Source organism: Indicator indicator, chromosome 16, assembly GCF_027791375.1.
Source record: "Indicator indicator isolate 239-I01 chromosome 16, UM_Iind_1.1, whole genome shotgun sequence".
Classification (NCBI taxonomy): domain Eukaryota; kingdom Metazoa; phylum Chordata; class Aves; order Piciformes; family Indicatoridae; genus Indicator; species Indicator indicator.
The window spans coordinates 11,449,422-11,571,317 of record NC_072025.1 but is presented as its reverse complement, the minus strand read 5'-3'; the positions used below and the strand labels follow the sequence as shown (position 1 = coordinate 11,571,317).

Below are 121,896 nucleotides of genomic sequence, written 5' to 3'. Positions count from 1 at the left end.
TGTGGTACCAAAGAGCTGTTTCTACATTTTTGTAGTGTAAATCTTTCCTGCATGGTACAAAAGGATCTTTATACAACCTTGGAAAATTGCATAAGCAAGGAATGGTTGTTAACAGCTGCAAATGTTTATGTGGCTCTCCTGTGCTGGAGGACGCTGTCAATTAAAGGTAGTTAGCAGGGGACTGGCTGGTGTAAATATCTGCAGCCAATAATTACATCCCCTTCTCATTCCTCTGCTTTCTGAGGATTTGTGGTATTGTTGAGCTGGTCTGGGGAAGAAAGCACTTTCAATGTGATTAGGATTTTGAGCTACGGAAGATGTAAGTAGGTCCTTTTTTTTCTCCTAGTCTAAGAGGTGTTATAGCTGGAGCAGTCCTTCTTTGCAGGCTGTCAACCTGTCTCACTGCTGAAAGACTGGGAAATAAGCAATGAGTCATGTGAAGCCTAAGTTTAAGGGGTATTCAAAAGACTCTTCTGTCTTAGTGATTAATCTGATTTTCTAAGACTGAAACAATTTCTCAGGAAAAGTTCCATTTTATCAGTGAGGCATAGGAGGGAAAGGAATTGCTTTCAATTGCTCCTGCTGTTTGGTTTATGGGCTAAAAACACCAAGTGAGAAGGAATGGTATCCAACCTGATCATGATATTCTTCAGTCACAGTAATGCAAGCAATGATCTCCACCGCCAAGTCCCAGCTGCTCTCCTGTCCTTGGCCTGTTCCCACAGCTGGAGAAGCACCAGGGGTACAAACCTCACTGACAGATTTCAGAGAGCACTCATGTCAAAGTACATCACTGCAAGTTAAAGGTGACAGATTCCCTTCTCTTTTTGTACTGTGTCTGGCTGACAGATGGAGAGTTAGTACTTACTTGTGTGTTGATAATTAAAGTGTTTGTGATACTAAAGGACAAATTACCCTCCCCTGGAAATTAAGCACTCATGCTACAACCTCCTGATCCTTACTGAGTATTACATTAGTCAGTGTGTGGCTAGCTGAGTAACTCGATAGCAGTGAATTATGTAGTTATGTGGGAACTCTGGGGTTTGGAACAGGCTGATGTTCCCAAACTCAGGCCCAGCACTGCTAGGGTGTGTCATCTGTGTGAGGCACTTAGTGGAAAGAAAAAGCTGCAAAGATGCAGCTTAGTCCTTTCTGGAGGACAAAAGATGGTGGCAATGCTATATTGAGACAAGAGTGGGAAAAAATGGAACTATTTCTCCACCAAGAACTCTTTTCTGCAGTGAAAGACTGATTGGTTAAATAGGCTTTCAGTTGACAGTATGTTCCATTACCTGGTTTACTAGTGACTGGTTTAGGTTTAGACATGGTAAGTCTAAGAGTGGACTTGCATTGATCAAATGTCCTGTTGGTACTTTCAGCTCCATGATTAGAAGTTTTACAGGACCCAGTGTAAGTAAGTGGGATAGATTATTTCATTTGTGTGGGATAATGAGAGAAAGAAACTAATTCTGACTTGTGGCAAAAGCAAGTTTTAGTCCTGGTGTCCACTTACACTTGTGCTGGATTTAATCTACTGCTGGATTAAGGGTAACTACCAGAATCTTAGCCCACCACCCCCATGTCAGTGCAGACTGAAGGAAGGAGATGGATGACATCTGAGAGCCTAAGGCTCCAAATGTTTCTCTGTATTCATTCACTCTAAAAATATCTCTCTTGTTAAACCCCAGTCTGAATGACACTGATTTCAACATTCGGTGCCCTAATGTATTTTTTGAAATTGCAGCTACTTTCAGCACTTATACAACAGCCCAATGCTTCTTCACACTTTTAATGCATTTACTGTGGAAATTAGAGAGAAAACTGGATTATGATAAAGCCAGGTAATAATCTGCTGAAGTCATAAGAAACATTCAAAAAGATACTGACATGGCTTTAAAAATGCTTCTGTTCTGCTTTGCACAGCTGTGCAGTTTGATGCACTAAATATCCGGGGTGCTGGCCTGTGTGGACCCTTCACAGTCAGCTTTCAGCTCTGGAGAAAGTTTCCTCACAAGGCTGCTCTGCAGCTGATGGCAAGGTCTGGAATCTAACAATTCCTTCCTAAGCTACACAGTGGAGTGTGTTTGTGTGTGTGAGTGCCCTTGAATTCTAAGAGATGTAATAATGTTGGCATTTTTTTTCTATTTTATACAATAGCAAAAGAGGTGGTTTTCATTTTATGCTTATTGATGCAAACAAATGCACTTTTGTAACAAGTGCTTCAATTACTGTATGGCTGTGTCCAAGGCTACCATATCAAACACATCTTTCAGAGCCAAGATTCTTGTCCAAGAACCCACCCAAAACTTTACTGTATGAGGTATGAAGCAATAACAGGACCCACTGATTCATCATTTGATGAAACCAGGAGTGCCCAGTATTGCCCAACAGAAGGTTATGTAGGGTCCTAATGAAGTGTTTTTCTTGCATAAAAGGGAACAGATGTAGCCAACCTCATGAGAAACAGAGCTGTGACCTGCTGTGAGTTCCAATTGGGCTAAGTTTCTTTCAGATCTGAGAAAGTGCTCCAGCTGAGTCAAAATATTCCTCTGGTACCACCGTGCCTCCAAAGGCTAGATTTCTGGATTCAGATGTGGGTTACTGTAGGCTATATTCTAACATCACCATCTTTAATTTGGTTATTGTATTGGCACAGTATCTTTAGACTTTGCAAACTGTTAGAAACCTGACTGCTAGCTGCTCTAGGGACCAGCTGTAACTGTTAGCAAACTGGTTCTGCCCTTAGAGGGTTGTGGTGTATTTTACATGGATAATCAAGCCTTGTCACTTTGCCCAAGTTTTGGATGACAAGAGAGATTGAGAATCTTCCTGCTGTACTTTGAGGAAGAACTTTAAGTGTGTTTGAGGTAGAACTTTTTTTTGTTTGCCTCTGAAGTAACTCAGGTGGCAAAAGGGTGAAGCAGACCCATCTGATCTTTTGAATGTGACAAAACTGCTCTTATGAGCTTGTTACTAAACATAAAGATGTGCTGTAGCAAAGAGGAAGTAAGCTTCTGAAAGGCTCACTGAGGAACAGGGAAGAAATACCAATATGTCTGTTGATGACTGAGCATTTCTAGATGAGTTGCTGCATCTCCTAATGAAATCAAGTCTTCAAGCCAAGCCACACATGCGAGCTTTTAAATCCACATCATATCTTGGGAAACTAAGTGGTTAGGCACTATATTTCTTCTGCATTGAAGTAAGCAGCATGCTGACATCCATTGCAGTTACTATACATCAATGCAAGTGTTTCTGAGGATCTTGGTGTTAAGGGCCAGAATAAACCCAGCTAGCACTATGGGGCGTGTTCCCATTGGCGTTCTTGTTGCCTGTCACCCCATACTAGAGTTATCTTCTCAGTGCTGTTAGTTATTCTAAGTTCCAAACCAGATCTTCATTAAAGCTTCCAGGAAAGCAATAGCACTGTGGATGTCAGCAGGGCCTTCAGCATCAAAGCTGCAGAATAAAATTATAGATGGAAAAGCCCCGTTAGGTCATCTGCTCAACCCACCAGCCAATGCAGGGCTGTTCTCTGCGGTGTGCTTTCTGCCTTCTTTGTCTGCACCAAGCCAAAGGGGTTTCCACAGCTTCCCTGGGGACACTACGACATAGCTGAATAGTTTTTGCCCTTAGGAACAACTTTGAGACTGTGAAATAACAGAAGCATTCTATGTTTCATTTTGGTGGAGAAAAGGAATTCTGAGAGAAGGACCCTGAGTCTTATGGCTATACTGTTTCTCAGATGTAACTCTGTATTAATCACTTCTTCTGTACAGATCATATGAAGCTGACAGTGTGTCCCACCCCACAGCTGTCTCTTTCAGTATTTATTCCTTAGACAGATTTTGTCATCTTTCAGTAGTAAGTAGTGCACAAGCGCTGAACAATTGCATTTCATTCGGCAAACATTCAGAATTTGCCCTAACTAGCGTTTGAAGAGTTCTGTCTGACTCTCACTCCTTTTAACTGTGCCAAAGTTCTTTGCCAATTTGTGATCTGATGTCCCAGAAACCCCTAAAAATGAATTCCAACATATTTTATTTAGGTGAATTTAAGACACTCAACAGATGTTTACTAAAAACAACTGCATTTATAGCTAGAGGACTCTTGACAGCTATTGATTTAAGACTTGCAAATGTTTTCATTCAAATCCCTTACTGCTGATCAATCATAACTTTCTGAAATCTTCATCTGTTGCAAGGAATTGCTTTGGGCCAGATATATGAATACGCTTTTTGACCTTAGGTATAGGGCATTAACAAACATGAATCCAGTTTTGTTTTGCCTTTTTTTTCCAGAGGGAATAAAATACTTCCATAGCTATCAGAACATGCAATCCTCTTGACTTTTGGGGAAGATCTGTGTAGATAGAAACTGTTGAAGTTGACTATGGAAATAGTTGTAAAGCAGTGCCAGTGTACCCTTAGCCTGCTGATGAGGGCTGTATCAGTTTCACAGTCCTCAGCCACTGAAAATCATAGTTAGCATGCAGGGTAACTTTAAAAGCGTTAGTTGCAGAGCTATGGAAGGCCACAGTTAGCACCACGTTCGGATTGATTGAGTTGTGCTTCACACAATGAGAAAGCACTCCGAAGCAGCCTTTGTCTGCCACTTTGGCCATGGGGGAAGGGGGGTGATCTGAGTACCCAACACGTCTTTGTTAGAAGTTGGATATGATTTTGCCTTTTGTTTAGCATTTGCACAGAGCTCTGTGTAATGTAGGAATATAATAAAGCTTTGCCAGCAACGGCACCAGGCTTTAGCAACATGCACAGGCCAGTGAGACTAAGAAAGGTATTTTATCCAAAGGAAGCAGTAGAAGAGGCAACTTGACAGACTTATGATGCAGTTGTAACAAAAGGGTTTTCCCTGGGCTCTTGGCATATGCTTTACCGTACTAAACCAGAAGTTTTGCTTTTAAGTCTAATTTTTATTCTAATATCTAACTCCTAGGCACTTTTGCTTTGCACCAGTTAAATTGAGCTTAAATCATTTCTCTACCATTCATTGCAAGTGAGCAAGTTTCACATAAATCTTTCAACTAGGTATTTAAACACTCCCACAATTGCTTGCTAGCTGGTGGTACACCTGGAAAATGAAAGTTTGGCAAACCAGAAGGTAGAGATCAATAAGCAAAGGCATGAGGGTGGAAAGGTGCTATCCAGGGAGATCCTATGGGACCGTAATATATGAATTAGGCCTTAGCTTTCTCCACATCTACTCTATTTTGCACAGTCACATTATATGTAATAAACCCCAGGATCATTCCTAACCTGGGTTAGTACAAAAAACATAGTGTCATGATTAATTATCCTACCACAGCCAGACAGCCATGATTTCAATGCTGCATTGTTTTTTCAGATCTATGGCTCTAGAGACACTCGGTGTTCTCAAACAGCTCAAATGTGAGAAGTGACCCATTTCCTGGGCAGGTGTTGCTAGCATGCTGCTTTATCAGTGTATGTTGTTGTGCACCAGCCCAACACTAGGATGAAGCTGACTCTTCCAGACAACCATGGCTGTGGCTTTGTATTGATTTCTTTAGCCTAAGTGCCAGCTTAGACAGACCCTATCCCTGTCTTCATCCAGCTGTTCTGTCATTTTGGCAGCTACTGAGAATATTTTGGAATCATTGCAAATGAGCATTACTTTTTTAATTTGACTTGTATGCATTCCTTAAGTGATGGTTTGCATGCTTCAACATATACATAGCCATGCCTTCAACACATGTTCTGTACATTTGAATAGCAAGCTTCATGAGTAAGGGTGTAGCGGTGGAATCCAATTTGTTATTGTTCTTATTAATATAGGTTCTATTGGCTTTAAAATCAGCCTTTATTAGCAGAAAATAATGATGCAAAAATAAGTAAGTGGGACCTGTTGGCAGTTATGTGACCAGGAGCAGACAGGACAGAAAAATCCAGAATCCTCTTGTAGAAACTAAGCTATTCAGAAGTGCCTGAGCTGTGCTTTTCTGCTCAGTCTGGGCTGTCCCATAAATGCTAAGCATCTTGAAGGTCATCCAAATACAAAGTAAATGCAAACAGAGGCCACTTCTCCCACACAGCAGACCGCCAGCCTGCTCAGTATACAATGCTGAAAGTTTGCCTGTTTTGACTATTAGTCAGTCTTCCTCAGCTGGCATTTGGGAAAGCTATGAACAGCAGTCTGGAGGGTCTGTGCAGGTGACCTAGGGTGGGACAGAGCATATGTCATGCTTCCAGGAACAGGAAGCCCTCTTTAAAGCTGTTCTTAAAAGTCTCTCAACTAGAAACTGATAACCAGATGTAGAGTGCTGCACTTAGGTGAGAAATGATGTCCTGACAAAAATACCATTGCTGCCTTGCTGGAGCAAGTGGCAGTTTGGCTTTTCATTCAGTAGCTGCCTTCCAGGAAATGAAGTTTATTCAGCTTTTCCTGGAGAATTTTCATTAGATTAATTGGTCAGTTGGTCTTTTAATATTAATTATATCAAACAGACATAAAACCCACCCCAAATAAAGAAAAACCTCACCAAGGTCATGAAGTGGGAGCTCTCAGGCTGTTCTGACTCAGCTGTTGCTTTCATGTCCAGGGAGGGCAATGAGTTCTCTGTTGCTGGATCCATGATTTTTTGGCATTGTCACAGGTCCTTTGCAAGTTTTCTCACATCGCTAATGCCTTAATGAAAGTTGAGAAGAAAGCTAAGAACAAAACTGAGAGATCAGAATTTCTCTCCTAAAAAAGACCTTCTTTTCTTTGGCTGTTCCCAGCCTACACATTGCTACGATACAGTGCAACAGGATAGGATGAACAAACAAAAATATTCTTGCAGAATTTAAATAGCTTCAACTACCTGTAGTGCTGACAGTTTGGCAATAGTGATTTCTACATGGAAGCAAGTGCAGGAAAGACTGGTGTACTGTGTGTGCTGCTGTGAAAACCTGACAAGTGGGATTCCTTGATGCTGTCCTGCACCCTGTGGAACAGTACCTGCAATTAGGCAATGATCAGGGTGCAAACTAACGCCAGCAGGAAGGTTGTAGTCAGGACTGAAGTGTTAGCAAGGCAGCACTGGATACTACACACTGCTGTGCTTGCTAGACATGACACAATTAGCTTAGCTGCAAAGGGGAGGTTTTCTTCCAAGTAGGACACAGTTATTTTGTCTTGGGCATTTGGAGACAACCTTTTGGACCAGGAATCCACAAACCACAAAATACTTGTGTGAAAAGAATCTGGCCAAAGATACTATATTCATGACTGGGTTTTCTTGTTTTGTAAAAGGAAAAAAAAAAAAGGCAAATTTGTTTGCTGTAACCAATAGTAGTCAAAAGATAACTTTCTTCAGTTCAAGGATACCAGCTGTAAACATTGAGGCTACAAGCAATATTAATTGATTAAAAACCTCTTCTTTCTGTGATTAATGCTACATTTTTTGTGACATAATGAAAAAAAACATCAAAGTCTAAAGGGAAACAAGTATGTATATACAGCTCACATGTTTATTTAAACATACTTTACATATTAAAATCCAGCAGTTACTTTCTGGATGAAGGCTCTCAAATTATAAAATTAATCTGCCAGGTTTTCAGACTTGGCAGGATAGAAGGTTTTCTTGCTGTGTTCTAACAGAGTAGGGGAAAAGCATCACTTCAGTGGTAAAGAGCTAAATAACCACACAGTTAACAGAGGGAAATTTTAGAAAAATAATTAATTCACTTCAGACCAAATCCTGCAGTGTTTAACCATGCAATGACATTCTTTGCCCAGCAGCAGACCCAAGTTCACACTTTGCAGACTCACATCCTTACAGAGGCTGAAATTGCCAAAGAGCTGTTAGTGAGGGAAGTGCCATGTGTGCCAATTCTAGAAACCAGTAAAGCAGTACAGTCTGCTCTGTGTTTTCAGACTTTTCATACCTTACATAACTAGGTGCAAAATACTTATTTTTATTTCTGGTTCTGTTCTTTGGAAGTGCAGTCATGTGCAATCAGGTGGAATAAGTGTGCTGATAATTTTCCTTCAGAAATTGTAATGGTTAGTGATGTGGACACTTTTCTTTTTAGGCAGAAACCATAAGGCATTGAAGCAAGCATTAACTTTTCTTGCACTTGAGGTCACAAATTTATGCAAGTCAAAAATGTTTGGCCTGCCAAAAACATCATGCTACACTCCACCAAATAAAAGGACACTGTTATTCTTACAAGGGAAGGTTTGACAGGACAGGAAATAGGCAGGGTCATAGAAGTTTACTTAATACTGAAACTTATTTAACCATCTTTAAGCCAAAATACAACGATAAGTTATTTAAAAAAACAAAACAAAACAACAAAATCAAACAACTTAAGAGAGGGTGGGAAAGACAAATAGAAGAGCACTGGACTGTGACATTACAGGAGTAGTAACCAACATAGAAACTAGGGAATCTTAATTAAAATTCACAAAATTATGATTACTATATTTCTCCTGCCTTTACTGGGTTAACACATATTAAGCGAGTTTTAATTAATGTCCTGAACCTGCAGCAAGAGGCATCTGATTTGGAGAATCCAGTGCACAGTTTACCAAACCATACACTACTTTCATTACAATGCAGTCCTTAATTAGGCTTCATTCCACTTAAAGGAGTGGAGGAAGGGGTAGTCAGAAGAGCGAATATGAAAGATAGGAAAAATGTTTCTGTTCATTACAATTTTCCATTTTTGTTGAAACGCAGCAGGAGAGCAAAGCCACAGGCTTCTCTGCTGCTCTTGCGTGCCAGGAGGGATTATGCAAACACTGTAACCACCCAAATCTTATTTAAATTATAGTCATTGTTCCCCCTTTAATGGTTATACTTTTGCCTGCTTTCACTCAAATATTGCTGCATCTTGCTTTCTGCCAACACAGTCCCAATGGGAGTCATCAACTCCTAATTATAAATGAACAGATCGTTGAAAAATCTCTCTGGGAAAAAAAAAAAGTGGAAAAGAAAGCAAGCTTCAAGTGCCATCTAGTGCCTGAACTACAAAAAACATTAAAGGGATCCAAAAAGTTCTTAATGTGCCACACAGTAATGTTAACTGCAGCTGAACCGAGGAAGTTCTCTTTCTCCTCCAAATTCACCTGGGGTTAAAGGCTAGATTCTCTGTAACAAGGCACATCCATTTCTTAAAGAAAGGAAGCAGATTAGTAATTAGTTAGTAATAGTTAGCAGATTAGTTAGTTAGTAATATCCTTTTCCTGCAAGAAAAAGTAATTTTCTCCCATAGATGAGAATCCCCACAAACCAGTTTTCCACTGTAAAAGCTCAAACTTCTAGTTACACAGAAGGTGTTCCACAAAATCATTCCCCAAGCTTTAGATAATTTCTCTCAGAGATAATGGGGTGAGCAAGGAAGAAGCAAATACTGTTGTAATCCTCTGCTCCTTGCCAATAAATTTTTTACAGGTTTTAATAAGCCTGCAGTACTATGTAGTAACTTAACTTTCAACACATGGGTAAGTAACTCTTGTTGCCTGGTTAGAAGTATTTTTCTTGTATAGATTTGCTACTCAGATTGAGGCAAAACCCCAACACTATAAAAAGAATTATCAGAACATTACTAATAAATTAGTGCAATGGTTTGATGCACAGGGAATTCAGTGTAGATGTTTGCTTGAGATGACAGACTTTTGCAAGGACCTACTGGGAAGAGCCTTGCAGTAATCTTAAACTCGCTATAAACTTTTCTAGATTGAGAAATGATGAAAAGAAACTCAGCAATACCAATTGTCAAAGTAAGTGCTGGTTTTACACAAATCTGTCACAGTAACTGAGCCCTTTTTTGCTAATGATGCCTAGGTAGGTACCAGTCTGTGTGTTGAGAACTTACAGCAGGCATAGATTTGTAAATTTATGGGTTTTCATCTGAGACAGTGCTTTTTCTAGCACATACTAATCCTTTTTATCTCCAAATCTGGAGTATTAGTATTACTTTCAAAAATGGAAACTAGACCAGCTTCCAACAGGTACAAAAAAAAAAAAAAAATCATAGAATCAGTCAGGGTTGGAAGGGACCACAAAGATCATCCAGTTCCAACCCCTCTGCCATGGACACGGACACCTCACACTACCTCAGGCTGGCCAGAGCCTCATCCAGCCTGGCCTTAAACACCTCCAGGGATGGGGCCCCAACCACCTCCCTGGACAACCCATTCCAGGCTCTCACCACTCTCATGGTGAAGAACTTCCTCCTCACGTCCAGCCTGAATCTCCCCACTTCCAGCTTTATTCCATTCCCCCTAGTCCTATCACTACCTGATATCCTAAAAAGTCCCTCCCCAGCTTTCTTGTAGGCCCCCTTCAGATACTGGAAGGCCACAAAATGGTAAGTATTAACAAAACTTAAAACTTTTTCCTTGTAGGTTACTGTTCCAAGTGAGATCATCTTGTAGTGTCTTTCAAAAATTGCCTTCTCACTTTGCAGCATGGTTAGTGAAAAGAACAAGGAGAAGCAAAACTTGCTCTTAACTGGCAGTCCAGCAAAAGGAGACAGCTTTACACAGGATCATAGCTGTTTTAAGACCTTTAAATGCAGTTGTAATTGAAATTCCTTTTTCACAGGTCATATAAGAAACTTAAGTGTCAAGATCAGGTTTTCCAATTAATTTAAAGCTCCATGTTGGTAGGATGTGCTTCTTGCTTACAACAGGCTTTTGCATATGGGTGTAGAGATACAAGTACAGTGTTGTGAAAAGGCTGGAGAGGAAGACTGGTAAGCACATGGAGGGCAAGACTTCTACCCTAGTCAAAGATGAATGTACTTATGTTTCAGCCCTGCCAAGTCAATGCAATGACAGGCTGCAGCAACCTGAATGTTGACATTTTATACTTTATTTACCAGCAACTTGGGGAAGGTGTGAGAGGGATGTGTAAAAATGTACAAAATGTGCAATATTTTGAGCCTAGTTCACTAGAAATGGTTAATCCTAGACAAAGACATGAAACTAATACAGATAGGATTATTGCAATCTGAGACTACCAAGCAGAAGAAAGCTGTGAACATCTTAATCTACAGAAGGGCCTACCTATCCACTGCTGCAACAGAACTTGTAGTATTTCATACCTGTGACTTTCAGCCAGGAAAAACTAGAAAGAGAATACACACAGCTGAAGGAAAAAAAACCCAACCAACCAACCAAAGAAAACCCCAAAACAAGCAAACAAACAAAAAGCTAAGAGCCCAACAGCCTTTTCTACTTATTTTCTCTAAATTGGCAAACTATTTAAGATTCTTTCCTTTCTGTTCCTTCCCTAGTGTGCATGTTCTTTTACCTGAAGGCTTTTCAGTCATTTCAGAGGTTCCCACAGTTGAAGAAACAATTGGATTTGGGGCAGATTCCAATAGAGTTCTATATTAACTGGTCAAAATAGAATTGGAAAAAAACAATTTGTGCACTGCTTCAGTAATTCAGAATCTCTTCTATACAATAACTTATTAACAGATTTGTCACCAAATATTTCAGCAGTGTATTTCACAGCATTTAATTTACTCTATAGAAGCTATTTCCAGATGAGTTGTTATTTAGCTCAAACACTGTATTGCCAGCTCTGTTAATAGAAAGATGAAAAAATCTGTTTGAGGATCAGCTAAGGATCAAAGACAAACCTTTAGCTTTGAACACAAAGACAAGTATTTTGTCAGAAGATCCAGTATTAAATATGATTGTCTTATTCTGATTTAGGGGCCAGGGGGCAATCATATTGATACCTGAGTTACCACCAATTCTGTATGAAATAGGCTGTCAGCATAAAATACTGAGCATATGGAAGATGGTTTTCAGAAGATAAACACAAACTGGCAAGGGATAAATCAGCCATTTTAGTTTAGGTGAGTAAAAGAAAATCAAATCATTACATTAATTGTAGTTTATTACAGCATAATCAACACATAAACAGTATTATGGAGCACTGAACATCTAAAAAGAAAAAATAATTCATCAAATAATCAGTCAAGTCAGTCATGCACATATTGCCATAATGCAGATGAATTCATGGCCTATAAAAGTAGACGGGAAGAGAGACAGAAGGAGTCTGACTAAAACTTTTTTTTAATGTACTCCAAAATCTGATTTTTAATTCAAATGAGAATTTAGAAATAGCGTAAAAAAAAAAATAAATAGAAAGCATATTCAAATAATTTTTAGTTCTTTCCAGTAGAACCAAAGCCACCTTCACCACGTTCTGTATCATCTAGAGCCTGAAAGACATCAATTATAAGTTGGTTTAGTGTCTTTACCCGCTTTTCGTTTCTATACAACAGATATTGTCTATCATAGAGGAAGGTGTGTTTACTTGTAACAACAATTAAGAAACCAAACCAAAACATTAAGAGACATTTTATAATACCTTTAGTAAAAGTTTAAACAAAACCCAGCATGAGACAACTGTTTCTAGTATATGCTTATGTATTTCTCAAAAATGTGTCAACTCTGAAAACTAAAAATTAAATTAAAATTCATATAAAGGCATGCAAAGCATCAAGATTTTTATTCAGGTAGCAAGGCTGCTATTCAGGTTTACCACTGAAAGTATTTTTAAAGCAAAGTGTTTATCTATTCCAATCACATTTTCAGCTTATATAACTATCTAAAACTATGAATTATTGAAAATAGCATTTTCCTTTGGCAACTTACTTGAACTTCTTCTAGCTCAGGATAGCAAATGCGTTCACAAATAAGCTGGGCAATCCTATCCCCCTTTTTAACTGCAATTAAGTTAAAATATATTAATTCCTTCCAAAAAAGTGAACAATCAATACATTTAGACAATCCCCTTTCAAGAGCAGAGTATCAGAATGTACTGAAGTGTAAACACTTATTTTAAACTTAGTTAAGCAGGTATTAATAGTTCCCCCAAAAAATGCAGGTTCAGATAAACTTATGCTTAATCTCTTCAAGGTGAAGATTCAGCAGCAGAACCAGCTCAAGGCATCACCTCTCATTCCTGCTGCCATACTGTGGTATCTTAAGTGTCATTACATGCAAGTACTGCAGAGATGGAGAGACAGCTGTATGTATAATGTGGGTCCTTTTGTGAACAACACCAGGAATGGATTTCCTGGTAAGAGGTAAACTAAATTTGTGATTAGTACTCCATCTGGCTTACAAAGCTTCCCTAAGAAGCTTGTGCTGTGAAATAGCAGAAAAGACTGTAAATATTCTGGCAATATTCTAAATGGGCCCTGAGGCTTAAAACTGACTGTTTGCAGAGAGACAGTATGATTAAGAGAAAACCTTATCTTTGTTGCTCATGTTTCCCAGGATCCTTGAGAATTTATCTCAAATACTGCTCAGCTAAATTTTTGTTTTAGAGCAGGAAAGAAACTGAATACAAAATTGCACTTCAGTACAGCTAAAGCTTAGCTAAGTAGGTTTTGTTTGATTGGTGTGGTGGTGGTGTGTTTCAAGCTTTTTTTTTTTATGCTACTGAATTTTCTGGGAGTTAAATTTTCATATTTTGTTAATTGTAAGAAGAAAAATGTTCTCAGCTAACTGTAACTCTTCATAGACTTCTAAAGAAAGATTAGTTTATTTCCAGTCAGATGGCTGAAAAAAAAAGCTTTGCCAAGCTTAACACTTACCTTCAAAAGCCTCTTTCCCAAAGTTGAAGAGTACTACTCCAACATTTCCCCTGTAATCCTCATCAATAACACCAGCTGTCATAAGACAGGATTAAGAGGGATATCCAGTTAATAAACATTGTCAGTATATTAGGTAAGTAGATAAAGTTTAGATTAGATGATTGTAGTATCTCATATTGACATACTTTATACTACTCATGCACAGGTAAACAATAGATATGGAAGATACAGGAAACTACAATCCAGATAATCATTCTTCCTTCTGTACAGGGTCACACACTCACTCTGTAACTGGGTTTAATGGCAAAATACATCAACATCCTTGGTATTCCTTTATTCTGAAACAGCAATAATTACATCTATTGCGGAGAGAGGACTAAGAACTTTAACTTGTGTATTGGGTGGAAGTCATCAAAGTAATTTTTGGAAAAAATCATGCATTGGAATTGGCAGTCTGATATTCTATATTACTCTGTCAGAAGCTTGGCATGTCAGTGTTGGGAAAGCATCCACACCTAGCAGATGTGAATTCTGAACATATTCTTGCATGATCCCAGTTTTTCTACCTGACCATCAGGACTTCTAGCAATGTATTTTTACTTAGATGGATAATACCCTAATTGTGATAAATTTCTGCAAGACAAATCAAAATTATGTAACAGTTGGTCCATGGGGTTTGTTGGTCTGTGGGGTTTGGTTTGGCTTTTTCTTGGTTGGGTTGGGGTTTTTTGTTTGGGGTGGTTTTGGTTGTTTGGTTTGGTTTTTCACTAGGAAGTCCTCTACTATCAGTAATAGTTTCCACTCATGGCTTGTCAGCTGTCAGCTCTTAAAATCTGAGCATAGGTCATCCTGATAAGCACTTCTGGTTGCTTTCTGATATTTCCTAGTTTAACACTCAGACTGAAAAGACTGTTACAGAGCACATGTATGCTTTCACATAAGCGAAATAAATACATAAAATTACAAGTCCTGTTTTAAAGAACCACACTATCGCAGAACATGTATACTACAGAGAGGCATAGGAGTGTACAGAACCTTTGATTCCTATCTTAATGCTTTTTTATGTTACCCAACACCACTTAAAACCCTTAGTTTAACAGACATGCAAGAATCAGTTCTTATTCAAGACAAAGCCTGAATGACACAAAAGCTGGCACAGATGCTCCCATTTTAACCTCTGCAATTGCAATTTGCAGAAAGACTATCAAAAAGAAAAAATCTTACCACCAACATCTATGAAGTGCTTTGCAGCTAAACCAGAACGTGGTGCTAGAAAACAAGAAGGTTTTTGTAAGTATAATCATTTATTTCTGTTGAAACTCTTACACAGTATTTTTAGATTAGTGTGTTTGCACAGAGCTGTGGGAGCAAGAACTGTTTCCACTCTTTCTAAAATAAACCAGAACTACCATCTTAGTGTATATATTAAAATAACAGATGCTACAGGCTACAATAAGTTTGCAATCTTTAAATGATGTTAGTGTATCTTTGTTTAGGCCAGCAATTGCAGAGCAGGTTTCACAAAGGAAGGTGGTCCAAGATGATGACTGGTTTATCTTTGGTGGCTACCAAATGGTTTGGAATAATGTCAAAATATTATTGGGTTGATCCATTCAAGTTACAATGGAAAATAGTATTTGGCAAGCAATTTACTAAATTTATGCACAGATAAATTAAATTATGTGCCTCATTTGGTTTTTGTTTTCTTTTTCAGTTAGCCCCCTTTGATGAAGTGCTAAAATGTTGACCTTCTGACTTTCCAACTGATAAATCAAGTTTTGAACGGGCACCAAAGAGTCACGGTTGAAATGATGAATTGTAACAGTGTGAGAGCTGAAATCCCTGTCCCACACCAACAATAACCAGGCTAGCTCAGTCTGGAAGCAAATGAAAGCTGTATTTACAAGCAAATCTACAATCTATGATGAAATGGAATGAATACGTACAAATATACACAATTCACAACATTTACAAATATGTACAATCAGCAGAAAAGCACAACCCAGCCCCCTTTGCTTCTCCCAAGGGGCCTCCCCCCCAGCCAGAAGGAATCTCCACAAGACCCCCCTGGCAGAAGGCCGAGAGTCAAGAAGCAGAGAGACTGTTAGACTTAGCTTATCAAGGTCAGTGTGTTATCTTCAGCCAGAAAAGCAGCAGCAGACAGAAGCCAAGCAAGCTGAGAACTGCCCAACTCCCCAACCTTGTTTTGAGTAGAGATTCTTAAACATTTCTCTCTCTCCAATGGAAGTGTTTAGACTAATCATTATTTTCTTTTCTTACACCCAATAGTGATTTATTTACATTCTTTCACTTTCTCTGCTTGAACTTTGTCAAGAAAAATTAAAAAGACAGTCTTAAAACCATCACAAATGTTAACTCTCTTCAAAACACTCTGTCTGGGATAAGACAAATGCACTCACATTCTCCTTTTAGATGAAAACACACAGCAAATTGATCATGCCCTTCCACTGCAGTGTATTGTTTGTTTGTTCTATCTTAAGAATTTATACATAATCCAGAAAAAAAAATGTTTATAACATAATAAAATGTCTTGTACAGGTCCTCTCTTATTCTATCACTAAAACCTGCCAAATTCTACTACACTAGAACTTTTACTTCAGAGTTGTTTTGTTTTTGTTTTTTTTAACACCCAGGGGTGTATTTTCTGTAGATCCATTACCCTATTGTCTTTGTGATCTGAATTCTGAAATCACAGAGAAACAATGAGCTATTACACACCCTATGAACAGATTCTGAAAACTTTATCTAAACCTCAAATGTATTTCACAAGGCAGATTTATTACAAGGCTTGATAAGTAGTGTTAAGTGTCACAGACAAGTGACACACTTTTTTGTGTAGACTAATTCTGAAAGCTTTAGGCAAAATCTAAACTTGAAGATGGGGGGAACTTGTTCTTCAACGATTCTGCAGCCTTTTTGTAGCCTGTGTACTTACCTACTCGGCCATAGCATCCAGAAGGAAGTGCAATTTGAATGTCTGTTTTCACTACAGCCTTTTCCATGGGTGGTATCACACAGTCATAGGCACTACATTAAAGAAAGAAATGTTGTTTCTATAATGTATTTTAAAAAACTTCTTCTCTGTAACTTAAGGTACAAAATTACCCAGAATCCTTCTTGCTGGGAATTTATACAAGTATTTACACATTTGCAAAATCTAATGCAAACCCTACAGCACAAGATGTTTTGATGGTGCTAGCTTAAGATTTCAGGAGTGTTGTTTGAACAGCATAATCTTAAGATTGCTACTTATAAATTATGTGAGGTTTTTTTAACCTGGTAATACAAGCAAAAAATACAAGTTTAACCATTAGGTTAATGAGGTTGTGTGATTTTTTTTTTGGGGGGGGGTGGGGTGGGATTTTTTTTTTGTGCAAAAGCAGAAACTTTATGGATAATACACTCCCCTCATTAAGCTTTATACAGCAGATTAGCTAGGTGTAATAAAAAACAATCCGTTAAATGATATCTTAGGTAACAATGGGGTTTGTTTCTGAGCAGGTCAGAAGTTCACAATTCACATGATTCTGTTGGGAACTGCAAAAGCCATGACTTTAAGAACTTTCTCAAGCCACTCTACTGGAAGCTTAATTAAAGGCAGTGGTGACAATTCCACAGTAAGACTGTTCTACTTGTTTAAAGCAAACATCTGGGCCTTGATGAAGAACTGTTTTTTTAAATAGTGGGTAGCACTGGAAGTTTTTTTGTAAAATGGACTTTTCCCAGGTGTACAACGCACCACTGGAACCAGAACAAAACCAAACCTGGTAAGACAAAACGAATACAAAGGGAAAGCATCAAAGCAAAGCTTCAGTGAAGAAGGAAGTCAGACAAAGAAAATGATCAGGTGGTTATTCTAAGTGATACTAAAAAAGGGAGGACAGAGGACATCACAGTGGAGTTCAGATGTAAGTAGTGACTGTATTTGATCATGGAAGCACTAAGCAAACCACAAGCTTAGCTGCAGATATTCCCGAACACAGTGAAAACCTTTCAACAATGATTATTAGCAGTTCAAGAAACAAACCCTTAATACTGTACAGCAACACACATGCTTTCCAGATAGGAGCATTATCCAAGCTACCACACCTTCCTTTGGCAGGCACTACCCAACAGACAAGAGAAGGCAAAAAAGCCTAAGTGCTGGCAGGAAGGGCCCACATACACTAACGGTTGTTTTTTTTTTTCCCAAAAGGAAGATACTTGGTCGATGTTGGCATCACCAGCAACTCAGGCTGACATGTCAAATCTGGCTTTTGGCTATGGATGCATCACTATCTGATTAAATCGGTGTTGCACGGCTGGACCAGAGATGCACGCAAATAAAGGATGGAAGAGTAAGGAAGCAAACGAACTGGCTAGCTCTGGCCTCCTCTTCTGCAGGTCCGGCCACCCTCTCCGAGGGACTCCGCTCAGCATGCGGGCCTGCCTCACAAGGACCCTCTCCGAAGCCCCGAGAAGAGGGGCTGGCCCACCGCGCCCCCCGCAGCCTCACCCGGCGAGGGAACGGAAGAGAGAGTAGCGGGGTCTGGTCCCTGGTGAGGGGGGCGTACCCTCACCTGAACAGATCGTAGCCGGCAGCCCGAGCAGAGCCCCTGGAGGGGGTGCAGGCGTTCTCGGACAGCTTAGCGAAGCGGAGCCGTGCAGCGGGCTCCCCAGGCACCAAGCCTTTCTGCTTCTTGCTGGGGGATGGCTGCAGGACGACCTCCGAGGACGGCATCGCTGAGCGGGCGCAGAGAGGAGACAAAAACCCGCGCTGAGAAGGAAAAGCCCGCGAAAACCGGCACGGCCCACTGAGGGCGAAAACTGAGGGGAAAGCGGCTCCCTCCCACCCCTGGCTGCTCTCTGCGCGGCGTACCCTCGCCACCCCTAACCGCTGAGAATGGCCTCGCCCGGCTCCTCCTCAGTGGCTACTCCCTGGGCCCTCAGGGAGGAGTCCCTGGCAGCACCCCTTTCCACTCCGTGGGGCTGGGCGGGATACGGCTGGTCAGGGCGCCCCGCAGCCTACGCGGTGGTGGCGCCTGGGCGGCCCCCCGAGGGGCAAACTAGAGCCCAAGCGCAGGTGGGCAGCCTATGCTCCCTCCAATCTCCCCGCCGCCCCCTTACTGCGCCTGAGAGGGTACAGGAGCCGCCTGAAACAGTGGGCCTGCATGACGCTGTCGCTCTGTGGGGAGCTTGCAGCCGGTTGCCCGCCCGGCGATTCCTATCGCTGTCCGGGGAAACGGGCTCGCGTGGCGCAGGTGGAGGGTGGCGGCGGCCCCTTCTCCTACTCGGGGTCTACCTGCTGTGCGGCCCAGCGCGGCTCCTCCGCCAGCCGTCCGGCACCGCGGGCCTCCGCGGGACACGGTGGTGGCGGTGCCTGGGACTGGCGGCCGGACCCCCTAGGGCGCTCAGCGTTGCCGGGGAACGCGATTGCGGCTGCACGGCCGGCGGCGGGCGGAGCCTGGGCCCATCAGGGCCAACGCGGCCCCCGCCAGCCTGCAGCGTGGGGGAGCTGGGCCAGGAGGGCGAGTGCGGGCATAGGCTGTCATGGCTCTCTCAGAGAGGCCGCGGAACCGCTCTTCCCGGCAGCGGGCCCCTGGGTTATCACAGCTACCTCAAAGGGCCAAGGGCTGCACCGCAGCAGGCGTAGCTGTTAACGTGTGTGGCGTATCAGCAGTCCTGCTATGCGCCGTGCGGCACAGAACCTGTGTCCTCCCTTGCAAATATCCAGGCACGGACAGCAGCGTGTGCCTTAGGAAAGGAAAACTGCTTTCCCTCCCTGTCGAGGCTGTGGATACGAAAACTTGTTAGTGCTCCTCCTGCCTTGATCTGTCTCGTACTTTCATGATTTCACCATCTTTGATAGTCGCTGTCCTCCTGTACCGTCCCTTCTATGAAAGACGTTGCTAAATTCCCCCATGTTTCTACGTGACAGGGACCCACTGGATTCAGGGTTTCAAAACTTACCCTTGATCACCCCGATGGATGTATTTTCCTCTGTGCAAAATAGGTACAGACTCATGGAGTTCCGTTTGCTGGTCTGAATTTTGTCAACTCTTCTTTGTGACTTTTAAAGATCAAGGCATATGTGATTGTCTCCTTGCTGTGTTACATTTTTTACGTGCAGCCAGATGGCAGTGGAGCCATTGCTACACATTGCACTCTTGATTGTGAAAAACATTTTAAGGAATGTCCCGGTTTGGGGTTTATTTCTGTTCGTCACTTTCATTCTTAATAGTATGTAATGTTTGAATGAGAGTGTGTATGTGTCCTAAACAGGAAAAGCTACTGAGAGTATTTTATGACTTCTGATGTAAGCCATTCACAAATGGAAATTGCTAAAAGTTATATCAAATTGATACCTAGTTATAAATAGTTATTTATACAAGCTGAACTTTATAGAGGTTACATTGTCATGTAGAAAAGAGCTAATTTTATTAATAGACTGCCTTGGTGTGGCAGGCTGGATACTAAGCCTTGTCTAATGTACCCTGAAAGTCCATGAAAAATAGGAGGATGCATCCAAACATTACCAAGGTCAAAAGTCTCTTAGCTGAGTGACAGCTTTTCCCACAGGTCTCTATAAGGAAAAAAGTAAATTTGCTTGAAGCTTGGGCAAGTTTGCCTTCGTCCTGGGAATGTGCAGCTTGCTAGACAGATAAATTGTTGGACAACATTCCTGCATTTTTGATTGCTGGTTAGTGCTGTTCTCCATTGAGAATTTCCTCCTGACTTTGAAAAGCAATAGTGAGGTAACATGGAATTATTTGCCTTATACCTAGATTGAGAGTAGGACTAGAGGGTGCTTTGTTGTGCACAGAATGAAATATACAGCTTCTTTCGGGGATAATAATCCATAAAATTCTCCCCAATGAAGTTTTGGTATTAGAATGATCATTTTCATTAGAAGTCAACTGTGTCTTTAAATGAGAGATTTCGCCACCCCAGTGTCACTCAGAACAGCTGTGTCTCTCACCATGATTAAAGTTTGTAATTTAAAAGGCTGCTGTGAGGGTGTTTATTTATAATGAGGCTCTCTTTTTGATCCTGTTTTGCTGTACAGTGTGGGGACTGTGGAATTTTGCCATTGCTTTTTACTCTGTTCAAGAACAACCTTAGTGCTTTATTTCGTTTGAAACTGAATTTCGTCTGATGAAATTCCAGCAGTGGTGTGAGCGTGAGTTATTGCTCTTATTTGTGGAGAATGCAAGCTAACCCTTGCTGCATTTGTTTGTTGTTGCACTGGCACAGCTGCATTTTCCATTTTTCGTAGCAGAGTCAAGGCCAGTGTGAGATGTTCCCTCAGCAGCACTGGCTACACAGCCTCAATGGGCTACATAACTGCCAAGGAGTCACACCAACAACGTACCAGAATGAATAGATGTATAAACAGTGGTCTGACATATACTGAGCTGCACTATTAACAACCCTTGATGTTCCTCACCTGTAACTTGAGGACTGAGTCACTCACTTGGCAAACAGCTGCAGCCCTTCTGAGAAAAATTGCAGTTATGTGGCAGAGAGGAGGAGCTGGGAGTGATCCCCAGTTCTTCATTGAAGTTCAATGGCAGTCAAACGACCTGAGATAGCAGGATTACTCAAATTCTGTTCTCCTAGCTTTGCTGATAATTCAGAGACCTGTGCCAGGTACGAGGATTTAAATGATTCAGTAACAGTTAAAACTCTGTAGCTATTTGTCCCATGTCTGCAATCTTAGTGCTAATTCACATTACTTGTTGCCCATCTACTACTTGTAAACTACTAATTGGTTGCTGAAACTCCTTTTGCCTTAAAGAAAGTCTTGAAATACCACATGGAATATTAGATAAAGAGGCAAGACATGAGGAATGTTCAGGCTTTCTGAGAATGAAGGGCAGTGTGTCCTATTTTTCCTAGCAGGAAGGCCCTTGGTAGGACTTTTCAAAGATGTAACGAAAACTGCAGAGATTTAAGATGGTTATGATCATGAAGTGGAGAACTCCTTTGGGTGTGAAGTATTATAGCAATTTGCTCTTTGCAGTGTAGCTTTTTGCAGCTGTTTATATTCAGAATGTGATGGCTATTTGGTTAGGTTACGTTTTCTGCTTGCACTATTGGGATCCTGATTTAAATAATAAAATTGACAAATAAACCCATCCAAAACTAATCTGTATCGGGGACTGAAAATCTAGTGAAAGGCTTGTTGGAAGAATGCTGGGTTGGACACCTGTTACCATTCCTAAACGCTGCCTGAAGTGTATGTGAGTAAGATGGGTAACTTGCCAGTGGTTGTAAAAAGACATAAGAAAAATGTTTTTTCTGTATTCTGTGATGAAGTGCATTCTGTGATACCTGTTGGAGCTCCACTAACAGGAGGAGAGAAAGATAAGATTCCTAGATGAGAGGAGCAATAGTGGATTCTTTTAACAGGCCTTTAGGTACAAACTTAGCTGTGCAGAATGTCTAAACTTTTGAAGAAGACTCAAAAATATTTTTCTTGCTTGATTGCAAAGTGTTTTTTTCATGTTTTCATGTCCCTGGTCACCTTATCTCCTTATCTATGCTTGCTTTTGTCATAGCTGATCAAATCAACCCTAGATTATATAAACATGCAGAGTTAGTGGTGTGATATAAGCTCCAAATGTGCTACACAGCTTTAGAGCCATATTTTTTCTAGAGATGTCAAACTTGTAATTAGAATTTAGTTACTAACATGATGATTAAAGTTGAGCAGCTTTTTTCTGCATAATTTATATAAAAGACGAAGTATCTGTTACAGAGCGGGAAAGGAGTAGGTGGACTAACTAAATTTTGTAGTAGAAGTTACAATTTAAGAGAGTCTGTAATTAGTATGCTCTGCAAATTGGTCATGCACAAACTCTGGAAATCATGGTGAGGAACAAGAAATAGAAGCTCCTTGGAAAGTGCTGGGTAAAAATTGCTTGGGAATTTGTGGAAACGACGCTTGCAGGTTTATGCACACTGTGGCAGCTGGAGTTCATGTGGCTCGTTATAAATCCCACACCACCATTGTGTGGGTTTATTGTATTAACCACTGTAGTCTGAGCAAGGAGTTTCACACAGGTATATGTTAGTGCTTAGGTTTTGATGGCTGTTTATTTAGAAATGTACTTCCTGGCATTTCTTGTTGCAACGCTCACGATGAGATGCTTGTGAGAGAGAAGTGTGAACAGTATGGGCTGATTCATCTTACTTTTCTCTTTTTGGATCTGCTTAGGTCCCTCAATCAGCTTGGGTCAGTGTTCCCTGTAGATTGAGAATTACAGGATTTGGGATTATTTAAGAAACAGTCCCCACTCCTGTACATAATCAAAGGGCTAAATGCAGGTATATATTTCATGCAGGTCCTTCTGTACATTGTGGTAAGAAACACACTTAGAGAAGACCGAAGTGGAGCCTTTCTACATGCTCTTTTTCTCTGCATTGGCTCTCTGAGTACCACATGTTGATTATACCTTTTTGGTGGCTGAAATGAGGTGGAAAGGGTGGTGGCCACTGCAGTTCTGCAAAGGTGGAAGAACCTGACAGCGTGTAGCGAGCTGCTGTACCATTACTAATGTGACTGTGAAGGATGATCTCCCTGTTCTGTAGGTGCAGAATGTGGGGTTTGGTTTGTTCAGAGATGTGCAGGAAGCCTAGTATATTTAGGAAACTCGTATATCTGTGTTATGGTAAAGCGATCCCTCAGCTTGGTTATAAATGTGTAAAAAGGAGCGAGGGAAGAACATTATGAGAGAATATCAGTATTTCATATCCTGCCTTTGGTATATGGAGAAAATAAAACACGGGTTATTGGGCTACATTAGCATGTTCTGCTGAAGTGCTGCTGTTGAACTTGGAAGAAAATGAGTATCAAATGTTTGTCATTTTTGGATGATGGAGTGCTAGATCCTCTATAACTTAAATTCTAATAATTCAAGCAAAGATGGGAGCTGAGGCCTGCTTTAAAACAGATGTGTGGTGAAATTCGAAGTCCCCTGTCTTTCCTGGGGCTTAGATTTCAGCTGATCTCTGCAAAGGGGTTGGAGAACTACAGTCCTTAAATTATCAGTGTTCCTTAATGATATTCAGTTTAAATAATGCTTATATGTCAGATATAGGTTTCCCCATTAAAAAGAGAAGCTTTTATTAACAACTGAAATTATAAAGTGCTGTAATGTTGCAGAATAGAAAATAGAAACATTACACAATGTAATGGATTGCTTTTATTTTAAGCTAGTGTATAATGAATACTATTTAGCAAGTCTAAAAATAAGAGAAATATTTTATATAAATCAAAATATAAGGCATTCAGCTCAGCTAATGGAGTTTTTCTTGTTTTCTAATCACATAAATCACTGTGCATATTATCCCAAAGTATGATGTCAGATTGTTTTAACCCTAACATTCATAGCAAAAATTGTCTGAATATTATTTTACTAATTTCTTTGTGAAATTTGCTTAACATGCTTAATTGTTGCAATCATACATTCCGTGTCAGAGCTTGAAAATTCATTATCAAGTCTTGTCATATAAAGTCCATATTTATATATATGTAACTTTTTTTTTTTTGTTCAGTTAATTAGAAGTGTTTGAATTAATATAAATAGCAGGAGAATTTGAGTAAAAGCATCTGCTGGATAATTTGGCAATATTATAATTAAAAAGCATCACTTGCATTATATCAGTTAATGATTTTGACATGATAGATACCGTACAGGGTTTTTTTTCCTCCCCTCTTCCAAATCAGTGCATTTCATTGTAATTCTCCTGTGAGTCTGCTAGCAACTATGACTGCAATTTGATAGAAGTATTTATTTACAGATTTAATACATTTGGTATTATAGTGGTTAATTTGGGTTTCCTGGGATAAATAGAAAAAGCATTTTCAATATCTAATAATATTGGTGGAATTTCTTCTTTGAGTGTTCAAAATATTTACTGTCTCATGATGTGTACATATATATACACGTAGATTTTCCTTCTTTGGCCTGTTTTGGAGTATAACATCAGCAGGTACCATTTACATATTGTGTGACTCGTCACTGTGTTGCTTTGGATTTTTGAGCAATTTTCTGTCAGTTAAGTTTTAGATCTGTATCAGATAAGTGTGTCTTTAATAAATCATTGCCATTATAAATGTAGATGTTGAAATCAAGCAAGGGATATTCTAGGCACTGATGTTTTCCTAAGAATAGAAAGTCAGTACATTTTTGTGGTTGCCCCTGACCATTAAGGTTGGAGGAAGGTTCTTGGAGAGAATTTCTAGCCAAGCCATATAGAGGTAATCAGACACTACTCCTTTTCTTGCCACTGGGAGGCTCCTGTTGAGGCAGAAAAAAATAATAAAATTGATATTATGAAGATAGAAGTAGTCCTGATAACATGCATCTCACTAACTGCAGTTTATTTTCTGATCTCTAATTGCTGGGAGATGAGATTTTTAACATATGTGTCAGTTTATGGTAAATGTTACCTGATCCCTTATTTTTTTTGGAGACTGAGCTAATACAGCTAAAGAGGTTTATCTGCACATCACAAATACTAACTAAAATTTGATTCTGATAATGGCTTCTCTTTTCTTTTCATTGTTCTTTGTTGTTTCTGTAGCTACTAAGAAATATTCATATTCAGTGTAGTCCCAGAGAGCCATCAGTCCAGATGCAAGTCCTTCAAAAGGTACTTTAAAAATACTTTAAAAATTTTCCCTAAATGAATTAACACAGGTTTTTCTGAAGCTCTCATTCAGAATCCCTTTACACGTGAGATTATTCTCTACAGTAGAAGCAAGATCTTGCAACTCACAGGACAATGAGGTTAGCTGCTCTCGAATGCTCTTGTAAGAGTTCATTCAGACGGACTTGGCGGTAACTCTGAGAAAACAGAAGGAAAGGAAAAACTTCAGGTAGGTCAGTGATGTTCAGTTCTGGTGCCTTATGGATGCCATACACTTACCCATTACTCGCAAGATTTTCTGCTCTTGCTTTGGTAGTATTGAAAGCCATGCCTGCTCTGTGGGTCAGAGCGATAAAGATGACAAAACAGGAGGCTAAGCCATGCTTCTTGATTAGTATAGTTAATGTGGGGGCCAGAGTTGTTCACTGCTGTGTAAGATTTCCTGGGGATGCGCATTGTTCTTGTACTGATACAGTACCTAAGATGGCTTAGACATAGTTTTAAACTATTTATTTGATAATGGAATATAGGAACTGTAAAGAGCCTCCTTTGCATTATCATTTAATGGCAGTCAGTATATTAATTAATCTGTTTTCTAACAGTCTGGCTGCCATACCAGTAGGGCTGAATGTCAGTGTGTGTGTGTATATATGTGTGAGCACCTTGCCAGAAATTCACCTCTTAAAGAAAAGAGAGGAGTCTGGAGTAAGACTTTATGTATTGTGTATTTGTATAGACTTTTACAAATTACATGAATGACTGTTATTCTGAAATTCAAGTCAGGGCTACTTTGTAGTGTGGTTCAGGCCTTCAAGGCTTTTATAACTTAGCACAAGTCCAAAGGGAACAAGAGACCAGGGCAGGTTTGTGTAGCAGGAGATTGCAGCATAGGAAATAGATGTGTCTTAACTGGTCTTATAAATTATTCTTTCCCTGGAGAAAATAACGAGCTGTTTTTTCCCCATTCACACCTTAAATTTTCCTTCTCTACAAAAATTTCACTGCTCTTTTATGCATGTTATATAGGTAAGAATCCTCATAATTTAGCCAGTTGTTATCTCATGAGAGTCATCCTGTAACATCACCCTTTATCTGTGCTGCCAGGTTTTCCTCTTTTGAATTTTAAATGTGTTCTAATGTCCTCTGTAAAATTCCCAGAACTGCCTTACTTCTGAAATTAAGGGGCATGTCTTTCTAGGTGTGTAAGCTCAACTTTATGTTGCTGTTCTTGATTTTTAGAGAGATTTGGCATTTTCATATTGCTGACTGCTTTTAGCCTGTGGGATTTTTTTTTTCCTGGTTCCTTAGTGAGTGACCTAGACAAGGCAGCTGACTATCATAACTTTGTCAGTTATCAAATCTATGAGGAGGGTAATACAGTGAGCAGTCAGTCTGTTTTATCTTAAATCACCATTGATTTCAGCTTATGTTAATATGTCAGACTGTGACCTTTAATGGCTCTCAGATCAGACTCAGAATCCTTGCACTGCTGAGGAAGCTAGTGGCACCATAAAGTGTAGATAACTAAACTCTCAGTGCATTCAGCTTAATCCAACAGGAACCATAAATAAAATTGCCAGATTTAATTCTCTGTGAGTTACAGGACAACTTGTCTCTTAAGGATGGAAGAGTTTGCAGTATCCTTTCAGCACTGGCCCAATGAAACCTCATGGTACATTGCTCAAAAGTTACAGTCCAACAAAATTAAAGGGCAGCTTAAATCAGCCAACATCAGCCTTGGAGTGCATCTGAACTTCAGGAGAGCTCCTGCCGTTGTAGGCAGGTTTAGTCTTCACTCTGCCATTGAGGTAAGAATCTATGTTACGTCTTGTCTTTGGAAAAATTCCTAGAGCCAGGATGTGTATTCAGTTCTAAATTTCCCAAAGTTGTCAGTGTCTGGAGCTGCACTTCTTAAGAAGCTGAAGTTCTAAAATAGTGGAGCTATTTAATAAACCTTTCAGCAGATATTATTAGCTCCGGCTCAGCACAGTACTGTGTGGCTTCTGGTTCAGAGGCGGTTTTCATCTGGCTGGCTCTGATGTGGGCTGAGGCTGGAAGATACTGTGTAAACTTGCCAAGCTCTTACAGAGTGCTGAATAATGCAATCACAGCACACCTCTGCAGTATTTACAATATAAATCCCATTTGTAAATATCAAACACAGGTTTGTACGTGTCGTGTTTCTAATTCTGTATCTACTATTTCACATTTTCTTCCTAATCGCTTCAAACATCTGGCGTGTCAGAAAAGGTACAGATGTAAAAAGGAAGGCAAGGCTTTACCTTCTCCTTGAATGCTTCCAGCTCTGCATCTGTAATTTTCCATGGAGTCTCTCGCTTTAATTTCTCAGCAGTTGTTATATCTTTGCAGCTTTCATGGAGGCGATATGGTTCAATCATCTCTTCAAAGAATTTCCAGCTGAAACAGGAATTACAAAAGAGGCCTTGCTGGAGGGTATGAAGTCACTAACTTACTGCACAGACACTGTGTATGGCAGGCCTCAGTGACTATAATTGTAGCTGAAAACCACACAAAATCCTTAAGTATTCTTTGCTACATTATGCCCCAAGTTACATCTGTGCCATTTCCGGTTTTTTTGGGGGTTATTTGAGGATAATTAAACCTTGCCTTTGGCCTGTTACAGTTGCAGAGAATTTTCTGCGGTTTCCTGGTTGTAGCAAAAATACTGAAATTAGTTCTACAGTAACTCCAAACTGCAGTATATTGGTTAATAATGTTAACAATTAATGTGGATCTCCTCATAGACAGCTTTTATTATTGTTTTAGCTTCAGCTGGAACGATTATCTGACTGATTGTTTAACTATTAGAGTTTTGATGAAACAGAGAAACAGATAACAGGTGATGTAGATTTCCTGTGGTAAGGGGCTGAAGGAAATGCTGTAGGGTTTTTTCTATGTGAGGGCTCAGGTTTGTTTTCATTTCCCAACTGTTCCACAGATTTTTCTCTTGAAATTTCAATTTGTTTCTTGAAGCTTTTGGCTGTCATCTGGAGAAGCTTATCATCTTTCTGTACTTCTCCGCCAGCTCCTTTGTTGAAAGTTCCTATCATCCCACAGAGACCTCAGGGAGTTTCTGTTGTATTAATATAAATGTATTTCCATCAACACTTTATGCTTCAGCCCTCATGGTGAAGTGAAATGGGAGGCTGGGCACCCCATTTGTTATATGGCCAGGAAGTCAAGAGCCTGGTTAAAGGCTGTGACATGCAGCATTTCATGTTGCTGTTGCTAGGTTGCCAGAGTTTGTCAACATCCTTAGTGTCTGTTTCATTATGTAAAATAGTGATAATCCTCTTATTACTAGTGAAATAAATGGAATGCCAGCTGGGGAAGATATACAGTGGTCTAGCAAGTGCTTGGCACAATATTCACTTGTTCTGATAGATGGAGCTGATGCAGCAAACATGTTTAGTTTTATGTTGATGGCAGATACATTTTTTTTTTATATATATAGGTTTATTTATGTAAAAAAAAACCCCATACTACTGAGGAAAAAATAAAAGAGAAAAAGAAGTATTCTGGGCAGTTCTTAGTATTTTTTAATTATGTATCTGAAAGATCAAGGTGGCACTAGTAAGTGACTTTAGGTATATAGTAATAAAATCTTTATATTAATTATTCTGTATTCTTTATTACATATCCTATGTTAAAACCTCCAATGAACTGTAGAAACACTGGCAAATCTAACATTGCTTTTGCAAAATTATGAGTGTTTGGAGAAATGGGGTACAGGAGGATTAAGAGACTAACTGGAGATTGTGCTTGAACTCAGAGGAAAGGCTTTGGGTGGAGAAGAGGAGCCCTTTGAGTTTGAAATAGGTATGGACCTTGCAGGAGGGGTGTACTGGGTAGGATGGAAGAGAGCATAGCAAGGTGAGAATTGAGTGAGTTGTGAATTGAGTTAGGATTTTGTTACTCCCTGAGCAACCTGCTATATGCTTTTTTCTATATAAAGTAGAAGAAATAAGTGATTTCTGTGGAGATATGTTTTAGAAAGCAAGGATTTGAATGTGGGTTTTTTGGGGGGTGTGTTTATTGGTTGGGTGGTTGTTGTTTTTTTTTACCTAATACAACTGGAGGTGGAGCTTCCTGAGCACTGTTTTATGAACTTCCTAACCTCTACCTAGGATCATTAATTCTGTAGATAAGTTAATTTTTTACAAACATTGACCTTCATTATCTTTGAGTGATAGGGGAGTATTGTAATACCACCCTCAGGTGAAAGGACCAGTATGCCTATGTCTGTCCAGAAAAATGTTGAATTTATGAATTCAGGGTAAAACCCAGAAGGCTGACTTGGCAGAGATGGTGAGTTTACAAGAGAACTGGACTGACTAATAGGATGAAATTAAGTCTATTGCAATTGAAATAGATTTGAAAAGTCATCATGAAATGCCTGTTAAATTGTGGCTCATAAGTATGGTGTCTAATTAGTCTTCATAACACAAAGAAATAGACTGCTTATAGTTTTGCCTCTGAGTTGTGATGGTTAAAAGGTTCTTTTCTTTTTCCTGCTCTAGGTATTTAGAAAATTACTGCATTAAAATGATAGTGTTATTCTTTGTGGTGTTTTTTCTTTTTTTAATGCTCAACACAGAAGAAACAAGCTCCTGACAAAGGCCAGCTGCTAAGTAATGGATTTTGGTAATGTTTCTTACCTCTCTTTGTTGGGCTTTATATTGATATCACAAATGATGTTAATATCAGCGAATTTTATTCTGAATTTGCTCAGAAGTGAAGCCATCCTGAAAACAAGAGAGAACGTTTTATCACTATATTTCCAAGTGCCTTGCATCAAAGAGCACTCATAAATAAGTTATCAAATGCAGTTGCCTCATTATCTCTAACTATATGACAAATTGCACTAAATGCTTTAGTGTTTCAGTTTCCAATTACAGAACTGGACTGATGTGATTGCTGTAGTGTAATTCATTTAACTGACTATCAATGAAAATCACAAAAAATGAATAGCAGACAGAAGGGTGTTTACGTTTTGGGGAAAAGTGGTACTTATAAATATTTGCATAGGCTTGAATTACAAAGGAAAATATTCAAAATGCATTAGGACAGAATTCTCCAGTATTTAGAGAGGGCTTCTCTTATTCTATTATTATCAGAATTCTGTGCATGGATTATGCGTTGCCAAAAATTAGGTCTGGAAGGTTGATGTGGAAAGGAATATTTTTCATTTATGAATTATATTGATCTACTCACATGTTATCACTTTGTATTTTCATAAAAGAAAATACTTTGCTTTTCTGCCCCAACTGGCAGGAGGAATAGTTTATAACATTGTGTGTATTTGTTTTGAGGTTAGAGAGGTTTAGTTGGGTCAGTTTCAGTTCTAGCTTTGGTTGAAGCATGGCTGGGAACTTATATATTTTATCTACAGGCAGTGTATACAAGTACCAGAACTGCAACTGAAAGTCTATCAGGGTTTGACAAGTCTCATTTGATGTCAATACCTCCTACTTCCTCTGAACAAGATTTGGTGACTTGAGTGTCTAGATCCGGGAGCCAATTGCAGTCCTGAACAGTCAAGCTTTGGCAGAGTCTCTAGACAGTGCAGAAATAGTTCCCTGCAGGTCCTTGAGCAGCTGTAAAGCTTTTTTTACCCAGTGATAAGAATAGCTTGTACAAACACTTGTGAACTTCCTCTACAGAAATATGTTGACTCAAGGGTAATCCTTTCAACTGGTAGAACCACAGAGGGGTAAACTTTCCCTTATGTGAAAGCAAAATCCTAAGGCAGCATCCTTGTGGCAGCTGTCTTTTTGAAGCACTGTGTCAGAATCCTAGGGATGCTAAATTCTAACTCTTGTTCTTATATCCATGTTGGTTGTTTTTCACTGGAGTTTTGGTGGGATTTTTTTTTTTAACTTGCTATGTGCTGCTGTGCTTTATTAAGCAGTTAGTGACTTCCATCCCAAATTGGCCTGAGTGGTAAAATGGCTGTGCTTCTAATGTGTGAAGTACTTTGGAAGGAAAGGTCCTATATACAGTGATGATAAAAATAAGTTTATATTAGTACTTTTCATTTGCTTGAAGGAGAATGGTGGTTATGAGATCTAGGTTTTTTTTTTTAATGCTAAGTCAAATCAACTTGGTCTTAAAGTTGATAAGCTTGCACTTTAACTTCTTTGCATTTTACCACAGTTAACGACATTTATGTGAGCTATCTGTCTATGATATTTGCATATGAGAAGTTTCATATGCAATTTCACTTACTGTTAACTGGACAATCTCATGTAAATCCCATAAAAGTAATTATATTCTCATTACAGAGTGCAGACTGCTCTTCTTGGAGAAGGGAATATGAGCGGTTAATGGGGGAAAACTGTTGCCTGTGAATTTCCTTTGATCCATTTACACTGAGCGTTGAGGGCTATGCCATAAGCTCAACACCTCAGCAGAATTTTTGTTTATGCTGCCCACAGTACAAGCCAATTGTATTGAGATTTTCACAGGTTCCTGCTGCATATGCATTACATTCAACATCAACAGTGAGAGAAATACAGTTATATTTACACTAGTTTTTCTTCTTCAATCCTATTGACTTTTCCTCCAGTGAAGATCCTTAATTTGCAATTTTTCCACTTCTTCCTTAATGTTAGAATGTAAGGAATTAGGATTGTTAGACCTAGAAGAACATACAAAGTTGCAGGAAGATCAAATTAGTGCATGGTGTGGTAAAAATTCAGTCCTTCACTTTGGCAGTGTTGGGCATGAGTTAATGTTAAAACATGTAAGCCAAACAGAAAAATGACTCTGTCATCCTAAAAGAAAACAACTTGTGCCTGTTTTTATATTTGGTAACACAGAAATCTCTCCCTGCAGTTCTCACTTGAATTCCTTACCTCCATCATCAAACAGCCACCAAATGTCAATTGTGCCTTTTCCTTGCTTCTTTTTAAATTGAGTACTGGCTTCTAGCAGCTTCTGATTGAATTCACCCACATGCATTGACTGCATTGTGTTAATGGTGCTCTCTGTAATGAAAAAGAAAAAATGTGGAAGGATTTCTGACAAGTGAGGCAACAAGTAGCTTTAGGGAACCAAGGGGAAAGAAAGCTTCAGGAAAATAAACTGTTTCTGACACAATTTCTGTGGTTTAAATCTTTTAAAAATTACAGTACAGATGCTATGTACTTTAATATACCAACATAGACAGAAACCAAAGCTTGTGTAATACTTTGTCACTAGATTATAACATCTTGAAAAGGGTTATCTGATTATTTGTTCCTTGGTTCTTTTTAGTTAAAGTAAAATTCACTAGGGCCTTAAAAAGCAATTTGGGAAACATCTGATAGATTTTTAGAAGTAAATAGCATTGTTTTGCATTGTTTACAAGCTTGGCTGTATGTTATAAAATACAGAGCTCCCTGAAATGACAGTAATGGTGGGCAGATTGCTAGTGGGGTATAGCAAGAGCATGAGTGAAGCTAAGACTGGAAGGCAGTAAGTGTATGTGGCAACTTCACTGTGCTTGTGAGGGTCATTGTTAATTGAAAATAAACTTTGATTGTTGCCATTTGCTTGGCTGGCTTTAAAAGGTACAGTCTTGCCTGTGTACTAACTGTCTTCTCTCATTCTGTCTTTTGAAGCCTGTGGCTTTATTACTGCTTCTCTTTCAATGATTTCAAAGAGATGGTGTCAGAGCAGTATTATAAATGGAGCAGACAGGCTTCTTTAGAGGTTTTACTCTGATCTGTTAGGTTATGAAAGTGCTTTGTTTGGTTTTCCTGTATTTCTAGAGTGTGGACAGAATACTTCTAAGGCAGTTACAGGCTTTCCTTTAGAGTCCCAGCATCTGTGCTGGAAGGTGCAATAACTCTGGGGAGCATGTATAAGCAAAGCAGAGAAGCAGGGATATTTATTAACACCATCTATCTCGTATATAGAGCCAAAGTGTGTGATATGTATTTCCTCTATACGTTTGAACTAAATCAAAAAGGATAGGTGAAACAGGGGTGTGTGCTCTTGTGGTATTTGTTACAAAAACATATACTGCTGAAGCCTGCAAAGTGAACTGAAGTCTGCCAAGTAAAGAATAATGGCATTTTATGTTTTTAGTCTGTAGATCTTCTTGATACCTGTGGGAGTTGCATGCACAGACAGATGTAATAGCCTCTGCTGGTGAAAATTCTGAAAATACTTGTCTGCATTTGAGCCTGGCTTCAGGTGGGTCCTGGGTTAACAGAGCCTGCTCTCACAAGCCCCCTCTCTCCCTACACAGATGGGAGGGAAAGTAACATACAAAAAACTCTTCTGTGCTGATGTAAAGAGTTGAGATAAAGATTTTTACTGTTCCTGTTTTCTTTAAGAAGGAGGGGAAAAAAAAAGGCCTCTGTTTAAAAACAGAGTACACCATATCAAAACCCCCCAAAACTCAAAACCCAGCTTGCTGTATATTCTTCAGACTTTAATAACTATTTTTGACAAATAGAATTCAACATAAGCTAAGCTAAGAAGTTCATCTAGCAAAGGGAGAAGGAGGGGAAGGAAATGTTATTTGTGGTTTTGAAGATAGTGTGTTCTGCTAGCAGAGGATGGTCTCTGTGTTACATGGTTGTAGCCACCAAGACAACTTTGCACAGGGTAGGTCCGGTTCCAGGGCTTTCTGTTTGACTCTAAGGTGAACATTCCTGAGGCAAAGTCCAGTTTGCATATTGGTGAAAATATGATTCATTGAAGAGTCAGGAAGAAGCTGTTATTTTGAAACTTACCCTTTTTTGTTTCATGTCTTGAAATATTGAGTGTGCCAGCTTTTCTGAAGAATGCACAGATGCCACGTTTTCCTTCTTCAAAATCATTTTCTTTAATGGTAGCTTCCAGTGCCAGTCTCTCCTGCTCCAGCTTCTCTAGTTCCTCTGTATATTTGGAAAAATAAAAAAACTGATAACACATCACTTTCTATTGTAAATTAACTCACTTACTAAAATAATGTTGGTGTTGTGGTACTTTGTACACAGTGTAAAGCTTCTGGGAGGAAAAATTATTTTAAAATGCTTTTTCCATGCAAACCAATAGGGAGGAGGAAGCTGAATTAATCTCTGCAAGCCCTGACTTAGGGTGCCCACACCTACAGCAGTGATGTATACTTAACATGCTGCTCTGCTGCTCTCAGATTTCCTTTTCCACATCTAATTCAGTATTACTGTATTTTATAGTTATATGAGATGCTATTTATTGAGTTTATGTTTGTGAATTTGGTTGGTAGGTTTCTTTCCCAAGAATTTGAAAACACGATAGAAAAGCTGTTTTCCTAAAGTGAGAAAGCTGAAGTACTAAGTTCTAGCCCTTGAGTCGCTGTTGTAAGAATCATAGAATTGTTAGGGGAGGGAGGGACCTCCAGGATTATCTAGTTCCAGTTCCCCTGCCATGGGCAGGGACACCTCACACTAGATCAAGTTGCCCAGAGCCCCCATTATAGAATCATAGAATCCAGCCTGGCCTTAAAAACCTCCAGGGATGAGGCTTCCACCACCTCCCTGGGCAACCTGTTCCAGTGTCTCACCACCCTCATTGTGAAGAATTTCTTTGGAACATCAAATCTGAATCTACCCATTTCTATTTTTGTTCCATTCCCCCTAGTGCTGCCACTACCTGACATCCTAAAAAGTCCCTCACCAGCTTTCCTGTAGGCTCCCTTAAGATAATGGAAGGCCACAATAAGGTCTCCTCGGAGCCTTCTCTTCTCCAGACTGAATAGCCCCAACTCTCTAGTTGGTTCTCAGCAGTTCTGAGCGCAGTCTGTGTTTGAGAAACTGAGGAGAAGCTGAAGGCAGATTTACAGCAGGCGGCAGCAAAGAGTTGCTTTTGTTTTTATGCTTGCCTGTGCTCCTTGTCTACAGACTTTAACTCACTGTAACGCAAAATATTTACTGGGTGGGGAGAGTGAGGTACACTTGAAGTAGTAGTGTCCGGGTTTAGGCTCCATCTCTCTGGTCAAGTGGACAGACTTACAAGAATTGGAAAAATCATTGTGCAGAAAATCTAGACAATTGTTCTGATGAGGTTTTTATATGGAATCATTCCCTCCACAGGATACCTCAGGAACCAGTAAGACCTCTGTGTCCTCAAGAATTAAAAGAAAAAGGAAGGCCACCGTTTTATGTGGCTTCAGCTGCCTTCATGCTCTGTCTCCCTCCACCTTTTCCACCCAGATGGCATGTCTGCCTGAATGGTTGTGGTATGGTGGAAGGTTTTCCCTTTTTCCCTTGAGATTTGCACAGCTAACCTAAGGCAGAATGAACAAGGATGTAAAAAAGCTGATGTTTCCTGTGAGTACCAGATTTTTGCATGGCTGGGAACTTTCTGGGCCCCAGCATTCCACAGAGGTGGTACTTAGAAGTGCAGCTGGTCTCCTCCTGTCACTGCTTCAGCAAGGATTTCAGACAGGATTGAAACTGCGGAAGCAGGGAGGAACTGTAGAAGTTACAGGTGTAGAAACTAGTCTAGAAACTAGACAGTGACTTTAAGATTCTTCTTGTGCTGAGCATGTAACCAGCACATATACTCAGTTATTGAGTCACCACATACCTTGAACCTGGAGGACCTGAGATATATCAAATCCTTGGCTAATTCTAACAATAATCATACCAAGCTCAAAATCAAAGGCATCACTGAAAAGAAAAAAAAAGAACAATAAATGTCATTTGCATCATGCATGTCTATAAGGAAAGCTACTTTGAGCAGATCAGTAAAAGCATTAGTACTTGCAGGGAGGTATTGCAGCCAAGTACTAGATTGTTCTAGGTAAAATCACAGAAGGAATTGCCCAAGAATAAGTAAAGTGCTAACAGCTTTCTTCCCTCATTTAAAGAAGAGGTTATGCCTGAAATGGGTCTTTCTGACAATACTTTCTAGGAATTTGGTTGCCAATGGTTTTTTTCCCCCTTCTCTGAGGAAATAATGCTGGGGTGAGTTTTGTTGTTCTTTAACTTGCTTCAGCTTTACAGATGAATTTTGAGCCAGGATCTATGGAAAGCTTGTTTCTAAATAACTGTTTCATATCTAAATCTCAACCCACAATGCTGCTGAGCCTTAGGCACACTTGGGATTTGAAGCAAGGCTCTTCCTCTATCTCCTAGGCTTAGAAGAAGAATTCCATGATATTCTCTTATTCCCTAAGTATATGTATTAGGGTTGTTTGTTCTCCTGCCCACTAAAAATGGGAAAATGCAGTTCTGCAAAAACACTGCTGAGAGCAGTGCAGCTTCTTTGTGTAGCATTGTCAAGCCACATCAGCTCTGACAGTGCCAGGTGTTTGCTAAGCAGATCTTGCTAGCTGTGAGAAGCCAAGGACATCTTTTTAATGGGCAGAAATTTCTGTTACAGAGCTAGCATGTGTGAAGCTAGCTTTGAACGTATTTTCTTACATTGTTTCTACACATGAAGTTCTGTATGAAATGCTGTATTAATCTAAGAGGAGTGAAAAAGGAGATGCTGAGCTGTGACTTACTGTATAATGCCCACATAGTTTTCAACTTGCGTGGCAGTGGCACTTCTCCAGTCTTTCTTAAATCCAATCACCAAGGTATTTGGTTTCATTCTACCCAAGCCTGAGGCCTAATAATATTAAAACACTGCTTGAGAAGGTACGCACAGATGCTTTTACTGTAAATGAAAAGTAATGGCAAAAGATAACTGAAGTAATGTTCTGGAGACATTTACAGCTGGATTGCGTTTCATGAATGTCCTTCATGCTCATACCCATGCATAAAGCGGAAAGATTAGTTCTAAATCATTCCAACTAAAAATTGTTTTAGATGACAGAAATGTAGTTTTGCTAAATTAGTATTCATTTGCATTTATTCTGACATGCTCATTAAAATGGTTCAATAACTTGGAGTCAAGACAGACTTCAAGCACGGTTTGTATGCTCACTCTAACATAATAGTGTAAAGCTTTTATCGGATTTGGAGTACTTAATAGACAAGCTGAGTCTGAAGTCTCTAAAAACACCTCAGATACACATATCCTCTTAAGAATAATTTTATTTTGCCTTGAAGTTAGAAATTGTTGCTGTTCTGATTGCTGTATTCTTTCCAAAAGATTATCCAAAATTACCTGAATATGCTTTACAGATCAACTTACAGTTTATAAACAGGATGAACAAATGATTTGTCAGGATACTAGATTACCTCCAGGGGTAATCCAGGGCCTGGATGCTAAAACCTGAACAAGTAAGGGTTGTCAGGTCTAGATTCAGCTAACCTAATTTTTATAGAAATTTAAACTCATTGTATTTAGAATCTTCAAGAGGAGACTCACAAATATGCCAGCTTGTCAAGTGGTTACACTTTCCAATTTTTACTACTAGCAAAAACAAAATAGGTAAAAATTGTTGGAACCTTGGTGTGTTTTTTTGAGTAGCACTGATACAACTGCACCATTGACATAAAAATGAATAGTTGATTGGCAAAGCGATGCAGACATTCTTAGGTTAGAATAATGATGATGTGGTCATCCTTCTGTTTGCTGGAGACGAATTATTTGTGGTCTGGTAGTTGTCTTTGGCAATAGTGTTTAAGTAGTGATGGAAAGGAGGATACGGTGAAACTGCAACAGTTCTCAAAGACATCAGAAGAATCTCCTGCTGAGACAATGCATAAACCCGAGATGATGTGTCCTTGTGAGACTTTGATAGAACAAAGGGATCTTTATTGATAATATCTTATCTTGCTCCATTCAGCAAGTGTACAAAGAGCTCTGGTAGGCTATCAGTGAGTGACTATTACCCAGAGTAGTTTAGTCAATTCCATAATGTCTCAGTTTGCATTCATGTATTTTCTGCAGTGTATTTTGGGAAAAAGATGGGAATTTTTTCCTGTGTTTTGACTCAATACCTGTATGTTTAAATATTTATATATGTGTGAGAGAGAGGGAGGTGACAAATATGAAAACAGTGCCTCTGTGGCTTCGTTAAGGCCATTTTAAATGGACTGTTAGAAATTATCTTCTGTATTCTTACAGTAATAGGAAAATATTGCAGACTATTTAGATGGCCCTCTCTTTGCAGAAAATGTATATTGGGCATTTTCAGTTTTCAATTAATGCAAAAATATTCTCAGATACTACGTATTCTTTGTAATAACAGACAATGGAATTGATTTCAAGTGTATCAAGTGTTGGCTGTATAGACATTTATATATTGCCCTATAGATGCCTTTTTTTTTTTACTATAATGTCTTGTTTGTTTAGGAAAGAATCAGTCTGACTTGTCTCATAATTCCACAGCCCAGAGCTAGATCTCTTTATGAAATAATCTGTAATATAATATACATGTACCTCCAGAATGCCCTTTGTGTGTATAACATCATCCATATATGCAGAGGACTTTTTAAGAAGTAAACAGTAATGGTAATGCTTTACATAAAGGGATGCTTTGATGTAACAGTCTTCTGTGTGTTCTGTAAACAAAAAGCTTACTTGAAGTAGACTTTTGACTCCATCTCTGAAGCTGTCAGCTGCCACTGCTGCATAAAAGGCTTTTCTTTTGTTCTTTGTGAGCCAGGCCTGTTTTTTTGCCATGCCACTGTTCATCTCCTTAACACACAGCTTGCGTGGTCCCTGCATGATACAATAAAATATTCTTAAGAAGGCTTTGTATTATATATCACACAATGATTTTTTCAAGGAGTTATCTAGTCTGCTGTGGGAGCAAATAGAGAGAGTCAGAAAAACACATTTCCAAAAAGGTTCACATAGATTCAGCCCTTTGGAAAGAACTGTGTTACTAACATAATTCATATTCTCTTTGGGAGCTGAGGATGTTAATGCTACTTAAATACAATGATTCTGACAGAAAGAAGGACTAGTATGGATTGTCACATCTTAGAAAACTGTCTAAGGTATGCTGAAGTATCTCAGAGTGAATAAAGTCCCTCCCTGACTTGACTACCTAAATAAGTCTCAGCAGATATAAATATATGTAGTTAAGCTCCTGTTATTGCCATACAATTAAAGATTAAAATGCCTTTGTCACCAGGTTATTCAGGTGATCATCTGCTAATTTAATGAAACAAAAATCCATGACTTGACAGCAGAGAATGGAGTGGCAGTGGGTGCCCAAAAGATTAGACTTAGGAAAGCCATCAAGTCTGCTAGCCTAGCCTTTAGAAAGATTGAGATAAATTTAGGAAGCATGTATTTGGAATTTAATTGATTTTAAACATCTCTGCTCTTAAGTTTGAGTTTAAGGTTTGCTAGGCTTTGTTTATTCCTTTCATGTTGTCTTTAGGAAGCTGAATCAGTAGTCCGGGTCTTCTGCAGTGAAGGTGAAACTCTGTAAGGGACACTCAAGAGTCTCAAATATTGTTTTTAGTGTTATCAGCCTGGACAGGTAGTCTTTGGTTTCCAATGCAGAATAGAAGAGCAGAAATGAAAACTGTGGGAGCTTGTGGAGCAGCACCAGAGACAGAAGCAGTAATTAGACCAGATGTACCAGGATAGAAGTGCTTGGAATCCAATTAGTATTTTTCTGTGCTTAACTTGGGAGGTGGTATCAGCCTGGTTTGTTATGGAAAGATAATTTTGAACTTTACATTTTTTGAAAATTTAATTTTGTACAGAAGTAATTCTTTTGTGCTTTTAAAAATTTCACATGCTTTTGAGGATGCTGACAAGTTGCAATTGTGGTTCTAAGAGAACAGATAACTAAAGGAATTAGTAGAAGTTTCCTGTAATATAAAACTAGATAGGTTTGTGGTAAACTCATGCTTAGGAAATTGTATTTCAAAATTTACATTTGAATCTTTCACATTTAAATTAAATTAGTGTGTGGTAGGGTTTTGTTTGTTTGTTTGTGTTTTTTCCCTAAACTGGGAAACTGGTTAAAATAATGTTAAGGGAGATTTTTTTTTTTTTTTTTTTCTCCATAGCAAATATTGTAGGCTGAAATTTTGTTTCCTATTCAAGAACAGTGTAAAACTTGATCATTACAAAAGGAAATGTACAGGAAGGATCACTTAATTAACAATCAAATCCTAAATGGTGGTTATGCATGTAAAGCCAAAATGTCCTTTTTTCCAACACTTTTCAGCCTTACTGAACCTTTTTTTTCCCTTGAAAAAATGTGACACACTGTACATTTATATAGATGTAGAAATAACTGCAATACATTTACTTTCAGTGAATTCGTATTGGCTGCTAGAAAAGGAGACAAAGTCTTCAAAATTAACTTTCTAGATAGTCCATCGAAAATACAGAAAAAAAGTAAAGCTGTGAAATAACCTGGCAGATTTCATATGTCATATGTCTTTGCCTTTTTTTTGTTTTGTTTTTAAGCATGACATGTAGTTTAAAAAGTGAATTTTGACCTAATCAAAAGTAAGCTAAATTGACATTCACTCAGGGGTTCTCCTTCATGTGTGTTTCTGAACTCCATGTGAGAAGTACAGACAGAAAACTGGCAAGGGTGGGGCAGTGTATGTCCATGTGATCTTCCTTTAATGAGGTCATGCTGCATTCTTGGATGGTAGTAAATTTACTGGAGTTTGTTGGATTTATTGCATGTAACTTGAGAAGAGTTTAATCCTGGTTGTTGGGTGAGTGGTGTGATTGAAGTTCCCTTGTGGGTAAGAAAAGGAGGAAAAAGTGTTTTCTGCCTTCCCAGCCTCTTTAAAGAGAGTACCTGAAGTCAGTATCACAACTGGCTTACACAATACGTTTCTGCTGGCCAAAGGGACAAGTCCTACCCTTCTATGAGATGATAGCCTATCTGTGTCCTTCCTTACTTCTCCTTTCTATCAGTGTTAATGTTTGTGCAACTGTACAAGGAGTCCAGTGAATTTGCAGACCTAAGACTAGCCTTGCAAAAATACTTTATTTGAAGGCAGGGAGTAAAATCACAATACCCCTTTCTCCCAGAAACTCAGGCTGTTCAAGCCAACAGGTAGCCACCACTTCAGAGGCAAATAACTTCTAAATAATCCTTGTGTTCAGTTGCCATGTTTGTTTTACCTCTCTCTGAACCATCTATGATCATGTTCTTGGGAACTTTCTTGCTGCTCTTTGGAAAACAAGGACGCCTGGCATGGCGTCTCAAAAATTCTTGCATAGCTATCAGCATGTCAGTTTTTGAGGCAAAATATGCTGGATGTTACGTTTATGGCTAAGTAGTCTTGCTGTGCTTGATACAGATTGTAGGCTGCTCTTCAACATACTCCCTAGGGATTTCATCATCCACTTTTTATCACAATTTTACAAATCACAAAGGTTCATTACGTCATGTTTTTATTACTAACCAGATTAAATTTAGCTGAAGTTGAAGAAATTAATTTTAAAAAAATGGGAAAATCCTTACAGTAGCCAAATAGATTCATTGTTTTGTATGTACAGGAACAAAATCTCAGTTCTCAACAGAAAGTACTCATACTAGAGAAACGTGCCTAAGAATACAAAAAACTTGCTGAGACAACTTTAGGAAGCTGCATAGTCTCAGTATCTTCTTGGGATTGATTCTATGCTTATTGACTGCAGTGGGAAAGCTAAAAATTACAGTACAGAATAATTAGGACCATTCAATCTTTATCAATTCATTTGATTTGAGAACAATCAGGTCTTCTGTACTCCCTTTCTGCAATGTGGCAGCATCAAATGAATTTTTCTTACACTTCTGTAGAGGGACACATTATCTTGCCTGGACTGACTAGTTCGATCCTTGCTATGAGCTGGGTTTTTTTTCACTCTCAAAATTAAAAGGTTATTGTAATATTTAAAATACCTTTTCTCCTCTACATTAGAAACCCATCTATTTTCATTCTGTCCTAATGAGAGACTAGATCTTCATCCTTTCAGTTACATCATTTCCTGTGTATTTATAACTAGAAATATAGTTGGTCCTCTCTTTAGATCTCAGAGGAGCATGTTTATCCTCAAAATTAGCATTGTTACAGCTTTGGAGAAACCACTGCAAAGAGAGCTGAAGGACTCGCTAAGCCCCAACAGTGCAAATCAGTGAAAAAGCTGGAAATAGATACTTCTGATCCTTCAAGTTTTGTTTCTTTGGTTCTGGGTTGGTTTTTTTTGTGGGTTTTTTTTTTTTGTTTTGTTTTCTTTTTTTAAGCCTTGCTGTGTTCATTTTTAAAAAATAATAAAATATTTCCTTGTAATGCTTTTATTTTTTTTCAAACCAATTTTTGGTCTGCCTACTGCGCACTCTGAAATGCATCTCAACGAGGCATTTACCAGCAGGCTCTATATCAGCCGATAGCTTTCTCGTCAAGACTTATCACAAAATTCATTCTCGGTGTGAATCTCTTTCATGGTTTGCATAGACACCCATCAGCACCAATGGGAACATTGTGTGCTGAGTGGGAGTGGAATGTGTAATGGAGATCTGCAGCACTGGTGCTGAATTTTCAGATTTATACAAGTTGACCTTACCATGTACACTTCACAACAGATGCACAGCCCGTTGTTCTTTGTGAAAGCATGTGTGATGTCTAGCAGAGCAGGCCTGATCATAGGAGCTCCTGTTAACGCTATGCACTGCGGTCTGTTAGGAGGAAAAAAGAAATTGTATTTAATTGAGTCATATACTTATTCAAAATAAGCCATTTTACTAATATTCACTGAAAATCTTACCTGAAGTTTTTCACATGGTCTTCCACTGTAGTTAATGCCAGAGCGCTGTCTAAGGCATTAACATAGTAAAGAGCCTGTGTAGAAGAGCCCCAGTTTACTTCTGCATATAAAAAAGATAAATAATGCATATAAAACCGTGGGCGTTTCTCTCTGTTTTATTGTAAAGCTCAGCAACCATGTTGTCTATGAGCCAAAACATGGTATGTTCTCTCGTGGTTCATAGGTACAGAGCTATCATTCTTTGTGCTTCACGATAAAATGGGCGTTGCTTCTGTGATTAAAAAAAAATAATTGAAAAATTTGTAGAGAACGTTCTTCCCTTGCTTCTAAATTGTTTTCTTCTCTGATTCATTAACTCCGTATCCTTGTGTGTAAAATGGACAGCCCTGAGTCATGTACTGGGTGTGGAATTTCAGGAAGCTCAAATTAAACCATCAGGAAGGAACACTGCCAGCTTCAATTAGCTCTGTTCTATTATTTAGGTCAAAAGTTGTTGTCAAAAGCCAATTTTGGCATATACAGCTTTTCTCATTATTGTGCAGCTGTTTGATGGATGGAGGCAGATTAAAAAAAAAAAAACAACAAAGAAAAGAAAGCTTTCCATGCTTTCAGATCTACATCAATGCTGATTAAGTTTCATTTTTACCAAGATACTTAGTGCAAGTAGGCGGAGTTTTGTGTAATGGTCTTGTGTAGAGGTCTAGGGAAAGTTAAGATGGTTGGCACTAAAATCTGGACCTGGGTTGGTTTAATCCTCAACATGAATAACCAGTTTATCTAGTCTAGTAGTGGCACTGTATTGTATTGCACTGATTTCTGACGGCAGGTCCTGTGATTTGCTGAGCTACTAAGCAGTTTTTTCCAGCAGTAAAGTATGCTTATCTTTCTTGGTTTAATGAGGAATTGTAGGGAGATGCTGAAGGATGATCAGTTCATAAGTAGTTCAGCTTGCATTTTTGTTGTGTAATGAGCAGCAGGTTTACATCCTGAGTGAGGATCCTAGATGAGTCAGCTAAGAGCATAACAAAATTAAGGCAGGGTTCTGCATGTGGATGGAAAAAAATAACCAGTGGTGCTCAAATAAAAGTGCAAATGTAGTAAAGCCATGATGGGAATTAAGCAGTGTGCTGGAATGTTTACACAAAGCCCTGAACCGTACTTATAGTGCTTGTTAAGCAGGCAAAAATTTACCAGATTATCATCTTTATTATATAAAGTGATACTGAATGGGATGCTTCAGACTACCCTCTAAAAAAAGGGCATTCAAGAAAAAATAATGTCTAATTCTGTAAGCAGAGTCAATTCCTGTAAAATCCAGCCTGATATGCACAAAATAATAGTGTTGTGGCCTTACCTGGTTTCTTATATGTTACATAAATATAGAGAAAGAGCTCAATGGCGTAAGTGATGAGGGCTGCCCACCAGTTGATGACAAACATGACACCGCAGCACAAAAGGGCTCCAAAAAGTGACACCCACATGTTATAATATCTGAACGCAGGTCTCCAACCTGTTTAGAAAGAATTGAGGAAAGTGGAAGATCATGAAGTATATTAATCAAATGGTGAGCCACTGATTTTGTGCATACAATCCCATGTGAAATTTATTTCAGACTGTCAGTAGGAGTAGTAGTGATATGTGCAGATTCTGTCATTGTGATTATCAGCAGATACTTAGATGTTAGATGACATATTTCTATATGTACAGAGTACTGGGTCTTACAAACTTTTTGTTTTCTACAAATCCTTTCCTACTACTTTGTCCATCATGGCTCTGAGTAGCCCTTTTGTTTATATGTATTTTTGCCAAATTAAAGTTTATTGGTTCACAACTGAAAACTGATTTTCCTGCAACTCCAGGTAATTGACTACTGTGTCCTTTTGATCCATATACATAGAACTCATTAATGGGAGCTAAACACTTGCTGAGAGTAAATGCACCTGTCTGAAACTTGGAAATTGCCTTGTCTCACTGCAGAAAACTAAAATCATTTACAACTGACTTCAAAAAGAGACGATTCCTGCTGCTCTTCAGCTGTGGTACTGAATCCATCCCCTGCTAGTAATGAAAATGATGAGGCAAGCAGAGAACCTCCATGGTTTGCTGGTCTCTGCCAGGTGTTCTACAGACCAGACTCTTTGGAGACGGAAAAAACATGGAAAATACAAGAAGAGGCTGAGCAACCCTGTGTTGGATCATGTTTATAACTAGGGAATGGGAAAGACCTGCTGTGAAGAAATTTGCTGTCCTACAGCCTGGCAATTATTATAATCTGTCATTGTGAATTGGTAGAAATTAACTGGAGGAAATGAGAAAAGAAAAATGGTTGCAGTTTCATGTGAAATGTTAAGTAGTGGCAGAGTAGAGTCAGATGCACGCACATGAAGTCTATAGATGTAATTTTTACTTGGCTCCAAGGCTGTGTAGAGGATATCTCCATTTGCTCAGCTGTGCAGATAATTAGTAGCAATGCTAATCTTTTCTGCCCTCTGAACAAATGGCCCCATGCAGATCTATAGAAAGACAGTTGATGTAGGCGTTTATGTCACTATTGCAGTTTCTTCACACCGGAAATCAAAAATTTATTCCTCGCTTCTTGAATTTAATAATTGATTCACAGCAGCAGGAAATGATCTTTCCTGTGTGACAAAACCAGTGTTGCTCAGCTGATTGACTTTATTCCTTAAAGTTTCACCCCTTCATTCATGGAGATGATGAGAATTATTCTGCTGTGTCAATGCACAAGCCTGAAAGCCAGTAGTAGGTTCCTTTGCTGCACAAAATGTAAAGAGTGACTCTCAAGTTGCCCCTGAACAGGACCTCACTGCATTTCACATTACAATTCTGTAGCCACTAGCCACTGAAGAGCTATGGTGATGCTGTTGGGTGGACTTGTCTTGTTCTACATGTTTGCTTCCAGGCAGTATGATTTCTAGTGCAATTAATGTTCTTTTGAACATTCCTAGAAATTCATTACATTTGGAGGCAAAGGGCATAACGGCTACCCACTCTACCCTGCTTGCTTTATGTGGCTAGAGTTGGCATAGGTTTTTATCCACGCATGTTGTGTGATAGTGAGGGGAAACAAATACCCTGAGAATGCACCAAAGCCTTTTGCATCCTGTACAGCTGTAGGGAATGTAAGAAATAGAGCCATTATTTTTATCTTTTGGAGATAAATAAAATGTCATCATATTCATTGAAAGCAGTAAAGCCTCAGAGGACATAGCTTAGATGTTTTACAGGTACTGCAGCTTTCTCTGACATACAGTCAAAAACTTGCAGAGATCAGAATGTGAAGCCCCCATTTAAATCACTGGCAAATGCAGACTCACCTGGAGATTTTGCATATGAGGCATGAAAGCAGGAGAAATTAATCAAAGCATATGAAGCCAGGAAGAAATTGGAGATGATGGGAGCAATGGTATTCAGTTCAGCTGCAAGACACACACAAACAAGTCAGAACAGGTACCAATTTCCTAGACTGTTGGATAGCTTTTTCCTGATGATGCATTAAATCTGAATGCTGTCTGAATTTGTCATCCAGGGAGATCTTGGGTATTTTCCTGTGGTACTCTTTTAAGGCCACCTTGACATACCTTCATTCATATTAAGTCATGTCTGCTGATGCTGATTTTAATACTACTGTGTGCTATGCAAGGTTATACTCAATACTCTGATTTTACAGATTAGCTCTTAATGATGTAGATCTGGTGTAAATTTCAGAATTTTAAATGTAGTAAACCCATACTGTTTTGCTTTTTAAATGGCAATCTGAATTTTCTTTACCAAACTTCCCATTTACTTAGTGTCACAGTTTGAACTTTGGATCTTGGAAAAACTTGTTTAAAAATCCCAGTACCCCTAAATATGGTAGCTGGGATTTTCTACCACCACTGTTGGCAAACTGGGATTTGCTTTGAAGCTGACTGTGGGGAAAACCTGGCAGAGTAGGCTTTCTAAATATCTCAGCATTACCTCATAGCTACGTGCAACAGAAATTGGAAAACCGTTTTCAAAGTGATGACTTTGCCATGTTTGCTATAGTTCTAAGCATTGCCATCTTCCAGCAGAGGGAACAGAAATTTCACCTGCTTTTCATCTTTGAAAGTGATGCTGTGGTAGTCTTGAGATGTTACCAAAGTCCTTGTTGGCCCCTTACTGCATTCTGGTCTCAATTTGTCTTCCTTAGGAGTGATGTAATTGCTTGGGCTTATGTCAGAGTTTGCCTGAGTGAAAATTTTTCTAACCATAGCTAATCATTGTATTAAAATATCACTTCATGTGATTTCAGGACATGAGATTGTAGCAGTTGTGTAATGATATACAAACCAATCAAAATGAATGCCATAGCAATCACGAAAGTGAGAACATATCCCCTGATGGGTTCGTTGTTTTTTCCATATCCTTTGGCAAAGAAGTGGAGCCCTTTGTAGACGTTGTCCTTGCAAAGAGCCTGGTAGACAAATCAGAACTTTAAGCACATCTACTTCTATGGCACATAAGCATTCAACTAAGGTGTTTATGTGATGGCACATAAACATTTAAACACAGTGATAAGCTAGTATCCTGCTATATTGGGAGTCCATATCCCCCTACAGTGAGGAAATGGAATTACAGGCATATAATACATATTCAGTGCTTTAAAAAGGGATTAACCAGATAGCTAAATAGACTCTAATTTGGAGGAAACTGAAGCACAAATCAATTACTTAGTCTAAGCTGAAGAGTTTATCTTTTGGTCCTGTTTTCCTTGCCTCTTCCTCCCATGTGTCACTGTTATTTAAATATATATCATATTTGGCATGTAGTATTCAACTAACTTCTGTGTCTTTGAAGTAAAACCATAGTATAAGGAAATGTTTAAGGTTTAGTTTTACCTGGAAAACTTTGGGTGCGCTTACAAGAGATGCTAGAGCTGATGACAGAGTAGCAGAAAAGATGCCAGCTGTGATGAGAGGACCAAAGCCAGACACCATGCTCATCACCTTCAGGGAAAAAAAAAAAGGGGGGGGGGGAAGAATAATCAGGCTTATATTTGGATACACTTGTTTTGTTCACAGACCCATTTGAGTACTCTGTTTCCACATGTCTCTGCTTTTCATGCTTCTAAATCCAATAAATCCGACTACAAACCTACTGTGAAGCAGGGAAATGCTATTATTCTTGTTTTAGTAAAAAGCAATGGAGGAATAGCCAAATTTGTATGCAAGTATGGAGCTGTCTGCTGAGGCAGACTAGTACTCTGTGAAGTTTTCTTACCTCCTTTACTAACTAGTTGCTATAAGGAACAGCCTCTACCCGATGGGTTAATAGTCAACTTGTAGCAAGACGACAGTGACAGGAAAAAGGACCAAAATGTGAAATGTGCTTGGAAGGCACTGTCTTTGGTTTGGATTTGGGGTTTTGGGGTTTTGCATGTTTGTTTTTAGTTGACTATTTAATATGGCTAAAAAAGAGAATACCTGATTGTGCTGGTTTAACAGCAGCAATGATGGCCACTGTCAGGCTTCCTTTAGCCTTTCTATAGGGGCTGCACTGTGACCATTGAAGCAAAAATGTTGTTTAGAAGCACCAAACAAGGAAGCTAAAAGACGAAGTGAACAGATGTGATTGCTAGGTGCTTTTTGGTGTGTAGGAAGTACTTTAGGAAAGAAATCAGTTAATCCTGGAGATTTCTCAGATGAAGACATATTTTTTTTCTGGCTTTATTCTGGCAAGGATAAATATAATAAACACAGGCAATTGATTTCTGTCTTTAACATATAGCAAGCAAAATCTCTGTGTTACTGTGTTACTCATGAGTGCTCACACTAAAAAGTGAAACTGTTTATGGCTCATTTCAAGGGTTGTCCCGTGTCTGAGCAAAACTGAGGCGGGAGTAAGGATGGCAAGTTATCAAGAATGGAAGGAAAAGTCTTCTGTGACAAGGACAGCATATCCTTTTTAAGGTGGTTATCCAGCCCTACCGTTTAGCAGAGCAAGCTGGGAAAAAAGCAAGAGACTTTAAAAGCTACAAATGTCTAGTTGAAAAGCAAGTGCAGGTGGGTGGTGAGCTCCTTCCACAGACCATGAAGCACAGGGGCTGAACAGACATCTGGGAGCTGTGGTTGTTAGACTGCAGAACTGCTTTGCTTTGATGCTTTGCCTAAGCTTTGTTTTGAAGAGTAAAAATGGCACACAGTCTCTCTTTGGCCTAAAAGAAAGACCCCATTGCTTCTAACCTGATATTTCACTTGGCTATTTTTGGATACTTTCTTTTCAAGAAGTCAGAACTCTGGTTTTTGTAGTGGCACAAACCTTGAACAGTCACCACAGCACCCCTGAGGTAAAATCCCATCCATTTGTAAAGAGCAGTGAGATGAGCTGCTCATCTAACAGGAGTTCCTCAGGTCTCTATTAAAGTCTAGATTTTGAGTTTGAAGATGTTATGACATATACTGCTGCATGGTACTTGTTGAAAGCAGAGGTAAAGACCCTACCAGAGTGCTGGGAGGCTAGTGATGGGCAGAATGAAGGTAATGTGGAATGCAGAGGACTTTTCCCTTTGATTATTCCGATAGTTTTTTGCTTGTCATAGAATCATAGAACCATAGAATGGCAGGGGTTGGAAGGGACATCTGAAGATCATCTAGCCCAACCCTGCTGCTAACACAGATAGACCTAGATCAGGTTAAGCAGAAACGCATCCAGATGAGTTTTGAAAGTCTCCAGAGAAGAAGACAATGTCCTCTTGCATTTAGCTGTCAGAAAATAATAATTTGGAATGCTTGTAGTTATGTATCCATGTATTGCTTATGATTATATGTATTATCTCATTAAAACCTGAAAATTATTCATCAGCCCATAATCACACGGCTGACTTGCACATCTGGAAAAATCATAGCCTAGGCTGCAGGCGGATCCATTGCAGCTCATCCCAGGTACAACTGTGTCATTGATGTTCCCGGTAGCATCTCGCACAACACAGGAGGCTGTGGAAACAACAATATATTATTATTTTCCTTCCTTGTGACATCAGAAGAGTGTTCTTGCTGCACTTTATTACTCTGCACTCATTTTGTACAACTGCTGCCTTCATCTCATCCCAAAGAGCAATGTCTCATGTTGGGCAGAGATTACTTCTCTGTAGTGTGGCTTAGTTTCTCATATTGTCTGCTTACTTCTCTTGTAAAATTAGCCAGCCAGTCGACTTCTGAGGACTAGCATATTTCTGAGAGTAGTGAACCAGACAAGACATCAACCATAAATTAACTAACTCAAAAGTAAATTCTTTGCCTGTGACCACTTTCACAAGTGCTAGTATTCAAAGGAAACAGGTCTGAGAGGATCTTAGGTCTAGGCATACAGTTTTTGTTTTTTAAATGAGGACACATAATTACTTTAGAGACCTAAATTCTTAGCTGTTCAAACTGAAATTGTCATAGCCCTAATTATATCAATATGATGAGAAAAACATTAAAATGGAGAAATTGCCTATATTCTTTCTGCTTTTATTGATATTTATGCTGTCTTTTTTTTTTTTTTTTGCTTGCCACCAGAAATGGTAAGAAACATACGGAGTTAACTTGGAGTGCTGATCTTAAATCTTTAGTGGCCAAAATGTAAGTTTATATGGTATCTTCATACATATCAAAAACATTGTTATTGAGACTCCCAAAGTAACCATTATCTCTTTAGCAAATCAATATTAAAACAGAAAGAAGGGGGGGAAGAGTATCATGCTGCAAAACAGACAGCTCTGTAGTTGAAATACAGCTATTGCTTGTGAGAACAGAACAATTCATTAACACAGATTTGTAACAGAAAGTAAAGAATGACTAATTTCACTTAATTGCAGGGGAAATTTAGATCTAAATAATGCAATAACCTGAGCTGCAGGAATCACAGAAGTCAAGAATACTTGAGATTTGTCTCTCAGGAAAGGAGGTACCCTGCAGGACTTTCATGCAGTATTGAGGTATTTACTCATAAAGAAGAGCGTAATTTACAACACTCTTTCTTACAATACTATTAAAATAGTATGTAATAAGAATTTAAATGCATGTTTCTCCAATACAGTTCATGGCTTCAGTACAGGTCTCCTTTTTACTCTTGTGTCTCTTTGGTTACTTCACATTCCAATGTTGTAGAGCACCTAGTCAAGCAGTATATTTTTAAGACAGACAATTGATTTCTGTCTTCAACGTATAGCATACAAAATTTGTATATTACCCTGTTACTCGTGAGTGCTCAGCACAACTAGTGAAGGCAAGTTAAAAGCCATGTGAAATTTCAATGTGAATGAAGAACAAAAGATATCAGATTAATCAGAGGTTCCTTTAATCTTTACTATGCTCTTGGATATCTATGCTAGTGGTCTTTGTCACTGGATCAACTACATAAGTAACCATACAAGTTACATGAAAGTCCCATCTGCCAAACTTTTGTTTCTGCTGATTGATGGGAGTTTTTTTCCCCACTGCTTTTGCACACAGTGAAATCAAAACAACTCTCTCTCTACAAAATAAATCCACAGGATGAAAAAGCAGTGAGATTAAACATTCATTTGCATACTAGTCTTTCAGATGTTTAACTATAAATGAAGATATGAAGCAGAGGTTCTGTACTTACCTGCACATATTGCAACAGCAATGTAGGCAATTGTTGTGATCACAATGGCCAGCATTGTTCCTTTGGGTATTGCACTTTGTGGATCCTCAAAACAAAGCAGTGATTCGAAAAACATTGTGAGTTTGTGTGCTGTAGTCTGATTGCAATTACATGCTAGGGAGTCCTGCCATGTTGTGATATAGAGGTCAGATTTTTGTCACTTAGACCTGCTCAAACATTTCCTGTCTCAGCACGTAGATGTCAAGCAGTCCTGTGGTGCAGTGCAGCAGGACTGGCTCACAGCAATATTGGCTTTGAAACCAAAATTCTGCATTATGCATTGTAAATTTAAAGGGGACTTAAATACTAGCCAACCTCACAAATTCCTATGCATTTTATTTATGCTAAGAAGCACTTCTTATGAATTGCCTTCTAAAGCTGGTTTAGCAAAGTCAAAGATGTGTGGGATGAATTTTAAGCTGTAGACTTTTGTGCTTTATAACTATGAATGTTGCATGGAGGAAAAAAAAGCAAACAAAATACAAATTCAGTGTCATGTGAAAACCGGATAAATTACTTAACTGTGTTAATAATTAATGTAATTTTTAAATGGAGTGAGGATTTATTGGGCTGAGAAATAATTGTGAAGTCACTCCAGCTGCAGAAGAAGACCTTTTGCTCTCAGATCATGGAAACTTGATACAGTTCTGGTGTGTGTGGTTTAGGTCATTGTTTCTGTGGAGTGCTGCAACCTTAAACACTGTAACATTAAATCTTAGAGTTAAAGCTTCTTACAGCTTTACAACTTTTAAATGTTAGCAACAATTACATACATATTTAATAAGCTATTAGCACTTTAAGGCCTGCTCTAAAACCTGCTGAAGTCACTAAAAAGATGAGCTGTTTCTGTAAGTAGTCTTTGGGCTAGAGGACTACTAGAGTGTGTAGCAGCTGCAGAAGCAAGTACTTAGGTGTTTGCAACAAATTCTAAAGGAAGTTTGATTGGTCAGTTTTACATTTTCAAAATACTTCTTCACTTGTCTTCTGGAGAGGCTGGTTAATTCAATTAGACTTGTCTAATGCGTCTAAACATACTCGGTGGGGAATCTTCAGCCTGCAGCCTTTGGTTATAGAAATCTACTTATTGCCAGACTGAAACAACTGCTGAGAGCCAACAGGAGAACTGCTTCCCTTGGTCTGCTCAAGACTCAGATTATGAAAGAAGTGCTATTGCTTTGGGAGCTTGCCGTGTATAGAGAGCACCATATATGGCAAAAGAATGATTTTTGTTTGATAAAAGGATGGAAATAGTGTGAGACTGAGTAGGTCTCACTGGAAAGAATTACAGCAATATTTTTGTTTTTTAATTAAAAATGGAATCTCATCAACAAGACAATGGGTTTATATGATAAAGCTAGATAACTTCATTTGACATCCTGGGGTTATCAAGGTGTGTGCCACAGCTTTTTTGGTAATTTTTTTTTAATTTAAATTTTCTAGGGCTCTGTGTTTGTTTTATTGGTTTTTATTATTAGATTGCAAGACTTGAGTTATGGATACCTCGGTGCATTTATTAATTTCTTGTAATGTTATAAAGCATTACATTGTTTCACATTTAGCAGGGATGTTTTACTGAATGCTTTTCTGAGCTTTCAATTACTTCACCTTTAAACACTCTTTGCATTAAATGCACTGTGCAAAGCCATGAAAAGTAGAGGATACTCAAAGTGAAAACTAAATTTCTGTCTCTAATTTACCAATATGTTTAGATACTGGAAATACCATCTTGTACAACTGCTACGCAGCTTGAGGAGAGCAGGGACCTGACAGAGTGGCCACAGCAAGACAGTTGGACACTTGGATATGCTTTTCTTTTCTCTTCAGACTCCTTTCATTTGTCACAGTTGCAAACCTTTTCCTTGAAGCAGCAGTAGTGACATGGGATTGGGACATACTTGCTTTCATTAAATGCTCTGTTTGCTCTGCCTTTGCTATGACCCTGAATTGAAAAAAACAGTTTGTGCTGATTCTGAATACAAACCCTGAATCAGTGAGTACAAACATGACTGTGACTGACTGAGAGCTTTACAGGTATGCTTTTTGGGGTGAACACCAAGAGATACAGATGTAATTTCTCTTATGCCATGTGCTACTAATGGACCATTAATGATATATTATTACAGGTTATTGAAACATGCTTTTAAATTATATGTCAACCCACATCTAAATGCAGTAATTTCTATAAATAACCATAATGCATTATAAGAGAAAATGTGAACTGATGTTTTAAAATAATAAAACAGATACTTAAGAGTTTTGCTTCCCAAAATAAGACATGGTTTAAAGCTGAATACAGTGTTGATTCATAATTTTTTTTTCTCAGCCTACAGTTAGTATTATGAAGAAAATGAAATACATACTTTCAGATCTCCTGAAATATTAGCTCCTGCAAGAATGCCAGTGGCAGCTGGGAAAAAAATGGCAAACACTGAGAAAAATCCTTCTCCACTTCTGAAATCTGGTCCAAAGTTTTCTGCAAATATTGATGCTGCAAATAGAGGTGAAAATAAAATACATCACCAGGACTTAGTTCCAAAGTTACTTAATGAAGGAAATGAATAAGCTAGTCTTTCATATCTGGATGACCAGGTTTAAATCTGTCTCATACCATTAGCAATATGAATTTGATTTCCTTAGCCTGGTCCCCAGTAGGACATGCTTGTTTGCATCTCAGCGCTACAGATCCATATTGAAGTGACAAGAGTGTCACTGCAGCACATAGCTCTGTATAAAAGTTTGTCTGTGCTCTGCTGATATATAAATGGCTCAAGCAACGGCTAACTGTGCTGTCAAGCTTCAGCAAGAGAGAGATATGAACTCAAAGATTAAGTAAATGTCCATGGACTGCAAGCTTAAACTTGGGCAGAAAATTCTGGTCTTGTGACCTTTTTCAGTAGAATCCTTAATTCAGTATGAACCCAAGAAAATACAGACTTACTATTTTATGATAGGTATCAAGGTTACTTGCCTTGGTAATTAAAAAAGCCTCTTGCCTTCTTTTCATTGTTGACAGGAATGACTGTCCCAATAAAGAAGTTTGCAATGGCAATAAGGAGAACAAATAGAAGAATAACTTGAGCCTATTAATAGAAACAAAAAGATTTTCCTGATGACTTTAATTTGCATCGACTGTGGAGATGACTACATAGTAAGTTATCTGTATGAGTTCCCTGTGGGAGATTACTAATTTCTATAGTATTTCGAAAATGCCAGGAATCCAGATAGCCAAATCAGCTAATGACAACAGCAGGTAGATTTTACTAAGGTGATTATGAAATATACAGTTATAATTTAATTTTATGCTAGTGTCTTTACAAGAAAAGACAAAATGAAACCTCAAATGTATTAATATCAACTATAAGACATTTGTATATTGCTATACAATTTGTTTGGCTGCAGTGAGTTGTCACCTCAAATATTATAATACCTAATTGTTTTTCTGCTCTTTTTTACAAGTAGTTCTAGTCTCCATCACAGCAGAATGTAAAAATAAGGGTGCTATTCTGAATAGCTGTATTCCACCCTCTAAAGTATTTGCATTTGAGTTTCCATTTTGACCTTTTTTCAACAGGTAAATGAATAGCAGAAATCAGTAGAGATTAAGGAATATCCAAATAAAGTTCTTCTGCTGAGCAGGGCTTGAAAGAGTAAGGTGCTAAAAGCATGTATGGTTTATTCTGTCAAGCTGCATCAAAAATAAGGGTAAAAGGGGTATTTATCCAAGGCTGTAAATGATGCCATCAATTATAAAAATCAACATTACCAAGTTGTCTGCAGAACATAAACTTCCTCTTCCCTTTTAAATGCACATTGAGGGAAGAGCATGGAGTAATTTTGTTTTCATTGAATGTAATGATTTAAATTGCTATTGCTTCTAGGAAGGTGAAGCATGAACTGAAACTGAGTGCTTTGAAAATTCTACTCATTGTAGTCTAATATACTGCCTACTTTCATATTCTTTGAAAAGTTTACCTTTGCTTCCCATTCCATGCCAGCAACAGAGATGCCAAGAAGACATACAACAGTTATGGTACCTATTATTCTGATGTCATTGGACTCATCTACCATCAATGTATCACTCTCCTGAAAGCAGTAAGAAATATTATTAAAACCAGTCTTTCTCTCCCCAGCTGGTGGTGGGATTAGGTAGCAAGGTGACATAGCACTGAACTGTCAATGTTTCAGAGATTTTTGAGACCAAGTGTCTGTATTTATTTCATGTTCCAGCTGTCTCTTTGTAATTGGAGTTGTTTTGTTATCTGATTCGATATCTGTTCCTTTTCTGATTTTGATATACTTGTTGAGAAATGCATGAAATATATTCATGAGGTAGAAATAATGAGCACTCTGTGGCATTTTAGCCAGACTAGCTTCTTCCCTGCTAAAGATGTCCCTCAAGCCTCAGCTAAAAAGCATCACCACTTAAACAAACATATTACATAAAACCAACAAACATAAACAAAGCAAAGCCAACCCCAAACTCCCAAAACCCCATAATAACAACAAAGAAGCCACTCAAACCAAGAAAACCTTTCCAAAACAATGGAATCGTGCACATGAAACATCTACATTTACCTTAAGAAGTTCTACAACCGTTTCAGCAAATCCAACTACATACATAGCCACTGCCACTGCATTGGCAAAAGCAAAAATAAGTCCTATAGATCCACCAAACTCTGGGCCTAGACTTCTTGAGATAAGATAGTATGCTCCACCTGCAGACAGAAATAACTGTTATTTCACCACAACTAGATTTGCAGGTTTTCCTCATATTCTTATGTAAATAATACCACAGGAATCTCTGCTCTTAGCCTAACAAACATCATCAATATTTGCCCTATACTAATAAACGCTCGCAAAAAAAAAGAATTTGCTTTGTACTGGTTCTGCCTTCAGATTTTCTTTATGCCTTTCTATTGCAGAAATCAGTGCATATTAGCATGCAAAACTCGACCATCAAATAATTTTACCTGATACATAATACAGTAACACAGAGCAGAGAGAACCTCACTTCCAGATGGGTTCTAACTTACTTGGATCTATTCCAGTGTTAGTACATAACATAATTTTCTGTGATACAATGATAAAACTCCTGCATAGTGATGCAAGGAATCTGTAATTTTTTTGTTTGTTTGTTTCTTTATATCACCATAAGTGGAGCATATTAGTTTGTCAGTTAATTATTTCATCTTATCTCACTGGCACTTAATATTTATTGACAGGAAGTCTTTAAGTTTATATACATTTTAGTTTACTGTTGAACTATTATTTTGCTTACACCACAGTTATCTCAATTCCATTTTTTTCTAATCCAAATCTACTGATTTTTGTATTTTTAATGAGATTGTATTCACTTACCTCCTCTTACTACTCCATTAGTGCAAATGGCAGACATGGAGATACCTGTTAATGTTGTTACTACTACACTCAGAGCAATAACTATGATTCCAAGACCTGAAAGATCCAAAAAAGAAAGTATATTCAAATACCTGTTCTGCTTAAATGATGTCGTAAGAACTTGCCATTTTCCACAGAGGAGACCAGTTATTAAGGCTCTGAAATGCACTAAAACTTTGTTTCATGAGCTACCTGATGTGCACTTTTCCAGCAAAATGTACTTGTCTTCCAAGAGGTAGCTGAAATATAAAGAACTTTATAAAGATGTTAAAGTGAAGATATCCACTGATCTGCGTCAGTCTTTAAAATGAGAGGAAGAGATGCCTCGTGCCTAGTTTGTCCAAGGATGTCCAACCTGAAATGTTCTGAACAAGAAAGACCTGCTGAAATGTAACAGAAGAACTTGAAAAGCCGGAAGCCATCCCTCGCTCAGCAGTAGGCAGGAACTTCTGAAACGTGCTTCACAGACTGAACTGAAAAATGGGATTTATTAAGAGTGACAACTCAAAGTTGCCATAAATTGTAATCAGAGGTGGCTAGAATTGTTACCTGCCCGTTCCTTTAGATGTATCATTTGGTTAACCGTCCCTCTGCTTTGCCTCATATGAAAATAAAACATAAAGACCTTTTGGGGCTTGAAATCACTAGTAACCCTAAGAGTTTTACCTCCACGGACAAACCCATTAGTTGCTATTGCCGAAGTTGACAACCCAGTAATTGAGGTTACCATCGTGGCGAGAAGAATTATGATTACTCCCAGACCTGTCAGTAATAAAAAGATAAAATATTTTACTCATGTTCCATGATTCCTACAAATCATTCTTTCTTTAAATTGAGTTTTAAGGTCAGAATTAGAAAAATAAACTGTAAAGATGGTTTGCTGACCACTTGCAGTTTGCAGAACATTTCTGAGGAGTCCATGTCACAGTAATAAGTTATTCCCATCAGTCTTCAAGCAGTGATTTTGATAGGAGTACCCTATCATGATTTTCAATGGCTGGAGGGAATGAGGAAACAAATGTTGCCTTGGCATGGTTGCTTATATCTGTCTTTAATATATGCCCTGGCTGTTCAAGTGAAGAGATTAACACATTTACCAGAGCTCTTGTAAGAGTGCTGCTGTCTTTCATCAGTTAATTAAACACTGATGAGAGGAAGACTGTATAGTTTCATAATGCACCGGGACAGAAAGTCTATCAGGAAGAGAGACAAGACGTCAGTGCAAGCCTTCTCTATCATTACTTGCCAAGCTACCAAGTGCTGTTCTTCCCCAGCCTCTCCTCATCTCACTCTTTCCCTACCAAAAGTACTTTTGCTCCAACATAAGAGAAACATTTGAAAATGGAAATACTGCTTTTTAGATGCCGTTTACTTTAACAGGTGACCTGCAATGTATCATCTTACAGAAGTTGGAATATTTTCTTTTTTTAGTTGCTGTAATAAAATTGGATAATTAAACAAATAATCAAACATCTGAAGATCAGTGCTAGATGATTAGTTCTAGGTGAACTGAGTTTCAGATTACAAAAGACAGGAATCTGAGTGCGTTTCCAGTCTTTGGGTATGTAGTCAGGTTTTTGTTAACTTTGTGAAACTGTGCTAGAAACTAGATAAACTATATGAGTAGGAAGTGCCTAATATGATTTAGAATCAGAAAAGCATTGGTTGGAAGTGAGTTCTGAAGGTCTGTAGTTCAGCCTCCCAATCATAGCAGAACTATTGCCAACAGAGATTAAATCAGTCATGGATTTGGCTAGCTGGATCTTGAAAACCAGCATGGCCTCTTTGAATTACATGATCCAGGGATAGACTACCTCCTCAGTGAAAAAGTTTTGCTTTGTGTAGAGACTGGACCTCCCAAGCTACAATTGCAGCCATAAGTTCTGTTATGTTTTCTGGCACTACCAAGAAAAGTTTGGCTTTGTAGTTTCAGAATACTTTCTTGTTTCAAGTCAGGTGAAGAAATAATATGGCATTTTCCTCTCAACTTTATTGTTTCTATTCCCATCTGTATCTAGGAGAGGATGAAAAATTAAAGGAAAGAAAAATAGAAAGAAAGATAAAATAATTACAGTTAGATGCTAAACATAGCATCAATTTTTAATTTTTTTCTGAACTTGGTAGCACTTATGCTCTCTTATTTCTGTAAGGTACATAGGTCTTCAGTGTGGAACTGAAGATTATACATTGCTTATAGCAATGCTTATTGACCAGGGCTCATCCAAATTGAAACTTGGATCCTACAACTGACATTCAGTCAGATGTGCTACAAACATATTGATTTATCTGCCGTGTTTCCATCTTCTGGCTTCCAGATCAGATTCCTGACTTCACTTCATACTGGATGGTTATAAACCTACAATCCCTGAATGAATGTTCTTTGCTACTTTAAATTATAGTAATGTTATCACAATTCTTTAAGATAGAGCAATGTAATGTGTGAGATATAAATTAGATGTAAAATAATGGAGGGTATTTAAAGTCATTTGAGGCTCTAATAGTTCATGTTTATCCCACTGATTTCTGAACCCTTATTGTAAGTAGTCATGCATCTATTTTGTAGGCAGGTCTCTATAAAAAAAAAATCAAAATGGTCATTCCTTTTGGTCAGCTACTGTTACATAGAAGGATATTGTTAAACCATGCAAATTTTATGTCCGAGAAATGGCTGAATACGATTTTTAATCAGCTGTCAACTCTTAAATTAATAATATCTGCTTGGGAAGCCTTTAATGTTAATTAAAAGAAAATATTTTAACATTTAAGAAGAAAATTGCATAAAATAAAGCTACTCAACCAAAACATCATTGCAATATAAGGTAATGTAAGATAATAGTAATGTTTGGGGCCAGACATTCAGTTAACCTAAGCTTAGTGTTTTTCCCTACCTTTGGCTAGCCATTACATGTATAGGTACAAATGCAGACTTTGTAGAGTCCCTAAATGTTAGGTGAAAATACCTTACTAGTTTCTCGACCTGGAACATTGTCAGGACCATACTGTCTCTTTTTTCCCAGCTGATGATGAACAGACAACCTTGTTGAAACATTATTTGGTTTTACCCTGTAAGAGCTTTTGCCCAAGACAGCCTATCAAGGTATGAAAATGATTGGATTTTCTCTCTTTGGCCCTCTAATGATGGGGATATAAATGGTGCCCAGATGGTGGTTTAACTCACTCATTTAATTTCCATGTTAGTAGCAGTACCCAGTGAAATCCCTGAGCCTTGGTGATGATGAGCTTCTATCATTGCTCTCCTTGAGCAGCTTGGTTAGGGACTTAAAGCTTGTTGCTTATAAGACATTCAGCAAATACACTGAGAAATTATTCAAATAGAATTTGATGTCTCGTTCTCAGAAGTAAAACTAACCTCCTTACGTAAAGGCATACAATTTTAAAAGGCAACAGCAGAGCAGTAAAACGTAAAAAAAAGAGAGTCAGTTTATCAATGAATTAAAATGGTAAAATTAAATGTGAAAGCAGAAAGGCTGTAACTGATGTTGGTGCAAATTAATGTTAAAACCCGATTAAAGTTTAGATTGAAAACTAGGCATATGGCTGCTAAGTAAGTTGTTCTAAAATGAATTACTCTTGCCTATGGCTATTCTCACACCTCAAAACAAAGTAATACTTCTTGATGATCTCAATAAGTTACTAAACTGCCCTTAAAAACTAATTTTGCATGAAACCCTAGAGCAAAGTCTTGGCAATATTAAGATGCAGAATTTTCATGGCAAGGCATATACTTATGAGTGCCTTGGGCTGTATGCTCTCATTTGGTATGCATCATAAAATCAGCAAGCACCCCTTTGTCAGGCACAGTGCTAGAGCCATGCATGGAGCGCTGCAAAAGTATTTAAGTTCTTCCGCTTAATTCTGGATCTTTTCTTCTTGGAGTGGTTTTTGTTTGGTTGTGTTTTTTTTGGTTGGTTGGTTTGGTTTGGTTTGTATTTTTCTATTTGTGTCTCTGTAAATTTGGCTAGATTTGTTTTCTTAATATGCATTTCATTTGTTTCTCTTTTTAAAGTGCAGTCTTGCTCAAATGATACTTCTGTGAAGTTACTATATTTTGCTGGAAATTAGACTTCAACCACACAAAATTTTGGAGAGGGTTTTTTTTCAGTGTTTCATTTCACTTCCATTAACAAGGAAGCAAATGAAATTTATATTCAATCTGAATTTGAGCACTGAGTTTTAACAGAGACCAGGAGAGTCGACACCGTGAGGCCAGAGTTTTGGACTCCAGCTTGTGTCTACTGAATATTTCCATTTTGTGACAATCCAAACTGGAATAATTGCTATCCACCCTTTGGATTGATGTTTTTGGTTTTGTTTTTTTGTTTTGGTTTGCTTGTTTGTGGGTTTTTTAATGTTGTTTTTTTGTTTTGTTTTGGTTTTTTTTATGACAGCTGGATGCCAGTCAAAGATTAGGTTCCAGTTATTCTAGCTTGTATGATCATGAAAAACAGAGTGACGCTGCCACCACAGTTCACACTTCTGTGCTTCCCCAGAGCAGCTGCTTTAGAAAAGAAAGTTGTACTACACAACTACTGATACACTGCACCTTACTCACCTGCTCTTCTAGTTGCTAGAGATTCTTACAGTGTTGTGAGCACTTTCTTGATTTTATTGAACATTCAACAACATGCTGAATGGAGGCCTGGGGCCCATTCTCCCAGGGAGTGGGATCTCGTATTTTGATTAGTTAAATTGCACAATTAAGAAGCAAAGATACAGCACACAATGAGGTATGCTTAGTTAATGTATGTGAAAGCTATAGCAGAGTTTTTAAAACTTAGTGTTTTATAGTAGACTAGCATCCAGTGCTGTGCTATAGCTAAAAATAACAGAATCCTGATGAGACCTCCTTCCAGTTCTGTTTTCATCTTTGCAGAGAAGTGTGAAGAATTGTTGTTTTTAATATGTAGATGACAAGGTTTGAGATTCACAGATAAGCAAAGTGTGAACTCTTGAAGGTTAACTCTGTATGCACATAATAGAAATTGGCCCAAGTCATAGTTTACATCTGTTACAGGATCCAAATACAAATTTCACTATAGCTTAGAAATACTCAAATGCGATGATCATATGCATAGTTAACAGATCTATGCCTCTAAGCAGTAATGTGGCTGTGAGTCTGGAAAATTCCAATAGTTTGAAGGATTAGCATCTTTTGTACTGGCAAGCATTTGAAAACATTATTTAGTTCAATATGCAAATGCACATCTCAGATTATATATTAATCATGCTCATATGTAGTTTATCCTCTTTTCCTTTCATTGTTGAAAATGATATTAAGATACATACCAATTCCTGCTTGACCTACAATCCAGGAAAGTCGAATGAAAAGCATCACACCCCAAATATTAAGCATGCATCTTACCTAGGTTTTAAAGAAAAAATACTACATTAGTACAACACTGAAAGTGGTGTTAACAACCAGACAGGTGATAGCATGTATTTGCAGGCTTTTAAAGAGCACCCCAAACATCTCCCTTAAGTCTGCCTCCCTCTCTTAACTCTTAAAAGACATTCGTGTTGCAGAACTTAGCTTAAAGTTTTATTTTATTTTATTTTATTTTATTTTATTTTATTTTATTTTATTTTATTTTATTTTATTTTATTTTATTTTATTTTATTTTATTTTATTTTATTTTATTTTATTAGAAATGCAGATAAGTTTCTCACCAGCACACCCTTCACCCATCCGAACTTGACAAATCCTGTCTTGCTTTCTTCTTCCTTACTGTCTGCAGCCTCGTCTCCAGCGGTGCCTTCTCCATTAGCCACTCTCTCAACTGAGCCAGTGCTCACAACTATGTTCTGAAGGATCACACAGAAAACAAATACATTTTTATGCAAGCAGAGGAAACCTGGCTGCATAAGAGAGACATGGAATAAAGGAATTCTGAAGATCAGGTTTTCCTATCTCCGGAGTAGAGTGCAATATTCTGCCCACAACAGGCATCAGCAGGTGAGCTTGCTAACAGAGAGAAAAGATGAATCTCTTAAGCAGAATAAATACATTATTATCTCATAGTAGATTGTTTTTATTGTGAACTATATTCAACATATATGTTGTGTTGATGTGTTGGTAGAGCATCTAACTTAATGAGGGTCTCATGGTTGTCCTCCACATGCTGCTGCAACAATTTATGAATAGCACTAAATGTAGAAACAGGAATAATTGCTCACTAGTGAAAAGAGACCTAGCTGAGTTCTGCATGGCAAAGATATGTGGTGAACTCTGCTGTTTTCTGTTGTTGCAGCAGAAAATGGTTAACATATTCCTGAAAACAGTCAGAGAAATGCCAGTGAAATGTAGTAAATAATGCAGTAAATGAATAATCTTTTCTATGGTTTAACCACCTCTGGTATAATCGTAGTAGATAAGATGAGGAGTTGCCATGTTTGTGGTGTGACCAGAATAAATAGCCCAGAATTTTATATTGCCCACATCCATAAATCTGTATTTTATCTCTACGCTCTTCCACCCCAGAATCTTTGAGGCAGTTTAGGATCACGCTATGGTTCTTGTGGCTTGAATAAAAATTAGGCATGGTGCTGAGGTTTATATTCATTGTCATTGCTCTTTTATTTCTTTTAATTTTTCAAGAAACAAAGCACCTGCTTTGGGGTTTGGTTCTGCAAAGAGTTGGTATTAGATTAACTATTGCCAGGTATTGTCTCAGTCCTCTGCAAAAACCTTCAGGAAAGACCATGGACCTTGCCACAATGTGCAAGAGAGGCAGGAGCATGTGTCACTTCTGGAGAGGAGTCAAGATGGTTTTATGGTTTGGAGGGAGTTTGAAATATTTTCAGATTAACTAAACAGGTCAAGGAAGGGAAACATCTGTGATTCTGCTAAACATATGAGTTTTTTCCCCTTGTTTAAGCTTTAAGGCTATTTCTGTGTTTTTCTCCACAGACTTAAGAAAGCTCAGCAAACAAACAGACATAAAGACCAACTGTATATGATACTTATGCTCATGTTTGGACTCCCCCCTCATTGATGGGGCCTCTAGCCACCATGATGCAATGTTGTAGAACGCTTTTGACTGTGCTCACAAATGAGAAATAATCCATTTCAACATGGGTTAAACTTGGTGCCCATGGTGCTTTAGCCACATGTGAAACGGGCATACAAGATCTACTGAAAACCTGTGACTCTGAGCTCCAGACAGTTTGACAGTTTGTATTCTAAAATAATAATGGCTGTGTTTGCTCAAATGACAGTAAATTAAAGTGAGTTAAAGAAGATTAGCAGAATAATGTGAGGTTGTTTTTTTTTTCGCCACAGTACTCAGAATTTCAAAGAAAAAAAAATTAAAAAAAATCAACAGTTTAGTCTTTGTACTTGAAACAAGTTTTTTCCTATGTACTTTGAATTAATATGTGCTCTCAATGCCATTACCATAAATTATGGCCTTAAACCTTCAATAAATGCATTTCAAATTGGTGTGCTTTAGTGAATGATTGGTTATTTACCAAGCAGCTGTACCTGTGCTACTTATGCGTTAAGGATGTGGAATTAAAAGTGACAGAACATGTTGAAAAGCTACCAAAATTAAAAGTTAACTTCTTTTTCTTTTTATTTTTTTTTTAAACAAAAAAGCCAACAACAACCAAACAAAACACAAAAACAACCCCAAACATTTTCCTTTCCTTGTTTCAGAACAGTTTAGTCTTCATCTCTCCTGGGGCTAAAGATGATGAGCTCATCAACTCTCTGTAACAAGTGTGGAGAACAGCCAAGATGAAGAAAGGTTAGATGATTTCTTATGTGGGGTAAATATTAAGCCTAAGTAATTATCACCAGGCATCAGCTGTGAAATAACACTTAGACTATTTTTTTGAGATTTAATTGGTGATTTGTGGCTTAATGCATGCAAACACTGACATGTCTTGCTAAAAGATGACAAACATCTGACTCCTGCAGTGTGGGAATCAGATATTTGAAGTTCCTTTCAGCCTGCCTTACATTCTGACATTTTAAAAATTGCATATTAAAATTGTATTAAATATTAATATTTATCTTCTGATGTAAAACCCAGAATCAAAGCACAGTGGGAATGCTTATGCAATGTTTAGTAATCTAAAGTCAAACATCTGTCACTTCAGATCAGAACCTGGCAATGGCCTTTAACAGGACAGGTGTCGACAACAATTTGAGTTTCAAAAAAGCCAGGGGTGATAGGTGTTAGATTGCTTTCAAATCTGGTGAGGTAAGCCCAGATTCTAGTGTTAAAGAAATAAAGCATCTTCTCCAGAACTGCTTTTTTTTTTTTTTTTTGCTATCACTCCAACCCCTGTAGACACTCAATGGGGCATTTAATCTCCTCCTCAGTGGTGGCTAGAGAGCCTGCTACAGGCTGGGGCTGGTGGGTAGGCACCCCACCCTGCTGCCTGTACTGCTAGTGCCTCCTGATAGAAGCTCAGCCTTTTCATCCCGTCTTAATTCCCTTCCATACTAATCTACTGTTTGATGACCTCGTGTTTGTTTATTCTTCAGAATAAACTCTGTAGACCAACGTGATTTGTCCAAGGTCACAAAGTGAGTCCATGGGACAGGCAGGAACAGACTCCAACCATGCTAATGGCAAGTCATTTGTTCCAGTGCTGTGGTTAGTGGCTCCCAGACCAGGCCTCCAACTAACATAAGGGCACAGTGGGTTGCCAGTGTAGCAAAAATCCCATTACCTCTGACATTCACCTTCTTACATTGAGAGATAATCAAATTCCTGTTTTGGTTATCTTCTTGTAAGGTGGACACTGGAAACGGTCTGGGAACTACCAAGCTAGATGACAGTCTTTTCTCCAGCAGTCCTTTCATTTGATCTGGGATGGAATCTTTTTAATCTTCTCTTAAAATGTGTTAAATAAAATTATCTGATTTTGTTTTAAATAAGCAAACTATTAGAGATGCAACAGCAAAAAACTCCTGACTTTTCTGATTATGGTCAAAACTGAAAACCCTTAATATGCTAATGTAATGCTCAGTATATGTTCATTCAGATTATGTTCAAAGCCCTATTTTTCTGTTCTCTGGCCATTACTGAAGTAACTTATTTGTGTAAGAGCTTTGTCTGTTTGTATGTTTAGTCACTTGAGCAGCAGTTTATACACCTGCAAATGAGTGTGGATACCAGATTCCTGTTCTTCCCTTTTTCACATCCGCTTTGCATTCATTTTTGGAAATAAATAAAAACCTCTTTCTCCTTTCTGTGTAAGCCATTTTATGCTGGTCTGTGGAGACCTTATTTGAAATGTCAGGCCAAAACTAGGAAGCTGATCTAAGAAGATCCTAAAAAATCAGGTCCTAATTTTCTAATGGTTATTTATTTGCTTGGTTTCAGTATTTTATATTAATCCTCTTTAGGACAGGTGAATTCCTAGAGAAGTGGGTTTTGAATGACTAACACACAAAAATCAGATGCTTTTATAAATTATTTCAACTTCAGGTGTAAAACTGAGTGGAGTGATGATGGGAGCACATTTTCACTGGAGAGTTCTCATTCCACTATTACCCAGTGCAGAAAAAAAAATAGGGGGTTTTGCTACATATTGACACCTTTGGTCTGAATTTGACTCTCTTTGCAGACTTGCCCTGACAAGTACACAATTAAGAACCTCAAAAAAGGTTGGGGTTTAATTCTGTAAGTAGATGTATCCTGTGTCTCTCCTCTGCTTTTTACAGAGAACTTGGTATTGTGACTTAAAGGACAAGAGTCTAATTTTACCAGTCAATAGAATATCATATTCCACTGTTTTGCAGTAGGACTTTTAATAGTTTAACCATTGCAAAGTGCTTAATCTGGTTATTCTTGTCCCCAGAAGCTCTCATTACAAGCTATTTCCAAGCTATTTATTTTGCATGGCAGTGATTCTTACATATAGGGAAATCAAGCCTTAAAAGGCCTACTTGCCTATCTAAGGCAATCACACCAAAGTTAGTGAAAATCTGATATTTGAGACAATATTATCAACTTACTGAATTCTTGCTTGTGGAAGTTTAGAGTGTGCAATCCCCAAAGGATTATACCTGACCAATATATATTCTTCTGGCAGTCAGCCATGGAGAGTGACAAAAGTGAGGATTATCACCAAAAAGGGCATGTTTTGCTATTTCATTATTCTTTTACTGTAGTCTGTATGTGGGGGGAAATAGAAGAGTCTGCTAAGGGGAAACTTTTTCCATAAAAATTCATTGGTCACAGGTATCAATAGTAAACTCCTACACTGTGTTAACCAAAAGTAGGTTCACTCAGAAAGGAAGAAGAGAAGCAGCCCTAGAAAGTCCTTCAAAGGCAGGTTATCCAGTTGTATCTGGTTCAGCAGTTCTCTCTGTAAGTGTGTTTTACATGGATATAGTCCCATCTATTACATAAGCAAAGTCTAAACAGCTCTTCTGTGTGATAGATTAGGAGGAATTTAGCCAAATTGCTCCTCCATGAATGATTTCTGTGTAGTAATTCAAGAGTCTCTTCAGATTCTCTCCACATTCATTAGTGTAATGAGCATGAAGGCCTAAATTAATTCAGAGTTAGTACCTGAAAACTTGTCTGCTATCCCTCTTCTGAGCACTTCTAACCTCAGCACCCTTGGTCTGGGTTCCTTCTTGCAGTTTGAATGGTTTGTTACAGCAATAAACAGGTAGTGCTTTGGGTTTCTGATTAGTTGCAATTGCATTTATTGCACATAATGTTTTTTATAATACTTGTATGTATAAAAATAAATACAACAGAGGAATCAGTGAGACTTAGTTATGCATTGACATTAGTTTCAAATTTAAAATGTGTGAATTATGTAGCATGGTTAAATTATGAATTGATATTCATCATGTGCTATCCTAACTCTGAAGTGAAACAGAAGAGATTCAGTAGTTTTGTAATTTTATGACAAGATTAAGCTATATTTTTCTGCTAATCAAGTACATTACTATCACCTTTTAATAAAAATATTTGCTTTGAGCAGAGTACAGGGGAGAAAATATACCACAGCTACCAAAGGAAATATGGTCATTACTTGTACTTTTTCTCTTGGGCAAGGTTCATGAATTTAAGGACTTTCTCATATTAATAAACAGAATTAACAGCCTGGAAATGGAATAGAGAAAATTTGTATCTTTCCTCTCCACTTACCTTTGCCAGTTGTTCATGAATTTCTAATAAGCTTGGTCTGTTGAGCTTATTCCCACTGACACTGCCCGTGTTTCTATAATAATCAATTTTGGGAACTGGGTCCAGTGTGTTATGGCCAAAAGTCTGTAGATAATACATTTTAGTGTGAGTATCATAGGGATGTAAACTAGCTTCTGTTTTCTCCCCCGTTTGAAGGAAATTGTCATATAATTCTCTTTTTCCTGGTCTGTAACTGATTCTCAGTCTGTTATGTGCTTCATCAGTAAAAGATGTTTCTTCATAATGTGGTGGGTCAGAGCCCACGTCCTCTTGGGTTGTTTCGGTGTTTTCTTGACTTTCGTTAATTATATTAACTTGAAACCGGTTTGCATTTGGATCCAAGAACACATTTGGTGGATTATTCATCGACATCTTCAGGGATGCTACAGACTTAGATCAGGATCTGGTAACTTTGTCCTGTGGCTGCAGCAAGGCAGTTGTGGCTACAGCGAAGGGTTTAGTGTAGTTGCATATGAAATCTTCGTTCTTTGAGTAGCAAAATTCTGAGAAATTTTTCTTGAAATCTCTAAGCAGTCTTCCTAATGTTGTCCACTGTGCTGCTGCCATTAAATAAATAAATAAATAAATTGTATTAACTTTCATAGTTTGATAAATTTTCTACCATAAGCTCTCCCCTGTCTCACTGAGTATCCATGAGACTCTCATCCTGTGACTTGTGGAGTAGAAAAATAGTTGAGTCAGACTGAGTTTGTTTCCTTCTGTGACAGATGCACTCAACCCCCTAACCAAGCTAATGGTGGTTAGGTACAGGCCTAAGCTGCAAAGGGGCCAAGAACTCTTTTAATTTCAATCTGTTCTCTGGAAACCCACAAAGGAGGAGAGAAACACAGTGACCATCAATGCATATGAGCTTGGGACACCCTTTGTGCAATTAACACACGAATAGTGGCTTTTCTAAAACTTTTTCAAGGAAGAAAATAAGTTGTAGGTACAATGAGTATCAGGTACACCACTTTCATTGCATGATTCGACTACAAGATAGTTTATTCCATAAATATGACAGCCTAAGTGACCCTTTCTTGAGCTCTGCTGGCTAAGCAACCTGCCTACATGGCCGAGAACTCCACTTGAGCTGAGATGCCCCTCAAGATTGCTCCTTGAGGCAGAGACACCTTTTACCAACAGCAGATCTTTGGTAAGTAACCAATCAGTATCATGCATAACCTTGTAATATAGTAACTTTGATTTTGTCTTTAGAATTTTGATTCATGCCTTGGTAGTTTTGAGTCATTGTTCAAAAGGTGGTGCTGTACAGTAATACAGTGAACCTTGCCATCAAACTCTGGTAAGTCACGCTTTTACAACATCACATTAAAACCACTTTTGCTAGTACCTGTGGTGATTCTTTAAGAGATCTAATCACTCATTTGTGGCAAGCTGGCACAGTCAGCAGGACCCTAAATCAGGATTTGTGACTTTGTGGGCTTTGGATCAGATCCTGAGTCTCTAAAATTGATTTTCAAATATAATATTCCTTTTAATAAGGCAATGTTTGATTGAAGTCAGTGAAAGTATAGGCAGTACAAGGGAAGTGACACAAGATTCCATGAAGTCTGTTTACGTTCCACTTAAGTATTATGATACTATGTGTATTTCCCCCATATTCTAGAATTAAATAATCAGGAAACACTTTAATCAAATATATTTTTTAAATTAAGTACAAAAGCTAAGCTTTGAGTTTTCAGTAGTTCCAGTATGGTGACAATTTATGACCAGGCAATTAAGATACAGCAAATTATTAATTTCTTATGTGAATAAAATCAATGTATTATGGAGGAATAAATAGACAACTGAAACAGATCCAAAACCAGCACTGAGTTTCCTAAATTATAATGGAGGAAATAAATGGCTATGGTAAAACAATAATTACTCAAAACTATTAATAACAGTCCTAGGCATTGTAAAGTTCACAGAATTTTACATTCAATTTTACCTTTGTACACTCAAAACACCATTTAAAAATATTTCAAAGAAGTAGCAAGTCATAGAATCACACAGGTTGGAAGGGACGTTGGGAGCTTATCTAGTCCAGCCTCCCACTCAAAGCAGAGGGATCACTGAGTGTAAATAAGGTTGCTTAGGGCTATTACTAGTACTATCAACATCCCCCAAGGACAGATTCTACGATCTGCCTTGCCAGACTGTTCTAATGCTTTATTGCTCTCAAAGTGGGTTTTGTTTGTTTTGTTGATTTGTTTTTCCTGTATATCCAGCTGGAAACATCCATGTGTTACTCTACGAGTATCTACTCTCACTCTCCTGCTATGCACCTCTAGTAAACAGCATGGTTCTGCCTTGTCAGTAACCTACTTGTAAGTATCAAGAGGCTGCTTAGGTTCCCCTAATGTCTCTTCTTCTTCTTCTGGTTAAACTCCCATTTCCTTGTAGGTCAGTGCTCCTAATCCTGCCCATCTAGGTGGCCCTCCATCAGACATAAATTCATCAATATCTTTCTTACATGGCCAGGTGGCAGGGAAACAGGTAGACAGAAAGTGGATTGCAGGTACAGTCTGATAAGTGCTAGAGGAGAATGATTGCTTTCCTTGATCTAATGGCTAAGGTCCTGTTAACACCAGGGCATTGCTCACCTTCATTTCTCCCAGGCCATGGTGCTAACTGCTCTGTAGCCCGCTGCTCACCAGACCCCTTCCAAAACAGTTTCTCCCTGCCAGTGATTTTTCAGCCTGTATGGTGCAGGGGTTTAGTCTGTCTGAGGTATAGGATTTGCATTTGTCCTTGCTGAATGTCATGATATTCCTTGCTGTCCCATTCCTCCAGCCTGACTAGGTCCCTCTGAGTGGCAGCCCATAGAAAGGTAAACATATGACAGCTGTACAATATGCTTCTCACCTCCATTTTCCCATACTGATCCCTTGAAAAAAACAAGCAAGCAAATAAAAACCCCCAAATCAAAAGGGATACTTACCTTTAAGAACTTTAGTGCATGTAGGACCTTTGCAGCAATTTACAGGATTGCTCAGCTAGCCTTAAAAATAGCTACTGAAACAATGGCAATCCAAATGTCTTGAAACATACCTTGAGGTATGATAAGGGAGTGTGATTATATACATCTGTATAATTCAGTAGGAATCCAGATCTGTTCCAACTGACTAAAACAGAGAGCATGCTTAGCCACTGAAACTCTGCAAGTGCAGAATAAACTCAGAAAGTTTTAGAAACAAATTATGTCTCTATGAAGGAATATATGAACTAAGAATCTAGGTAAATAAGCCCATTAGAGGCATTTTTTTAAAGCTGTGTGCTTTCACAAGAGGTTGGACTAGATGACCTCCAGAGATTTTTTTCCAATTTAAATTTCCTAGAAATTTTGTGAAATGTATTTGTCCCTTTGGCACTGAAAGATGAAATGCTGCATCAATATTTATACCTCAGCAATGTAAATTTTCTCCAAAATTGCATATAAAAATTATAATTTTAAGAACTGATAATCAAATGTCCTCCATCTTCAGTATGAGATATAGTTAAAAGCATATTTTCTCATTTCTTCCATCAGCTATAGATAATATTCTGCTGTCACCTTTCTGCTCTGATAACCACTTTATAATCTCCTCTCACTTATATTGGTTTTCATGCTTAATGTTTTGTTAGCCTCACAGCAACGTGTTATATTTATTTAGTTTAGTTTAATTTACTTCTGATGGGCTTGGATGATCAATATTATTATTACTACTACTCATTTCTGATCATTGATAGTATTCTGCTTCTTTTAGCCTTGTAAAGTTGTGAAGTGTCTAATCTTCAGGCATGAAGGAGCAAGAACAAATCTTCTATCATTAAGGTCAATGAAACTAGGTTTCTTTCCATCTCCATGATTGAATGAAATCCTGATTCATTGCTGACAATGAGTAAAATTATTCTGTAATTTCACTGATTTATTTTCATAATATTACTCTTTTGCTAGTAAAAGAAAAGTCTCTTACCTTTCTGCTGTTCTTGAAAACAACACTTTGATTTTCACAGTGTATTTCCAGAGGTCTCTCAACTATTATTTGCTATTTGCCATTAATTTTGTGTTTAGCGTTCTAGCATTACCCACAAAGAATCAAGTTTACCTTATTCAGGATAATTTAACTTACCATTCAATCCTGTGTTTTTAGGCAAGGACAATCTGCCTCTTTTATGCAAGCATAGAGTGAGTCCCTCTCTTTGGGGCATTACAGACTCTGCCTTATTGGCCAGATTTTTCTCCTGCTTAATACATGGAATAGATCATCCAATCCCTCTCTTTCAAAACATTTCTAGATGGTGATTTAGAGAGGCATGCTAACTTGTTAACTATTAACCAGCAAATGCACCTATCCATTACAATTACTGGCTTTATGGTATTGCAAAATTTCTAAGGGGGGGCTGCAAATACTTTTGTTATCTCCATTTCCCTCCCAGCTGTGCCTGATTCTGTGCACAGACCACGATCTCGCTATTTTTCAGTTCTGCATATATAGTAATGGAGATAAGAAGAGTTCAGGCTTCTGCTCAGCATGTTTCATATAGAAGATATTCCAATGAAGTCAGCAGATCAGTCATCGATGGGTCCCCTTGTCCCTTACATGTGTTTTTGAACCATTTGCTCCTAACCCTGTTCTGAGTTTTACTCTGCATATTTAAGGAAAACCTTTGAAAATTTATGTTCTGTGTATTCTTTCTGGGGGTGCAGAAGGTGAGCAGGAAATGATGAAGCTTAGTGATCATAAGAGAACTTAATAATTGCTTCCAGCAATAGATTGCATCAAGAAGAAAAGTAATAAAACAGTATTAGGGTTCTTTGGGCATGTTTGCTGTGTAGTTTAGAGATAACTGAACTATACTTAGATAACCTAAGTACCTTCAGCACTCTAACCTGACAGCACATAGCTCAGCTGTGCTGATTAGGTGCATGTAAAAACAATAGCAGTGTCAGGTCTCTGCAGTGGATGATCCTACCCAGCAATAACAGATCACATGAATCAGTGTACTAATATCTGCCTTTGATTTTGTGTATAAATTAACTAGGATAAATGCAATATATTGAACCTCTGAAGGTCTGGCATTTTGTCTTTTGCAGAATCTGATTCACAAAATTGTTTGTATTTTATAATTCAAGTGTACCGATATGGGTTAGTGTTGGCTGTTCCTCTTTCATTCACCAGACGAGATTCATGTCCTTCCCTGTACAATCAAGTATTTCACGTTCCAAACAGCACTGGACATCTGCTGTTCTGCCCACCGTCTCTGCCCAGTGAACAGGGCAAAAGGGACACCATGGGCTTTTCAAAATGCATGCAAAAGAAACCAGCTGCTGGAACTGATCTCCTTGTCTTTGTTCTCATTGCAAACAGAGCTGTTCAGTGAAAGTGACAGTGCTTCAAATTCTAATGCCAACCTTGTTAAAAACTGAATTGAATATCTCTCAAGTACTGTCACACTTGCTAAACAGCTGTGTATATGAAGGTGACCTTGAATCCCCAGATTTGAGTCTCTGCTTTCACTCAGTTCTGCCTTGATAGGATCTCCTATGACCAATTCTTCAGCTTGACAGTCCAGCTCATACACTATGTACAGTTGTAGGAGTACAGACAGAAGAACCAGCTGTGGAAAGGGGCTGGAGAGTACACAGACCTTCAGCCAGCTCATAGCTGTGACAGTCATGCTGCATACCCATTTGTACCCAGCCCTCAAAAAGGATTATCTCTGCTTTGGCCTTGTCAAACTGATGTAACTGATGCTGGGAGCTGTTAACCAGATAGCTTAAGTTTTGGTTTAAACAGAATCATCTTCTGTAACTTTGTGGAGTAAAAAATTGGCATATCTTGACCAATTCTGCCAGACTGTAGGATTAGTTACTTAACATTCACTTCTTCTCTTTTACCTAATTTTTTTTAACAATATGAGAGACACTACTGGGCTAGGACTGTGGTGGCATTGATTCATATTGCAGTTCTGGGCAGGTACTGTATTTTGTATTGCTGAATATTTGTAGAATCAAAAATTTCCTCCATGATGCTTGTTTTCTTTCTACTTATTCTGCTTAACTCTCTTTTGCTGTAGAGGAGAAGGGAGACCTATCAGAAAAATCCTCTCATCCTCAGAAAAATCCTCATATGAGCTACACAGTTTGTGGAGGACCACATCAGGTGTCACACAGGTGAAGCAATGTACACTTTCCTTATAAACAGTCAGTAGTACAGCATCTGCTTTTCTTGGAAGGTGAGAGGTGAGTTACTAATCGATATGATATTTAGCTTTCCCGTAAGTTCTTTATTATTGGCTGTGTGTGAACTAGCCCTTGTTCCTCATCTCAGCAACATGGACACACACCTCTTGCAGGCACCTCCTCTGAGCCACAACTATTTGTTGTCCACCCCTTCTGTATTCCCAATATACAAGCACAGTTTCTAAGGTTCAGAAAATTGTATCAATGAGCAGGGAATGGAGTTACCACTGAAGTGTTCAGCATTCATGAGCCTGTCTTTTGTCCTTCGCCTTTCTCTCCAACCTATCATGACACAGAGTAGAAATGAGATTCTCCTCTGAAGAAACAGTTATTATCTGATTTTTGAAACAGTTTTTGGCCATGATGACTTTCTTAGTGACTTGTTTATTGTGGTATTTCTTTGCTGTTAACTTTTCTTATCTGCCGTCCAGTGTTCCTCAAATAAAAGCAACACGAAGTGCCTTTTGAATTCGCAACAAATATTTATTTAACAAAATGGATGCCACCAACATATGTCCAAAATGCAGGTATGTACAACAAATGTTTTAACAGTTGGTTTCCAAAATGGAATCACCATCGAGTTTAAGGCAGGATATTCTATGAGTTTTCATGCAAGAGCATATTCAAATGTTCCTTTATCCAACCCTTCAACTTCATCTTCCCATGTAGAAGAAGGCATGCTACTGTAGGGGTCTAGCAAGATTTTGAAACATCTGATAATTAGAAGTCCCAAGAAAACACACAAAATCCCCACAAAGGCAAACCCAGTTTTTTGCTCTAAAGTCAGAGGGAAGGCAGACACTTCGTTGACACTCATGCTGGCTGAAGTGTTGCTGCAGTAATTACTGTTCATCATTGGGCATCACATCCTGGTGACTCTCTGGGATTTTCACCTCTGTTCCTTCTTTGCCTGCACAAAAAAGCAGAATCGATTTGTTAGGTCTACATGGGGTGTGTATATCTGAGCTGTAGTATATAAACATTTGGAATTTAAAAGCAGCTTGAATTTTAGTAGTATCCTGTTGTTTATTCAAATTTAAATTAATGTGATACAATTGCAACTTTCAGCCTCTACACACCATCCATTTACTGGCATCTGTTTGGAGACAGCGAATTCACATTGTTCTGGCGTTCTGTCTTCTCAACACTGAGCAATTTCAACATGTGGCTGTTGCAAGCTGTTTTGTCAGAGTGGGCACAAGCCTACACATTTGATTTGGCAGTGGTCACCAAGGTCTCCACCTGGAGAAACCAGTATGTTTTCTGAAATGGCTTATTGGTAAAACTGCCCCTTTAGCTTCCTCTAATCGCATCACCTCTTGTATATTTGGAAAGACGGGTAGGAGAAGTGATAACAGAATTCAATTCCTTTCCCCTAAATTTTGCTTTTGTTTCTTCTGCTTGGTATTCCCCGCTAAATATGTACATATCCTGACATTCTTACAGGCATAGAAAACACCAGGTCTAAACATGCTTCTCATGGAACTCAGAAGACTGACCCTGATGAGTGTCCTGTGAAGGCAGGATGTTTGATTATCTCCACTCTGCCACTGCCACCAGAAGAGCTCTGTGTGTTTCCAGCCAGGATAGATTTATTTTTGTCTCTTCAAGATCTTACGTATAGATCTTAGTTGGGGGTTGCTTTATTTTAGGGTTTCCATCAGACACTGAAATCACATCTTTCTTTGTCTCTATTATAGACAGCAGGAGAATTGGAAGGATGGGACATCAAATGTGCCAAAGGACAAAGGCATTTTTATTCTAAGGTTGGAGCTTGAAGGTTTCTGGCTGTGTTAACACCTATTTAACTAACACACCTCAGGGGGAAATGGAATTCCCAGTATCCATTTATTTTTTGGCAGAGTAATTAGGCCGCTCAGAGCTCTGTGCTGCCATGACTACACTGCTTCAGCTACCTGGCACTGCTAGTCAGTGTAAAGTGAACTTCAGTATCTCTATTCTGTACTACAGTCATAGCTGAAAGTGGCCATAACCTCAGTCAACCTACAATTAGTAATAGAAAAAGTAAAAATAAGATTTGGTATTCCTCCTGAGAAGACAGAAATGTACAGAACTTTAATTTTGTTCGATGTCTCCTTTCTAACTGCTGAATTTGTGTGTTTTAGTATTATCCTAAAGAATGGCAATTTTAAAACAAGGAGTGTGATGGTTTGAAACTGTCTTTTTAATTTTTCCTTGCAAAGTTCAGAACAGAGAAAGTGAAAGAATGTAAATAAGTCACTATTGGGTGTAAGAAAGCAAAATAACGATTGTTCTAAACACTTCCATTGGATAGATAGAAATGTTTAAGAACTATTACCCAAAACAAAGTAGGCATTCGGCACATTCTGCGTTCGGCAGTGGGGGCAGTTGCTGGGCTGTCTGGCTGCTGTTTCTTCTTCTCTTCTGGCTGAAGATAACACACTGACCTTGGCAGCTAAGTTAACAACTTTCTGCTCTAACTAAACTCTGCTTCTCTGTCCAGGGGGGTCTGGGGGAAGCTCCTGGGAGAGAGAGGCCCCTTTGGGAGGGTCCCCTTGGGGGGAAGCAAAGGGAGATCGGTTGTGCTTTTCTGTTGATTGTATATATTTGTGAATGTCGTGAATTTTGTATATTTGTACATATTCATTGCATTTCATTGTAGATTTTAGGCTCTGCTTGTAAATACAGCTTTTCATTTGCTTCCAGACTGGGCTAGCCTGGTTATTGTTGGTGGGGGGGGGAATTTCAGCTCACACCGACACAAGGAGTAAAAGGGCACTGCATAAGTCTTTTTCTTTTTGCAATAGCCCTCAGTAGTAGGCATAAAATAATATGGTTTCCTGTATTACAGTCTTTACACATTTGCCAGAATGTAAGACCCAACATTCTACATAGCTGTGTATGACAGCCTTCCTTGTTTTGAATAATATTCTGCTCTTTGGGTCATGCCTTTTTAATTCCTGTTAAGTTGGAGAAAAGAACCAGATATAGCCTATGGGAATTAGTAGTAATGTCAACAACAGTTAATATTTATTTTCTGAAAATATATCATGGATAAATCCCACCTGCTGTATGGATTTTCATTGGGCATACTTCCAATTTTTCTATTAAGCTTGACCTTCTGTAGGAAAAAAAATCACAGGAAGTTCAATATCACAAATTTATGTGAAAAATTAGTTGATTTGAACAAGAGCCAGTCAAGGGGGAAAAAAATTACCTTCCAAAAGTCCTAGAACACTGGGTAATAAAAATTCAATTGAAGGCTTACACAAGAGAATGATATGGAGACAAGAGAATCATATATAGACACTACCTAGCAAAGCCAGACCCAGAAAGATGGAAACTTGAAAGACATGGAGAGAAATTTTACAGGTAGGCTGGCTACAGAGAGCCCTGCATTTCAGGGGAGTCCAAGAAAGTATTTATCTGAGGCAATATTTCTTCACCGCAGAGATTTGTATTCCATGAATATGACTTCCAGTCTTACTAATTTTGCAGGATACACACTGGAATTAGTGGCATCTGTTTGTACATTATGTTCTTGTCAGGAGATATTATAAGGCAGATCTGTGTGCAAAGCCTGACTGATGCTGAAACATTGAGAGGTAGGAAATTGGTATTTTAGCCTTTATTTGGCAAGAGTTTGGCTGAACAGCTGCATGAGAAAACAGTGGGCATTTTGCTTGTGGGGTACTTGGTACTGGGAGTACTGGGAAAGCTTTGTGTTCTTCTCTTCCTTGTCCTGAATTTCAGAAATTGTAATTGAAACCTTAAAGTTCACAGAACATTTTGTTCTAATTATGTATTACCAAAAATGTGGTAATAAGGCTGACCTTGAGTGCTTTTTTATTGCTTTCACATTTCAGTGCTGCACATAGGTTAGATGTCCTCTCCCAGTTAGTCAGATATCCCCTCTTTTGCTCCAGTCTACGTGTCAAGTCATGAGTCAGAAGACTGTGAATACTAACTAAGGTGGCCTGGATCCAAAAAACCTTGAAGATAACTTTCAGAGCAGTATGATGGGGACAGACATTATTATCAGTTAGAATCTGCAGAGTCATTTTGTAGGGGCTGGAATCAGACTGATCTCTCTCAACCTTTTTTTTTTTTTTTTTTTAAATTGGTCAATACTGTGCTCATCGTTTGAATCACTGCCTATATAAAAATACTGACTTAAAGAAAGGCTCCTCAATGTCCTGCTGTGAAATGAAAGGCTGTTGGAGACCCCTATGAGGCCAAAAGAAACAATTTGAGTCCTAGACAAAATAGCAATGAGACAAATGCTTAGCACATAGACCACTGAGGTAAGAAGAGGTATCAGCTGGGGGTGCTGGCTGAACCTATGGAGGGTGAAGTAGAATGCCGTGGGCACTAAGTATTGTGAGGAAGCTGGAAGAAAGATATTGATATTCTTATTCTTGCAGCATCACCAGCCCAACTGTAACAGTATTTGGTGTGAAGATGACAGACCAGGCCTTTCAATTGTTTGGGTGTCACTTTTTTCAGACCTTGCTTTAACCCTCATGTTCTCAGAAATACTGAGATGATTAAAAAGCAGCCAGTAAGTGTTAAATAAAGACTTCTTCAATAATCTTCCTAGCATTTTGGGGTTCAGTCCTTCCCTCACAGAACCCCCTATAGGTTTTTGTTGATGGTGGTGTTTTGGTTTTCTGTAATGGCTCAGTGCTGGAAATGAGCACCTTTTATGTCTGCTCAAGCTGGGAGCATTCATCATCTGGGCATGATTAAGCCTCAGGTGCCTGAAAACTCACTTCATAAATGATGGTGTGTAACAAAATGGACTGTATCAGTGGCCATCTGTTCTCCCTTGGATATCTGCAGCCCAGCTGCTGGTTCATGGGTCTGGTCATTCTGAAGGTACTTCAAGTAGTTTCAGTCCTGGGTTTGTGTTTGAGTGGCAGCAAACCTGACTTAAAAAGGTGTTGGTATGGTTAGGGATATAAACAGGCATCCTCCGAGAGTTTCAGAACCGCCCATTTGCACTTAACTGGTCAAGTAAACTGAACTGTATTCCAGGAATGCTATTATAGGAATTGGGTGTAGGAGGTGGTAAGTAGCAATGGTGAAGACCTAATGAGATAAAAATCAGCATTAATTTGAAATTCTTCAAAGGGTCCAAGTTATCCAAGTTAACAACACGTGGCCAGAAATGCTGCAATAACAGCTCGGTGACCACACAGCCAATCCGTAATGCTCATGTGCACACTGCAAGCCTGTATTCTCTTAAACTGCTCGGGGAAAGACTCTCTCTTCAGGGTGAGGTTTCTCAGACAATACAGAGAGGTGTAAGGTAGGAAGGCCAGGATACGAATGTCCAGCAAATGAAGGCATGGCTTACTGTTCTGCAAGGACAGCAAAGCCTCACCAAAACAGGCAGTTTTTGCAGCAAGGTAACTCAGGTTGCAGGCAACAATTTCCCCCCATAAACAGCATTCCCCTGCAAAGGAGCAGCCAGGCAGTGGCACTTCCAGCTTTCAGATAAGCAATGCAGTAAATACGCACGCCTAGAGTCTCCACTGGACAAAGAGCTCCCGTGCTGTGAATTCGTATATGTGGTCTAGATTGGGATAATACAGAGCGGCACGGCAATAAAGCGGTCGCTAGCAACATCCTTAACTTGTGAGCCTGGAGAAGCGCTGCTCGTTCCCCGGGGATGGCGGCTGTGAGACACCGAGCACCTGCAGAGTAATTGTTGCTGCACGGCTGGAAGCACAGCCCGCACTGCCAGTGGCCCCACTTCCCCGGGAGGGCACCTTTATGCGTTTATCCTTCCTCTGCCGTCGACCGTTCGCCCGCTGCCCCCCGCACCCAGCTGTGTGCCTCCTGCCCGTCCGGGCAGTGCCGCAAGGTCAGGCCCCCGTCCCCGACCCGCCGCCCTGCCCGCGCTACGAACCCTTCTCCTTCGCGCCCGCGCTGCCCATGGTGGCTGAGCGCGGACCTTTCCGCGGCTCCGGGCCCGCTTCGCTGCCTGTCCCGGTTCGCCCGGACTGGAGCCCCGACGGCTCGGCCGGCTCCGGTCCCGGACGGCGGGGGTTGCTCGCCCGGGCTCCCCTCGCCACCTGGCGATGCGACCCCTCCAGGCGATTCTCAAACTGCCCTCATTAAAAAATTAAACACGACCGCTCTTGCTACCGCCTCCTTCTCCCCGCCCTCCCCTTTCCACCGCTCTCCAGCCGCGCTCCTCTCAGCCCCCCTGTGCACAGATTAAACTGAGCAGCGTGGAAACTTCCTGCAAAACAGTACGTGCGGTGCATCGTAAGGGCCGGCTGCGGGGAGCTTCCTCCTCCTGCTTCCCCGCCGCCCAGGCCGGGTGCCGGGGCCGCAAAGGCCAGCTGGTCGCCGCGGGAGGGGCTACCGCCCTCCTAGAGCCGGCCGCCTGGGAACGGGACCTGTGGAGCCGCGCTCGGTGTAGCGGGGCCGTTCTGCTCGCCGAGAAACGGGCGGCGTGCAGTCAGCGAGCGCAATTTTGCACTGATGTTGAGCTGCGTTGCGTGCTGAGCTAAAAGCCTCTTAGGCTGCACCTGCGGTGTGGCCTCGGCTGCTCCCGGCAGCTTTAACAGTAACAAAGATTAAAGCGTAGAAGGAACGGTGACACGGATGGGAGCTGCTGCAGCAGCAGAAGCCAGATCCCACTTCTATGCTTTCACTAGCTGTGTTTACCTGATCATGGCTATATACTAGAGAGGCTTCCATTTGCCACAACAGCAGGTGTTTAAGGTGGATAAGGAAAGAGGATTTCTTTTCCCAAAGCTGTATCTGTGTACTGCACTAATAAACAGCAAATCTGTTTTAAATGATAGTAATTCCACATATTGTGTGCCACCCTGGTGAATGTACCCTGACAGGGATGTGTGTGGTTCAGTGTAATGAAACTGTATTACCATAGTTGTATGCGTCATGAGATTGCTGAAGCCACTATAGAGCTATGAGTAGAATTTGGCTGTAGAAAATAATTTAACAACTTCACATTTCTTGATGAATGCAATAACACCAGGACAGGTTAAACCTTTTAATTTCTAATGCAAGATGGGAAAAGGGTCTTGCATTGCCTCTCATTTTAATGCCTGATTCTTCTGCTGTGTCTGTAATGGGCTTCTAAACTCAGGACAGTCTCCTGCTAGTAAAACTAATAGAATTAATAGTTAAATAGAGGGTTAACTGTGTGCACACTGATGGTTATTAGTTTGATCTTCTAATGTTGCAGCATCAGTCGTGGTAAACAATGTGTGTTGCTGAAATTATAGATCAAGATAATTTTGAAGTGCTTCTCATTTAAAGATCATGAAGGCTTTATAAATAGATTGTTTTAAATAGTATAAGATTCTGCTTTCTGAATATGTATATAAGGAGCTTTTTTCTGTTCCTAAGGAGCTCTAGTTTTCTTTTTTAGCCCTGTCCCTGATTTATTTGAGGCCTCATGAAGGTCTCTTGCTAGAAGGTAACAGTTATGGTTTGGGATTTTGGGATTAACAAACACACAAGGGTGCATAATTTCATGATGCCCCCTCAACCCAGCATGACTGTTTTGGAATAGTGACATAAATCCAGGCTTTTCCAATAATTGTTGACTACTGCTAAAGTTGGAGAACCTTACTGTAAGTAGGTCTTGGGAGTAGCCAGGGCCACTATGTCTGCCCTGGCTGGGAATGGGGGGCACTAATGACAGCAGAAATATATAACCTCCGATGGATTCACCTTTGCCTCTTCTGTCAGATTTTGGGCATGAACACTGCGTCTTTCACTACCATTTTTCCTGCAAAAGATTTTTCTTCCTCCCTATAGATATATTCTCCTTTCCTCTCATTGTTCTTGTAGGACTGGAAGTTAAGAGATTTTTTTTTTTTTAACTGTGAAATACAAGGCCATCTTGTACTATTGCATGGCAGAGGTTGCTGAAATCGTATGATTATTTCCACAAGTTGGACACATGTTCAATTTTTCAAGACTACTTTAGGATTTATGTGTCGGAGATCCACTTTTCATGGACACAAAACTGGAGAAAAAAGTGGTAGCCAGCAACAGCAAATGAGTCTCCTTTTTCAGCTAGAAGTTGTTTGTTTCTGTTCTATTCTGAAGTGGAAAAATGATGGAATGACAATCTTTTCCTGTATTTCATAGTTTTTTCACTTGGAACTCACTAGTTTTTCTCTTGCATGGGAACAGTGGTGTTTTTGTAAGGCAAATGGGATAGCAGTGTGTGTGTCACCGTTCTGGATTCATGGACAAATGCAATATTCACTGCTCTTTGCTTTCCATTTCTTTGTCAGGCTCCATGTTCTTTGTATTCAACAGAACAGTAGCTATTGCTTCCATCTGACTTCAATCATATTTGCAGTTGATATGATCCTTATTTTAGGAAGTGTTTTGCGTTCGGAAAGTAGAGCCTTTGAAAAGAGAGATTTTGTAATCACCCAGTAATTTGGTACCTTGATTGTGCAAATTCAGATAGCCTAATTTAAATTTGGGCAAGACACATGAAGCCAAGTGGGTGCCAATGAATGAAAGGCAATAGGGAACTCTTAGAACTTTTAGCTGGTTAATACTTTCTGAGGCTTAAGTAACATTTGAATGGTATTAGTATCAAGAAAATTTAAGTATTTTGAAGTATAAATAATTCCATTGTAATTTGTTTTTCAGTTTAACTTTAAACAGCTCTGTCAGTGTTGCTTCACAGGCAAACAAACTCTCCCTTCAGTTGCTGGAAATTTAAATGGGCTAATAAGGGTAGAGTCAGTGAAGAATATTGTGCGTGGAAGAAAGAGATCAAGTTGAAACTCCCCACCTAAGCAAATTTTAGCAAGTCTAAGCAAGTTTATGAGAACATGCATCATCAGAAGGCAATAGTATATGGGGAAGTTAAAAGCAGTAATAAAGGGGCACAGTGAAAGAGGGAGGGTTATATGTTAAGTATTGATCAGAGTTGCAAGTATGAATTGTTTCATGTAATTTAATTCAGAGTACTTAACATTTTGAAAAGGATAAACACCTCTGTTCTGCAATGGTTTTCTTTTCTGTAGTCTTAAAAGGTTTGAGTCTCTCTTTGTGCTTGTCCAAGGGCCATGCTGATTTCACCAGTGTCTTAAATGTGTGGTCTACCGTCCCTGGGGGTCCATAGGATACTCTTCTGATGACTGCCAGGAACAAGGTAGAAAAGCAAGTTCTACAAAATAGTCTCCCTGTGTCGAGTATCTGAGTAGGACCACTCTTCAAATAGGCAAAGCTTAGGGATTCAGAAACTGAGGAAGGTTGAAAATCATGACTTTACAGCCCACATCAGCGTCAGTGTTGGGCAAGGTGTATGGATGTGTGCATATCATGAAACCCAACAGTGCCACCTGGTGTGAGTGGAACAGGAGAGTTGGTCATGAGGGGGGCAAATGTTCCCCTGTGTGTCCCCAGCTCATTCACCTCGTGGTTGGGCAAGCCCTTGAAGAGCTGGGAGAAGGCAAAGGGCTTGTAAGGCCTTAAGTGGGATGGGTTTTCTTTATAGCTGCAGGAGCTAGGTGTTTATTGTCTCACTGTGAAGGGGACGGTGATGGCTATGTTAGGGGCACTCAGCCTTTTATCAGGCTCTATGTGTTGTGGAAGGAAGGACCAAAGTGCAAGCAGGTTGCTCAGTTTTTTTCTTTTGTAACTTCATCAGCTAGCAATGATTTAGGAGAGGAGAGGGCAATGTTTCAATATAGGACTAATAGAAATGCTACCAGAAGTCTGGTGTTATGCAGCTTTTTAGTGGTAAAAAAAATACATTATTAAATTTTAGGCCCTTAAGTTGTGGTCAAGGGTTGCATAACACTGGGAAAAATGAAATAAATATAGTAATTAGGGAGAGTTAAGCCTTCGGTGGGGGAAAGCGGTAGATCCCTGCAGATCAAGTAGAGCAGGTCTTCTGTGTGACTGATCCCACCCTGCAGGTATAGGATGCTGCAGTTTTTCTGTTTATAAATAGACGATGAGCCTCAACACAGTTCACAGCTGCATTGCTGTAGCAGGCATCTGTACAATTTTTTTTAGCTGAGGGGGGGTGGTTGATGTCTGAGCCAGTTAGTGCTGTTGACGGCTTGTTCGGGGTGGGGGAGGAAAAACAAGAAAGAAGGCAAAAAGGCAAAAGAAGGCCCTGGGAGCGTTGGCAGCAGCAATCCGCACGGTGGCTGCAGGTCTCAAGGTCCCTGCACTTGGTGGGCTCCGATTGCGAAAGGGCTGCGCTCTGCTGCAGCGAGTCTGGAAGATGCCTGCTGGCCCAGGCTGCTGTGCTGAAGGGGCTGACCTTTTGAAGTGTAAAATGTTTTGTTTTATACGATTTGAAAAACAACAGCACGTATCCCAGACCGGAAAGATAGCGTTTAACTGTAAAGAGAGCCTTTCGGTAGGGTAGTATTTGCCTTACTTCAGGTACATTACAGCTATGCAGAAGAGGGTGTCAGTTGCAAAGTAGGGTTAATTCTTTTTAACACAAAGTAAAGCAGTGTAGGCTGGGTGCAGCACTAGGCATTGCAGACTGATTTGGAAACACTTGTGGCTGTGAAAAAAAAGAAATCTTTAAATGAGCTGCAAAAGTCAAATTATTTATAAAGCAAATCTGTTGTTAAAGCAATTCTTCTCCAGCTGTAGTCAGGGCTTTCTGGAGAAGGGGTAGGGCCTTGAAAATGCTAAGCATGTTTAGGTGCCATAGCAAACAAAAGAAAAACACATGCAATACATTCAACCATATGAGTTTTCATATAGGTGAGAAGAACTTCTGACTGAAATCAGCCATTTACAAAAAAAAAAAAAAAGAAGAAAAAAAGAAAAAGAAAAAAAAAGTCATCAATGGATTTAAAACATGTGTGGCTTAAAAGCCCCATTCTCTCAAATTCCACACAAACTGACTTTCAGGAAGATAGAACTTTTTCACAGGTCTGAACCAATGAAAGTGCGGATGAACTGCTTTTGATCATAATTTGACTGGAAACAAAACAAAAAACCCTAGTATTGAGATAAAGACCAATTAAAACGATACTTTCTAAAAGGATAGCAAGTTGAGAGCGATGACTTGTTCATCAGTGAGAATTTGAGATTTGAATTTACCACAGAGTTACTGTATTGAAAGGAATGCCATTAGAACAGTTGTAATTATCTCAGGTCCGTAACTACTACTTGTACAAGAGACTTCCAAAGGTAGTTCCTTTACAGTTGCTTATATTTGCATGTATACAGAAGGACACTAATGCTATTCCACTATCTTCAACTGCCTTTGTAACGTAGTGCTGTGAACTCTGTTTTGCTGCTATGCAGCTATTATGCAGCTATAATGCCACCACCCTACCTATAACTGAGAAGCACTGTTTACTTCAGGGGATGATGAGAGAAATTTGATAGGAAAGAAGATCAGGAAAACTTTTAATAGTCTTAAACTAAATGAGGGATCTCCTTATAATGAGAACATTCCTCAAAGACCACATCTGTCTCTTGTAAGGACGTGAAGAGAGGTGGAAGAGGTCTTGGAAGATGTGTATCAAAAGATAATTTTAAAATACTCTTAGGAGTGATTTGGTAGTGTGAGAGTTTCTCAGCACAAGTACAAGCATAGAAAGGTACTGCTTTCTTCTTTTTTTTTTTTGCTTTCTTTTTTTTCCCCCACTTAATATGTAAACAGATTAAAAAATATTTTTATTTCAATTGTTTTATAAGCAGAAATCTTCCTAGGGAAAAACTTAATTTTTTTTCAACACAGTTTTGTAGACCACGAAAATCCCACTTTTTAATCCAAATCCACTTTTCAACTCCCTAACAGCTCTTTGTGGCATCGTTCTCCCATTTTTATTATTGTTCTTTGAAGACAGAAGTACTGAGGGAAGGATGCAAGACTCCCATAAAAATCCTGAAACAGGCAACTGAGGCAAACAAAATGCTATAAATAGACATTGTGATATGAGAGGGACAGGACAAAGCTTGTGGCACTCCTCCAGGCTTTAAGCTAAACTATGCCCCTGTGCAACTCTAGTACAAATACCTCTACATTTACAGGTGTTTGACCACATGGGTTTCACTGTATGTATGGTTGTCAGTATTTGTTGCAAGACACATTGAGTGACAACTGATTTTACTAGTACCAAACTGTGTGTGTGATGGGTCAAAACAGCATACAAACTTCAGACAGTAGCAGTTGAAATAGCCCATAGATTATTTAGGACAAGTAGTCAAACTGTGTGTAAGAAAGGCAATAATTCTTCCTATTACCAGGCCCATGGGCATAGGAATTCAGAGTCAGCTGCTTGGTGTCCTGATACTGGGTTAGGAAGTATGGGATTCTAACACTTGAGATGCTTGGTGCAAAAGCACAGTCACACAGTGGTCTGGTAACAGGGTTTAGTGACTCAAACATGAATGACTCCCTTTCATCTTGTAGAAGTGAGAGCTGTAAAATGTGATGACAGCAACTTCAAGTAAACATTAACTATTTAAGTGATGATTATTATTGCAAATACCAAGTTATTTATCTAATTGTCGTTAATGTATGAACAGAATTATGTTTCTTATCAGACCTCTAGATACGTCTTTCTACCGTCATCTGGGATGTGGGTTATTAGGGTGTTTCATAGTATCTTTGTGCTTTCTCCAAAATCTCAGGTGTTACCAACCCTTGGTAATACAGTGATGAGGAGGGACAGACAAAAAAAGAGTCCCAGCAGCTCATAAGGAGTTTACTTCCACCTTGTCCAGATCAGTGATTCTTAACTAGAAGCCACTGGTCTAATTCACTGAAGAGGACTGAGTGGTTTTCTTTATATAATAAGTGTTGGTACACCGTTTGGTGACTCCTTTAGATATACTTTGATACTTGTGGTTACTGTGATGATTAAACTTTGTCCAAATGATAGAAATTCTCCTTTTCTTTTAAAAATATTGCTTAAAACCTATTTCACCCCCAAGTGATAGAGAGAAATTTGAATTGAAGCAGCCAAGGGAAGCTGAGAAAAATATGTTGTGGATTCTACCTTGTAAGTAAATTAACTTTTTTCAGGATGAGTGCTGGGGAATGCAAATTCTATAATACTATGTATGTGGCATGGACCTATGTAATTTTGAAATTGTATAGCAGAATTAGAACTATTCATATTTTTTATTAATTTTAAAGAATAAAACAAATGCCCATCTATAAGCTTTCAGTGCTTTAACTGAACTTGCAGCCTAACCTGCCCAGTAGCTTTATATGTTTATAAATAATCAGATGTCTGCAGTTAGAGAATTTAGGTGCAAGCCGACAACTTTTTAGTCAGTACTAGGTGTGTCCCAGCACCCCCAAACAGGATAGGTATAAGGGTTTTCCCTATATTTGGTCTGTGAACTACCTCAGCACAGGTTAAGAGGTAATTCAGGTCCACAGAATTCAGGAGCCTTCATTTCTTCGTGAGTGGGGGGATCTTCCTAATGCTGGAGGTACTGAAATATTTAGAAAAAGACTATACATCTCATAGGCAGGAGAGGTACTTTACTTGTGCCTGTGCTGATTTTTGATCAGACAAGGAGGTTATAATAAATGCAGGGAAAATGCAAGGCAATTTTTGTTCTAAGAGATCATGACTTCCAAGTCATTGAGTATTCCTAGCATAAAATTTGAATAATAAGTTATAGTCTGTTTTCTGAAGTGGGGAGAAAGCAGTGACTGCACATATTTACTTTGGAATGCAGATAGCCCCCAAACAACAGGCATGATGCCTCAATTAAATTAAGGCTCAACATCCATTTGCTGGGGTGGATGATGTTAGAATCAAAAGAGAAGAGCTGAGAATGTGCAATAGCTTATTTATTGTTAGCACCCTACGGCTTGGCAGATATTTATATGCCTTGTGAAACTGGCTTTTCTGAGGTGCCTGTGCTCCTGCCAATCACTTTTCTTGGAACTGCAGAATTTCCTTGGTTGGACGAGACCTTTAAGATCATCAGGTCCAACCACTAACCCAACACTGCTAGGTCACTGCTACACCTAGGGCTCGGTTTGCCTGCAATTAGCCTGGGTGGGGGTTAGTAGCCACCGAAGAGGTGCATGGTTTCAAATCAGGGGGTACTGCAGGTGACAGGTACCGTCGTGGCTGGAGACATCCTTTCTCGAGACAGGCCTAAGCTTTTGGCAGAGTTGTCCGGCGGAGAACGAGGGGCAGCTGGAGGCTCGGTCTCCGCTCTGGCGGGGCCACTCGATCACGGCCGAGGAATGGCCATGCCAACGCATCTGTGGGGCCGACATAGTGAGCACAGGCCCGGCAGCCCCCGACGTCGCTATGGCAACCCGTAAAGCCGCCCGGCGCGTCCCTCCCCTCCGCTCGCGGCTGCCGCAAGCCCCGTTCTCGCGAGACTTGGCCGGCGCGGCGAGGCCGAGGCGCTCCGGACTTTTTTCAAACCCGGCGGTAGCGGGGCCGCGGCCCGGCACGAAATGGCAGAGAACGACAAGCCGGAGGCTGCGGCCGCTGCACCGCAGCCCACAGCCGAGGAGGCTGCCGCCGCCAGCCAGCCACTGCCGCAACAGCAGCAGCAGCCACCGCCACCACAACAGCCACCGCGGGATGAGGAGGCGGCGGGAGCGGCAGCAACCGAGAGCGGCGGGGGCAGCACTAATGGCGTCAAAATGTGTGTGAGGGGCTAGGCCGGGCCGGGTCGGGTCGCGTGAGGTCGGGCGCAGGGTGGGCAGTGCGGCCAGGGGAGTTCGGGGTGTGGCGGGCCCGCCTAGGCCGCGGCAGGGGGACGGCGGCCTGCTCCCTCCTCCCCCGCGTCCCGCCAGGCTCCTCCCCTGCTGGGGAATGGAGTCGCTCCGGCGCGGCCCAAGCGCGGAGTCCCGGTGTGTGCCGGTGTGGGGATCGGTGAGAAGCCACCGGGGCTAAGGCATCTCCCTCCCTGGTAAGCTCCTGCGGGGTGCCCGGAGAAGGCCGCAGTCCCGGCCCGAGGGAAGGGAAAGGGGAAGGTTCTCGGTGAACTCGCAGTCGCTGAGGACTGGGTCTGCGCGGGGAGCCGCCCCGGGGGCGGGAGGCTGAGCTCCAGCCACTCTGCCGGTTTGAGCCTCCGGGCTGCTTAACGGGCTCTGCTTAGGCTAGTTCTCGCAGGATCCATTTCTGGAAGTGTTCTTGGTCGTTTCTGGCTTGGTTTAGGTTTCCCCTTCATACCGTTGTAGTATATTTTATAAAGCCTTTGAACTACTCTTTGTTTACGTTGGAATGGTAAGGCAGCCCTATAGGGATTTACTTTTTAAAAACAAACAACCCCCCCGCGTACATGCAGAAATTTTACTCGTAAGTAGTAACGTAATCATATATGGAATTGTGCCTTATATAGCAGGTCTAAAAGGAACATAGCGTAAGGGGGCCCGAAGTACCAACTCTCTAGAACAGTATTGTGCATAACCTTTTATGGATTTGGTTGTTCTTGATGTCAGGCTTCGAGGTTGTTATTCTTTACATGAACTAGGTTTTGGCCTCAAATCGTTGGAATTTCAATAAATCTTATAATCTTACTGACATCTTGGAGGGAAAAGACAGTTATAGTAGTCTTACTGTTGCAGTACATCAAAGCTGTTGAGATCTGCGAAGTCTTGACATGTTCTAAGCAGCTCAGGTCTGATGCTGCTGTGTTTAAAACATGCACGTGGGATCAAGTTCAATGTAAAGCTGCAAGAATAAAGGCATACTTCATGCCTTTACTTGACTCCCTGTGAAGTTCAAATAGATGAAAAATTTCACATTTCCATAAACCAGCAGTTATTTTTTTTTTCTTGAGCCTGACCCTTAGCTTCCAAGCTACAGAAATTATGATTGAGTTTTCATAAATTATGACCCTTTTGCATCTCTGAGGCATATAAGATTTTGTTGCCTTTTGTGGTTGCTATTGTTAAAGTAATGACTTAATTTCTCTGTATGGGAGTTCTGTCAGCAATTTTTTTAATATTCCCTCCAAAACTAATCGCAAGCAAAGAGTTGTTCTGTGTGGTAGAAATCACGCCTTTAAGTGTAAAAATAATGCAAAAGTCTTGGTAACAGTTTCAAATCTTATTCATTCACATACGGTTTCCAGTCTTCCCCAAAACACATACAAAGGATTGGGCTACTGGTGTGCAGGTGAAATGTGTTACTTAAAGAATTTAAATAACCAGGTTTGCTTAGCACTCAGATTAAATTGGGAGAGTAACCCTGGTCTCAACTTGGACACTCCTGTAAGTTTGTTGTATTGAGCAGTGGAACATTTCAGCGCAGCAAAGCTAAACTGATCTATGTGATTTAGAGTTACATGCTGTGGACTTCTTGCATATGTGCCACTGCTGGTCTTATGATTTGTGTGGATACTTGTGAGCAGAGGAGTAGAGGTTTATTTAAAAAACCCAAAAACAAACAAACAAACAAACCTCCCACAAACTCAAGTTTTAGAGCTTTCATGTTGATTTATCTTGTGCTTATTATCTGTTAGGCTTCTAGTTTTGTGTACAGAAACTTTGTCTTTTTTTTTCCAAAATTTTATGGAAGTTCAAGGGCATTATTTTTTAAAAGGTAAAAATGGCTCATTCTAATCAATGAAGACCTGTTTTTTTTTTTTTTTTTAAAGGAGTTAATGTAGCCATCTCTTTTACAACCTAATGCTAATTATTTAATATGCAAATATTAATTAAATATGTAAAATGATTCACTCATATGAAATGTAAAGAATGGAAACTGCCATTTTTCCCCCAAGAAAATGTCAATTCATAATTTCTGAGACTCTTTTCTGTGGTCTATAGGTGATTAACATATTTATTTGAATGTATTGTTTGATTGAAATGACTTAATACTCAAGGAGGAAGGTAAGAGTTACCTCCACGAAAGGATCTCTGCCTTCAGCATGTTCACTTGCCCCTGTTGGTTTAGGAGGATGAGTTTTGCAAGAAGGATTGTTCTTTTAACTAATCCTTGATTTTTTAGGAGACTGGCTATCCTCCCCTGACTAGATTCATACACTCTTGTGCCAGATTCCCATACTCTTGTGCAGCCGGTCTTGTAGAGCCCAGGGATTCCATATTTGGAGATCTGGTTCTTTGTGTACACTGCATCAAGCACCCAGGAGCTGTTTCCTAATCCTTTAATCAGGAAAGAGCCTCAAAGGCTAAAGAGAATCCATTGCTCTAATCCTAAAACTTAAGGAAGAACTCAGATTTTTATTAGGGGTCTCATTGGGCAGGAGTTTTGCATTCTCAAATGGGGCTGGATTACAAGCAACTGATCTGACTGAAAAACCTGGTATTTTGCTCTCTCCCACCCCTTTCCTTCCAGCTTCTTCCAGTTCCCTGCCTTGTTCTCTCCATTTCACTTCATTACACAGCCAGTAAAGAATTACATTGCCACAACAGGCAAGATGGTGTGGAGAAGAGATGATGCAGAGGGAAGCTGGAGGATGCTTGAATAAAATAACATGTTGTTGATTTTGAATGTTTTATATTTTGCAAATGCTTAGCTCAGAGGAGTGTCCATGCATTTCTCAGTTGCTATTCCTCTACCCACTTGTAAACACGAGGACTGTGAAGTTCATATCATGCAAGTACTTCAAAATCTGGGAAAAAGTCATGGGAGAAATATGAATGTATTGGAATTTATTTCTCCCTGTAAAGTGCCCAAGCTTGAGTGGCTAATGCTGGCTTTTTAAAAATAAACCTTTGTGTAAAAGTACTTTTAATGTTTTTTCATTAGCTGTGTGACATTTGAACTGGACATCAAGGTGTACCTCTAAGCAGCAGTGTTTAGGGAGTCACATTTGTGTGATATTATCACTGGATTCTTTCAGTTCAGAGGCTCATCTTTTTTAAAAGTAACAGTTTGGGCACCGTGATCCTCTGTTAGCAGCCTAAATCACTGTATGATAGTTGCAATTATCAAGAGTGCTAAATAGTTTTGAGTATTTAATCTAATTCTGTTGAAAGTGTGTAGTTTTATTGAAGTTGAGATTGGGGCTGCTTTAAAATAGAAGAATCAAATTTTCCTACATTTTCATCTAAAAATAAAAAGATTTTGAAAGATGCTGCTATTGCTAAATTTTTGAAAGACTGAGGGCCAGAAGTCTATTTTGTTGTTTCTATTGGATAAAACCTGGTGACTTAATTATTCTTAGATGCAGAGAATGTCTTAATGCAGCTATTTCCTATGCATTTAGTAAGTTTTCAAATTCCAGTAGTGTTAAGCAATAAAAGTGAAAGAGCATTTGTTGTTATTAACTGAGTTTTGTTTTCTATCTAAAAGAAGTCTGGCACGAATTGTGAATAAAAATTATATATGCGGCAAATATAATTTTATTTAGAACCTATTCAAGTTGATTATTGTTGCGTCGAATGAAGTATACTAAGCTGTTCCATAAGTTAGACCACTTCAGCTCTCACTTCTGTGGTGAATATCATGTAACTTAGCCAGGTCCAATGTGAAAATTATTTAAGTACCAAATCATGGACACCGTAGCTTACTTTTCATCTGAGTCACTTTGTTTTGGTATTTGTAGTAGTTCATAGTATCATCTTGCTGAATCTTGACCCATGTGGATGTGACCTGCACTAGATTAAATGGTCCTGCTCTGGCAGGGGGGGGTTGGACTCAATGATCTCCAGAGGTCCCTTCCAACCCCTAACATCCTGTGATCCTGTGTAATGGAAATGGAATGTAACTTAAGTAGCAAGATGTGCTTGCTCTATTTACAGTAGTGAATGAATCTGTTATAATATTTGATGTTGTTCTAGATAAAACAACATACTGTGGAGTTAGACTGGTGACATGAATTTATTTTTCTTAATTTGAAAAGCAGGAACTGCAGTAGCATAGGAGGTCTATTAGTCTAATGATCCAACACAAGACTAATATTTGTTTGTTTTAATGTAGGGATAATGATGAGACAGCAAAAGAAGAGAAGGCACCTGTGAAGGAGAAATTTGTTGCAAAACCAAAATCTATCCCTTCTCTTGGAAATAAGAACAGATTCCACCCCTATTCAAAGGACAAGAATGCAGGCACTGCAGAGAAGAAGGCTATTAATCGTAATAGAGTTTTTATTAGCAACATCCCATATGACATGAAATGGCAAGCCATTAAAGACCTTATGAGAGAGAAAGGTAACTTACTTCTTGTAATATACTTCACAAAAAGGGGCAGAATTTAAAAGCAATGTATATGTCCTTTGAGCCACACAGATTTGATCTGACAATTTCTTTTTTTTTGTTTTGTTTTGTTTTGTTTTTGGCCTTTACTTGGTACATCTATCTCCCTTCCCCCTCTTTCATCTGAGACAATTGCATTGCAGGGTAGGATGGGTAATGAAGTGCTTACAATCTTCTGCCATTCTACTGTGACAGTTGAGAGTACATGCATGACCTCATGACTTCTTAAAGAGATTGTGTTTTGTCTAGTTGTAGTCTTAGTAGATTTTTTTAAGGGCTATTGTATTTAAGCAACACATTTAGTGCGTTAACATGAATAATAAAGGATGTTTCTCAAAAGTTGTTTTGTATTTCTTTGGTGGAATCTGGCTGTGGAATTAACTTTGTCTGCTTTGTCACTACTGCCATGACTGTCAGGAGATTTGTATTAAAAGCTTGTTACTATTGTTGCAGCTTTCATAGAGTAATGTTACTACCCCAGATGTTCCATTTTAAGTTTGGGGTGCAATAACACTAATATATGAATTCTGTCAAAAGTTAGTTCTGTGTTTTCCTTGAAAAAATTGATTCTTTGAAAGTAATGCAAAGCACACTTGGCTGTTAGGCTGTGAAAAATGCCAACCCCCCGCTTGTGTAACTGCTGGTTTATCTGTTGTAAGGTGACGTGACTATTTGATTGGTTTATTCACTGAAACTTCCTACTTTAGAAAGTGAGTGGCTTGCTGTGAAACATTCGATGTGTAAATTTGGTTATTATTGAAGGTAAACATGACTGAAGACATTCAGGTAGAAAGTCACCTTAAAACAGGTGTTGTGAGTAGGATGACAAATGTAACACTTTGCAGTGAACGTTGATGTTTCATTTGTTAGGCCGAGGGACTGTGTATATCTGAATTTGTTCACCAACTATATCATACTGGCCAAAATACGATCTGTAGTATGAATTAGGTTAAATATAGTTGTTTTTAGCTTTTGAGAATGTGGCTGCTGCATATTTTTGAAAATTAGCTAAATTATATAGCCATTGACAGGAGGTACAGTTGGTCTGGTTTTGATTGTTGGTGAATAATAGGTGCTTCTCTGTAGAGTTGTGCACAGGGGCACAGTAAAGAAAGATACTGGTGTTTAAATGCATTGTCTCTTGGTATTTTCCCTTTGTATGTCTTATGTAGTTGGTGAGGTTACATACGTGGAGCTGTTTAAGGATGCTGAAGGAAAATCAAGGGTAAGTGCCGTGGGCAACAATCTGCTAGAGGTTTAAAAGTTCCTCAGCAGTTTTATTTTTGTATAATACCTGTACCAGTTATTGGAAAGTAAGTTTCATTTTTACACTGATTTTTCGATAAGATAGCCCTGAGGATTTTGTATCAGAAGTAGTCTGACACTTTCACACAAACTAGCTGGCTGTGAAGGACAAAATACTTCTGTAAATGTTAACAAGTGGCATTTACTTAATTCTGCTTTTTTAGCCAACATCTTTGTTTTGGTGCAAATCTGTTTCATGTACAGGACATTGAATAACCCACTGATTGTATTTAAATTCTGATAGTGCAGTATTCTCTTGTGGGGGCCAATGAGTATAAAATGTTAGTGAAGAATATACTGCTTGAAGTGCATGATTTGACAGCTTTGCAGGACTGGTGCTCTGAACGCTGGATTAATGTATTTGCTTTTTTAAAACAAAATGGATGGAGATGGTTGGTAGCCAGCAGAGTGCCAGCAATGAGGCACTAAGAGTGAAGATTGTTAATGTCCTTTGTCTTCTTAAAAATAGTCAAAAGTTTGGCTCTGAACCTGCAGTGAGAACATGAGGAATGCAGGTTTGAGTCTTAACTGAGGTTGTATTAATTGTTGTAAATTTTCTTTAATGCTTGTTAAAACTGAAACATGCTTTCAGCTTTGCTTTGCTTAAAGCAATCCTCAACTCTTTGCTTTATTAGAAGGATTCTGGTGCAGTCAATAGGGTTATTTTCTTACAAAGTAATTTCTCAGTTATGCTAGTAATACTGAAGAGGTATGCAGGCTCTTTGTTCACTGTAGTGGTATACTTGTAGGTAGATTTGAATTTTGTAGTCAGTGGGCAGCTTTTAATGACACAATGAGTGTCTTGACTGGTTTTTGGTTATGTTTTTGGGTTGTGTTTTGTTTTTCCTTTTTTTTTTTTTTTTTTCTTCTTTCCACCCTTTCCCCCTACCTCCTCTCCCCAGTTGTCCCTGCAGGGATCTGTGTGGCATTTTTCCAATTCTAGTTTGTCTCAAAGAGAATAAAAATTGATATATTCTCTTGCACTTGAACGGTATGTATGTTGAGAAAGTAGGAGAAATACAGCCTGATTACCAGTAAAGAGCATATGAAATGGATTTTGCAGCTGAATATGACTTTAATAGTTATTTAACAGTGAGCTGGGATCTTTAGCTGGAATCTTAAATACCCTACATATCACATGTGCTGACTGACGTTTTTTCTTCTTCTCTTTACATATGTTGACAAATCATCATGGATGTAGGGTTGTGGGTAAGTTTCATTTCTTAAAAAAAAATTTATTTTATTTTTTGTGTGTGGAAACACACTGCTATCCAAATATTCTATTAATTATATCATTTTGAACTTTATTTAATACTATGAATGTTTTCTTCTGTCTAAGTGTGGTCGAATTCAAAGATGAAGAATTCGTTAAGAAAGCGTTAGAAACTATGAACAAGTATGACCTTAGTGGAAGACCCCTGAATATTAAAGAGGTATGATTATTGCTGCTGATTTGAATTTGAAATAGTGAAGATACTGTAACTACTGAGATGATGATACAGTCTTTTGAGCATCTTAGCTGTGTAATCTTCGTTTTTATATTTTTATGACATTTTCTTAATGGGCTAAACCAACTTTTGGCTTGTGGAAGGTACTATGCCAAGTGAACTGACAAAAAGTGTGTCCTAAAGTCAAAATAATCAGTTTTTCTTTAAAACAACTTCATATTCTCACTTTAGGGTCATCAAATCTTTTCCAACCTTAATGATTCTGTGTTTACATTTCTTACCTGCTGCAAAATATGATGCAGAATGAACTGTATATTGGACTACTACCTGCGCAAAAATGAGGCTGGAAGTAGAGAACTTGTGCTAACTGCAAAGGGAAATTAATAACATTTCTATTATAGTGTTATAGTATGTGATGGTGTCTCATGCAGTTCTTTTTGTCCTGTTACGACTTTAATAATGGTATTAATAAATAAATAAAAAAAAACCCCACAGATTACATTGATTCAGTTCTTGGAAGGTGCTAGACTGACAGTCCTCCAGATTGAAATCTTTTCTACTTGTCCGTAGGCTAGGTACAGCATGTGAAGTGGCAGTGCACTTCAGCTTCTTCAACAAGTGCTTTGCCAATATGCCTCAACCCTCAACTGAAAGGACCCACCTCTAGAGGTGAGGGAATTAGGTCTCCATGCTAATTCAGTTCTTGAATCCTCTGACATGGACAAGGATATTAGTTGATAATTTTGATGGGTTTATGTAGAATTTCAAATAGTAACTTTTTCTTTGTTGCAGTCCTCTCGTCAGTGATTAAGTTGGCTTTATTTTTGCCCATGTTTCAGGATCCTGAAGGTGAACATGCTCGTAGGGCATTACAGCGTGTAGGAGGACAGTTTCCAGGAGGACATGGACCTGATGTGGCACCTGGAATAGTGAATTTACCACCTTCTATTCTCAATAATCCAAACATTCCTCCTGAAGTTATCAGTAACTTGCAGGCAGGCAGGCTTGGGTCCACTATTTTTGTTGCTAATGTAAGTTTAAAACTGTATTTTGTATCTGTAATATTTGATCTTAGTAAAACATCTTCTATTCCTGCATAATTCTATTTTAATATAAAGAGGGAATTGAAAATGCTAGTTCACAGTTAGTATATTCAACTTAAATGCTGGATATGTGTTCAGATTTTGGACGTAAAAGATCCGTTAAGCTCTTGAAACTGACATGCACTTTTAATTGTTGCACAGCCATCTCTTGATCACTATCTATTTACAAATGCATTTCTTTTAGTTAAATGTACACTTCTGTTTATCTTGTTAGTTACTTTAACTTACATTTGTCGGAGGTGCTTCTTTGTTTGCAAAAAAGACTGCTATGTCTGCAAGGGAACTTGAAGTTGTACAGCTGCTTTTGATCAATGTCCATCCATTTCTTAATGTTAGTATGTTAATTATTGTAAATATATGTAGTATAAATTGTTGCTATTAGTTGACACTTCGTACTTGGTTGCATTTTGTGAAGCTGAGGAGTTGTAACAGTGCAGAAAATCTCTTCAGTATAATGGCAGAATAGAAATGTGAACTGAAATTGCATTTCTTTGTATAAGCTTGACTTTAAAGTTGGCTGGAAGAAACTCAAGGAGGTGTTCAGCATTGCTGGAACTGTAAAGCGTGCAGACATCAAAGAAGACAAAGATGGCAAGAGTCGAGGAATGGGAACAGTTACCTTTGAACAAGCAATTGAAGCTGTTCAAGCAATATGTATCCTTGATTTTGAAAAATATTAATCAAATATGGCTTAGTCTTTAAAGGCTTCTCACAACATCATTTTGCAAGTGCCTTGTTGTGTAATATTGTGCACATTACATGTTTGGTACTGACTGAATTTACTGCTAGAGTCTAAAATGGTATTCCTGATAATGTTGAACAAAGGTTACAGTATGTGAGAATGACGTGTGAAACTTTTGTATACACATAACAGCTTATGTAGCCTCTTCTGACCTTTGATTTGGAATTCTAAAGATTGGGCACAGAAAGATAAGTAATAAATAAAATTTTTTCTGCAGTAGTTAAATTGTTTTCTGTAGTTAGTGTCCTTAATTTGCATTTCTTCAGCTATGTTCAATGGACAGTTCCTGTTTGATAGACCCATGCATGTGAAAATGGTAAATTTCTTATATTTCTGCCTTACATGTCTCTGCCAAAACACTAAAAGAATCATAGCGTAACATCGTTTTTTTTTTTCAGGATGACAAATCAGTTCCTCATGAAGATTTCCGTGTTGCAGACAGCAAAACCTCACAATTACCTCGTGAGTGTATGCTCCGTTTTCTGCTCGTTGCACTGTTGATATATGTTGATACAGTCTTGAAACAGTTTAGTAGTATTTTTGGTTACTGTGGTCTCTTTATGATAAGAGACTGAAGTCTTTCTTCTGGTGATACTTACTTTTTGTTTTCAAGGTGGTCTTGGTGGCATTGGTATGGGACTTGGACCAGGTGGACAGCCCATCAGTGCAACACAATTGAGCATGGGTGGTGGAATGGGGAGCATGGGTCCAGGAGGTAAATCTTGGTTCTTCATTTTTAAATTTACAGAGCTCTAAGTTTGAAATTGTCATTTCTGTGTTTGGAAGAATGACGTACTCTTGAGAAAGCAAGCCTTATGTGCTTTTGAGATGTCAACTGCCTCTTCATTTTTTTTAAAATCCATTAGGATCTCTTTGTTTGTCTTCTAAAAGGTGTTTTGTCATCTTGGTTTACAGGCATGGGAATAGATGGTCCAGGCTTTGGTGCAATGAATAGAATGGGAGGCGGTACGTGCAGTGAAGTTCTTTTCATTAGATGTTTTTTTTTAATATTGTATAGAAAGCACTTTTCCTTATTTTAAAGGACTTGCTGGATTTCGTGGAATTGAAGGAATGCCTAATATGGGAGGATTTGGAGTCAACCGAATGGGAGGTAAGTGAAGACTGTTCCCATTAAATGGAATTAAGTTTACTAATGCTGATTTATTAAACGTTCTTCCTTTAGGGATAGGTAATGTAGATGAGAGCAAGTACAGTCAGTGGCATGAATGAAGGCATGATAGGAACTGGCACAGTGGCTTAAATATTTAAGCACCTCTGACTTGTGTGTTAAACCTATTTCTGTTTGAACAACTGTGAAACAAGGATTGTATGAACATCAGCTTAGATGTATATAATAGAATAATTACTGTTTTTTGTTTTCTTCTGTACAGAAATGTTCCGTGGTGGAATGGGAGGAAACATGGACCGAGATTTTGGTCGTAGTGACATGGCACTGAACCGTGGTTTTGGAGAGTCTTTCGGAAGAATGGGTATGGTGACTTGAATTTCTGTAGCAGTGGCAACACAGTATCAGAAGAGCTATACTTGAAGAAAAGGAGACCTGGTTTCATTTGGCCAACTTCCCCTGTCTGCTTTCACCTGGTCATTATTATAAGGATGAATTCTGAGTGCTAATTATAGCCATCACTTAGGAGAAGGATAATGTGTCTAGGATTTGTTCCCATCTCTAGAACAGAAACAAAATAGGGATTTGAGGAATGCATTTAGCTTCATACTGCAAACTTTGCAGGGTTTGTTTTTGGTTTTTGGGGTTTTTTTTGGCTATTAAAATATGTGCTTTTGGTGATCATGAGCAAGCTGTCCATGTACCACCTTTAACTTCCATGCTGGTAGAGTTTTTACTGCAAATTAGATAGCATTGGATAAGAAAGGTGAAATTTTGTGCTCTTGTTTTTCCTGCGTTCTGAGTTCTAGCAGCTCAATGAGTTTTATTGGCCTCTTCTGTAACTGAGTGAGCTTTGGTTTGTTTCTGGTTGATGTCTTGTTGACAGTTCATTTTGCTACTTTTAGGTTCCCTCAAATGCGACACTTTGCTGGAAGTGCTTAACAATAAAGCCTTCTTGCACTTTGTTACTATGCTACTACCTAGATGAAAACACAACAGGTCACAGATTTTCTTTCCCCTCGTTTTTTTACCCTTTCCTTAATTTCCTGCTATGAAAGAGAAGAGCTGCTAAGAGAATAAAGTTAATCTGGTCTAAAAGTTGAATTTTAATTTTTTTTTTTTTTTTTTTTTTACTTTGGGCAATTCATAACAAAGGGTAACTTTTCAGTGCTTCTCTTTGAGCGCTGGTAGTTGTGTAGTAATGTTTTGGAATTAACGTCTTAGAAATCAAGCGTATGCTTTCACTCTGTCACTTGTGACATAGCATAAACGTGACAGTCCAAAGCCACTTGAGTTATAAATGTTCAAGCAAGCAATACATTTCTGAATCTTCTAGTAGCACACATTGATTTTGAAACACATGAACATGGCCACTGTGAGGAACTAATGTGGGAATCATTCATTCAGTAGATCTAGCAAGCTTCAACTTATAAGGTGTTACCAGTCTTACCTTTTAAATACTTTTTAAATACTGTTCTGAGAAGCAGGGTAAGATGGAACCTAAACCATCCTTAAATGATGGAAAGAAGTACATAGGTATTTACAAATACAATAGTTAATAGGTATTGTGTTTCATCAGGTAAGACCCTGGTGTACTCCTGTTACAATATTTAGGTTAATGGTATCTCAAAAGGAAATGGTATGAGTGTATTTGCTTTAATACCCTGCCAGTTTCAAGGAGGGTAACTTAAGACAGTCTTTGGGCTATGGCATCAATTGGTGAAAATAAGAATGTTTTATTTGCATCAGAATTGAGTTGCTAGAATTTCTAAACTGTTAAAACTGGTAGAAACTTGGAAGTATCTACAACATCAAAGGTGGTGTCAGCATCTCTGAGGATATGATTTTTTTTGTTGGTGAAAAGCCAGCAGTGGTAAAACTACAGGTGAAAGATGTCTCTAAGGTCAGAAATAGGCCAACCAAACATTAGGATTAACTGAGTTTTCAGGGCTTTTTTTAGGGGTGGGGCGTTTTGTCTGTTTTGGGATTTTTAGTGCATTTTACACTGTTGGGGTATTTTTAATGGTAAAACCAGTCATGTTGACAGCAATCTCAACTTTTGACTTGGTGTTTCATTGCAAGACCCTCTCTAGCCTGAGTAAGTATTAATATATTCCTAACATGCAAACTATTGGCTGAAGTACATCCTGCTGGTGTTGAAAATTGGTAGATTTTTTTTTTAATGGGCTAGTCAATGTTTTTTGAAGTCTTGATACGGCTATGACAGCCTCTTGTCTGAGAGGTGACAAAAATTTCCCACAAGAGACTGGCAGGGAACAATTGTTGCTGTTTTGAACTGTATGGAGAAAATTAATCTAATGAAGACTCAGCAGTGACCTTTTGTAGATATTAAAACAATTAGTACCTAGCCTGAAGACAACAGTTATTGATCTATTTTGGCATAAGTAAAAATGGAACTCTTACTTCTAGGTATGAAAATCAAGTAAGAAAAGTGCATTTGACAGTTCTGTAGTGACAGGAAAGTAGTTATTTTAAATTTCAACAATTCTAGGAGCTCCTTTGGGATTACTTTCCTGAATATACAGCACAGGAGGTTCCACCTCAACACGAGGAGGAATTTCTTCACTGTGAGGGTCACAGAGCACTGGAACAGGCTGTCCAGAGAGGTTGTGGAGTCTCCTTCTCTGGATTCTTTCAAGACTCATCTGGGTGCATTCCTGTGTGACCTGTGCTGGATTCTATGGTCCTGCTCTGATGGGGGGTTGGACTTAATGATCTTTGGAGGTCCCTTCCAACCCCTAACATCCTGTCATCCTGTGAATATTAGAACTTCAATGAAAAGAACTATTTTTACCCTACTTTAGAATCAGTCTCTGATACCATTCTGGAGATTTTGCCAAATAGCTTTTATTAAGTGTTGATTCCCCTTCTTTTTTTCCCCACCGAATTCTATTAATTCACTCCACATAGGCAGTGAAGAAAGGCACTGGGACAGCTGCTTCTAGCTTTTGCATTTGTTCCATAAAAATGGGAGAAACTAGAGCATTTCTGTACTATGAAATTCAAATAAGAGGAACACTTCAATTTTGAGGCTGTTCTTCCCAATGTGGGAAATGTCTCATTTAGTTTTAAGATGCTTATGTTGCTGTCAGAGGGGAGAAAAGCGAGGTAGAAATCAGAATACTCCTCCTCTGTTAGGGGTTTTTAAGCTAATTAATGTTACTTCCTGGATGTTTCCTATGAAGTTTTGAATGATAAAGGCCCAATTTTAAGCTTCTACAAAAGAGAATTGCCAGGTAACATTGAGATCAGTGCACTTCATCAGCATACGCTTTATTGTTGTCACTGACTGGTGGTTCGGTGTATGTCACTTCATTCTTCTTCTGTTTAGGTGGTGCAATGATTGGTGTTTTTGCAGGAGGAATGGGAGCACCTAGCATGGGCCCAGTAAGATCTGGAATGAGTAGGTTAACTTGTTTCAATAGTGTGTATATGACTTGGCCACATAATGATACTGTGTACATGTAATTGTATCTAAGGGTTGTATTGCAGTGTAGTGTCTTGCCAGTGTTGGAAGAAGTAGAATTCTGTTGCATGAGACTGTGAATCTAGTAGTTTTTAAAGCTGTTTGGTTGAGGTAAAAGTTTAGAGGATAACTTGCTAATGCAGCCTTTCCCTTAATCATAGTTTTGAAATGGCTTTAACTTTTGTTTAGGAGGGAGAAGTGATTCAAATAAAATTGTGTTCTGAAAAACAGAAGAAATAGGCACTGTTGTATGAACTTCATCAAGCTGAACTTCAGTAATCTCTCATAACTGAAATAACAATCAGCCCTGAATTTTAGATTTTTCACTCAGTTTAGTTTTGTGCAAAGCTCTGAGTTTTTATTACAGCAAACATCTGAGTTCCTCAGGCTGGAGTGGATGAGAAACTAAAGTCTTTCTAATGGCAGCCTTGAGAGGCATAAGGCTTAAAGAGAAGATCCCTTGTGAATGATCTTGATAGATTTGCTTTATATGAATTTTTAATTACGAATCCAGAATGACTGTAATCAGATACCTGAATCCCATTGATTTTAGCTCTTTAAATAATATACATTGTTACATGTATCATGGGAAAGTCCATGCTCTGCATTGTACTCATAACACCAACTGTTCTCTGCAAAATAGGCTTTCTCTAGAAGATTGTGCCGTTAAGTGTGGCTGCATCAAGTAAAGCTGAATGTGAACACAGGAAGCAAAATAAACAATAGTGTATATGGTCAAATTATCTGTATCTTAACATTGCCACAGTTATTTGATCTCTCTTTGGTACGCTGTATCAGACTTCTATTAATTGAACTGGACAGCCTTTAAATCTTAATTCTTCACTTGTTTTCAACATTTTACAGCATTAGATGGTGTGACTGATAGCTTGATTCAGTCAGTATTTTACTTTTATTTTAGAACTGACACTTTCTATATTCTAATACTTTGACTTAAAATATTAGCCATGCTACTGGATAGATCACTGTGCATGTATGATGTTATGTTTTGTATTGTAGTGGGTTTGTTAAAGCTTGTTTGTTTTTTCTTTTTTTTGACACAAAAGAATTTATTTTAACAAAATGCTTCTGTGTTTACTAATAAAAAAAAGATTTTTATATTATCCTTGTTTTCTTCGTGTAGGTGGTGGAATGGGTGGTATGAACAGTATGCCTGGAGGAATGGGAATGGGCATGGATCGCATGAGTTCTGGTTTTGATCGAGTGGGACCAGCTATAGGTGGAGGTCTGGAGAGGAGCATCGATATCGATCGAGGATTTGTGCCTGGGCCAATGGGAGGTGCCATGAGAGAGAGATTAGGCTCTAAAGGCAACCAGATATTTGTGAGAAATGTAAGCATTTGAATGCGAGTTTATTTTGTGTGCATGTTTGCCATGCTCTTTTTATTTTTGTAATGTATTATTATTAATAATGTGGGGGTTTTTTTCCTTTTTTTTTTTTTTTTTCCTAATTCTAGCTTCCTTTTGACTTGACCTGGCAGAAGCTAAAGGAGAAATTCAGTCAATGCGGTATGTATGAATCTTACCCCTTCTCAGCTCCATCAACTTTTCATGTTTTATATGATGTATGTTAGATAAGATTAGGAAGACAAGGTTCTTGCTTTATCCTGAAGAGTCTGGCAAGCCTAATCTTTCTTAACTCTCCCGTGTTTCTTAAGATAATATAAATAATCTTTAGCTATGACATAATACATGAAAATGAGGTACAGTATGGGCAATGTTGTCTCCATGTGCTCATCTGCTATGAACTTTAACCTATTCCATTACCAAAATTGCTCTCTGATCTTTTTTTTTTTTTTTTTTTTTTTTTTTTCAGGGGCATGGGGAGCTGGGGTGGGGGATGTGTGGAAGTGGCAGGTATTACATATCCTCTGGCCAACATGGAATATATTGTAGCATTTACTTGGAGGCAAATATATGCAGGAGCCAGGGCCTTTCTTGGTTATTCATTACTTCCAGAAATGGTGCTGCATCAAATCAAAGTTTAGTAAATTTGCTAAAGTGGCAGATTTGGGTTTTATGCAAATAGGTAGTCCTGATTAGCATATTTGCAGGCTGTAATTCTGATCCTTTACATTAAAAAATAAAGGCCCTTTTTATCTAGGATAAAGCATTGCTACAAATATCCAAGAATTCTTTTTATCTAACTCAGAACAGTTGTATTTTTGCAGAAGTGAATGAAAAATGAAGCTTGGGAATAGAACTATAAGATTATTTTGAAAATGCACTCTCAGAATGGAAAGCTTTAACTGAATTACAGGATGGCTTTTCTTATTTTGGAATGACAGAAAAGAAATATAATTTAAAACATAGTACTGATACCTAAGACAATCTTCATACAGCTGTTTGCAAATTGATACAAATGAGAACTCGATAGTTCAGTTAGGAATTTGTTTTTGTTGTAGCTGGAGGATATAGCAAAACAGGTTCTCTGTTTTGTTATTTTTTTAAGTCTTAAATCCCTGGGCAACTTTCGGATGGTTCAGGATTTTTATTTTCATTATCTCCTCAGCAACTAAAATTGTTATGTTGTTATGCAGTAATTATGTTGAATTGTTTTGTAAGAATTAAAAACGCAAGTATAAGCAACAGCTCTCCTAAGGAAATACATCATGTCTTCTTATGTTCAGTTTCTTTTAGTAAAAGGCTGGTCTTCTGTTATACGATACTTAAAAAGCTCTGTATTTTAAAAAGTTTCCTGTTCTTAGTGGCATCTGGGGGCTTAGGAGTGGTGTGCTACAACATATCATAAGCAAAAAGTCATTAGCTTCAGGCATGGAATATTCTCTGAGGTGCCAAGACATGTACATAAAACCCTTGCCTTGTGAATTTAGTGTCCAACCTTAAGGAAGCACTGCAGGAACTGAATAGCACAGGCTGCTTTTCCACCACTCCTAACCTGGTAACTTTTATTGTTTTAAAGGCTCTAATTTTGCTCTGCAGCTTCTTTACAAATACGCTTGATCGCTGTGATTGCTTGACACATTGCTGTGGCAAACATGGTGGCCTGAACTGAACTGTAATTCAGTTAATGCCTGTCAGTAGTCATGCTTCTGGCAGTGTGGATAAATGAAACACACAACTTTCCGTCAGCCTTGCAGAGAACCTGGGGTTTCAAACTTGAGATCAAATACAGGCGTACTTCATCTTACGCTAATGTGAAGGAAAGATTTGAAACATTGGACCTTAATTTGGTTTCTTCACTGCTGTTTTGACCTGTGCCTCTTTCCCTGAGTGAATGAATATACTCTCAGTATGAAAGTGCTAATTTCATGTGTCTCCCTAGACCATATTTAAAAATGCTTTTTTAATCACTTCTGATGAGTTCTTAAAGTTGATAGTGCACTGAAAACTTGAAATAACCACTGTTTAACTTATTTGTTCAGGTCATGTAATGTTTGCAGAAATAAAAATGGAGAATGGAAAATCAAAGGGCTGTGGAACAGTCAGATTTGACTCACCAGAATCTGCTGAAAAGGCCTGTAGGATAATGAACGGCATAAAAATCAGTGGCAGAGAAATTGATGTACGTTTGGATCGCAATGCATAATTTAAAACTGTGTGTTCAGGAACATTCCTATGTCTGTTTAGCTTCTCTCTCCTAGCAAGTCATTTTTAGTAACATTGTATGCTTACAAAAGTTGTAAAAACGAACTTTTAAATCCCACCAGCCTTTAACAGTATAGTGTTTAATATACTGTGATACTTGTTAACCGAATCTTACTATGTTTGGTTTTTAAAGACAATTTGCCTGATTTTTGTTGTTTTTTTAGAGGCGTTGAGCACCTGCAGGTTCATGTAGGCTGCAGAAACTTTAGATGCTCAGCGTCTTTGGAAAATTAGGCCAAGTGTCTCTAGTCATTCAGTTTAATTGAATGGTTATACTGTTTTTAATAAAATAAGCCATTTTCTCTGTTAATCTCAAAATTGCATAGTGGGATTTGTTTAGTGTTTTCTGATTTTTATTTTTCCTCAGTGTGTATCAACGTTAAAATGTAAAAACTAGATGTCCTTTTTTTTCCCCCAGAATTTTTGTTTTATATGTGTGTTGTAGTCATATTGTAATTCTTTACTCTTAAAAAAAAAAAAAAAAAAGGGCTCCAATTAGGCTGTGATGTTTTTGTTCTACTTAATATTACTTTAATGACATGACTTAGTTCTGTAAATAAGACTTAGAGCCCAGTGGGAGTTAGGAAGTTTTTTTTTATTTTGACTAAATGAGGAAACTGATCTTTCTTTCTTGGTTTTATTTTCTTTTTCATCAGTATAAATCATTGATTAAAACTAGTTACCACAGACCCTTCTGGGATTGTTCCCTATGATGCCAAGTTCATATAAAATTGATAATATAGTAAATACTAAGTAAAATACAAGAGAAATTGCTCCAAATTTTTTATCTATTTTCCAGCCATTCAGGTGAACTGCCAGAAAGATAAAAACAACAGAACAGATGAGAGAAATGGCTGTGTATGTCAAACCACTGCTGTTCACTTCTATAGGTCCTGATGTATTTATGAAGGCAGTTCTTATAAACCAGGGTATTCCCAAACACAGCATATCAAACACATTGGATCCTACAACATTAGACATAGCCATATCTCCATTTCCTGTAAAAGAAAATACAAATAAGTCTGCTTAATTGTATTGTACGAAATTGCCAAACTGTTTTGGAGGAACAGACTGTCAGCCCTCCATTTCTCACAGAACACCATTTTCAGACTTTTCATTAAAAGAGCTATTATAGTCATGATTCTACACAACATAGTTTTGGGTACCATAAGCATAAAGAAAAGTTTCCCTAAATCACCAGCATCTGCACAGTTGCACTTAAAATAAGCTAGATAACTGGATTTTAAAATAGCCTATGTTTAAAATACCAAAACCTACAGTTGTGTTTCGCAGTGAAACTGTAACACTTGATAAACAACAAATCAAACCAACCTACACTACTTCTCTGAGATACTCTGAGAGGTTTTTAAATGTCTGAGCCACAGCCTCTTCAGGTAAGCTATTTATTTAGTAGTAGTAAATTTAAGCTCTACAATCTGGAGCAAAAATTTTGAAGTTACTCCTTGAATTTCTGGAAATGTTGATAGAACCGCCTTTTTTGATAGTAATAGTACCTTTTAAACACATCCATTGGAATGAGCCTAAATACCAAAATCTTTACCTTTTCGAGCCACCAGCACACTGGTAACCGTATCTGGTACGCTTGTTCCTGCTGCTAGTAACGTGAGACCCATTACTGACTCTGGAATTCCCAGCGTTTCACCTGCAGTTGATAAGTAACAGTAGAAAATGCAAGCATGTTTTTAGTGTGTCATCCAAAGAAATCACTTTGGACTTAGGTGGAGAAAGGATTAAATTGTACCGTAATTTCAAAAGGAATCTCTTAGCTGACTTGACTAAATATGAAGTGAATGAATCACAAAGTAGTAAAAAACAAGAAAATACCATCCTGTCCTTGTTCCTCAAGCAAATAAAAAAGGAATTGTAGTAGAGTAACCACCTTAAGTTTCTCAAAAATCTGAGTGGAATGTCTCCAGTGGTCAAGACAATACTAATGATGATTTTTTTTTCTTCAGATACAGTAAAAATTTAGGTATTTAACAAGTTACTCTTTTTTTTTTTTTTTTTTTTCCCTTCTGGAAAAATTAAAATGGGTCTTCTACGTTTTTGGGCATTTTGTTGTTAGTGCTCAAAAGTCTCATGAAGCAAGAACTCATATAATCACCCACTCTTTAAAGGAGGAGGAAAAAAGCACATGATTTTCTTGGGGAGGAGGGTCATTAAGATGATTATTAAAATAGTATCTCAACTACATGGCTTTACCATTTCATTCCAATTAGTTCTTTTGTTGGATTTGGAAGAATCAAAATGCAGAATTCTTACATGGCTTGTAAGTGCAAGTAATCCTTCAGAAGTGTGAGTTTCTTCAGGTAAACACTAGTTTAATTTAAGAAAATTTTTAAATTGTTACTAAAACAGCTTATTTTTTCCCCACCTTCCTTTTAGCCCCATAAGTCTGGTAAGTGTAGTAGTTTCTCATTTAAAATAGAGAGATTCAGATCCTCAAAACTGTTTTATCAGTTCCATGATTCATAAGCACCAATATACTAAAATATCTGAATTTTTGTTGTTGTTGAAATATGAATTGTTACTTGCAATATTTGACACAATAAGAAGAGTTTTCTTAAAATAAGAGGCAGTAGTCTCTAAGCCAGGTCAGCAGTGCTTGACTCATTCATACCTACTTGGTCTCTACATCAGTCAAGTAAATTTACATTTGAAACTTTTTGTTGGTTCAGAGGGACTAACATGATCCTGTTGCAGCATTTGTACTCATATTTATACTTCCATCACTCCTAATGCAAGAGATTTGTAGGATGAGGGCCAGCAAGATCACCTTCTGTAAGCCATCTAGGCTGGAAAGTAATGGTTCATGCCAAGCAAAACAAGGTGAAATATGAATGAAACCAGCCTTATGTACCCAACAGTAGCTTTCTGGTCCTTTGAAGGTTGTAAGATAGAATCTGAACTCAGGTAAATAGTTTTCTTAAATAAATTTATCTTCTATTTAATGTGTAGGGTTTGTTTTTTGTTGTTGTTGATTTTGTGATTTGTTCTTCTTGTGGGGGTGGGGTTAGTTGTTTGTTGTTTTGTTTTGTTTTTTCTAGCAAGTGACCATAAGGAGAAAATGGTGTTCTTTTTCTAGTCTTTAATTTTGTGTATCAGTAGCAATATTATGCTAGAAGTAGTCAGATTTTCTTTGCTAGCATCAAAAACATGTATTAATTTAGGCTTGTTCTTGACCATCCAAATTTAGTCCCCAGCTATAATGCCTTTGTGACATTCTGATAGGCTCTTTATGCAACAGTAGAATCTTTGAGTCCTTCATGAAAGAACCTGGACTTGAATATACTGGGTGTGACTTTTAGTATCTTAACATGTAAATAGAACATATTTGACCTAGAAGTAGTGGGCCAAAGGCCCCAATACTGCTTGTGATGACTCTTCAAAGTGTACTAACACTAGTACACTATTTGAATCTACACTGTACCTGCTTTTATATGAATTAGTGCTTTGTCTAGTAAAACAGCAATAACTTTCATTTGATTCCTGTTTCAAAAGGCTTCTAGTATTCAGACAGTAAGCCCATGCTCTTTAGATACAAGTTGAAAATTATTTGACCAGGGAGTGAACCTGGTGGGTGTTGTGTCCAGTGATCTACTAGTAATTTCTCAAAGATTTACCAAATGTAGAGGTATGTTTCTGCATTGAACAAGGAGTTATTCATTGAACTTACATTGAAAAGAAGTTTAGGATGCTGAACTAGTGGAATACTTGAATAGGATTAGTAAGCTATAATGTGAAAATGGCAAGCTTTGTAACTTTTTCTTGTTTAGAGGTTTGCTTTCTGCTTGTTCTTAAAATTAAAAACTGGATTATTCTCAAGATGACTGGAGAAACAGTGAAATGAGGAGATCTTTAGTACCTTAAGAGAATGTTTTTACACCTGGGTTCATACCCCTTCTCATTAGATGCAATTATTTTACTGCTTCACTTGATAATACAGATTTGCGAGAGGTATACATACACACACTAAAAATGTTTTATAAACACATGACACTATAGTCGAAATAGTGCAAAAATGTGGGAGGTGTTTTTGGCAGTTAATTTTATGCCAAATGTCTTACTCTACTGTTAAGAAAATTACTGATACAGAAATAATGGTTCGTGTGCAGAACCCTGAAGCTTTAATTCTAATCTTGGTGGATTCTGTGTTTGTCACCTATCAGCTTCACAAGTTTATGGCTGTCTACCTAAGTGTTTCACTTCCTGAAGCAGCTTAATGCAAATGCCTCTTTAAATAAAGGCTGGGATGTTTTCTTGTAGCTATGTAAACAAATTCTTTTATGTGATGGTAAGCACTCTGAAGCAGCTGAAGTTGTTTTCAGTAGATGGAAGAAGGTAGCAAACTAAGCAGTCAAAGTGTTGGTTTTGTTTGTTGTATTTTCTACAGCAAAGTATGTGTTGCTAAACTGACTGTTAATTGTGGAAAGGAAAATTCTTCACAGGGAGAAAACTGGGTTTTTTTCAGTGATTCCCAATTGGCTGATTCTGTATAGCAGCAGTACTTTAGGTACCTACCTGCTATTGTTACCATCCATACAAGAACATAAGTTATTGCAGAAATCCATGCTGCTGAAATTAAAAATGTCACCATGAACCAGTTCCTCCAAAACTGTTTTCTGCAGTCTGGTATAGTCAAATACAGTAGTGTGATAATAGGAAGCGATAACACCCACAAAATTCTCTTCATATCTGCATCAGGCATGGTGAAGACACTCGGATGATCTGTTTGAAGAAAGAGTAACTATTTTAAATTGTTTGAATCCATAGCATAGGTATATCACTGGCCTCTACTTGTGGGAAAACTGGAAAAAGGTAAATATTTTTAAGTTCTAGCAATGGTCTTGCCCACTACCTGCATCACGCTAGACAAAATTCTGAAATCAATTGTTCTTTATTACCACATCACTAGGAGAAAACTAAGATGGATGAAAAATGAACTTTTCTATGAAGGTTTGCGCAAAATGTTTACCGAGAGCAAGTACCAACTGCTGTGTTTTGCCTAAGTAAAGAGGAAATTGAGCATCTGCAGGCATCTCATAACTATTCATTTACTTCTGATGTCATGCATATTTTGGGTTATGAAACTGCCATTGTCATAAAAGAAGTATATATATATTGGTACGATGCCAGCATATAATGTATAATATATCAGTGTATAATATATCAGCAGATAATGCATTTCACAAGCAGTGTTGCCGGAAAGTTTCAAATGTGCACGGTGAAGATTGATGGATGTTGGCTGTTCTAATATGACACAAATGAAGAACTGTCCTAGCATTCCTCTAGCCACTCAAGTCACTACTCTGATTTTGCTTTATGTTATATTCCAGGGAAGAATAATGATTGACTTAAATAATTGGCTGGAGATCTGTGGTGAACAAAATGTTAATAATATCCTGGAATCTGGTCTTTATTAAAACTGATGCAGACGGCATGCAGAGTACTAGAGATAACTGTAATATACCTTCAGAGATTTCATTGAGCCCATGCAAGCTTGATGAAAGCTGAGAGTAGTCTAGGTCATCTTGAAAAATTCCACTATCTGTTCTTGACTGCTGACGAATTAGAGGTCCACCCGTTTCTCTCCATCCAACCAGTGGCTGCTGCTCAGCATTCTCTTCCATAGCTTTTGTAAAACACATACAGCAGGGACTAAACTTCTTCATGAGGTATTGGTTGATTTTAATGTCAAAACATAGTACCAGAATATAACAACCATATATCAATAATAAGGATGCACTTTCATACCTAGAATGAAAACCAGATATTTTCTTTTTGCATAGCATGTAATATAAAAATACCCCACACTAACTTTTTTAAATGGCTGCTGTAAGGGGGGAGAGAGAGAGAAAATTTACATGACTACCAAAAGAAACACAAAAGCATCTATTTACAGTTGTATGGCTGTGTCATGGAAGTCCATCACTGTCCCTCTATCTTTCAGAAGTTTGATTAATTCCCCTCCTCTGCAAAATTTTAGTGTATTGTTTAGCTGCATGTTTTCTGGGGGGTCTTAGTGATTGAACATTTTACTTATGTTTGTGAAATTGAGCCTTTGTGTACCGGTTAAAGAGACGGATAGCATGTGCTAGTTGGAGTTAGGAACTCGGAGATTAGTGCTGGACCTGACTGACTTGAGAAAGCAGGAGCTTCCGTTGACAGAGCAGAGTTAAAACATCAGAAGCTCATGATCTGCTTCTGCCAGATGTGTTTTTCTTAACAGTGATGCTATCACATGAAAGTCTTAAAAGGAGTAAACTATGAAATGTAGTTGCTATGCTAAAACAGTTATGATAGAAATTGCAAAGTCTGTACAGACAAACCTATGCAGATCAAGCTTTATAAATAGTCAGTGTTTGAGTGTTTAGGTAATAGTCTTTACAAGGATTATGACTTTCTACTGTTTTTTTTTTTTTTTTTTTTTTTTTAAAGCAAACAGGATGTTTATTTCGTTTTAGAGAAGGGCAGTTCAGACTGCTTAAAGTTTGGGTTTTGGGATTATTTTTCATAACACTGTCTTGGTAATTTCCAGTCAACATGAATTCAACACTACTTGTGCTCTTACCAGTAAATTCTGTTGTCGGATATCATCGCAAGGACCGCCGCTGCACTAACTGTGTATGCCAGACAGTCTCTGAACAGAGGCCAACAGGATAGCCTCGAAACCTGCAGATCACAGATTGATTTACTTTTCTTAAATTTGTCTGTAATACTTTCACTAAGCGCTGTAAATGCTGCATCAATATGTTGTTTCTATATTATGTAAAGATTTAAGATTCCTAGGAATGACTTAAGTATGATATTTAACAAGTTAGTGTTTTTAAAAACTTTCATAGCAAGTTACCTTAAAACTGATTACATGCTGGTTTTGCTACTAAATAATAAACTTGGCAGTTGTCATAGAAAGTCTCTTGGTTTTTTTGGCAAATCAGAAAGGCTAACCATTTGGCTCTTAGAAGCAGAACTATCAAAGTTGATACATACCACACTGGAAAGCAGCCCACAAGCTGCAGAAATACCAAGAAGATTATAGATTGCCGATCCAAGGATGGTGCTGACACCAATATCTCCCTTTGTCACGAAGACCCCTATAAGCAAAATGACTCTCTGGTGTGTTTCAGTTTGGCATGCAGAGAATTCCAGATTCTGAAGAGTGAAAATATGTTACTTACCTAGAAAAGCAGTGACAAGCTCTGGAGCAGAGCTTCCAGCAGCCATAAAAGTTGCTCCAGCAACATCCTGAGAGAGGCCAAGGCCTGAGGATAGAGGAGAAAAATTACTTTAAATTAAGTGTACAGACTATTTCTTGCATTAGTAAATAATGTTAGAAGCTACTATAGTTTAATAAAATTAACTTTGCCTGCTTTCAATGCATTTATCAGAAATTGGTAAAATAATATACTGAAAACATCTTCCTTTATTGGGCTGACTTATGCTTAACTTTATTACAGAAATTATTTTATAGGCCAGAAAAGAAGTACTTATAATACAAGAGATGTGGGCATGATCTCAAAATGTAAACTAGGCATATATGTGTGGGCTTTAACTCTATTTCATAGGGATCATAATTGAAGGGAAACGCCCTGGATTCTAGTTGATACTGCTACCTGATCCATGTGAAGTTTATCTTGTAGGGAAACCCATGCTACTGTATCTTCACATACCAGAAATACTAGTTCAATTCAAACCAGTGCTGCAATCTTAAAACTAAATTTTCACTTTTCATGGACAGTCTTGATTGAATGAAACGAGATTTTTGTTCTGGTAAGTTGACTAGTTCTGATCTGTGGATCAAGTTCTGCACACCAAAACCAGAGACATACAGTTAATTATAAAAAAAAAGTCTGACATGCTTATTTATCATCAATAAATCAGCTCTAGAGCAATGTAAGCTCTATAAGCTTACATTTTTGTAGATGTTTTGGTCTGGAGAAAGTTTTCCAGTGTTCAAGGAGGAGTTTCCCTAGGCAACTTTTTTTAGTTCTTGAAAACCTGAAGTTTCAGCCTAGACCATTTCAGTGGTCTGCTGAAGCCAGTGGAATTATTACAGGTACTGGATTTCACAGAGTAGTTGTAACTGGTATTCCCTTCCCTCTTCTGTCATACCTTTAGTATGTAAACAGTAGATCATACTGACCTAATATTCAATATTTTGAGAGAAATTCAGAAGCTTGAGCAACTTAATTCCTATATTTTAATTTCTTTTACTAGTAACCTGGACATACAGCTGCTCACCCTAAAGTTGTACCATCAGTTTAATTAGTAATGAGGAAATGTTAAGATTTTGCTTTCCTTGTCCCTACAGGAAATTCTAAACATGAGTGTAATCAGTATGTTGTTTCAATAGAGTATTTATATGTCCTATCAAATGAATTTGTGTTGTTAAGTCTGGCTAGGCACACAAATTGTAAAACTTTACTTTTGTCTCCAGAGCACTCAACCTCAAAACTTTTTTAGAGACAGTATCTAACACCAAACTGCCCAGTTTTACAGGAAAAAGGTCACTATGTTCACTTACATTCACTGATGATCTCTAGTGAAGGTAGAAAGTAATCATCGCACACGATGGACACGGCCAAAAACATGTAAAGAATGATTAAAAAGTAGATAACGATTCCTCCATCCTTTCTCTCCTGTGGTGTAAAAAATCCTTCAGGAAACTCCGATGAAGAAGAAAGGACACAACTTGTCCTATTTTCTGAAAATGGAGTACAAAGGTATTACATCCTCATACCTTTCTACGTTCCAGGCTGTAGGAATGTGGATTAGAACTACAACAGGAGAGGGGCTTCGGTGGATTCTGGCCCTCGGGTAGTTCTGTGTTTCTTCTGGGGACAAGGACAACTGCAGCAATGTCATCCAAGCATTGCTCACCCGAGGAGAGAGAGTAAGGCAGCTAGCCGCCGGTGCTGGGCTGCCCAGCCCAGCGGGACGATCCTCAAGCCCGGCAGGACGGCTCCTACCTGCGTCCGCGGCGAGGCGCTGGGCCCTCGCTCCCTGCGGCGGCGGCTGCCAGGCCACCAGTGAGACCAGCAGCAGCGGCAGCACCGTCCGCCGGCGCCCGCCCGCTCCCCAGCGCATCTCGGCGGCCTCGGCGCAGCTCTGAGCGCGGGCGGCGGCGGCGGCGGGCGATAGGGCCGGCAGGGTCACGTGGGGGCCGCGCCTCCTGCGGCGGGCTCGGGGCTCCTGGCAGGGCTCTGCTGGGGGTTCCCGGCCCCAGCCCGGATGCGCAGGATGTGCGAGGGATCTTGCAGGGCAGCTTTCGCCTCGGGCTCCTAGCGTTGCGGGCAGGGCCTCCCGGGGCTGGCCCGCGCCTGAGGAGCCAGTCCGGGTGCCGCTTTCCGGCTGTCGCCGTCTATCGCTCTGTGTCTGCGGCAGGACGCGAGGTTTTGGCCATCACGAGTGCTTTTCTGGCGCAATCTGCAGACCGCGTTGTCCAGGCACCGTGTGAGTTTCAAGACGCAGAAAGTGAATTTAAGCTTACTCCGCGGCATCTTTTTTTTTTTTTTTTTTTTTTTTTTTGGTGCCCTGAGAGTTTCTGTCAAGGTTCCGTGCTGGGTTGTACAAAGCACCACTCCCGCCCTTCGCCAGAGCAGGAGATGTTCATCCTATTTAGGTGAAGGATTCGGCAAGAACAAAGCTGAGACCTACCACAATCCCCCCCCCTTCAGACCCAGTTCACTGCACTTCTTTGTCTAGTGACCTTTCCACAGTGAAGTCATGTGTGTAATTGAGGATTAAATAGTAAAGTACAGTCTTTTAGCAAGATGGCTTTGTAAAGTCTTTCCCCTCACTCCTCCCCACTCACTGGTTTCTCAAGGAAGAGTTGTGTTTCCATTGAATCAGACACATGCCTCCACAAACATTTTGAACTCCACTATGCCCATGCTATTCCTAATAATTTTTTAGGTGCTGGGTTGATGCTATACAGTTGTGAGAAAGAAGTGCAAACTAAAAATACTGCTTTACTTCAGTTGCATCTAATCTCTCTAAACACTTCCTGCCCCTTGCATAAATGGTATTCGGCTAACATGTAATCAGCTGCTCTCTAGGACACGGGAGATGAGATAAAATAAAAAAGTGGATATTTTTCCCCTAGATTGAATCAAACAGAATCATATGGCCACCAGTAGAATATGAACACGGACTCTCAGAGAAAAAATTTTGGGAACAAATTCTGTAGCAATTGCTGTTGCCTATTTCTGACCCCCTAGAATTCTTTCTACTAGAGCAATAACGATTTTAATGGTCAAGATTTTTAGGGGTGACACCTAACTTTCAGAAATGAGTTATCTATGCTCTCTGAAAACCAGACTATATCAGAGTTATGGCAGCTGCTGCTTCTCCTGCTTTACAGGAGAAAATAAATCATTTTGATCTTGAAAGATTTAAGGATTTTCTTCTGAATCCCACTACCAGAATAAAACAGTAGGAATTTTCTTGTCAAAATTACTGGTGATTCTTTCCTTACATAGGTCAACAGTAAGGGCTTTGTTATCAAGTGGCTTTTTGACACTGGTTCTGTTTCATATAGCTTATCACTTGCCTACTCTTAAAACCTCAGCATAATATTCCAATATCAGCTGCTTCACTTAAATTGAGATTTTTTTTTTTATGGTATGCTCCTTTTTTACTGATTTAAATTACTTATGAGCTTGCCATTCTGAGGGGAATGAGGTCTCCAGTACAGCAATGTGCTTACTGTGTAGTTAGGAAAGCTCAGTCATGTGATTTCAGGATTTGAAGGTTTCACTATGCTCTGTTCAAGCTCTAATTCCTTTCTATAGGGACTCACTCTCCAAGCATAGCTGAAGCAAAGCCGGATCTCTCACTGACGACTGAAGCCCACTTAGTTTGCTGAGGAGTTGTGAATGAGCTTGCTGCTCTTGCAGCCTCCATGCCAAGCACAGCCATGGAGAGACCATCAAACAAAAAAAAAACCATCCCATAGTCTCCCAGCATGAGGAAGCACGCACTATGTATCTGCATGCTTGACCTGGTGCAAAATTACTCACAGACAGACTGTGTTTTGGCCTCAGCATGGCTGACTGCCTGGTCTGGGCTATTTCAGCCTAAGGCATCATTCTGCAAAGCTGAGGTGGGTCAAATAATAGTGCAGATTTACTGTGTGCTTCTGCATTTTTTGGCTGCTGTCAAGGTAAAGCTGTACTCTGTTTAGTAGTAAAAATAATAGATAAATGAATTTTTCAGAGCATCTGAAGGAGAGAGTAGGGTGCCTGTTGGCTACTCAGGTTGCTAAGATTAGTGATGGAAAGGTCCTATGGCCAACCAAGTACAGATCTCTTAAAGAGTAAGGTAGCATCAAACTACAGCAGCTGTAGCTTGTTTCCAAGTGACCATATTCTGGTGTGATCTACTATACTGAATGCCTTGTTCAGTTGTTTTGCTGCTCTTTGAGGCACAAGGAGGCTGGGCCATCTTATTTCAGCTGTGTCTTGTTTCGGGGAGAGGTGGGAGAAAATGTTAATTGGGACAAGCTGTGTTGCTGCACAGTGGGCACTCATTTTCTTGTGAGTGTAAGACTTCAGTACTTCTGTAGAAGTCCATGAAGGAGGTTTTTTTCTATAAGCTGTGGTTATGATGTCAGAAGACAGAACATATGATGAGGAAAAAAGCACGTGAGTTTATCAGAATTTAAGGAGAACTTGAATTCTTGTGGGTAGGATCCAGTTCTCAGAAAAAATATGAAGATAGCATGATGGATCCATGACTAGCTTAAAACAACAAAAATAATATATTTTTTTATGGGCTGGGCTCCTGTCTTACTCAGGGGAGAAAAAGGAGGTAGAGATCTTAGTAAGGGAGCTGTAGCTAGCTTAGACATAGATGATCACCATTACTGAATACAGCAAGAAAACTCCTTAAGACCAATGAGGTGTTAGGAAGCAGACGTTTCTTTCTTTTGGAGCCAGGCACATAAGGGATCATTCTACCTAATTGTACCAAAGCCAGTAAAATTCAGAGAATATCTGCTTGCATTTCATACGTAATGATATTTTTTCTAAGAAGTGGAATTTGTTATATATATATACATCTCTTACACTCATGCTCATTACATACTGTGGGGGTTCCCTGGAGGTCATTTGAGGTGTCCATTCTCTTCCTCTTTATGGCTTTTAGCTGAACTTTGCAAATGCTCTCTAGGCTGTCTGATACAGTTAATGAGACAAGCTGACGCAGAGTCAGTCTAAACCAATTCGCTCTGCTTAACTTCTTTCTCAAGCCCACAGTTACAGTTTCTTATTGTTTATGCAGTTAATGATACTCAGTTTACACAACAGATAAATTCTATGAGGATTACATATTCCTAAATGTCCTAAGTTAGTACAGTATCAATCATATATACTTGTACAGGAATGCTGAATTTCCCTGCCTTCTTTAATTACAAATGAACTTGCAGTTTTCCTTCTAACTCAAGCAGCAACTTGCTGTTTTAATCACAGTTCAGTGTCTGATCCTTGTGGTTGTGGTTTTGGGGTTGTCTTTGCTTGTTTGTTTGGGATTTTTTGGTAGTGGTCTGTATAAAACTAGCTCAGTCTGGGTTTGGATTCATATATTGGACAGCCCCAGCCAGGGCTAATAGGATTGCCTCTTAGTGTTAACTGTACCCTTTTACTATGGTTCCTGTCCCAGTGTGTGGCCCCTGTGCACAGCTGTGCTTTCATCATACGGTGGTCTGTGCATGTGTACAATATTTATGCTCCCCGTTACAAGACCTAATGTGCTGAGCAACAAAATAAGTGAAGGTGTCATCCTTAAAAAAACCCAAAACCACAAACTCCAAAACTTCAACATTTTTGTGATGATCTGGTGTTATCCCTATTTTGCAGAAAATAAGATGAAGATGAAAAGGCAACTGAGTACCTGGCCTGCTGCTGTGAGGCGGGGCTGTGCTGATGCTGTTTGGAAGGTCAGTTTCCACATTCCCTTTCTTTTGTTCATGAGGCTCATGTGGCTTCTTTGGAGGCTAGAGTAAATGTGTAAAACAGTGGTTTCTAAAAGAGCTGATAGAATAAATTCTCTTACCCTAAGGTGCTCAGATATCACCCTAAGGTGATGAGATAGATACTTCACCATTGCAAAGTTAAAATGAGTCTCTTCGGTGTAACCCCATTATTCTTCATTTAAAAGATAAATATACCATCATTGTCAGACCAGATATTCCCCTTTGTCAGCATTACATGGCTCACTTCCTAGATCTAGATAGATTGATGATGGCTGTTTAATATTCTTTCCTCCATAACCAATGATTTGAGAGTTGCCAACTCTCATGATGGCTGCTGTTTTTCTTAAAGCATCAGCTTGATGTACGTTAACCACACAAGAATCATAGCTTGCTTTCTCTTCCTTTCAAATAAATAGTTGTAGAGAAAGCTTGAAAAAGAGGATCTGAACATCTAATGCTGGAGGCAAACCAACACATGACAAATTCTTTTCAAGCTAATCTCATGACCTGGGGAAGGAGTGATAAGTTATATCGTGCCTTTAGAACAACGTCCAAGAGAAGGATTTGATTTCTGACCCTTAGCTCCCTGAAGTACACAAGAGATAATTGCTCTTGCTATGAACACGTCTGAAGATCCACTGGAAGATACAATTCAACTGCTGTCCCTGGTGACAACCAGGAAAGCTGCTGAACTGTGAAGGGATGATGTGTGGTAACCAGCTCTTGTGAGCCAAATTTATTCTAGGACTCTTGGTCTTCATGTTCTGACCTCGCACATGTGATGAACAGTTTTTATGTGAAATTATGCACAGTGTAAGGTTTTAGGTGATCCATAATTAGACTTCAGTGTTAATACATCTGTGAACTAAAGGAGAGAAGCTTCCAGCTTTTCAAGTTGTTCAGTCTGGCTGCCTCCAGCTGTGTTTCAGTCACTAAGAGGGAGCCATGAGGTTATTTCTGGCAGGCAGATCATGGAAGCATTCACATTATGTGGTCAGTGGGAGGTAGGTGAAGGTGGGGAGTTGTTGACACTGCCTTCTTCTGTGGGGATTGCAATTGTGGAACGTCTTCCATGTAAGCTGTGGAGTCAAGTCCCTCCCTGTGATTGTGTGGATTGTATCCTGACAAAGCCATAGCTTAACTTGGGGCTACTTACCATGAAAAAAGCTAGAAACTTCTTGGCCAGATGTTTTGTTTTCTTGTTCTCAAGTGAATGCCTAATGAATGGAGAACATACTGCTGCTAATTAGAGAAGACTGAATCTGTTCATTTTGATGCCCGGGGTTTTCTGTTTTCCCAGTAATTCAAACATACAAAATTGCCCCTTCCATCTTTGGACCCAAAGACCTCCCTATATATATAGTTTCTTTGTTGACACTCTACCCTAGTTCTCATGGTCTTGCTCACTGAGTGGTATGATCAGGACACTGAATGAATCTCTCAAATTCAAAATGAAACATGCCCAGATTAAATGTATTTAAAATTTCAATCAGTGAGAATTTTTCCAGTAGTATTTGAATGCTCCTCTATGGTAACTACCTTCCTTTAGTTAAAAGTCCTCATTAAAATAATCGGAATGTATCGTAAATGTCAGTTCTAGTGGCCCCATGAAACTGCATGTCTGATGGTGACTGACCATCCAGACTAGTGACATCAGAGTAGTGACCTTGCTGCAAAGGCTAAATAGCCCTATATATACTGCCTATTTATACTTTTAACGTGCAAATACATCTCTGTATGCTAGGAGAGGAGGGCTATTGCTAGCCAGTAATAATGCTGTAGAGCAGTAGCCAGTAATAATGCTGTAGAGCAGTGTCTTTGCTTAGTTCTTGTTTGGTATCTCAATATATCTAGTGTCTTTAGAACATCTTAAGGCTGTGAAGCTCAGAAGGCTGTGCGTAGTCTAAAAATATAGAAAATTGTGGATGCTTCAAGCACGTGTCAGCTGTTTGTATGCAGGATAGCCAAAAAAATGGAGGAAAATGTTGAAGCTTGTGTGTGGAGATCTATGGATAATAGTAATGTTGCATCATGGTTGCTTGAGGTTGGTCTGTTCCATCCCTCCATCTGTTTGTGAACAGACACAGTCAGTTCTATATCTAATGTACTGTTGTATCAGTGGAGCAGGTAAATACGCTCTAAAACATACAGGACAGTAGATTCTGGCAATGAGGGAGTCACACAGTTTTTTGATAAAAGCTTGGATGGTTTGTTTTCTGGTTTTTGGTTGGTTTAGTTGTTTTGTTTTGTTTTTCCCCTCCCTTCCAACTAGGCAAAGTCATGCTTCTGTGGACAAAGGAAAACCAGAGAACACAAAACTGCTTCCTTGCCTGCATTTTCTAAGCTTGTCTTTTCCTGACAGTGTTGTGCACCAAGGAGTTCTGGTCCCTCTCAGTGACTTTTTCTTCCACTTGTTTTCTTCCTCTTCCTGTTGGCAGACACTTCAACAGTTGTGCTAGTACTCACGCTGGAGTATATGCTTGTTTTTCTCACACCTTCAAGTCTGTTTGCCATGGCTTCTTTTTTTTTTTTTTTTTTTTTTACTTTAGCTCCCACTCTGTCTGTCTTGAGGCTTGGCTTCATCTGCTGCCTGACATCCTTTCAGTGCGCTTCT

At 38.9% G+C, this 121,896-nt stretch overlaps 5 protein-coding genes across 6 annotated transcripts; 1 reads left to right on the top strand and 4 right to left on the bottom strand.

Annotated features, from left to right (window-relative positions):
* Window positions 1–12,149: 12,149 nt before the first annotated feature.
* DUT (deoxyuridine triphosphatase) lies at window positions 12,150–18,330 on the bottom strand. Its single transcript, XM_054388093.1, has 6 exons — window positions 18,170–18,330; window positions 16,546–16,637; window positions 14,814–14,858; window positions 13,590–13,664; window positions 12,643–12,713; window positions 12,150–12,206 (listed from the first exon to the last, which is right to left on the bottom strand). The coding sequence occupies exons 1-6, from the start codon at window positions 18,328–18,330 to the stop codon at window positions 12,150–12,152; spliced, it is 501 nt and encodes a 166-aa protein (XP_054244068.1).
* A 6,429-nt stretch (window positions 18,331–24,759) lies between these two features.
* Window positions 24,760–68,461, bottom strand: SLC12A1 (solute carrier family 12 member 1). 2 transcript variants are annotated; one of them, XM_054388169.1, is made up of 26 exons: window positions 68,051–68,461; window positions 62,598–62,732; window positions 62,217–62,292; window positions 57,576–57,671; window positions 56,088–56,227; window positions 55,485–55,595; window positions 54,481–54,592; window positions 53,873–54,000; window positions 51,474–51,558; window positions 49,686–49,834; window positions 47,741–47,848; window positions 47,193–47,316; window positions 46,196–46,297; window positions 44,215–44,370; window positions 42,861–42,960; window positions 42,660–42,771; window positions 38,703–38,843; window positions 36,733–36,839; window positions 35,811–35,893; window positions 33,995–34,138; window positions 32,126–32,257; window positions 31,797–31,908; window positions 29,927–30,013; window positions 27,530–27,665; window positions 25,377–25,444; window positions 24,760–24,895 (listed from the first exon to the last, which is right to left on the bottom strand). In XM_054388169.1, exons 1-26 carry the CDS (start codon window positions 68,459–68,461, stop codon window positions 24,760–24,762), a joined length of 3,291 nt encoding a protein of 1,096 aa, XP_054244144.1. The 2 variants fall into 2 exon arrangements, with proteins under 2 accessions (XP_054244144.1, XP_054244145.1); XM_054388170.1 differs by lacking the exon at window positions 57,576–57,671 and adding an exon at window positions 56,871–56,966.
* Window positions 68,462–74,928: 6,467 nt separating this feature from the next.
* CTXN2 (cortexin 2) lies at window positions 74,929–75,177 on the bottom strand. Its single transcript, XM_054388209.1, has one exon. It carries the CDS (start codon window positions 75,175–75,177, stop codon window positions 74,929–74,931), a length of 249 nt encoding a protein of 82 aa, XP_054244184.1.
* Window positions 75,178–88,734: 13,557 nt separating this feature from the next.
* Window positions 88,735–106,252, top strand: MYEF2 (myelin expression factor 2). Its single transcript, XM_054388043.1, has 17 exons — window positions 88,735–88,928; window positions 93,176–93,405; window positions 94,623–94,675; window positions 95,957–95,964; window positions 96,095–96,188; window positions 97,043–97,234; window positions 97,807–97,960; window positions 98,315–98,364; window positions 98,447–98,510; window positions 98,662–98,763; window positions 98,964–99,014; window positions 99,091–99,159; window positions 99,440–99,538; window positions 102,527–102,598; window positions 103,803–104,011; window positions 104,137–104,188; window positions 106,066–106,252. The coding sequence occupies exons 1-17, from the start codon at window positions 88,735–88,737 to the stop codon at window positions 106,227–106,229; spliced, it is 1,857 nt and encodes a 618-aa protein (XP_054244018.1). The 3' UTR covers window positions 106,230–106,252.
* A 711-nt stretch (window positions 106,253–106,963) lies between these two features.
* On the bottom strand, window positions 106,964–115,396 carry SLC24A5 (solute carrier family 24 member 5). Its single transcript, XM_054388074.1, has 9 exons — window positions 115,279–115,396; window positions 114,834–115,013; window positions 113,488–113,571; window positions 113,300–113,403; window positions 112,881–112,981; window positions 111,780–112,063; window positions 110,831–111,037; window positions 107,850–107,951; window positions 106,964–107,286 (listed from the first exon to the last, which is right to left on the bottom strand). Exons 1-9 carry the CDS (start codon window positions 115,394–115,396, stop codon window positions 106,964–106,966), a joined length of 1,503 nt encoding a protein of 500 aa, XP_054244049.1.
* Window positions 115,397–121,896: the final 6,500 nt, after the last annotated feature.

Coding starts and splice junctions, on each gene's coding strand:
- SLC24A5 (XM_054388074.1), bottom strand. CDS start 115,396: ATGCGCTGGGGAGCGGGCGGGCGCCGGCGGACGGTGCTGCCGCTGCTG. Junction 113,404..113,487: donor GCTTGTCACTGCTTTTCTAG/GTAAGTAACATA, acceptor TTTTGCTTATAG/GGGTCTTCGTGACAAAGGGA. Junction 112,064..112,880: donor TCCGACAACAGAATTTACTG/GTAAGAGCACAA, acceptor TTTTCATTCTAG/GTATGAAAGTGCATCCTTAT.
- SLC12A1 (XM_054388169.1), bottom strand. CDS start 68,461: ATGTCGATGAATAATCCACCAAATGTGTTCTTGGATCCAAATGCAAAC. Junction 54,001..54,480: donor AGGCTTTTTTAATTACCAAG/GCAAGTAACCTT, acceptor CTCTATTTGCAG/CATCAATATTTGCAGAAAAC. Junction 42,961..44,214: donor TGTAACATATAAGAAACCAG/GTAAGGCCACAA, acceptor TTTTATATGCAG/AAGTAAACTGGGGCTCTTCT.
- DUT (XM_054388093.1), bottom strand. CDS start 18,330: ATGCCGTCCTCGGAGGTCGTCCTGCAGCCATCCCCCAGCAAGAAGCAG. Junction 13,665..14,813: donor GCACTTCATAGATGTTGGTG/GTAAGATTTTTT, acceptor GTCTTATGACAG/CTGGTGTTATTGATGAGGAT. Junction 12,714..13,589: donor TGGGAAAGAGGCTTTTGAAG/GTAAGTGTTAAG, acceptor ACTTAATTGCAG/TTAAAAAGGGGGATAGGATT.
- CTXN2 (XM_054388209.1), bottom strand. CDS start 75,177: ATGATGAACAGTAATTACTGCAGCAACACTTCAGCCAGCATGAGTGTC.
- MYEF2 (XM_054388043.1), top strand. CDS start 88,735: ATGGCAGAGAACGACAAGCCGGAGGCTGCGGCCGCTGCACCGCAGCCC. Junction 98,511..98,661: donor CAAAACCTCACAATTACCTC/GTGAGTGTATGC, acceptor TTTGTTTTCAAG/GTGGTCTTGGTGGCATTGGT. Junction 104,012..104,136: donor ACCAGATATTTGTGAGAAAT/GTAAGCATTTGA, acceptor TCCTAATTCTAG/CTTCCTTTTGACTTGACCTG.